The sequence below is a fragment of the Loxodonta africana genome, chromosome 12 (genome assembly GCF_030014295.1).
Source record: "Loxodonta africana isolate mLoxAfr1 chromosome 12, mLoxAfr1.hap2, whole genome shotgun sequence".
NCBI classification, from domain to species: Eukaryota; Metazoa; Chordata; class Mammalia; order Proboscidea; family Elephantidae; genus Loxodonta; species Loxodonta africana.
In genome coordinates, this window is record NC_087353.1 from 85714781 (window position 1) to 85836676 (window position 121896).

The following is a 121896-nucleotide window of genomic DNA, read 5'->3' on the forward strand; positions in this document are numbered from 1 at the left end:
GTCTGAGATGGCACCTTGGTGTTCTGAGGTTCCAGCTTAGGTAGGAAGGAATGGGGGGGGGGAGTTGGGAATGAGGATTCCTGAGTCTTAGCTGGGTATTGGGATGGCAAGAGGTGGAGCTGGGGCAGGGATGGGGTGACTGGTGGAATATGTACTTTAGAACCAGGGTGGGTAGTGGAGATGAGAGGAGAGAGTGGTTTTCTTTGTGGTCCCAGAGCTGTAAGTTAGGGCCCAGGGTGGAGTCATTTTCTACCCCAAAAGCTCCCAAGAGGTACAGGGCAAGACTCTAGCTGAGGCAGTGAAACCCTTTGCAGGTTGCATGAGATCCCTGGTGAGTTCTTGGCTGCTTCACTAGGAGCTGGGGTCACCACAATGTCCCCAAGTAGTGAACTGCTTCCCTAAGTCAAATTGGTTACCAAGCACTGCATATGCTAGGATCTTATTTTTGTAGAAGACTAATAATGATGTAAGAACCTGTATGGAAAACAATCCCTTAAGAAATCTACCAAGATATTAAGTTGTCTCCAGATAGGTATGCATAGGGGGCTGCTTATACTCTTTGTTGGTTGGTATCCATTTTCTGACTTCTCTCTAATTAGTAAGCTTGACTTTGGTGTGTATGTATTTTTTTGTTTTTTGCCTTTCTTTTTAAAAAATCAAAAATGATTTTTATATTGTAAAAGTAATGCATGTGCATGATAGAAAATTGAAGCAGGCCAGGGTCAGAGTCTGCGACTCTACTTTATTTGCAAGCTAATTAATTATTATGACACAAAACATGAGACTCCTGGGTCAGAAACATAGAATTTATTACTCACAGCACAGCAAAGAACATGAGCATTATGTTTACATCATTTCCCTTTGCCTCCAAGCCCCAGGGGATGACACAGAGGGACCCAGGTTAATGCATTGCATTTGAGGAACACTCTGATTTGGAAATTCCCCCTTTTTTAGCAGTCAGTAAACAAGGCTGCTCTTTGCCCTGAAAGGGAGACATTTACTTCATCAGTTGGAGTTAATCACTGCAAACACAACACTGAGAAATGACCTGAGTGAAGAGTGGTCAGGGCCTTGCATTCAAGAACATGCAGTTACTTGGAGCCCATGGTAGGTTGCCTCTCCCAACAGTCAGAAGGGTATAAAATGAAAAGCTTCCATACACACCACAAGATGAACATTCGTAACAGTGTCTGTATGTCTTTTATTGTATTAGATTTTATTCTAAAGACAGGGTTGCACTTTTCTTTTTTTACTGAACAATGTTTTGGGGACATATTTTCATGTCTGTATCTATCTATATCTATATACAAACCAAAACAAACCCATTGCCATAGAGTCAATTCTGACTCATAGGACCCTGTAGGCCAGAGCACAACTGCACCATAGGGTTTCCAAGGTGTGGCTGGTAAATTTGAATGGCTGACTTTTTGGTTGGCAGCTGTAGCTCACTGTGGCTCTTAACCACTGCAACACCAGTGACTATCCTTGCTCATTTTTCTGTAATGAACATGCATTGCTGTTTTAACAAGAAAAAGAAACCATTCCATCGTCATACATTTAGGTTATATCAACATTTTGGTATTGCAAACAGAAAAACAGGAGTAATTGATTATAAAGTAATTGGAGAATTTAAAATTTTTTAATTCCAGAAAATAGATAAAAATGTTTGAAAGACTGCATAAAAATTTCCAGTCTTTAAAAGCACTGAGGCAAAATTCATTTTTGACAAAATTGCCATTTCGAACAAATTGCTCTGACAAAGTCGTATGTTCCCCAGGTTATACCTTGGCCCCAGCTCTAGGGAGAACTGAGAGGATGTGGCTCCAGATGAGAGCTCTAAAACCAGCGTCTAGGGTGGAGGGAGAAATGACAAAAATACGAACAAGGCGTGGTCATCACAGAAGAGCAATACTTAGAAAATGCTGATCCAGCAGCCATGAACTCACCCCCACGGTTTGCAGGCACAGCACCAAAGGCTCTCTGCAAGACCAAAACCAAAAACCCACTGCTGTTGAGTCAATTCTGACTCCTAGCGACCCTATAGGACAGAGTAGAACTGCCCCACAAAGTTTCCAAGGAGCATCTGGTGGACTCAAACTGCAGACCTTTTGGTTAAAAGCTGTAGCTCTTAACCACTACACCACCAGGGTTTCCCTCTGCAAGACAGCAAGTCTATTTTACAGGTCAAGAAACCAAAATACAGAGAAGCTATATAACCTGCGCAAGGCATTTATAATGGCCTAGGTTCTGTGCCAAGCACTTTATAACCATATAGCATTTACTCCTCCCAGCAATCCTGTGAGATACATATTATTATCCTCATTCTACAGGTGAAGAAACTGAGAAACAAATCTGAGAAACGAAACAGTTAAGAAATTCGCCCAGGTTCATACAAGACATGACATTCAAAGTCAGGTGTGTCCAAGGGCCAAAGGCTGAGGCTCTCCCAAGCAGCACTAGAGTCTGCTACTTAATTACTGTGCTGCCTTTAGAGACATGCCTGTGTGTAAGTAATTAAAATAATATAATACTTGCTAAAATAGAGGCTGGATTAAACCTGGGGATGTCTAGGAAGACTTGAGGAAAGCAATATATTTGAGCTGGGTCTTAAAAAAACCTAAAGGTAATAGGGTCTCCTCTTCTTTCCTGATATCCTACATTCAACTCAACTGCACATTCTGCTAGCTCTATCTTCAAAATAGATTCAGCATCTGGCACCCAGATTTGGCTTCAAAATACCACTGTCCTTGAAAAGGAACCAGGGCTCCTTGGGAAAATGGCTGATTCCAGGGCTGGGGCAGGGAAAGTACAAGATCAGCCTAGAACATCTTGTTGTATCAGAAAGGAAGAAAGTGCTCAAAGAATGATGGAGGCATGTCAAAGGATCAAGAAACCAGCTTGAAGGGTTTCTCACTGGCCAATGCAGGGACATTTTAGTATATAAATGAATAATGGCATTAATTAACTTGTTGAATAAAGAAGAATTCAGGAGTTCACGCGGATTCTGAACGTATTAGAGAAAGAGAGAGACTGAGAGAGTGAAGCAGGAAAGGGGGTGGAAGGGAGGAAGGAGAATAAGGAAAGTTCTTTTACAGTTAGTTGCTGTCTAGTTGATTCCGACTCATGGTGACCCCATGCATTACAGATTAGAACTACTCCATGTGATTTCCTTAGTTGCAATCTTCATGGAGAAGGAACTCTTGTTAAGCACTCTGCTGCTAACCAAAAGGTTGATGGTTCAAACCCACCCAGCCACTTTGTGGGATTAGAAACCTGGCAATCTACTCCTGTAAAGATTACAGCCTAGCTGTGGGCCACTTCTACTCTGTCACATTGGGTCACTATGAATCTAAAATCAACTTCCTGGCACCTAACAACAATCTTCATGGAAGCACACCTCCAGACCTATTTTCTGGGTTATCTCTGGGTGGGTTCAATCCAACAACCTTTAATTTTTTGGTTGAGTGCCAACTGTTTGAGCCACCTAGGGACTATCTTTTACAGTTGTTGTGCGCTGTTGAGTTGATTCCAACTCACAGAAACCCTATATGATGGAATAGAACTCCCCCATAGGGTTTCCCAGGCTGTAATCTTTACCGGAGCAAATTGCCAGGCTTTTTCTCCTGTGGAGCTGGCTGGTGAGTTCAAACCACCAACCTTGCAGTTAACAGTTGGGCACTTAATCATTGAGCCACTAGAGCTCCTTCCTTTTACAGTAGGAAGCTACAAATAATTATAGGAGGAATAATACAGTTAGAATGATACAGTTACAACCACCATAATAATAATTGAGACAGGTAAGAACCATCAATCAATGTTAAAACCATTAGGTAAAGCACATAATTAACCTACTTAAACTGACTCAAAAGGAGACAGAAAACCACAACAGATCCATAGCAAGCAAAGAGATTGAGTTATTAATAAAAAGACTCCCAACAAAGAAAAGTCCAGGAGCAGACAGCTTCACCGGAGAATTCTATCAAACGTTTAAAGAACTGACACCAATCCTGTTCAAATTCTTCCAAAACATAGAGGAAAAAGGAATACTCTCTGTTGTGGATTGAATTGTGTCCCCCAAAATTATCTGTCAACTTGGCTTGGCCACGATTCCCAGTACTGTGTGACTGTCTACCATTTTGACATCTCATGTGATTTCCCTATGTGTTGTAAATCCTATCACTATGATGTAATGAGATGGATTATCCATTGCCATTGAGTTGATTCTGACTCATAGCAACCCAAAGGATAGAGTAGGACTGTCCCATAGGGTTTCCAAAGAGTGCCTGGCGGATTCGAACTGCTGAACTTTTGGTTAGTAGCTGTAGCTGTTAATCACTATACCACCAGGGTTTCCAATGAGATGGATTAATGGCAATTATATTGATGAGATCTACAAGACTGGATAGAGTCTTAAGCCAATCTCTTTTGAGATATAAAAGAGAGCAGCAAGCAGAGAGACATGGGGACCTCATACCACCGAGAAAGCAGCATCAGAAGCAAAGCTCATCCTTTGGACCTGAGGTTCCTGTGCTGAAATGTTCCCAGACCAAGAGAAGATTGATGACAAGGACCTTCCTCTAGAGCCAACAGAGAGAGCCTTCACCTGGTGCTGACGCCCTGAATTTGGACTTGTAGTCTACTAGACTGCAAGAGAATAAATTTATCTTTGTTAAGGGCAACCACTTGTGGTATTTCTGTCATAGCAGCACTAGATGACTAAGACACTCCCTAACTCTTTCTATGAAGCCAACATTACCCCAGTACCAAAACCAGACAAAGACATGAGAAAAGAAAACGACAGACCAATATTCCGTATAAACATAGACACCAAAATTTTCAACAAAATAATAAGCAAACAGAATCCAACAGCATATTAAAAGAATTTTACATCACAATCAAGTGGGATTTATTCCAGAAATGCAAAGTTGGTTCAACATTATAAAAATCAGAACAAAGGAAAAGAATCACATGATCATCTCAATCGATGCAGAGAAGGCATTCAGTAAAGTCCAGCACCCTTTAAAACTCTTAACAAGATATGAATAAAAGGAAAGTTCCTCAATATGATTAAGTGCATTTATGAAAAATTAACAGCCAACATTATACTCAGTGGAGAAAGATTGAGAACTTCCCCCTTGAAAATGGGAAAAGACAAGGATGCCCACTGTCATGGATTGAATTGTGTCCCCTCAAAATATCTGTCAACTTGGGTAGGTCATGATTCTCTTGTATAATTGTGTGATTGTCTACCATGTTATCTTCTGATGTGATTTCCGTATGTGTTGTAAATCCTATCACCATGATGTAATAAGATGGATTAGCAGCAGTTATATTGATGAGGTCTACAAGATTAGGTAGTGTCTTAAGCCAATCCTTTTGAGATATAAAAGACAGAATCCAGCATAGAGACCTCATTGATGACAAGCACTTTCCTTTAGAGCTGACAGTGAGAGAAAGCCTTCCACTGGAGACGATGCCCTGAATTCGGACTTCTAGCCTACTGGACTGTGAGAGAATAAACTTCTCTTTGTTAAAGCCATCCACTTGTGGTGTTTCTGTTATAGCAGCTCTAGATGACTAAGTCACCAAATTTCACCACTCTTATTCAATATTGTACTGGAAGTTGTAGCCAGGGCAATAGGCAAGAAAAAAATAAATAAGTAGAAGATATCCAAATTGGAAAGGAAGATGTAGAACTATCCCTATTCACAGATGATTCTATTTATAGAAAATCCCAAAGAATCTGCTAAAAACCTTCTAGACTTAATAGAGGAAAGTTGCAGGATACAAAGTCAACAAATATAAATCACTTGGGTTCCTATATACTAGCAATGAGAAATCTGAAAAGGAGATTAAGAAAACAACTCATTTACAAGAATAGCATCTAAAAGAATAAAATATCTAGGATATATATATTTATATTATTATATTATAGTATATCATATATTGTATTACATTATATTATATTATCTAGAAACAGAGAGATTTATCTCAAGGAAATGGCTTATGCAGTTGTAGAGGCTGGCAAGTCCCAAGTCTGTAGGTCAGGTATCAATTGTCAGAATAGAGGTTTCTCCTGACTTACATAGCTGCAGGGGCTGATGAACCCAAGATTGGCAGGTAAGATGGCAGGCTGCTGGCCCAAGTCCCAAGAACTGGAGGTCAGATGTTGACAAGCCAAATGCAGGATCCAGAGCAGAGCAAAAGGCAGCGAGCTTTGCCAAAAGGTCCACATATATTGGATTCAGCTCACACTCCCAAGGAAAACTCCTTTCAGCTGATTGGCTACTCATAGCAGATCCCATCATAGAAGTGATTACATTATATCAGATCTCATCATGGAGATGATTACATCATTTTATGACTGCCAAACTACATTGTAACTGCCAAACCACTGAAAATCATGGCTCAGCCAAGTTGACACACAACCTTAATAATCACACCCACAGAGTGAGAAAGTTGAGCGCCTTCAGGCAGGAGGCTTGCTGGCAGAATGGGGTGTCTCCTGACACATGTCAGCAAATGTAAAGAGCTATAACACTTTCTCAAGCAGGGCAGAGGCCAAGGGTGAGAACTAGAAGCAGGCATGGCCTAGAGCAAGGCTGGCTTGCCTTATGGGCACAGAGAAGGAGCTGAAAGGTTGGGAGCTGTCCTTATTGATGAACTATGTCCTGTCTCCTGAGTTGTTTCTGTTACTTCCAAGTTGATCCTGATCCTGAATTGTAACCTGTTACTTCCCTAATAAACCCTATAATTGTGAGTATGGTCTGAGTTCTGTGTGGTCTTTGCAACAAATTATCAAGCCCAACAGTGAAGTAGAGAGTTCCACAGGAGGGATGGCTGGTTTTAGAATTGGTAAAAAGCTTGGAGAGTGGAGGTATGTCTGACCTTCACGTCGCAGGAATCAGTTTTGGGCTAACGGTGATTCTCATCTCTCCTCTACAATTTAGGCGAGAATCTCTGGCACCAACAGATTTCAAGTGTATTACGGTTATGACAGAGAATGTCCTGGTTCTTAGAAATACATGTTTGGCATAGGCAAGAGTGAAGGGTCACAATGGCAGTAACTTCCTCCTTACCTAGTTTTGTGAAAATAATAATCGTAAAGTAATAATATGGACAGACAGAAATAAAACCCATGAGGCAAAATGTTAACGGTTAGTGAATCCAGGTGAAGGGTCTATGGGTTTTCATTGTACTATTCTTGCAAATTTTCTGTACTTTTGAAATTCTGAAATAATTTTTTGAAAATCTCTGTTCTTTTAAAATTTTGAAGTAAGACAACATACTATTGAACATGTAGGCAAGGGGATAGAATGGAGGGGGGAACTGTGGAGCATTGGGGCGTGCCTTGGGGCGTGTCTGGATCTGTGAAGACTCTGCACTGCCCTGCAGGGAAATTCATCAGAGGTCTTCATGCTCAGGAATAAGTGATGTGATCAAGATATTTTCTACCAAGATAGTGTCTTTTCCCTCCCCAGGCTCCAGTTCCCCAAGAGGAAGCTCCAACCTTTTACAGGTATTTGAGGAGTGTCTTAGTTATCCAGTGCTGCTAAAACAGAAATACTACGTGTGGATGGCTTTAACAAAGACAAATTTATTCTCCCACAGTTTAGGAGGCTAGAAGTAAAAATTCAGGGCACCAGCTCCAGGGGAAGGCTTTCTCTCTGTGTTGGCTGGGGAAAAGTCCTTGTCATCAATCTTTCCCTGGTCTAGGAGTTTCTCAGTATAGGGACCCTGGGTCTAAAAGACATGCTCTGTTCCTGGATCTTCTTGTTGGGTGGTAACGAGGTCCCTCTCCTCTTGTTACCAGGTGGAAACGCCAGGTTTGTGCTTGGCATGACTAGTATTGGCCAATAAACTAGAGACTGAAGTGGGAGAACAGGAAAGGCACTTTTATTTCATTGTTCAAGAAAATGGAGTCAGTTGGAGCTTCTGCTGCTAAGTCTGCTTACCAAGGGTGGGCAGGCAGGTTAGTTTTAAAGGGGTTTACAAGTAGGGAGTTATGTCAGCAACATTCTTAATCATACTACGCAGGTGTAATGGGGTTTACTTACAACCTCTAAGCAAAAGTGGGATTCAAATGCAAAGCTGGGGTGGGGAGGTGGGTGGCCCAGCAAAGGAAATGATTTTTCAACACAGCACTGTAGGGGAGGAAGCCAGGTAAAGAATACAGCACTATGGGGGCTCTATCTCACTCTTCCCATTTCTTTCTGGACATTTGTCATTCAAGACCAGGGTCCATTTTGAACTATAGCCCAGCTCAGAATTGTTTGGCATATTTTCGAGGAGAGGGAAGTATTGGACCTAGGCCTTTCATTGTGGCTATTGATCTTTTGTTGCCTTATAACCATTTATTAAATATTAAAAGAAAAGGAGTGCCTTTTATGCCCTGGCTATGTGAATGTCTCCCTAAAAGATTCTTTTTTTTCTTTTTTTCAGATTGTCTTAGCTATTATCTTTATGCCTCAGGGCCCAGCTGATGTGTCTTTACGAGTCTTCGTGAGTCCAGCTCTAGCCGGGTCACATTCTTTATGCTCAAGGACTGGGAATAATGGCTCCAATATTATCTCCTAAATCATTCTTTTTTTTTTTTTTTATCAGAGATTGGCGATATTAATACCTGGACTTAGTCAGACCCTTAGATGGAGGCCATGGCAGTCTCTTTAAACTCACAGTTCTGGGTTTCCACTGGATACCATCTGATTCTTCACCAGGATCTTAAGAGCAATGTCAATTGCATTGCCGAAGTGAACAACTCAATGTACATCAACATTTTAGCCTGAGGCCTTCTTTTGCTCTTTTAGGTGTGTAAGACAATCGAGGATAAGTTTTATTTACACCTAATACTATCAGGATGCAGACTAAGAACATTACTATCTCTTGTAGTAGTGGTCTAGCCCATGTACTTATTCCTGATGGTAACCAGCCAAATAAGTCTGGTGTTTATAAGGGTGTTGCAGTGCATAACCTAGTAGCTTGCTGTCTAATTTCTATGTATACCCTGTTCTACTTCTCCTGTATTATTTATCCAATTGTAACAAGAGATATTTCTACAGCACAGACTATACTTGGGCTAATAAAAAAATTTTAAGGCTATTTTGTTATCTCATGTCACCTTAGCTAACGAGGTCAGAGAATTACTGCTGTGTTTTTATCTCATTAGCAACTTCGTCTTTAATTTGTCTCATAAAAAAAAAAGCCATTGCTGTTGAGTTGATTCTGACTCATAGCGACCCTATAGATAGAGTTGAACTGGCTCACACTGTTTCCAAGGAGTGCCTGATGGATTCGAACTGTTGACCTTTTGGTTAGCAGCTGTAGCTCTTAACCACTATGCCAGCAGGGTTTTCATTTGCCTCATAATGATTGATAAATTTCTTAAAGATTTCTCCAATCAACTATACCATAAGTAAGAATTAAAGCTACCATACCCTGAGTGTTGGACCAATGGGTTTCTTTTTGACTCTCATTTTATAGTGTGTAACAATTTAACACTACCTTTTCAATATTTACTAGTATCATTACTATGAATATCTAAAGGTGATCTTAAAATTCTCAAAGTGCATTGCCCATGCATTCACCAGGAATCTAAACAGCAGGTTGCCCATGTAAACTCACTGTCAGTTAGAAAGGGATTATTTAAGACCAGTACAGTTGGATCCACCACACCCAAAGTTTGTCTGTTTGTCTAGAGGAAGCAGAAGGTATAGAAAAATTCACATGCAACAACCACATTTTCATTAGAGAATACATAATTAAAAAGATGATATAGGATGGACCTCTCCTGTTGGAGGTTTTCGGTTAATCTGTTTAAAACATACCAAGTGTTCTTCTTGAGGGCAAGTTGTTGTTCCTTGGTCTATCTATTAACAGTCGTGGGTCACTTTCTCAGAAGCAGAAGTGTCACAAAAAGGATTTTATGAGAGAAGAACTTCTAATTCAAGAGTTACAATATCTAAACCGATTAATTAAATAATTGAGGAGAAGGAAAAATGGTTTCTTATATCTAGAAAGTAGCGCCTTAAAACAACAGCAATATTTCCACATAAAACCCATAGTTTCCTTTTGTTTGCTCAGTCTTACGTAGTTAATTTCTGTTTCGCATAGTTCTGGATTGGCCATAGTCTGTGAACCCATCAGCTTCTGCATAGGAGTTCTGGAAAGATTATTCAGTCTAGTCACAGTCCTTTTTGCAAGTCCAATACAGTTCATCTTTTTGTTGAGATATATATTGGTCAAATGTTTTCAGCAAATCAGCAAAGTAAAAACTTATCTGCAGATGACAAAGCTTAGTATGGCCATAATTAACTTATAAAATAATACTTTTATACTAAAAGACCTGATAGAAATTAATTACAAGCATAATATAAAGGCCAAATAAGATCAGTTAAAAAATAAAAAAAAACTTTAGATAAAAATATTTTTAAAGAGTTTCAGATATAATGCATAATAATCTTGAGGCATAATACCATATAATCAGGATATAGCAAGAACATACCAAGATTATAAAACATCTAAATACTTGAATAGTAATAATAATTAAAAAAAAAAAAAAAAAACTTCGTAGGTAAATGATGTGAATTCCCCAATCAAACCATTGGCTTTGATAAAGTTGCGACAAAGTTAGCAATTAAGAAATAATACTAAAATTGTAACATAATATTATGTGTTTTCTGTCTAATATTAGGCAAAAACACAAGAGGAAAAACGACAATATAATTTTTTTTTTTTTTCCTATAGCCATGTGGATTGGTTTTCAACTCAGGAATCTTATTCTAATGAAAGACTGAGCCTTTGTCTTCTGGGCAGATTACACAAAGAATAAATTAACCCTTCAACTCAGAAATCAAAGAAAATTTTGTTATTTTAACAGTAAGAAACCCAATTTTTTGTTTTATATTTCATTTAACGTTAAATCTCCTAAAATCTCATAAATTAAACCATTAAACTTTAATCAGACAGATAACACTTTTGACCATACCAAATACATTTCTTTTTAATAAACCTCTTAAACATTGTCTTTGTTGCATACCTTTTATAGTGCATCCCTTTAAATGGCAAAAATGAACTCCCTTATTAGCAGACCCAAATATACACATATATATTCCTTTCTCTTGTGGCATAAAAAGCAAAAGAATATAAACTTAAATTATGACAAATTTCTATTAACTCCATTTAACATCATTCACTTACCTAAAAGGTCTTAGAAATTATTTTAAGCCTGTACACCATAAAACATAACTGTTGTTGAAAGTCTGTTTAAACATTACAAGTTTTCATTCAACTTTAAGTATTTCCCCAATCTAATTTTAGCCCTTAAAGATTTTATCAACTGGCTTTGGAAATCACAAAGTCTGTGCTCAACTGACCAATTCATTGATATGGACATAACCTTAAAGTGTCTGGCTAGGGTTGGAAACATTTTCCTAGGCCACTTCAGGTGGGTCTCATTGTGATTTCTTTCTTTTTTTTTTTTTTACTTCTTAAAGTTCCCCTACAATAGAAAGAACTTGTTTACAGTTCATTTATGTTTGGGATCCACCCAATTTCTGATAACTATAGTAAAGCAGCAATTTTTCTTATCTTCTTTTTGTCTTAAAAGGGTCTCCACCTAGTTGGAAAGGGTCTTTCAAAAAGCTTCCCTCGAGCTATATGACCTTGGGGGCTGGGGAACCCTGGTGTTGTCCCACCCTCTATTTTTTGACTCTTGGCCGAAGACAAGATTAGGCCATTTTGATTCATTTACATATGTTTTAATTGATCTAGGCATTTTGAAAGGATATCTACCCAGTAAATACCAAAGTTCTTTAGAAATTTTGTAAATGAATCCATCGATTCTTGGTTAGTGAGACTGGGGGCTGGGGAGGGTCACCCCAATCATTTACATATGTTTAAATTGATCTAGGCATTTTGAAAGGCAAAAGATAACTAATTTCTTTACCTTTTATTATTCTCTTGGAATCTTTTATCTACCCAGTAAATACCTGTAAATTTGGCAAAACAGAGCAATATTTTCCAGGTTTTCTCTCACCCACAGAAAGAAATCTAACGAGGAACGCCACGGGGTTTGGACAGTGTTTTGCTTAGACCGATGTGTACCTTTGTTTCACAAGATTTTACTTGTGGGTGGCAGGCAGCCTAGTGCTCTAGCCTGTCTCACAACTACCTTATCATGTCACGGGAGTCTTTAATTCTCGTGATGAGTGCCATCAACTCCCCTAACGGCCTTTACTGGTTAACTTGTGCTCGAATTTTTGTGGCTTATAGCAGCTCAGAGCTCTTTGAAAATAGAATTACCTCTTTAATGTTTCAAATGCCTGAATCTGGACCTAAACTGCAGTTCACCAAAAGTTACTAGATATTACTCTTAAACAAACTATCAAGCAAAAATCTAAGAAAGATTCTGCTTAATCAAACAACCGATTTTTTGAACAAAACTTAAGAAAACATGAGAAAAAGAACAAAAAGAATAAGCAAAGGCTCCTTTTCCAAGAGCACTCACCCCGTCAGTGTCGAAGGGACATGAAGTACAAATGCTTGAGTCCAGAAGATAGGACCTCTCTTTTTGCCAGCTTCTGCTCCGCAGTCCAGGTCTCCTTGAGATTAACTGGATTCATGGTTTTAGAATCCCTGCAGCAACTACACCATTAGCTCTTGCAGGGTGAAAACACCACAAAGTTTAGTGAAGAAAAAAGAAAGGTTTTATCTGGCATATATTTAAAGAGGCAAAAGTAGGAAAGGGACAAGCATGCTGCCAGAGCCATGTCTGTCTGGGTCTCTGTTCTCAGTTCTTAAGGATGCATCTTAGCAGGCTGCATTTTGAGATCTCTTGAGTGTTCCCCATTCTCTAGATACGCACCCTCACATACTCACACAACCTAACCTGGTGCGCCAACTTAACAGGTACCTGAGCCTTTTACGCCCTCAGTGGTCAATCCCTCCTACTTCTTGAGACTCTTCTAAGGCTTACCTAGGAATTATCCTATTACTTCCTAAATAATCTCAGCTTCCTAACATCCTCAGTGGTCAATTTCTCATGCTTCTTGGGACTCTTCTAAGGCCTTAACTAGGAATTACCCTGTTACTTACCAAATAACTTCAAATTCCCAATGCCCTCAACAGTCAATTTCTCCTGCTTCTTTGGACTCTTCTAACGCCTTACCTAGACAGTTACCAAACAACCCAGGCATGTTTTGAGTTTCTCACAGAGCCATCATTTGGGTCCTAGGGAAGATTAGCTTTCAGAGCGGCTCCAAGGTCTCCAGGAGAAATCTCCTGGTGGTGCCAGACATTGGGGCCATTCTGTTTTCTGACCCACCTCAGGAGCTAAGCAGATGGCTCTTGGCTGGCTCACCAGAAATGTTACCAGGTGGAAACCCCAGATTTTTGCTTGGCGTGACTCATACTGGCCATTAAACCAGAGACTGAGGTGGGAGAACAGGAAAGCCACCTTTATTTCACTGTATAAGGAAAAGGGCAGGGAGGCAAGTTACTTTTAAAGGGGTTTACAAGTAGGAAGTTCATACAAGTTACATCAGCAACATTCTTAATCATACTATGCAGGCACAATGGGGTTTACATATAACCTCCAAACAAAAGCAGGATTCAAATGCAAAGCTGGGGTGGGGAGAGGGGTGGTCCAGCAAAGGAAATGATTTTTTAATACTATTCTTTTTTTTACACTGTAGTGGAGGAAGCCAGGTTAAGAATACAGCACTGTGGGGGATCTGTCTCACTGCTTGCTTCTCCCTTTTATACCTCAAAAGAGATTGACTCAAGATACAACCTAATCCTACAGATTGTGCCCTGCCTCATTAACATAACTGCCTCTCATGCTGAGTCATTAGCATCATAGAAGTTAGGATTTACAACATACAGGATAATTACATCAGATCACAAAATGGAGGATGTTTTAGTCATCTAGTGCTGCTATAACAGAAATACCACAAGTGGATGGTTCTAAAGTGAAATTTATTCTCTCACTGTCTAGTAGGCCACAAGTCCAAATTCAGGGCATCAGCTCCAGGGGAAGGCTTTCTCTGTGTGCCGGCTTTGGAGGAAGATTCTTGTCATCAGTCTTCCCTTAGTCTGGGAGCAACTCAGTGCAGGAACCTCAGGTCCAAAGGATGTGCACTGCTCCCAGGGCTGCTTTCTTGGTAGTATGAGCTCCCCGCTGTCTGCTAGCTTCTCTTTCATCTCTTGAGAGATAAAAATTGGTGCAGGCCACACCCCAGGGAAACTCCCTTTACATTGGATCAGGGATGTGACCTGATAAGGGTGTTACAATCCCACCCTAATCCTCTTAACATAAAATTACAATCACAAAATGGAGGATAACCACAGAATACTGGGAATCATGACCTAATCAAGTTGATACACACATTTTGGGGGGGGGGGGGCATAATTCAGTCCATGACAGAAGACAACCACAGAATACTGGGAATCATAGCCTAGCCAAGTTGACACACATTTTGAGGGGCCACAATTCAATCCATAACAAGGGACCATTCCTATTGAGACACCGAGCGCAGACAGCAGCAGGCAGAAGAGATCCCTGACCTGTCTCTAACCTACACAGCATGGAAGCCATAGTTTGCGTTCTGGCTGTATCACCTACTGTCTGTGCAAACTTGGGTTAGTCATTTAATCTCTCTGATTCAGTTTCTTCATCTGTAAAATGGGGGATAATATTGCTATTTTTCAAAGTTCTCGGGAGGATTAAATGAGATAGTGCGGGAGACCCTTAGCAAGAGCCCTATAAATAATAACAGATGTTACAAGGGAACGATTGTTGTTAATTTCCATTCTCATCCTCCGGGGCTACAGGATCCTGGTTTGCTCTGCTTTTGACCCATCCACCACAACCCTCTTAACCAACAGGACTTACAAGTTAGGCAGCCCCTGTCCTCTGAGAAATTTCCATTTAGTCTGAAAGAGAGACGTTTATTGTGGGACAAGGAGCTCTGTTTGGCCCTTTATCTTTGGTTTCCGAAAATAGTCCTCGGAATTTGCAAGCAATCAATGAGTCTTTGTTTTATAAAATAGCTGGGCTACACTTAAACATAAATGAGTAGGGGCTGCACAGGCCTCATCCTGGTAGCAAACCTCAAGAAGAGGAGAGGGTATGATGCAGCCGATCATATTTATTGATTGGATCTATCACAGCTATGCATTAAAAAGGCCCCAACCATGCATATTCATTGAAGCACCAATGATTAAGGAATTCTGGAGCTTGAAACTCTTTTTGGGGCTTCTGGGATTGGTGAGAACATTCATGCACAGGAGAGGGATGTTATGTCCCTGGGTACAATGGAAACCAGGACCTCTACCAGATCTTGCCTGACACATTTCTTCATTTGTATCCACTCTGGCTATAATAAATGTGTAACTAAGTATAGGTAGTCTCCATGAGTTCTGCGAGTCATTCTAGTGAATTATTGATCCCACCTGGGGCAGTGAGAGCCAGTAGAAAGGCTGGCATTTGTTTATTTGGCAGGGGTTGGAAGGACAGAGTCCTAATTCGTGGGTGGTTAGGAAAAAAAAAAAAAATTTTTTTTTTTTTTAGAGTCAGAGAGAGAAAGTGCCACACGGATAGCTGGTGTCAGGATGATGAAGTGGGAAAGTGGGGATATGAGTTATCTTCACATCTTGGAAAATAGCCTTGTGTTGATTATTATTGTTAAACATAATCTAAACACAAATTAAAACATAAGGTTTATACCAAGCAGTCATTCCATATGCATATAGGGATATCATTTTGTTTATAAAAACAAGAGGCTCAAAGTAAGCTAGTTTTACTCTATTATTAAAAAAAAATAAGCCTTTGCATTTAGCTTGGAATGATAATATAATATTTCATTGTTTCAGGGTTTAATAAACAATTTGCACGCGGCTCCTTGCAAGAAGAAAAAAATACTCCCAAGGATGGGAGATTTCACGAAAGATTCAATATTTTTTGCTTAATGAAAACAAGTTTCCATGGTGACCAAGTACTTAATGTTACTGAGTTAGCATTGGGAAGTAACTAACTCTTGAAAATTTGGCCTTGTACATATTTGTAAGTTATAAGATTTCTTGAAATTTAAATTAAGGAATCACACAGAGTTTTTCATTAAGTCACGAGGAAATGACTTTGTTATGACAACCCCTTTTTAGCCAGAAAAGACAAATTTACAATATTGCAGAGCAGTTCCTGCTGAAAAAAAACAAGTTAATACTTTCGCAGTTTGGGTCAGGATTTTATGGTTAATTTTGGGGTTCATAAGTAAGAAAAACCCCTCAAAATCAAAGCAAGATGTCCATTATTAATTTCTTCACAATATTAGCATATTTATGTAGGAATATATTTATTGAAAATAATTGTACCTTAATTTTTGTCAAAGTAATGCATATTATAATCACAGGAAGTTTTATCATGAATAGTAATAGTTCTCACCGCACCTTTCCCCCACTGAGTCGTGGTCTCAGAAGAAATCACGATTGATGCTTTAAACTCATTCTAGGCCAAATTCTTCTAGGGTCTGTATATCTAAGTAATATGCTAATTCTGCTATTTCTTGATTTATCCATTTTGCCCCCCGAAATCTACTGGCTTCTTGCCTTAATAGATGAACATTTGCCCGTTCTGGCCTCCAGATCAGTTACATCATGATTTTTAAACCCAAACCAATCCCAGTGCCATCGAGTCGATTCCGATTCATAGGGACCCTATAGGACAGAGTTGTTTTTTTTTTTTCCTACAGTTTTTAATTGCTTTTTCTAATTCTTTGCTCCCAGGTGTTAATTGCTCCCCTCCCCTTTCCTGTTGTACACAGCTTCATCCTAGGGCCACCGATTATTTCTTTACCAGGTGAATCCCTTTTTTCCTGCACCCCACATCCTCCTCATTCATGGCTTACCCCCCCTCCCATTTTTGCTGGGGCACATTCTCAAGTCATTTCCTAAGAAAGTGATCTTCCTCTGCTCTTCACTTCCTAAGAGAAAGATAAACTTTCTAAGTAATTTTGTGCCTAAATATGTCTTTATTTTGTCCTCGCACTTGATTAATATAGAATTCTAGGTTAAAAATCAATTTTCCTTAGAACTTGGAAGGCATAGTTTCCTTTTCTTCTAGGATCTGGATTCTTGATTTTGCTGATGAAAAGTTTTATGCTAATCCAAGAGTTTTTCTCAGCAACAAAAAAAGCCAAAGGAAAAACTCAAACATTCAGCCTTCAATTTGGAAAGCCCTAGGCCAATGCCCAAAACCCAATCAGCTTATTACTGGCTCACTCTTAAGTATGAATGAACTTTAAAGAAATTCCAGACATTCAAAGAAACCTTGCAACATGAAATGAGAACATCAAGTAAAACAATCCCATCGTCCATTCTGCTTCTCTTCTTCCTTAACAGAACCCCAGTTTGTCCAGAGGCCCAACCTCTGCACACATCAGGGACACTGACCCTCCTTCAGCTCAAGGAGAAAGCCTGATTTATCTAAAGTAACAGCCTCCCCTTTGTCCATCTTAGGGTCAAGAAAGGGCATACGACCCAACTCTAGCATTGAGATACAAGCAGGGGAGCCTTTTTGTGAAATTCTTCCTTACTTTTAAAAGAAAACGAGGGGCAGCGGACTCCTTTCTTCTACCAGACATGACTAAGGACCCATCCTACACCTTTGAGAGAAACCAGCTCTAGGATGATGACAACACTGTGGGTGGCAGAACAGGAAAACAAAGAGCACAGGATACTTGAGGCATCACGAAAACCAGGTCAACTGGCCCTGGATCCTTCCTATCCCCTCTGTGGGCTTCCTATAAGTGAGGTTTTTAGTTATTTATTGCTAAAAGCATCAATAGTACCTAAACAAAGACAAATTATCCTGGAGGAAACAAATGAATTTCTTAAGAAAAAGGAAGGAAGAAGGGAGAGAGGGAGCCAAGGAAGGCAGGAAGGAAGAAAAATCTGGTATGCTTAGGAAAATTTAGGAAGATATTTATTCCTTAGTATAAGAACAGGTGCTATGTAAAAGATCGATAATTAGAGAACAAGACAGAATTCCTGGAAATTAATACCACGATGCTGAATTAATAGAAATGTTGGGATATAAAATCAAGGAACTATCCCAGAAATTAGAACAAACAGTGCCTTAGTTATCTAGTGCTACTGTCTTAGCCTGGGTTCTCTGGAGGAGAGAAAGCAGTGAAGCGTATTATATAAAGAGATTTATTTCAAGGAAATGGACCACAGAACCGTGGAGGCTGGCAAGCCCCAAATCTGTGGTTCAGCAGCTGGCTGGAGGCTCCTCCTGACTCATGTGGTAGCAGGGGCTGATGAACCCCAAATCTACAGGTCAAGTGGCAGGCTGCTGTCTCATGTCCCAAGAACCAGAGGTCAGAGAATGACAAGGCAAATGCAGGATTGAATGCAGGATCCAGAGAGAGAGAGAGAGATGGGGGGGGGGGGGGGGCGGAGCAAGCTTTGCCAGAACATCCATATATATTGCATGTAGGCCACCCCCAAGGTAACTCCCCTTTCAACTGATGGGCTACCCACATCAGATCATGAGCTGGGCGATGGTTACATAATATCTGCCAAACCACTGAGAGTCATGGCCTAGCTAATTTGACACATAACTTTAACCATCACAGTCCACTTCTTGTCAATTTGGCACCTGTACACATCATCTTAAACGATACATGATCTCTAAGTAAAGACAATTGTAAAGGCTACTTGCACCTGACATGATACAACCACCATGCGTACAACCAAAAATGCACTAGCCCTGTTTATATCTGATATTTTATAAAAAGTAATAGAATAAGGGAGGGAAGAAAACAGATATTTTATATCTGTTGAGTTGATTCCAACTCATAGTGACCCTATAAGATAGAGTAGAACTCTCCAGTAGGGTTCCCAAGGAGCAGCTATGGATTCAAATTGCCGACTTTTAGGTTAGCAGCCAAGGTCTTAACCACTGCACCACCAGGGCTCCCATATATATATATGTATGTATACATATATATACACACATATATATATACAGTTATGTGTTGCTTAACGTCCACAATATGTTCTGTGAAACAGGATGTTATATAATTTGAGCTTTTTGTGTGAATACCATGTTATTTTCTTATGGCTACTTTGAGATAGTGGAAGTGTTCTCTACCAAAGGACAGGGAGGACCTGGAGTTCTGCTCCCTGCTGTCTGGGTCAGTGGTTGCACCCTGGGCGAGCGAAGGCACAGTGAGGTCAAGTGTTGAGTTAGTGAAGCCTGGGGACTGGGACTTTAGGTGAGGACCTGAAGCACTCAGGAAGGTGTTAGGCCCTTTGGAGACCCAGATAGCCCTGCAGGTCCATTTCCCTGAGGATGAGGTCTAAGGGTTCAGGACAAGCCCAGGGTAGGTTTCCCAAGCATGAGTTGGTCCAAGGCACAAATGTGGTGGCTCCCTCCTGGCTACATATGGTTACATCTGCTAGATCTTGTTCTCCAGTCAGGATTTCTGACCTTATGAGACCATGGATGTATATGCGGCCAGACGTTGCCTGAACAGACATTATGCGGCACTTGACTGTACATACATACAGTCCTTGTTTCTACAACTGGTCATGTAGTTGTAGCTGGTATTTACAACCACCTTCTTCCACCACCCATCCCATATTCCCTTTGCCCTCAGCAAGTACCTCACCTGATTGTGGTTCTTTCCCTGGTGGGGTAACCTGAAGGGTCTGGGCCATTAGTAGTCATATCAGAGTTGGGTTGCTATACTGTTCCACTGACTTTAATCACAGGTTATGGCAGTACTAAGAGACATCCTAAGGGATCTCCTGTATTCCATACATACTCTTCTTTACCTCTGTTATGTAATATCAATCCAATTTCCCTCTGGTTATCAAAGTCAATCACACCAGCTAGTATGGTAACTCCCTTCTTTGCCTGTTGATTCAGAGGCATGAGGAGCTAAGTAGGTAGCTGGCATTCTTAATTTCGAGTTCGATGGAATTAGTGTTGTGTCTCCTGGTGGGAGCATTCCTCTCTTTGGAACTAAGACCTCCAAACTAGTAGAGCATAGGGTCACAGGGAATGGAAGCAAAAATTTTGCAAGTGGGTTACTTTACGTAATAGTGAGCGATGCCACTTCCATTTTCACGCCTTGATTCCTCAACCCATGAATCCTGGCTAGGGGAGAAACAAATCATATATTGGACACTGGTTTAGAGCATATACAGCCTCCTGTTGATGAAGAATATTGAATATACCATGGGCTGCCAAAAGAACGAACAAGTATGTCTTGGAAGAAGTGCAACCAGAATGCTGCTTAGAAGCAAGAGTGGTGAGCTATGTCTCACACACTCTGGACATGTTATCAGGAGGGATCAGTCCCTGGAGAAGGACATCATACTTGGTAAAATAGAGGGTCAGCAAAAAAGAGGAAGACTCTCAATGAGATGGATTGACAAAGTGGCTGCAACAATGGGCTCAAGCATAGCCAACAATTGTGAGCATGGCGCAGGACCAGGCCTGTTTCGTTTTGTTGTGCATAGGGTAACTATGAGTCGGAATCAACTTGACGGTACCTAACAACAGCCTCCTGGAGAACATTGCCCGAACCCTGCAAAGTATTGCAACCTAGCTGGTGCCACAATTGTGTCTTTAGAAGGCCATTCCATCTTTCTATCAAGCCAGCTGCTGCAAGATGATGGGGAACATGGTAAGGCCAGTGAATTCCATGCATGGGCATATTGCTGCACTTCATTTGCTGTGAAGTGGGTTCCTTGATCCAAGGCAATTCTGCGTGGGATAACATGATGGAGGATAAGTCATTCTGTAAGTCCACAGATGACAGTTCTGGCAGAAGCATTGAGTGCAGGGAAGGCAAATCCATATTCAGTAAGAACAAAATGGTCCCCTTTCCATGATGGAATTGGTTCAATGTAATCAGTGTGTCACCAGGTTGCTGGCTGATCACCCCTATAAATGGTGCCACATTGGGAACTCAGTGTTGGTCTCTGCTGCTGGCAGATTGGGCTCTCAGCAGTGGCTGTAGCCAAGTCAGCCTTGGTGGGTGGAAGGCCATGTTGCTGAGCCTATGCATAATCTCCATCCCTGCCACCATGGCCATTTTGTTTATGACCCCACTTGGCAATGACAGGAGTGGCTGAGGAAAGAGGCTGACTGGTATCCATAGAATGTGTCATCCTATTCACTTGATTGTTAAAATCTTCCTCTGTTGAGGTCATCCTTTAGTGAGCATTCACATGAAACACAAATATCTTCACTTCTTTGGTCCATTCAGGAAGACCTATCCACATGCCTCTTTCCCATACCTCTTTGTCACCAATTTTCAAATCATGTTCCTTCCAAATCTCTGACCATCCAGCCAAACCATTGGCCACAGCCCATGAATTAATATATCATTGCACATCTGGCCATTTCTCCTTCAAAGCAAAGTGAACAACAAAGTGAACTGCTCAAAGTTCTGCCCATTAGGAGGATTTCCCTTCACCACTGTCCTACAGGGTGGTCCCAGAAAGGGGCTGCAGTGCTGCTGCTGTCCACTTTCAAGTGGTGTCTGCATAGTTCACAGAACCATCTGTAAACCAGGCACAAGTTTTCTCTTCCTCAGTCAACTGATCCTAAAGAACTCCTCATGAGGCCATAGGTGTAGACTGGGAGAAGGATGGTAATATGACAGGAGTGGGCAACATGGGTATTTGGGCCATTTCTTCATGTAACTTACTTGTGCCTTCTGGTCCTGCTGGAGCCCAATCTCATTTATACTATTTCCATTTAATGATGGAGTGCTGCTATGCACATCCAACTTCATGGCTCTGTGGGTCAGACGACACCCAGTTTATGATGGGCAGCTCAGGCCGCATGGTGACTTGGTGCCCATGGTTAAGCATTCAGTCACTGCTAAGGCCCAGTAACAAGCCAAAAGCTGTTTCTCAAAAGAAAAGTAGTTATCTGCAGATGATGGCTGAGATTTGCCCCAAAATTCTAAGAGTCTGTGTTGTGATTCACCAATAGGGTCCTGCCAAAGACTCCAAACAACATCTCTATCTGCCACTGACACTTCAAGAACCATTGGATCAGCTGGATCATATAGCCCAAGTGGCAGAGCAGTTTGCATGACAGCCTGAACCTGTCGCAGAGCTTAGTCTTGATCTGAGCCCCACTCAAAACTAGCATCTTTTCAAATCACTTGATAAACAGGCCAGAGTAGCACACCTAAATGAGGGACATGCTGCCTCCAAAATCCAAAGAGGCCCACCAGGTGTTGTGCCTCCTTTTTAGTTGTCCAGAGGTAACAACTTATTTTTCACTTTAGAAGGAATGTCTTAACATGTCCCATACCACTGGACCCCTAGAAATTTCACTGAGTTGGGGGGCCTGAATTTTTGTCTAATTAATTTCTCACCTTCTTGCATGCAAATATCTTACTAGTATGTCTAGAATCATTGATATTTCTTCCTTGTAAGTCCAATCAGCATAATATCATCAATGTAGTGGACCAGCATGACGTCTTGTGGAAGGGAAAATAATCGAGGGTCACTATGGACTAAATTACAACATAATGCTGGAGAGTTGATATACCTCTGAGGTAGGACAGTGAAGGTGTATTGCTGGCCTTGCCAGCTGAAGGCAAACTGCTTCTGGTGAGCCTTCAAAACTGGAATCAAGAAAAAGGCATTGGCCAGGTCAATAACTACATACCAGGTACCAGGAGATGTATTAATTTCTTCAAGCAGTGAAAGCACGTATGAAACAGAAGCTACAATTGGAGTCACCGCAGATAATTCACTGTCATTGACTTTGGTTCAAGAATTGCTTAATATGGCCCTTCTAGCCATAGTCTTTGCGGCTCACACACAATGAGTGGGACTATGCAAATAAGATACATGGAACCCTAATGAAGGGATTGGTCAGTTTTGCAGTCCTGCTAGGCTTAAAATGAGCCATCCCAGAGGCAAGAGGAGAGGATTTCACCACCACCAAGGAAGAGGAGCCAAGAGTGGAGCATGTCCTTTGGACCCAGGATTCCTGCACTGTGAAGCTTCTGGAGCCAGGAGACTGAGAGAGAGAGCTGTAACACCGAAGATGGTGAGAAGTGGTGGCATAAAGATGGCTACAGGAGAGGCAGGAGATCAGCAGGAGAAGGCACAGTGGGCCAGGAGCCCACAGGGCAAGAAAGTTCAGTGTGTTTGGGCAGGAGGTTTGCTGGTGGAGTAGGATGCCTCCAGGCACTTGGTGGAGCTAGGTTTGCCCACCCCCAGAGCTAGAGCTGAATGCCTTCAGGCCAAGACTTACCGGTGGAGTGGGACATTTTTTGGCAGAGCTAAAAGAGTTTTGTAACACTTGCCCAAGCAGAGAAAAGACCAAGGGCTGGAGAGAGGCATGCCTGCAAGTACAGCCGAGAAGAGGCTGTCCTGATGGAAGAATTGTCTCCTGAGTATTCCTCAACCTGAATTGTAACCTGTTACTTCCCTAATAAATGTCATAACTATGAGTATGGTGTGTGAGTTCTGTGTGGCCACTGCAATGAATTATCAAACTCAGCAAAGAAGTACAGAGTGCCATGGGAGGGATGGTTGGTGTCAGAACCGGTAAAGATGGCAGAGAGAGGAGGCATATACCTCCACCTCATAGGAATCATCCTTGCGCCGTTGATCTTGATCCTTCTTCCTCTTTGTGAAGTTAGAGGAGGTCAGGTGCTTCCGCCACACCATCTTCACATTCTCCAAGATCCATCTGTTTTTTGCACACGCCAAATAGGTGAGTTGAATGGGGATGTGGTAGGAATCACTACCCCTGCATCCTTCAAGTCCTTGGTGGTGGCACTAATCTCTGCAATACCTCCAGGAATGCGGAATTGCTTTTGGTTTGCTATTTTCCTGTTGTTGTTGTTCATTGTTAGGTTCCATTAAGTCAGTTCTGATTCATAGAGGCTCTGTGTACAACAGAATGAAACACTGCCTGGTTCTGCACCATCCTCATGATCTTTGTTATGCTTAAGCCCATTGTTGCAGCCACTGTGTCAATCCATTTGTTGAGGATCTTCTTTTTCGCTGACCTGCTACTTTACCAAGCATGATGTCTTTCTCCAAGGACTGATCCCTCCTGATAACATGTCAAAAGTATGTGAGACAAAGTCTCACCATCCTCACTTCTAAGGAGCATTCTGGCTGTAGTTCTTCGAAGACAGATTTGTTCATTCTTCTGGCAGTCCATGGTATATTCAATATTCTTTGCCACTACCATAATTCAAAGACGTCAGTTCTTCTTTGTTCTTCCTTATTTATTGCCCAGATTTCAAATGCGTATGAGATGATTGAAAACACTGTCTTAGTCATCTATTGCTTCCATAACAGAAATACCACAAGTGGTTGACTTTAATGGAGAGAAATTTATTTTCTCACAGTCTAGTAGGCTAGAAGTCCAAATTCAGGCTGTCAGCTCCAGGGGAAGGCTTTCTCCCTCTGTCAGCTCTGGAGGAAGGTCCTTGTCATCAATCTTCCCCTGGACTAGGAGCTTTTCCACACAGGAACCCTGGCTCCAAAAGACGTGCTCTGCTCCCAGCACTGCTTCCTTGGTGGTATGAGGTCCTCAACTCTCTGCTTGCTTCCCTTTCCTTTTAATCACTTACCAAAAAAAAGGAGTGTTTCAAGAGTCTTCCCACTTGGCCTGCAGTGCTTCAAGGGCCTAGGTGGCAGAGGGATGGGGGCACTATCGTGCCCATCCCCTTTGCTATACAGGGAGAAGTGAACTGACCACACACCCTTCCCCCAAGGGCTCTTGCCTGCCACCCTGTCATCAAGCTCTGGCCAGTGATACGTTTAGAAGTGGTGAGATGAGGACACTCCTCTCTTCTGGGCTATCAGGGTGTGGCCTGCTCCCTGTGAAGGCCTTCTGCTCTTGTGACTGCGGATGCATGGGGAAGGACTCGTGCCCACCCTACGTACACTCCCTGTCCTGTCTCACCAAGTATCAGTCTCCCTTCACCCTGTCCCCCAAGTGCCAGCATGAGGGCCCAGGCTAGGCAGTCTCAGTGTGCCCACACACGGGGCCTGGGGAAGATAAAAGATGGTTCAGGCCACACTCCAGGTAAATTCCCTTTACATTGGATCAGGGATGTGACCTGAGCAAAGGTGTTACATCCCACCCTAATCCTCTTTAACCACAGGTAGAGATTATAATTTATAACACATAGGAAAACCACAAAATGGAGGACAACCACACAATACTGAGAATCATGGCCTAACCAAGTTGACGCATATTTTTGGGGGACACAATTCAACACATGACAAACACTATGGCTTGGGTCAGGCACACCTTTAAAGTGACATCTCTGCTTTTTAACACTTTAAACAGGTCTTTTGCAGCAGATTTGCCCAATGCAATGCACTGATTTCTCAGCTGCTGCTTCCAAGGGCATTTATTGTGGACAACTTTAATTTTTTCTACACTATTTTCCTAGGTAGGGGTAATTCTAAAGGCTTCCACTTGACTTTTCCTACCATAATAGCCCTTATTCCACATGTCAGAAATCCAGTGTAGGGGTTCTGCCAGTTGCTGAGTATATCTATTCCAATTATGCATTCTGGAACTATGGAAATCACTACAGATTTTTCCGGGGACCCACTGTGAGATAGACCTAAGCTAAGACTCAATTAATAACCTGCCCTCCATATACCCCTACTCTGACAGGTGGGGCACAGCGACGTTTTGGGCTTCCTGGAATTAGTGTCAGTTCAGAGCCTGTGTCCAGTAATCTCTGAAAATTCTGATGATTTTTTCCCAAAGAACAGTCACTCTTGTAAAAGGCAATAGATTCATTTGGAAAGGCTGGGGGAAAGATTAACAGTATAAATTTTTGGCAATGTACTGGGGTCCTTCCTCAAGGGGACTTGGTCTGCCCTTTAATCAAGGGGTTAGGGGTCTGTGACCTGGCTCAAGTCTGTGAATTAATTGAGGGGCCATGACTCTCTATCCTGGCAATTCAAGTTAGACAGCCATTCACTTGAACTAAAATTCTTCCACTTGTATAAATCAAGTAAATATTTAGTAGATTTCCCATCTATTTCACTTCTAGGGACACCATGACTAAGTAGCCAATGCTGTAAGTCCATATGAGTTGGACTATTGTGGTTACTGTTTTGACTTTGCTGTCCATTACAGTAACCACACTCACCTCGTCTTTGGTGATTAAGTGCCACAACTTGACCCCTACAACCTCAGGTCCAATCACTGCCATTGTAGTTTGCTGTCTTAATTCAGTTATGGCAGTTCCTAGGTCAAATCTGACTTACATAAAGTAGTAGTCACAGCAGTCTTCAAGGATGCTGGAGCACCCTTTACTTCGCTCCTCACCATTGTGGTAAAAGGTGTGTCCTCTGGGCACTCCATGTGTGGGTCTGTGAGTGTAACCTAATAAATCCACTCTAACATGCTAATTTCACTAAGCCTTTGGATACCTTCTTTTACAGTATACCAAAGCAGTTCTGACATTTCAACTTCATTTAGTGTAGGCCACCACTTAATCCATGCTTCAGTGAACCAACCAAATAAACTATTAGATCCTTTTCTAACCTCTCGAGTTGAAACACTGAATGAAGAATCTGCACTTAGTGGGCCTATATCAATAAAGTCAGACTGATCCAACTTTATGTTCCTTACACCATTATCCCATACCATTAGTAGCATTCCCACACATATTCCTCAGCTTTCTGTTTGTATACATTACAAAAATCAAGTAGTTACTTTGGAGTGTGGTGTACCTCCTCATGGGTCACACTTTGTACTTCACCTTTTGGGGCCCACTAGGACTTAAGGATAGTTATAGGTCTAGAAGCAAAAAAAGGTGGTGGGGGTGCATCGTGGGGACATTCAGCAATGTCTTACAAGACATGTACTTTAAGCAATGCACCAGGCAATGCCCCAGTTGCCACCCTAGGTAATATCTCAGACAAAGACTCTTCAGACATGGCTTGGTTAATCTCATCAGATGAGGGTGGAAGGGATAATGGTTTCACTGAGGAGGGTGGCTTAGCAGACAAAGCTAGAGTAATCTCTTCAGGTGGAAGTAAGGGGTCTGGTTCTGTTGTCAGGAGTGATTCAATGGAATTTAGGGGCTCAATGTCCCCTGCTTCCTCAGTGTCTGCCCATATATGTCCATCCCAAGTTTCAGGATCCCATTTCTTCCCAATTAGGGCCCTCATTTTAATTTCAGACACCATTAGAGGTTGGGAATTTTACTGGCATTATAATTCAGCCACACTTATGATAAGATTCTGGGTTTGGTGTTTGTTAATATAAACTCTGTTACTACAGGAAATAAGGCTTGCTTTCACAGCAGAAGTGTCAACTTTGTGGTCATTTATATGGCACGTGAGCTTTGACTCTGAACCCCTGAGCTCATCTCTTTCTTTCACCACTTCATCTAGGAAAAGTAGTACTAACCAACCAGCTTCCTTATACTTCTCATTCTGACAAAGTTGTAGAAAAGTATCAAATATACAATCTCCCAGAGCCTTGTCTCTCACAAATACTTGATCCAATGGTGATGATATTTTGTGTATTTCTATTGCTACCTGTCACGGATTGAATTGTGTTCCCCCCAAAATATGTGTCAACCTTGTTAAGCCATAATTCCCAGTATTGTGTGGTTGTCCTCCACTTCATGATTGTAATTTTAAGTTAAGAGGATTAGGGTTGGATTGTAAGGCCACCCTTACTCAGGTCACCTCCCTGATCCAGTGTAAAGGGAGTTTCCCTGGGGTGTGCTCTGCACCACCTTTTATCTCTCAAGAGATAAAAGGAAAGGGAAGCAAGCAGAGAGTTGGCGACTTCATACCACCAAGAAAGCAGCACCAGGAGCAGAGCACGTCCTTTGGACACGGGATCCCTGCGCCCGAGAAGCTCTTCGACGAGGGGAAGATTAAAGGCAAGGATCTTCCTCCAGAGCCGACAAAGAGAAAGCCTTGTCCTGGAGCTGACGCCCTGAATTTGGGTTTGTAACCTACTAAAAAAGTAGGTTTGTAACCTACTAGGCTGTGAGAAAATAAATTTCTCTTTGTTAAAGCCATCCACTTGTGGTATTTCTCTTATGGCAGCACTAGATAACTAAGACACTACCTCACACCAAAGATTAGCAGTGCCCTCTTTACAACTGGAGATAGAGTCATCAGTGGCTTTAAGACTAGCCAGACTTGAGAACCAATTCAGAAAAGTCATCCTTAAGATTTTGTTCCTCCAGAATCATTCTCAGTACCAAATGTCTTAGGCTGGGTTTTCTAGAGGAGCAAAACCAGTGAAGTATATATATATATATATATATGCCAAGAAATTTGGGAGAAAACTACCTGGCCAACCAACTGGAAAAGATCCGTATTTTGTGCTCATTCCAAAGAAAGGTGATCCAACAGAATGAAGAAATTATTGAACAATATCATTAATATCACACACAAGTAAAATTTTGCTGAAGACAACTCAGAAGTCGTTGCTGCAGTACATCGACAGGGAACTGCCAGAGATTCAGGCCAGATGCAGAAGAGGATGTGGAACAAGGGACAGATATCATTGCTGATGTCAGATGGACTTCGGCTGAAAGCAGAGAATATCAGAAAGATGTTTACCTGAGTTTTATTGACTATACCAAGGCATTCAACTGTGCGGATCATAACAAATCATGTATGTGGAGAATGGGAATTCAAGGACACTTAATTGTGCTCAGTGGAACCTGTACATAGATCAAGAGGCAGTAGTTCAAACAAACCAAGGGGATACTGCGTGGTTTAAAATCAGGAAAGGTGTACATCAAGGTTGTATCCTTTCACCATACTTATTCTATCTGTATGCTGAGCATATAATCCAAGAAGTTGGACTATATGAAGAGAATGTGGCATCAGGATTGGGGGAAGATTCATTAACAGCCTGCGATATGTAGATGACACAACCTTGCTTACTGAAAGTAAAGAGGACTTGAAGCATTTAGTGATGAAGATCAAAGACCACAGCCTTCAGTATGGATTACACCTCAACATAAAGAAAACAAAAATCCTCACAACTGGACCAATAAGCAACATCATGATAAACGGAGAAAACATTGAAGTTGTTAAGGATTTCATTTTACTTGGATCCATTGTTCCAAACAAATGATGTATTGCACTGGGCAAATCTGCTGCAAAAGACCTCTTTAAAGTGTTAAAAAGCAAAGATGTCACTTTGAGGATGAAGGTGTGCCTGACCCAAACCACGGTATTTTCAATTGCCTTATATGCTAACCAAAAGGTCCGCAGTTCAAATCCACAAGCCTCTCATCAGAAACCTATGGGTCAGTTCTACTCTCTCCTGCAGGGTTGCTATGAGTCAGAATTGACTCAACGGCAATGGCTTTGGTTTGGTTTTCATATACATGCAAAAGCTGGACAATGAATAAGGAAGAACAAAGAAGAACTGATACCTTTGAATTATGGTGTTGGCAAAGAATTTTGAATGTACCATGGACTGCTAGAAGAATGAACAAATCTGTCTTGAAAGAAGTACACCCAGAATGCTTCTTAGAAGCTAGGATGGTGAGACTTTGTCTCATGTACTTTGGACATGTTATCAGGAGGGACCAGTCCCTGGAGAAGGACATCATGCTTGGTAAAGTAAAGGGTCAGTAAAAGAGAGGAAGACTCTCAATGAGATGAACTGATACAGTGGCTGCAACAATGGACTCAAACATAGCCAACGATTGTGAGGGTGGCACAGGACCAGGCAGTGTTTCGTCCTGTTGTACATAGGGTTGCTATGAGTCGGAAAGACTCACCGACACCTAACAACGATGACAAGAGAGATTTATTTCAAGGAAATGGATCACACAATTGTGGAGGCTGGCAAGTCCCAAATCCGTGATTCAGTGGCAGGTTGGAGGCTTCTCTTGACTCTCGTGGTAGTAAGGGCCACCAAGCCCAAAATTTACAGGTCAGGCAGTAGGCTGCTGGCCCATACCCCAAGAACTGTAGGTCAGAGGATGAGGAGGCAAATGCAGGATTGAGTGCAGGATCGAGATAAAGCGAGCTTTGCCAGAACATCCATATATATTGGATGAAGACCACACCCTCAAGGTAACTCCCTCTTGATTGGCTACTGACATCAGATCACAAAATGAAAGGTGATTACATAATATCTGCCAAACTACCGAGAATCATGGCCTAGCCAAGTTGACACATAACCTTAACCATCACAGCTGCTGTAGCAGAAATACCACAAGGGGATGGCTTTAACAAACAAAAATTTATTTTGTCACAGTTTAGGAAGCTCGAAGTTCAAATTCAGGGCACTGGCTATAGGGGAAGGCTTTCTTTCCCTGTTGGCCCTCGAAGAAGGTCCTTGTCTCTTTTGAGCTCCTGTTCCTCTGGGATCTTCATGTGGCTTTGCATCTGTTTTTCCCCCATCTCTGTTTGCTTAATCCTTGCTTAATCCGCTCTTTTGTGTCTTAAAAGAGATTGATTTAAGACAACCCTTACACTAATACTGCCTCATTAACATAACAAAGAAAACTCATTCCCAGACAGGATTACAATCACAGGTATTAAAAAAAAATAGCCAGTTGCCGGCCAGTCGATTCCAACTCATAGCGACCCTAAAGGACAGAGTAGAACTGCCCCATAGAGTTTCTAAGGAGCGCCTGGTGGATTCGAACTGCCGACATTTTGGTTAGCAGATGTAGCTCTTAACCACTACACCACCAGGGTTTCCATGTTAGGATTTACAACACGTATTTTTGTTGTCACAAAGACATTGAATAATATAGTGGCCTAGGGAACAAAGTAGATGATTTCTCTTTAATGGGAAAGTCCAGGTGGTCATGGTTGGTGAGACAGCTCTGCTCTTCACATCATTCAGGTCCCTTCCTAGCCATTGCTCTGCCATCCACTGGGGCATTGTTGTTATCTGCATTTGAATTTGCTGTCTGAGTACTTGCTAGCAAGAAGGGGAAAGGAGCATGGAGGAGGCATGCCATGACCACCATGTTAAGGCCTAAGACTGGAAGTCATACACATCACTTTCATCACATTCTACTGGGGAAAACTTAGTCATGTGGCCACACCTAACTGTAAGGGAGGCTGGGCAATGTTGTTCAGCTACGTTCCCAGGGACAGAAGGAACAATTGAATTTTGTTGGACAGTGAGCAGCCCTCACCCCAGAGACACAGCAGGTCAATCCAAGAGGCCCAAAAGCCAACCAATAAGAATGCCAGGAAGAGAGAACCAAGAAAACGAAAGGGGAAGAATTATCAGATGAATAACATAAGACAATCTCACTTAGCTGGAAAACATGCATCTTAGGCTGATGTCATTTATAACTGATGTGTTTTTTAAGGAATGGAAGGCAGCTAAGTCCAAAGAACATAGGTGATAAGGTTTTCAAAAACAGGAGAAAAAATCCAAGCCCAAGAAAGGGCTAATAAAGTAACCAACTCTACCTTTGGCTCTGAGCTTCCTGAGATAGGCGTTCAAACCAAACCCAGTGCCATCGAGTTGATTTGGACTCATAACGACCCTATAGGACAGAGTAGAACTGCCCCATAGAGTTTCCAAGGAGCGCCTGGCGGATTCAAACTGCCGACTCTTTGGTTAGCAGCCGTAGCACTTAACCACTGCGCCACCAGGCCTTAAGAGGGAAAAATTACATGACAAGTTCTCTTAGTCAAAATGGAAGAAGCACAGTAGCTCCTCAGAGGAGTCAAATGTCTTCCTGGCAGTCAATTCTAAAATTAATTTTTACATAAGAACATCCTCATGCTGAATGATATAGTGCTGTAATGGCCAGTGGGCAATGCTTCAGTTATGAGTAAGGGTCTGGAGCCAGACAGACTTATCTGAAGGAGGCTTCACAACTCATTAACTGTGTGCCCTTGGGCACATTTCTGAGCCTCAGTTTCCTCATCTTCAAAATGGAAATAAAAATGTCCACCTCACAATGTTACTTAATTTGGTCATTTATTCCACACACTGTTGCCTAGTTGTTGTTCTCCATCCCTTCCACAACACACAGATACATTCTCTGCCTTGTCTCTGCCTCAGAGGCTCCCTTGTCCTCTGGCTTCCACTTGGGTTCAACTAAAGGAAAGACCAGCTAGAGATCAGAGAAAAGAGAGTCAAAATATTTCTTCTCTGCTCTCTTCCTACTTTGGGCCATGTAGCTGGGCAGTGGCTCTACTGCTTCCCCACACCCCCCCCCACACACCTACTATTCTAAGAGGCATTAAAGACATGATGTCTAACCCTCATATGCTATTGGTGGGAATGCAAAACTGTGCAGCCAGTTTGGAAAACAATCTGGCAGTTTCTCAAAAGGTTAAACATAGAAAAAAAAAAAAAATAGAGTTACCATAAAAAAACACATGGCCCAGCAATTCCACTCCTAGGTAAATATTCAAAAGAAATGAAAACAGGCCAAACACAAAAACTTGTACATAAACATTCACAGCAGCATTATTCATAATAGGCAAAAATTGGAAACATCTAAACGTCCATCATCTGATGAATGAATAAACAAAGTGTGGTATATCCATTTAGAGATAGACAGCTAGATAGCTGCCATTGGGTTGACTTCAACTCATGGCAACCTTATATACAACAGAACAAAGCACTGCCCAGTCCTGCATCATCCTCACGACTGCCAGCATGTTTGAGTCCTTTGTTGTGGCTATTGTGCCAGTCCATCTCACTAAGGGTCTCCCTCTCCCTCACTGACCCTCTACTTCACCAAACATGATGTCCTCCTCCAGTGATCGTGCCTTCCTGACAATGTTCCAAAAGCAAGCGAGTCAGACAACGTTCTAATGTGATCCATAAGATTTTTATTGGCTAATTTTTGGAAGTAGATCACCAGACCTGTCTTAGTCTGGAAGTTCTGCTGAAACTTGTCCACCAGCGGTGACCCTGCTGGTGTTTTAAATACAGGTGGCACAGTTTCCAGCATCACAGCAACACACAAGCCATAACAGTATAACAACTTTCTAAACCGATGGTGGATATCCATATAATGTGATATTATTCAACAATAAAAACAAAAGAACCTTAATGTCTACCATTAAAAAAAAAACAAAGATATGATACATGCTGCAATATGGATGAACCTTGGAAATCTTACGCAAAGTGAAAGAAGTCACAGAGGACCACATATTGTGTGATTCTATTGATATAGTACACACTGGTACAGCTGTCCCAGTTGTTAAAATATTGAAATAGCTCTGCACCTCTTGGTAAACAGCCACTGGCGCAAGCAACCCCTCCAGTCACTCTAGCAACTCAGGAAACCCCAGAAGGCCTCATATTTCAGCAACTAAACGGTTTATACCTGGATGACAATATTAACCCCGTCACAGTGTTATTACGAAGATTAAATGAGCTAATACATACAAAATTTAACCCAGTGCCTAAGTGCGGGATTAGTGGTGGCAGTAGTGTCACAGGAGTCCATGACATTTGAGGCCAGGCTCCACGCACTGCTCTTCACCCCTATGCCTGCCTCCTGCTCACATTGCACGGAAAACAGTCTGACTGTTCCTCAAAAGGTTAAACACAAGCCCAAACCAAACCCGTTGCCATCAAGTCGATTCAGACTCGTAGCGACCCTACAGGACAGGGTAGAATGGCCCCGTAGGGTTTCCAAGGAGTGCCTGGTGGGTTCCAACTGCCAACATTTTATCCACTCTAAAACACACGAAGAATGGTGCCACCTGCTGGAACACACCAAGAACTTCGGGGATTTTTGTGGAAAACCAGAAGCACCTTCAAAACACACCATACTACTGCCAGCGATACTGGGTCATAGGTCAGGACTAGACTGAGAGCAGAACATAGTGTGATCAAAAAGCCTCACTAAGGCTTTTCACCAGGATGAAGTAACAGAGACCAGATACACCTATTCAAAAAAAAAGAAAAAAATTCACCTTAAATAACTAAAAAGCCATACAAAACCTAGAATTTTCAGACATTGGACAACAGATAATGCCAGGACAGTGGCCTCTGAGAGAAGAGAAACAGATGAGGTGAGGCCTATCCCAGAGTCCAGGAGTCCTCTTGAATTGAGCCAAGGCAGGTAGAATTCACAGGGCAGAACAATGAAGAGGAGAGAACTGCATGGAGAGAACTCTAGACATCTGCAGAGGATTTCCATGAGTCTTCAGCAGAGTACTGATCAGCATATATGTGAGAGGCCAGGGAAAGAAGCACCAGAAAAGAGCAGGCAAAACAATTCCCAGGGCTCACATCACACAGGGTGAGGATAGTTCATGGTTCCCGGAAAGACTACCTAACATCTGCAGCATCAAGCAGAGTACTCAGAAGGGTATGGCTCAAGTAGCGGGGCTAAATCAACCCCAGACTAAAAAAAAAAAAAAACTAACAAAGTTTAAAACCGAGCCTTGAAAAGATCAAATTATTTCCCAGTTACTTAACTACTTCCCAGAACAAAGCTCAAAAATATTTTAAGGAGGAGACTTCCAGCTACGGTTGAATGAGGAGGACAACAAACTCTCTCCCCCCATATCAGCAAATATACAAAACAACCATCTCAGTACACTGGAAATAAACCAAATCAAAGACGTGTTTATACTTGAAAACTGCTGAGGTTTGGGTCAGAACAGTGAGTCTATGTATGGCATTCTTGCCTAGGGCTGCTCCCATCCTTCTCTCCCCCACCATACCCACCTCAATAGGTGTGGAAGTTCTGCCAAGGTGGGACAGGCTGTGAGGACTGGCTGCCAAAAGGAATTCATTTGATTTGGAGAAGTGGGTGATGCCCATACCCAACAATGCTGTCGGTGGGAGTGACAATCTTAGTAGCCGGTGAGGGGCAAAGCTAATGGTTCTAATACTCTGATGTTTTAGTTGTGGTTGAGGTGAGCATATCCTTGGCTGAGGCTGTGTGTATATGCAGCAAAGACCAGAGTGATCCCAAGCATTGGTAAAGGACAGGATTCTCACTGGTTCAAGATGATTGAGGACAACCTCTAATCAATATTTGGCTTATCATTAAGCTACACAGACAAGGAGTAATTACCAGGAAGCCAAGCTTAAAAATAACAAAAAAATGAAGCACAGGCATCAGTGGCCACACACCAGGGGAAAGACAGAATTCATAGATTTAACCTGGGCAAATTACTAAATGAACAAACAAATAACAACAACCTTTTGGGACATGATAATCCAGTCCAAACTCAGGAAAAAATTTTATCAGTAGAAATTGTCACTGAGTGTCCCCAGATATTGCATTTAACAGACCAACTTTGAAGCAGCTATTATAAATACTTTCAAAAAACTAAAATAAGCCTTGTTTAAAGACTCTAAGGAAAGCACGACAAAAATAAATTCAAAAAAGATCATCTTGATAAGGAGATAGAAATTATTCTAAAAATTTTAAAAGAAGCAATAGGACATCCTGATGTTGAAGATGACGATAACCAAAATTGAAAATTCACTTGAAGGGTTCAACAGCAGATGGGCGATGGCAGTAAACAGAATTTGTAAATGTGAAGATAGATCAGTATAAATTATCCAACCTGAAGAACAGAGAGAAAAAATGGCAAGTAAAAATGAACAGAGACTCAGAGATTTGCGTGACAACACAAGCATAGTGGGAGTTCCAGTAAGAAAGGGAAGAGAGAAAATGACAGAAAAAAATTTTTTGAAAAGATAATGGCCAGTGGACTCCACAATTCCTGGAACCATGAAGGCAGGATGAACTCCTGAAACTATTGCCCTGAGATCATCTTTAAACCTTAAACCAAAAACATCCCCTGAAATCCTTCTTAAAACCAAGCAACAGTTTAGCTTAACTAGTAAAAAATGTCTGCCTTGAGCATTATGCTCTTTTAAGAACTACCTATATTGGATCAAACTGACAACAGCAACTTGAAACATTATTTAAGAACCTTAGGGAGCAGTGAATTTATGTTAATGGGGGAGGAACAACTCTGAAAAGATGAGAATGGTTACACAACTTGAAGAATGTAATCAATGTCACTAAATGGTACATGTAGAAACCGTTGAATTGGTGATGTTTTGCTGTGTATATTCTCAATAACAAAATGAATAAAATTAAATTTAAAAAAAGGTAATGGCCAAAAAATTCCCAAAATCGATGAAAAATATTAATCTACACATCCGAGAAGCTTAGTGAATGTCAGGTAGGATAAATACGAATAGATCTACACTCAGAAACATCATAGTCAAACTGCTGAAAAACAAAATCCTAAGAGAGGAAATAGAAAAAAGACTCATTGTGTATAAGGAAGCATATACAGGTAACTGTATATGATATAGAAACCCTGGTGGCATAGTGGTTAAGAGCTACAGCTGCTAACAGAAGGTCGGCAGTTCCAATCCACCAGGCATTCCTTAAAATTCTATGCGGCAGTTCTACTTTGTCCTATAGGGTGGCTATGTGTTGGAATTGACTCGCCAGCAATGGGTTTTGTGTTTTGGTATATAATATACAGATGACTTCTCATCTGAAACAATGGTGGCCAGAAAGTAGTAGAATAACATATTCATAGTACAGTGAACAATTCAAAGTGAAATTGGCCCATCCATTGCTGGTGGGAATGTAAAATGGTACAGCCATTGTGGAAAACAGTTTTGTAGTTCCTCAAAAGTTGAACATAGAATTGACCCATATGACCCAGCAATCCCAATCCTACGTATATACCCAGAAAAAATGAAGGAGGGGAATGCAAACAGAAACCTGCTCACCAATGATCACTGCAGCACTTTTCACAACAGTCAAAAGCAGAAGCAACTGAAATGCTCATCAAAAGATGAATGGATAAACAAAATGTGGTATACACACAGTGGAATACTACTCAGCCATGAAGAGAAATCAGGTCCTGGCGCATACCACAACATGGATGAACCTTGAAAACATTATGCTGAGCAAAATAAGTCAGTCACAATAGGACAAATATTGTATGATCTCACTTATATGAAATAAGCAAATACATAGAAAACTAGAGATTATTTGTGTTACAAGGTATCTTGGTTACCTAGAGCTGCTATTAACAGAAATACCACAGCGGATGGCTTTAACAAAGAGAAATTTATTCTCTTACAGTCTAGTAGGCTAGAAGTCCAAATTCAGAGTTCCAATTCCAGAAGTCTTTCTCTGTCTGTTGGCTCTGGGGAAAGGTCCTTGTCATTAATCTTCCCTGGTCGAGGAGCTCCTCAGTGCAGGGACCCCAGGTCCAAAGGATGCACTATTCTCCTGGCTCTTGTTTCTTTGTGGTATGAGGTCCTTATGTCTCTTTGCTCACTTCTCTCAAAGGAGATTGATTTAAAACACAACCTAATCTTGTAACTTGAGTCATCCTCATTAAACATAACTACTGCTAATCCTACCTCATTAACATCATTGAGGTAGTAGGATTAACAACACATAGGAAAATCACATCAGATGACAAAATGATGGACAATCACACAATACAATACTGAGAATCATGGCCTAGCCAAGTTGACACACATTTTGGGGGGACACAATTCAATCCATAATATTCCCCCTGCAGCCCCCCCAAATTCATGTAAAACACATTTACCCCATGATATCATGGCAACAGTCTTAAATCAACTCCAAGTCCAAAACCCAAAAATTCCTCTTCATCTGTGAAATCTAGAATACAAGTTATCTGTTTTCAAAGTACAACGGTGGAACAGGCACAAGCTAGACATTTTCCTTACAAATGCGAGAAATTGGAGGGAATGAAGGGATAACAGGCATCAAGCAAGCCAGCAGAACACATTACATTAGCCCTCAAGCCTTGAAAATAATCCCCTGTTCTCTGAGACTATTTAGACAATGGCCCTGCCCTCCAGACACTGGGTGTTGCCTTCATTCTCCCAATTCTGTGTAGAGACTCCTTGGCTCTGGGCTTCAGCTCCACCTTCTAGCCCACAGGAACCAGCAACTGTTCTCCCTCAGCTTTGGGCAGCCCCATTCTTCTAGTCCATCTGAGTGGCAACTCCACCCTTTGAGACCCCAGAGGTCAGGGCCATAACCTATGAGACAGGCAGCTCGGCTTCCAGTGTTCCTTGTCTCTTTAGCGTTTGCTTCCTGGTTCCTTGGCTCTTGGCCCCTCGAGCCTCGTTGCCCTCATCTACCCTGCTGGGACAAGTGTTCCAAAGCTCTGTAGCTCCACCAATAAGTGCCTGGAGGCACCCCATTCCGCCAGTAAACTTCAGCCAGACAGCACTCAGCTCCCTCACTCTTTGAGTCTGCTCCAGCGCTGTCTCACACCGGACCCTGGTTCTGCTGCTGCCATTTCTCTGCTGCTGCTGGTTCTGTGTTGCTGCCAATTCTCTGCTGCTGCTGTAAGTCTTTACAGAAGCAGACTGCCACCATCTTTCTCCCATGGAGTGCCTGGTGGGTTCAAACCACCAACCTTTCAATTAGCAGCTGAGTTCTTAACCACAGTGCCACCAGGGCTCCTTTATATGATCCCTCTTCTATGAAATATCTTGAGTTGTTAAGTAATAGAGACCAAAGTTTACTAGTGGTTACCAGGGGCAGGTAGGAGGTGGAAAGTGAGAGTTATTGCTCAAGAGGCACTGAGTTTCTGTTAAAAGTGATGAAAAAATTTAGAAATGGATAGTGGTGATAGTTGCATAATATGGTAAACATAATGAATGTCACTGAATTGTACATGTAAAGATGGTTGAAATGGCAAATGTTTTGTTATATATATTTTATCACAATAAAAAAGAAGAAATGGAAAATTAAATAACCTAATATATAATTAATGAAATTTAATTTGTACTTAAAAACTCCTCCTACAGAAAAAAACTCCAGATACAGATGGTTTCTTTGGTAAATGCTACCAAACATTTAAGGAAGAAATAATATCAATTCTTCATAAATTCAACATTATCTCAATCAAATCCCAGCACAATTTTTTGAGAAATTGACGAGATGATTCTAAAATTTATATGGAAATGCCAAAGGCATTGAATAGCCAAAACAATTTTTTGAAAGAAGTGAAAAGTTAGAGGACTATACTAGCTGATTTCAAGACTCACTATAAAGCTACAGGAATCAAGACAGTGTGGTGTTGGTGTAGAGATAGACATATAGATAAATGGAACAGAATAAATAACCCATAAATAGATGGACACATATATGATCAATTAATTTTCCACAAAGGTGCAAAGGCAATTCAATGAGGAAAGGATAATCTTTTCAACGAATGGGCTGGGACATTTGGATAACATGCAAAAAAAAGTGAGCCTCATAGTATAAACAAAAATTAACTGAAATATATCATAGACTGTTATGGATTGAATTGTATCTTCAAAAAATATGTGTTGTAAATCCTAAGCTCTATGCTTGTGGTTGGAACCCTGGTGGTGTAGTGATTAAAAGGTCATCTGCTAACCAAAAGATGGGAAGTTGGAATCCACCAGCTGCTCCCTATGGAGCAGTTCTACTCTGTCGTGTAGGGTTGCTATCAGTCGGAATCAACTTGACAGCAACAGGTTTATGCCTGTGGTTATAATTCCATTTGGGAATGAATTGTGTTTGTTATGTTAATGAGGCAGGATTAGTGTAGAGGGTAACTTGAGTCAATTTCTTTTGAGATATAAAAGAGATTAAACAAGCAATTTAGGAAGCAGAAATGGGAAAAGATAGATGCCAAACTTCACAGACATCTCTAAGGAACCAGGAAACAAGCTGAAGAGACAAGGACATTCCCCCAGAGCTGACAGAGACAGAAAGCCTTCTCCTAGAGCCAGCACCCTGAATTTGGACTTCTGGCCTCCTAAACTGTGAGAAAATCAATTTCTGTTTGTTAAAGCCATCCATTTGTGGTATTTCTGTCATGGCAATACTAGATAACTAAGACAGAATTAGACCTAAATGTTAGAGGTAAAACTATAAAACGTCTAAAACACCGAAAATCTTAACGACCTTGAGTTCGGCAAAGATTTCTTAAATAGGACACAAATGAAAGGAATCAACAAATTGAACTTCATCAAGATTTTTAAAATTTTGCATTCCAAAAGACACTGATAAGAAAATAAAAAGACAAGACACAGACTGAGAGAAAATATTTGCAAAACTTATATCTGACAAAGGACTTGTATCTAGAATATATGACAGGCTTTTAAACTTAATAATAACAAGACAAACAACCAATTTCAAAAATGGCCAAAAATATGAATAGACACTTCACCAAGAAGTATGTCTGGATTTTTGGGTCGCACAGACTTGGGTTCAAATCCTGGCTTTACCACTTTCAGGTTGCGTGACATTGGCCAGGTCACTTCTCCTCCCAGAGCCTCATTTATCTCATCAGCAAAATGGGAAAATTATGTAACCAAATAGGTGATCAGGAAGAGTAATAAACATAACATGCCTAACTTACTTAGGTACTTAGTAAATGCCAGGTGCCCTTCTGTTTCCCTGTCAAATAGAGACAGATTTAGTACTGAATTCTAAGACTGGGAAGGCTGAGCCAGATGAAAGGCAGGAGTGCCTGAGGCCTGAGGGCAAATGCTCACATTGTGTCCACGGCAGTGAAGAGGTTAAGATAAGAAATGTGTCCAAAAATGGGCATTGGAGCAATAGGGTAAGGAGCCACTGAAAACTGCATGACAATCAACTAGATAACCTAGATGAAATGGTCAAATTCTTAGAAGCACACAACCTACCAAAACTGAATCATGAAGAAATAGAAAATCTCAACAGACCCGTAACTAGTGGAGAGATCAAATCAGTGACCAAAATCCTCCCCCCAAAAGAAAGAAATCCTGGACAAGATGGTTTCACTGGGAAATTATAGCAAACATTTAGAGAAGAATTCACACTGGTCCTGTTTAAACTCTTCTGAAAGAAAGAGAAGGAACACTCCCAAATTCATTCTGTGAAGCAAACATACCAAAACAAGACAAATACTACAAGAAAAGAAAACTATAGGCCAATATTCCTTATGAATATAGATGTACAAATTCTCAACAAAATATTAGCAAACAGAATCCAACAGCATATTAAAAGAGTCATCGCCATGACCAAATGGGATTTATTCCAGGAATGTTGGAATGTTACAACATTAGAAAATCAATCAACATGATACGCCACATCAACAGAACAAAGGAAAAGAATCACATAGTCATTTCTGTGGATGTAGAAAAAGCATTTGATAAAAATCCAACACCCTTTCTTGATGATTGGAATAGTAGAGAAGTTTCTCAATATGATTAAAAGAATCTATGAAAAACCAACAGCCAACATTACACTTAACGGAGAAAGACTGAGAATTTTCCCTTGAAATTAGGAAGAAGACAATGGTGCCTGTTCTCATCACTTCTAGTCAATATGGCATTATAAGTCCTACCCAAAGCAATAAGATAAGAAAAATAAGTAAAAGGTATCCTGATAAGAAAAAAAGAAGTAAAATTATCTCTATTCATAAATGAAATGATCCTATACATACAAAAATCTCAAAGAGTTCACAAGAAAGCATCTATAGCTAGTAGAGGAATTTAGCAAAGTCTCAGGATAAATGGTCAACAAACAAAAATCAACTGGGTTTCTATACATCAGCAATGAGAAATCTGAAAAGGAACTGAGGGAAATGATTCCATTTTCAACAGCATCTAAGAGAATAAAATACCAAGAAATGAATTTAACCAGGCATGTGAAAGACTTATACAATGAAAATTATAAAACACTGATGCAAGAGATTAAAGAAGATTTAAATAAATGGAAAGATGTTCCACGTTTATGGATTAGAAGACTTAATATTGTCAAGATGCCAATACTACCTAAAGCGATCTATAGATTCAACAAATCTCTATCAAAATGCCAACAGCCTTCTTTATAGGAATGGAAAAACCAACCCTCAACTTTTATGGAATGGCAAGAGGCCCTGAATAGCTAAAGCAGTGTTGAAAGAGAATAACAATGTAGAAGGACTCACACTTCCTGATTTTAAAACATATTATACAGCTACTATAATCAAAACAGCCTGGTACTGGTATAAAAATAGACACATAGACCAATGGAATAGAATTAAAAGCCCAGAAATAAACCCACAGATCTATGGTCAACTGATTATTGACAAGGGTGCTAAGTCCATCCAGTGGAGAAAGAAGAGTCTCTTCAATAAATGGTGCTGGGAAAATTGGATTTCCACAAGCAGAAAAATGAAACAGGATGCAGGTCTCACACTATACACAAAAACAAATTCAAAAAGGATTAAGGATTAAATGTGTGTCTTAGTTATACACTGTTGCTATGACAGAAATAACACAAGTGGATGGTTTTAACAAACAAATTTATTTCCTTACAGTTCAGGAGGCTAAAAGTCCAAATTCAGGGTGCTGGCTCTAGGGGAAGCCTTTCTCCATTGTTTCTGGAGGAAGGTCCTTGTCTCTTTGAGCTTCTACTCCTGGGTGATCTTCATGTGGCTTGGAATCCATCTTCCCTCATCTTTGCTTCCTAGCTTGTCTGTTTAACCTCTTTTATATCTCAGAAGAGACTGACTCAAGATACACCCTACCCTAATTCTGCTTCATTACATAACAAACACAAAACATTTACAAATGAGATTAAAAACACATGCGGAGGGTAGAATTTACAGCACATATTTTTGGGCGACACAATTCAATCCATAACAATATGAAAACTACAACCATAAAATTCTTAAAACAAAATGCAAGGGCAAGGCTGCTGGGCCCAGTTTTTAGCAATGGATTATCGAATATTAAAAAAAAAAAAAAAGCACAAATAGCAGAAGACAAAATAAATAAATGTGACCTCAAAAAAATTAAAAACTTTTGTTCATCAGAATACTTGAGGAAATTAAATACTGATGCTCATCGAAAGCCTTCACCAAAAGAGCAAGAAGAGAATCGACAGACTAGGAAAAAATCTTTGGTAATGACATATCTGACAAGGGTCTAATCTCTAAAACGAGCAGACATTTCACCAAAGAAGACATTCAGGCAGTTAACAAAGACATAAAGAGATGTTCACAATCATTAACCATTAGAGAGATACAAATCAAAACTACAACGAGATATCATCTCACGCCTGCAAAAATGGCACTGATCAAAAAAACAGAAAACAACAAACGCTTATGAGGCTGTGGGGAGATTGGAACTCTTATTCGCTGACAATGGGATTGTAAAATGATACAATCACTATGGCCCCAGCCACCCTTCTAACTCACTGAAGCCACTTTCGAAGTTCACCTTTCAGCCAAAGATTAGACAGGCCTATAAAACAAACAATAAAATACGTGAGGAATGTGCTTCTTAGATCAATCACGTATACAAGACTAAATGTGCAGCACCTGCCCAAAGCAAACACGAGAAGCAGGAAGGGACAGGAAAACTGGATGAAGGGAAATGGAAAACTAGAGAACTCGGGGTGGAAAGGGGAAGAGTGCTGACACATTGCGGGAATTGCAACCATTGTCACAAAAAAATCTGCACATAAATTTTTGAATGAGAAACTAATTTGCTCTGTAAACTTTGACCTAAAGCATAGTAAAAGAAAATAAAGTGAAAAAAAAAAAAATAGTATGGCACTTCCTCAAAAAGCTAGAAATAGAAATACCATATGATCCAGCAATTCCATTCCTCTCTCTCTCTCTCCTGGTTCCAGGAGTTTCTCAGCACAGGGATCTCAGGTCCAAGGGACACGCTCCACTCTGAGCCCTCCTTCCTTGATGGTGGTGGGATCCTCTCGGGCATGACTTATTTCAAGCCCAGCAGATTGGCAAAACTGACCGATCCCTCAGTGGGCTACAATTACCCTATTTGCACCGTCCGACCCAATCACTTGGGTGGGGGTTAACAAGACCATGGCAAGAAAGGCCACACGAAAGCAATCCATTACACTACAAATATATACAATTCTGCAACGACAGTGGAAAAGTAGTACCCAAAAAAACCCACCGTCCTCGAGTCGATTCTGACTCATAGCGACCCTATAGGACAGAAAAGAACTGCCCCATAGAGTTTCCAAGGAGCGCCTGGCAAATTCGAACTGCTGACCTCTTGGTTAACAGCCGTAGCACTTAACCACTCTGAAACCAGGGTTTCCAACAACAGTAATAGCAACCAAAAATTTGTGAATGATTACATAGGTAGATAAGAACGCTATATAGGCATGGGAGGGTGTATGAGAGCACATGTGTGTGCATATATAGGTATAGTTGTGGGCATTTGTATGTGCTACATATATACTCGTATATATGATAGAGCACTGTAAAAATGGCAACAGGGGCATCTGACCTCCTCTAATTTCATAAGGGGAAAGAAAATCAAGATCAACAGCCCAAGCCTCTTTCTTAGAAGGCGAAGGTCAAACATACCTCCTCTCTCTTATCTTTTTACCAATTCTGACACCAGCTGTTATGGACTGAATTGTATCCCCGCAAAATGCGTCAACTTGGCTAGGCCATGATTCCGAGTATTGTGTGATCGTTCACCACTTTGTCATCTGATGCGATTTTGCTATGTGTTGTAAATCCTACTCTATAACGTTAATCAGGCAGGATTAGAGAAAATTATGTTAATGAGATGTGACTCAATCTACAAGATTAGGTTGTATCTTGAGTCAATCTCTTTTGAGCTATAAAAGAGAGAAGCAAGCAGAGAGACAGGTGGACCGCCTACCACCAAGAATGAAGAACCAGGAGAAGAGCACATCCTTTGGACCCAAGGTCCCTGAGCTGAGAAGCTCCTAGGCCAGGGGAAGGTTGATGGAGTTGACACCCTGAAATTCGACTTTTAGCCTCCTAGGCTGTGAGAGAATGAACTTCTGTTCATTAAAGCCATCCACTTGTGGTATTTCTGTTATACCAGCCCTAGATAACTCAGACACCAGCCATCCCTCCCACGGCACTTTCTACTTCTCTGCTGGGTTCAATGATTTGTTGCAATGGCCACACAGAACTCACAGACAATACTCACAGCTATGAGGTTTATTAGGGAAGTAACAGGTTACAATTCAGGATCAGAAACAACTCAGGATACAATTCTTTGATCAGGACAGCCTCTTCTCAGCTGTGCTTACAGGCTGGCCACTCTGTCTGGCCTTCCACCCCTGTGCCCCTCAGCCTGGCCTCTGCTCTGCTTGAGCAAGTGTTACAAAGTTCTTTAGCGCTGGCAATAAGTGCCCAGAGATACTCCACTCCGCCAGTAAGCCTCAGCTTGAAGGTGCTCAGCTCTCTAGCTCCACAAGTCAGCAAGCCTAGCTCCACCAACAAGTGCCTGGAGGCACCCCACTCTGCTAGCAAGCCTCCTGCCAGAAGGCACTCAGCTTTTTCACTCCATGGGCCGGGAAGCCCACCCAGCTGTCTCCTGCCAGTCTCCTGATTCTGCTGCCTTTGTTGCTGCAGTTTCTCTGCCACAGCTTCTCCCTGTCTCTCACCGTCTTAGGTGTTACAGCTCTCTCTCTCTGTCCCCTGAGCCTAGGGGGTTCTTTGCGCAGGGATCCTAGGTCCAAAGGACGCACTCTGCTCCCATCTCTTCTTCTTGGTGGTAGTCAGGTTCCCCCTTTGTGCCTCTGGAATGGCTTGTTTTAAGCTTAGTTGGATGGCAAAACTGACCAACCCCTGGTTATGATTTCATACTCATTATTTGCATGGTCCCACCCCCACAAGGATGACATGCACCTGTTTGCATTATTAGCAAGTTATCGAATTCCCTTGGTGCATCACAAGCACCTCATTTGTGTAGTTCCAGCTAGTCTTTTGGTGGAAATTGCAAGACTGGCGAGAAAGTCCATATATATAAAAGGAACCCATCACACTGAAGCACATAAAGGGCATAATTATGGAAACTTCTTAGACATATCCAAACACCTCATGGGACCAAGGTACTGGATTTGAAGGCTAAGGACCATAGTCTCGGGGGACGTCTAGGTCAATTGGCATAACATAGTTCATAAAAATAATGTTCTACGTTCTAGTTTGATGAGTAGCACTTGGGGTCTTAAAAGCTTGTGAGCAGCCATCTAAAATACAACTATTGGTCTCTTCTTGTCTGGAGCAAAGGAAAGTGAAGAAAACCAAAGACCCAAGGATGCAATTAGTCCACAGGACTAATGGCCCACAGCAACCACAGCCTCCCCTAGCCTGAGACCGGAATTAAATGGTGCCTGGCTAGCACTAATGACCACTCTGACTAGAGACACAATAGAAGGTCCCAGACAGAATGGAAGAAAAATGTAGAACAAAACTCAAATTCATTAAAAAAACAAAACAAAACAAAACCACACTTACTGGACTGATAGAGACTGGAGGAACCCCCAAGACTATCACCATAAAACACCGTTTTAACCTGAAACTGAAGCCACTCCCAGAAGTCACCTTTCAGCCAAATAATAGATTGGCCTATAAAATAAATAATAACACTCATGAGGAATGTGCTTCTTAGAACAATCAACTATTACGAGACCAAATGGGCAACATTTGCCCAGAAGCAAAGATGAAAAAGCAAGGAGGGGCAGGGAAACTGGCGGGCCAAAAACAAGGAAGACATGTTGGAAATGGTGAGCGTGCTGATACATTGCGGGGATAGTAGCCAAAGTCATGGAACAAATTGTGTATAAATTGTTGAATGCAAAACTAATCTGATGTGCAAACTATCACCTAAAACACAATAAAATGTTCAAAAAAAGACTTTACCAAACAGGGAGAAAAGACAGATTACCTTTAAAGAAACAACAAAGGGAAAATATAGAATAAGGGGGAAAAACTGTTCCATTAGTCCAAAAAAGTAATATTTTTTTAAAGCAAGAAAAATGAAAGCACAAAATAAGACAGTAGAAATAAATCCAAAAATATCAGTAATATAATAAATAATAATTTCTCCAGTTAAAAGACAAATCCTATTGGATTAGATTTGAAAAAAAAAGAATAAATGGCTTTTGTTTTAAACTAGAATTTGTTTGATATGATTTTGTATCCTTTTACTTTAAACTTTTCTGTGTCATTTTGTGTAAAAACATAGGAAACGAAACAAACAGCATTCCAAAGATGGCTTGTTTACTATAACTCAAGTTTAAGGCAATAAGCATTACTAGAGATAATAGCAGTCACTCTATAATGATAAAAGTTCAGTTCACCAAAAAGATGTAAAATTTGAAAACTTAAATGCACCTAATAATATAGCCTCCAAATATAAAACTCTCATAAAGGAAAGAAATGGATAAATTGGACTTCATAAGAACTGAAAGCTTTTGCTCATCAGAAGACATCATTAAGAAAATGAAAAGGCAAGCAACCGATCGTGAAAAAATATTTGCAAAACATATCTGACAAAGACCTTCAATTAAGAATATATACAAATCACAACTCAAAAGTAAGATAAACAAATAGGCAGAAGATCTGAAAAGTTAGATCACAAAAGAGAATAAATGAATGGCCAAAAACCACATGAAAAGATGCTCAATACCATTAGACATTAGGGAAACACAAATTAAAACTACCAGGAGACACGACTAACACTCACTAAAGAAAACACAAAAAAAACCCAGTTGCCATCAAGTCAGTTCCAACTCATGGCAGCCTCATGTGTGTCAGAGTGGAAATTGCTCCATAAGGTTTTCAGTGGCTGATTTGCATATCTTCTGAGGCACCTCTGAGCAGATTGAACTTCTGACCTTTCGGTTAGCAGCAGAGAGTCTTGACGGTTACGCAACCCAGGGAATCCTACAAACTCACTATTGTTGTTGTTAGGTGCCATCAAGTTGTTTTTGATTCATAGTGAGCCCATGTGACAGAGTAGAACTGCTTTATAGGCTGTAATCTTTATGGGAGCAGATTGTCGGTTCTTTCTCCCATGGAGACACTGAGTGAATTCAAAGGTCAACCTTTTGGTTAGCAGCCAAGTACTTAACTGTTGCACCTTCTAGATGCCAACAATAAACTCTTAGAATATGCAATTTCTACGAAACAGAAAAATTCTAAAATAATGGTGATGATCTGTCTCATAAAATGAGTTAATTTTTACTACCTTAACAAAGATTTTAAAGATCTTATATAATCTTTAATTTACTCTTTATTTTTGAAGGATATTTTCACTGGGTATAGAATTCAAGGTCAATAGTTTTTTCTAGCAACACTCTCTCCTCTGATGAGATGTCTGCTGTAATTCTTATATTTTCTCTGTGTGCAACATGTCTTTTTCTTCTGGTTGCCTTCAAGATTTTCTCTTTATCTTTGGTTTCCAGCAGTCAGCTGTTTGAATAAGTTTGTTTGGTATCTGTCTTAGTTACCTAGTCCTGCTACAACAGAAATACCACAAGTGGATGGCTTTAAAAAACAGAAATTTTTTCTCTCACAGTTTAGGAGGCTGGAAGTCCAAATTCAGGGTACTAGCTCCAGGGGAAAGATGTCTCTCTCTCTGTTGACTCTGGAGAAAGGACACTGCTATCAGTCTCCTAGTCTAGGAATTTCTCAGCTTCAGGGCACTCCTGCCTGAAGGCACTCAGCTCTCGTTGCATGGATTGGCTCCCACACAAACTCGCGCCAGTCTCCTGGTTCTGCTGCCGCCATTTCTCTGTCTCTGCTTCTCATGGTCTGCGCTGTCTCTGGTGTTACAGCTCAATTCTCCTTCTGAGCCCTCACCAGAGTTGTCTTTGATGTCCATAATTCCACCAACAATCTCTTCAAGGCAACCTAGGCTTTTCCTATTACCAAACCCAGAAAACCAAACCCAGTGCCATTGAGTCAATTCCAACTCATAGCGACCCTATAGAACGGAGTAGAACTGCCCCACAGAGTTTCCAAGGAGCCCCTGGCGGATTCGAACTGCCAACCCTTTGGTTAGCAACCGTAGCACTTAACCACTAATCCACCAGGGTTTCCACTTTTCCTGTTAGGCACTTTAAAACTCTTCCAGCCTCCACCCATTACCCAATTCCAAAACCACTTCCACATTGTAGTTATCTTTTAGAGCAGCATCCCACTCTTGGTACCAAATTCTGTCTTAGTCATCTAGTGCTGCTATAACAGAAATGCCACAAGTGGATGGCTTTAACGAACAGAAATTTATTCTCTCACAGTTTACGAGGCTAGAAATCTGAATTCAGGGTACCAGCTCCAGAGGAAGGCTCTCTCTCTCTCTCTGTTAGCTCTGAGGAAAGTCCTTGTCATCAATCTTCCCCTCGTTTAGGAGCTTTTCATTGGAGGCAGCCTGAGTCCAAAGGACATGCTGCACTCTTGGCTCTTCTTCCTTGGTGTTAATGAGGTCCCTCTTCTTTCTGTTCACTTTTGTCTTTTATATCTCAAAAGAGATGGACTCAAGATAAGACTTAATTCTATAAATTGTGTCCTACCTCATTAATATAACTACTTCTAATCCTGCCTCAGTAACATCATAGAGGTTAGAATTTACAACACAGGATAATTACATCAGATCACAAAATGAAGGGCAACCACACAATACTGGGAATCCTGGCCTATCCAAGTCGACACATATTTTTGGGAGACACAATTCAATCCATGACACTATGTTTCATTAATTTTTGAAAATTCTCAGCCATTATCTGTTCAAATATTTCTTCTGCCTTGTTCTTGCTTCTCCTTAATTCCAGTTACACATGTTAGACTGTTGGATACTCTCCTACAGCTCTTGGATTCTCAGCTATTTTTATGCTCTTTCCTTCTTTGTGTTTCACACTGAGTAATTTCTATTGACCTAGCTTCAAACTTGTTGGTTGTTTCCTTGGCTGTGTTGAGTCTACTGATAAGCCTACTGAAAACATTCTTCATCTCTCTTGATGCCGTTATCAATTTCTAGCATTTTTCACTTGTTTTTTTTCCATCTCTCTGATAAATTTCCCACTTGTTCATACATATTTGTCTAACTTTTGCACTAAAGCCTTTAATATGTTAATCATAAAAGCCAAACCAAACCCATTGCTGTCAAGTTGATTCCAACTCATAGCGACCCTATAGGAGTAGAACTGCCCCATAGCATTTCCAAGGAGCACCTGGTAGGTTTGAACTGCTGACCTTTTGGTTAGCAGCCAAATGCTTAACCACTGTGCCACCAGGGCTCCATATTAATCATAGTTATTTTAAATTTCCTGTCTGATAGTTCCAACATCTGAATCATATCTGAGTCTGATTCTTGAGAGTGTATTGTTTTTGTCTTTTTTTTTTTTTTGGTTGAAAGCTAAACATCTTACGTGAGACAGTAGTGATTGGGGCAAATATTTATGCCTAGAAATAGGTGTGTCTTTTCTTTTGCTAGTTCTCTAATGTGTTGGGTTGAATTAATGTATTAAAAAGTTGAGTTGGGTTTGAGTTTTGTTATTGCTATGATTACTCTAGATACACCACAGACTTCAAATTCCTCTAGTGTTACTTTGTATTTAGGAGGGGGACTGGATTGCCAGATGATTTTTCTAAATCTTCCCTCCACTTCAGGATTTAAAGAAAAATAGAGAGACTTTACCTAAAAAGTGAAAAGACAAGCTACTAACTAGGAAAATGTCTTCAGAAACAATATATCCAATAAGAAACTAATAACCAAAGTATATATAAAACTTGAACAACTTAACAACAAAAAGACAACCCAATCAAAAAATGGGCAAAGGACCTGAATAAACATTTTACCAAAGAGGACATTCGAATGGCCACCAAACACATAAAACGATGTTCAACATCATTAGCCATCAGAGAGGTCCAAGTCAAAACCACAGTGAGATACCATTTCACTCCCACTAGGATGGCTAAGATAAAAACAGAAAATAACAAATGTTGGTGAAGATGTGGGGAGATTGGAACCCTTATCCATTGCTGGTGGGAATGCAAAATGTTTCAGCCATTGAGGGGACAGTGTGACAGCTCCTCAAAAGAGCCAAAAATAGAACTACCACATGACCCAGCAATTCCACTGCTAGGAATATGAAAAGACATGAAAGCAGTGATGCTAACAGACGCTATGTACACCAATGTTCATTGTAGCGTTATTCACAACAGTAAAAATGTGGAAACAACCTAAATGCCCATCAATGCACGAGTGGATAAACAAAATGTGGTACATACATACAATAGAACAGTACTCATCCTGAAAAAAAAATGAAGTCTTGATACATGCTACAATACGGATGATACTTGAAGACATTATGCTGAATGAAATACATCCCTCACAAAAGGACAAATATTATATGGCTTCATTTATATAAAAAGACAAGAACAGGCAAATGTATAGAGACCAAAGTTTATTAGTGGTTACTGGGGGCCGGAAGGAGGAGGACAGGAGAGGTTATTATTTATGGAGCACTGAGTTTTGGTTTACAGTGATGGAAAAATAACAATCATTAAGAGTAGGGTTGCCCAGCTAATTAACGTAACTGCTGTCAATAAATTGTATACCTGTAAAAAGTTGAATTGGCAACAGTTGTATGATAGATATATTTACAACAACACTAAAAAGGGCAGCTGCTGAGGCTGCTTGCGTACAACCAAACATCTCATGGGATTTGGCTTCTTGGTGTAAAAATGGTATGGAAGGTGTGTGACCTCCTCTGACTTCAAAAAGGGGAAGAAAAATCAAGATCAATAGTCCAAGCCTGATTTCTATGAGGTGGAGTCAAACGTGCCCGCACCCTCCGACGTTTTTAATAATCTGGCACTGCACCATCTGTCCCTCCCACAGCGCTCTCTACTTCTCTGCCGCACAAATCTCACAAACCACGCTTACAATGATGGGGTTTATCAGGGAAGTAACAGGTTAAAATTCAGCTTCAGGAAGGCCCAGGATACAGTTCTTCGATCAGGACAGCCTCTTCTTAGCTATGCCCACTGGCACACTTCTCTCTGGCCCCTCAGCCTCTTGGTCCCTCAGCACAGCCTCTGCCCTGCTCAGGCAAGTGTTACAAAGCTCTTTTAGCTCTGCCGATAAGTGCCTGGTGGCACCCCACTCCAGCAGTAAATCTTGTGCTCGGAGGCACTCAGCTTTCTTGCTCCTTGGACCAGGTAGCCCCACCACAGCCATCTCACACTGGTCTCCTGATTTCTGTCATCTTGCACTACCATCTCTTGCTGTCTTCCATGTTACAGCTCCTCAATCGGTCTCCTGGATCTCAGAGGTTCTCAGCACAGGGATCCCAAGTCCAAAGGACATGCTCCACTCCTGTCTCTTTCTTGGTGTTTTGGAGAACCTCTCTTCCCGCCCCTGGAATGGTTCATTTTAAGCCTTGCAGGATGGCAAAACTAACCAATCCCCTCGTTAGGGTTCCATACATATTATTTACATGGTCACACCCCGAAAAGGGTACCATCCACCTTATTTACATTATTAACAAGCTTTCCAATCCCATTGGAAACACAACCACCTCATTTGCATATCCCTACCAAATCATTTGGTAGGAGTTAACAAAAATTATAGCTAGAAGGGCCCTATTAAGTGATTCACTGCATTTCACTTGGTTTGGGGGCTTAGGGTCATGGTTTCATGAGACATTCCAGTTAATTGGTTAATAACATGTTTAGTGCTTCTGTTCTACCTCTTAGTTCATTTGCCTGGGGTCTTAAAAGCTTGCAAGAGGCCATCTAAGATACAACAATTGGTCTCCCTTCACCTGGAGCAACAGAGGAAAGAGAGTCAGAAGTAGGAGGAAGAAATGGAATGTGTGGCTGGCTAATTGCCTCCATGAACAACTGCCTCCTTTGCCATGAGATCAGAAGAACTGGATCGTGCCCAACTACCATTACTGAACATTTTGATCAAAGATTCTATAGAAGAATCCTTATCAAAAGGGGGAAAAATGCAGAACATAACCTCAAATTCTCATGCAATCCGGACTTTCTGGAGCCATGGAAGCCAGATAAATCCCCAAAACTACTGCCCTGAGATAATCTTTAAACCTTAAACCAAAAAATATCCCCTGAAGTCTTCTTAAAACCAAACAATACTTTAGCTTAACTAGTAAAGAATGTCTGCTTTGAGCATTGTGCTCTTTTAAGAATTATTTATATAAGATCAAATTGACAATGGCAACTTGAAACATTAGATAGGAAACTTAGGGTGCAGTGAGTTTATGTTAATTGGGGAGGAACAATTCAGAAAAGAAGGGTGAGAATGGTTACACAACTCAAAGAACGTAATTGATGTCACTGAATTGTACATGTAGAAATTGTTGAGTTGGTGTAATTCTTCTATGTATATTCTCAAAAACAACGAAAACAAATAAATAAATATTTTTAAAAAGCAGCAGCCACTGATGTGCAGGACATGTGGGGTAGGGGATGGAGAGCCAGGAAAAAGACAGCAAGGATGATAGCATCAGGACAGGAAAACCAGAGGGTGCCCAAGCAAATTTCAAATGGCACCAAGTGTGTCTGAACTGGGATTTTCAGGCTTGTCACTGGCAGCATTTACATGGGTAGGTGAGGTCTTACATCTGTCAGGCTGGGCCACATAAACCTCCTGGGGAACAGGTGCATGGTGGGGACAGGGTATCAGCAGCTCCCAGCCAGCCACCAGAAGATATGTGGAGGGATGGCCCCTTGGAGTGGGCTGGATGTATGCTGGTGGCTACTGAATCCACCATTGAAGAGCTCATGCTTGAGCCTGGGGAATGGCAGAAAAGGAAAACCTGGTCTCCTGTGGGAAGTTCAGAAGTGGCTAATGACCACAGCACATTATCTCTACCCTTGGGCACTGCACAAAACATCTGCTTCTAAATCCATCTTTGAGAGAAATTGCCCTTAGGTGTTAGCGTCAGGAAAAGCTGGGCATCTCCAAGCCCCCAGCTTGGTTCAAGCCGGGAGCAGAGTGGAAGGCAAGCTGCTCAGGCTCAGGCCTCCCCACTGCCTAGGCATTGAGTTCAGTGACTGTGCAGCAAGTCTTCTAGCCATCTGGTGGTCCTAGGTCTGGGCAACTGGGCCACTCCACGTGGGAAAGGCAGCAGATGTGTCAGAGGCATTAAGACCCTTTGGGCTTTGTGGGGCCTTCATTTATTTTAACTCAGCCCTTGTTCCTCCAAGGTCCTCATACAGGTTCTCATTCGGGAGTGTCCAGACTTGCCTCCACCACTCCTGCTGCTCCTCTGGAAAATGGTCTGGTCAAAGGCAAGAGGCTGCATTTCAGAGGGTCTCGTGTCCCAGGTACAATGATGTTATCGGCAGCTTTGACCTTGAGCCCCTCCTGTAAACTCGCCATGGCTCAGTGACACCCCCCACAGTCATAACAACCCTAAGGACCCCTCAGCCCTGCTCCCTGAGAGATCTTGGTTGTAGATACCTGTACATTGCCCACCCAAACCACACCCCATCCCCTTCTGGGCAGCAAACATTCCCCCACGCCCCACTCCCTGGTCTGGGTCAAGAGGGTGTTTTCCTTCTGACGCACAGGACCAGCAAAGAATTGGCTCATTTCCTCATTCATTCATCCGCTCTGAAGTTCTGTCTCAGAATAACTGATGGAGAGAGACAAGGAAACACTGCTGTACATGTTGTTGAGTCAGACATCTGTGCGGGGTGCTGCAAGCACAATGGAAGGCACAATGACCAACCTGGGAACTGGGGAGCTGGAATTAGGAAAGCCTTATGAAAAGTAGGCCTAAGCCACAACAGATAAATTAATTATCTTTTCCAGAGAGTTATGAAAAGAAAGGCATCCCTGGCCAGACCTGGAGGATGAAACCATCTGCCCTGTTCTGGGAACAGGATGGAGCCTGGAGTGTGGGCGGAGAAAGGAGAAAGAAACCACAGTCAGCCATGGAGCTGGAGAGGCTGGCTTGAGCAGGCTATGGAAGGCCTTCAAGCCATCTTCAAGCTTTTGAACCTGAGGACAATGGGGAGCCATTGAAGGATTTATGTAGAAAACAATGGAGTATGATATGATAAGAATAGCAGTTCACCTCAGGCTGTGTGACATTGGACAGGTCACTTAATCTCTTTGAGTCTCATTTTTCTCACCAGCAAAATGGGGAAAGTATGTGATCTTCCTGCCCAAATCTAATCATGAGAAAAATACCAGACAAATGCAAATTTTAGGAACACTGTACAAAACACCTAACCAGTACCCCTCAAAACCATGAAGGTCATCCAAAACAAGGCAAGTCTGAGAAACTGTCACAGACCAGAGGAGGCTGAGGAGACATGACAGCTAAATGTAATGTGGTGTCCTAGAAGGAGACAGGAGGGAAAAGCTAGTGAAATCCAAATGAAGCATGGTTAACAATAACTGACCTTATATCCATACAATGGAATATTATTCAGTAATTAAAAAGGAATGAAGTACTGACACGTGTATGTATGCTACCTGGATGAAACCTGAAGGCATAATGCTATGTGAAATCAGCCAGACACAAATGACCATATATTCCAAGATTCCATTTATATGAAATGTCCAGAATTGGCAAATCTCTAGGGCCAGAAAGTAGATTAGTAGTTGCCATGGGCTGGGGACTGGGCGGGGGGGGGCGGGGTGGGAGACTCATGGGGAGTGACTGCTAACGGGTACAGAATTTTTAGGGGGTACAAAAATGTTCTAAAATTAGATTGTAGCGATGCTTACAAAACCCTATGACTATACCAAAAACCATTGAAATAGGTAGAGTGTATAGTATGTGAATTATATCTCAACAAAGCTGTTGAAAAAATGGTAATGTTGTTTGTTCCTTTGCTGTGACAAATATACCATTGTAATGTAAGATGTTAATTTACAGTACTATTTTTACATTTCTGTAAATCTATAGAACCACTCTAAATACAAAAAGTTTATTTAAATAAAAATTACAGTCATGCATCACTTAACATCCACAATACGTTCTGTAAAATAGAACGTTATGTGATCTGAATGTTGTGCGAACACCCTGTTATATATAGGTAGTCTCTGGATTACGAACAAGTTCCATTCCTAAATCTCTTTTAGGTTGAATTTGTCCATAAGTCAGAATAGTTAGATACAGTTCATATCTAACGTCATTTAGTCAAATCTTTATCTTAGTATATACTGCAGTATATAGTGTACCTTTCTATGCTGCAGGGCAATGGATCACTTTTGTGTGGCCTTTCTCCCCATGGTGTTGTAACTCCCACCCAAGTGATTGGGCAGGACTGTGTAAATAAGGTAATTGTGGCCCACAGAGGGGACTGGTCAGTTTTGCCTGCTAGGTTTAAAAGAGAGCCAATTCCAGAGCAGGAAGAGGATCTCACCACCACCAAGGAAGAAGATCCAGGAGCGGAGCATATTTTGGACCCAGGGTCCCTGCGCTGAGAAGCTCCTGGAACCAGGAGACTGAGAGAGGGAGCGAGAGTAAGAGAGCTGTTAACACTGAAGATGAGAAGCGGTGGCAGACAAATGGTGGTAGGAGAGACCAGCAGGAGATGGCACAGAAGGCTTCCCAGCCCACAAAGATAGAAAGTTGAGTACCTTCAGACAGGAGCCTTGCTGGCGGAGTAGGGTGCTTCCAGGCACTTGGTAGCGCTAGGTTCGCGACCCAAGGAGCTAGAGCTGAACCCCTTCAGGTGAGGCTTACTGGCGAGTGAGGTGCATCAAGGTGCTTATCTGAGAACTAAAAGAGCTTTGTAACACTTGCCTGAGCAGGCCAGAGAGAGGTGTGCCTGAGGGCATTTCTGAGGACAGGCTGTCCTGATGGAAGAACTGTATCCTGAGTGTTGCTGATTAGGAATTATAACCTGTTACTTCCCTAACAAACCCCATAATTGTGAGAATTGTCTGTGAGTTCTGTGTGGCCATTGCAATGAATTATCAAACCCAGCAGAGAAGCAGAGAGTGCCATGGGAGAGATGGTTGATTGTGGAATTGGTAAAGAAGGCAGAGAGAGGAGGCAGGTCTGATCTCCGCCTCATAGGAATCAGCCTTGGGCTGTTGATCTTGATTTTCCCTCCCTCTTGTGAAGTTAGAGGAGGTCAGACACCTCCACCAAATCATTTTTACATAGGTATAAAGAACACTAAACACTTCCAGTTACACTAAAACATCTTTAACATAATAATAATAATACCGTTTTGTTGTGCATTGTAAAGTAGCACCTGTTTGTTATTTTGAACTATTGTATGCACCTTGAATTTTGAATATAATAGGTTTTGGGACGGGGTTGGTTCATAACTCTGGGTTGTACTTAAGTCTTATGTTCATTAACCCAGGGACTGCCTGTACTTAGCAAAACTATATGGGTGGAACAAGAAAGCAGTGGGATGCAGACCCCAAATTCTTGTAAAAAGACCAGACTTAACGGTCTGACTGAGACTAGAAGGACGCTGGTAGTCATGGCCCCTGGACCGTTTGTTAGCCCAAGACAGGAACCATTCCCAAAGCCAACTCTTCAGACAGGAATTGGACTGGACAATGGGATAGTAAAACATGCTGGTGAAGAATGAGCTTCTTGGATCAAGTAGACACTTGAGACTTTGTTGGCATCTCCTATCTGCAGGGGAGACGAGAGGGCAGAGGGGCTCAGAAGCTGGAGGAATGGACATGAAAAGAGAGAGTAGAGGGAAGGAGCGGGTTGTCTCATTAGGGGGAGAGCAATTAGGAGTATATAGCAAGGTGTATATAAATTTTTGCATAAGAGACTGACTTGATTTGTAAACTTTCACTTAGAGCACAATAAAAAAAAAAAAAATTGGATACTGTAGTGTACCTGTATTGACTAAATAGCCAAGATACTGTACACACAGCACACAGTACTGTACCATCATATGCTTGGCAGTGCGATCATTTTTGCATACAAGACATGAAATAACGTATGTTGCATGCAGGATGCTGTTGTAATTGCTATGTCCACTTACATTTGCTATGTCCTATTCTCTGACCAGGATTTCTGAACTCTATTATAACCTTATGGGACCGCAGTCAGACATTGCCCGAACAGATGTTATGTGGTGCATGACCATACATAGATACAGTTAAAAAAAAAGGAAGAAAAAGGCAAGGTAGTGATGTATCCAGATTTGCTATAAAGACCACCCTGGCAAGAGAAAGGGGCAGCTATTGCAATAGTTAAGTGCTAGGAAGGGCCTGAAATAGGGACGTGGCCATGGGGAGAGAGAACTTAATGACTACTTGGAGATGTTTGTGAAGGGGAGTAAGTACACAGCAGAATGCGGTATGTATTAGTTTCCTATTGCTCCCAGAACAAATTGCCAAAAACTTAGTGGCTTAAGACATCACGAATTTATTATCTTACAGCTCTAGAGGACAGAAAAGTAGGCTAAAACTGTGTTAGTGGGGCTGCATTTCCTCCTGGAGGCTCTAGAGAAGAATCAGTGTTTTGATTTTTCCTTTTCCAGCTTCTACAGGCCACCTGGTGGTCTTGGCTTGTGGTCTCTTCCTCCATTTTCAAATCTCTCTTACTCTGACCCTCCTGGCTCCCTTTCACTTAAAAGACTTCTTGTGACTACCTTGGGCCCACCTGGGTAATCAAGGATAATCTTCCCATCTCAAAATCCTTAATGTAATCACATCTGCAAAGTCCTTCTCACCAAATAAGGTAACATATTCACAGGTTCCAAGGTCTAGGACCTAAGACATCTTTGGGGGGACAGGGTTCACTATTCTATCTACCACAGGGTGTCATCAGTGAGGTGAACACATACGGCTGTGAGGGGAAGGTGAGGTCAGCTTTGGATGAGTCTGAGGACATCCAGGGGGAACTGCTTGCCCCCTTGGCTTTCATCCATTCACCAAATACTAAGCACCTACAGTAGCCAGGTGTAAAGGTGAACACTGAATTTGACTGGTTCTAAGATACCTTCTTTTCACTTTTGAACACCTTTGAAATCAGGATACATCTTTTAATCAACAGCACTTTACAAGTGTAACTGGCAGATTTTTTCTTTCCCAGTGATAGGAAAGATACTGTGCATTTTAGAACTGATAGTATGTTGGAGTCAGGGAAATTCAGGCCTTGGCTGCATTGTCCAAACCAAATCTGTTGTAGGCTCATAGCAACCCCTTTAGGAGTGTAGGGTTTCCAAGGCTGTAAATCTTCACAGAAGCAGACTGCTACATCTGTCTCCCACAGAGCAGCTGGTGGGTTCGAACTGCAGACCTTTCAGTTAGCTTTAACCAGTGCACCACCAGGGCTCCCCCTAGGGCTTGCACTACAAAAAAATGCACTACAGGGACTAATTATTGTCAAAGTTGGAGGCCTCAGTAGAACACAAGTACCTCACCTCACTCCCACGTCTTTCCTAGTTCCTAGCCTGGCTTCCTCCACTCTGAAGGCTCCCACATGTCCCACGGATCTGGTGCTCAGATTCCCTTTAAGGGATTCCTTCTCCTCACCAGAGGCCTGGCCACACACATGCTCAGCTCTGCAATCACAGCAGGGTCCAGGAACCAGACCCCTCTCCCCAGTGTAACCTGTCACAAGAGTCAGGCCCAATGAGTCTCAACCTGGTTATACATTGGAAACACCTGGGGACCTTTTAAAAACCCAGACACCCAAGCCACAATCTAAACCACCTCATTCAGAATCTCTGAGTAGGATTACTTAAAGTTCCCTAGGTGAGTCTTTGTGGTGCACTGGTTAAGTGCTCAGCTGCTAACCAAGAGGTGAGTAGTCTGAACCCGCCAGCTACTCTGTAGAAGAAGGATGTGGCAGTGTGTTTCCACAAAGATTACAGCCTTGGAAACCCTATGGGGCAGCTCCATACTCTCTTATAGGGTTGCTGTGAGTTGGAACCAACTCAACAGCAATGGGTTTTAGGTGTATCCAATGGGGAGCCAAGGTTGAAAAGTGGGGGAATCCACCTAACTTGATGCAAGTAAGGCGAGGCATAAGGCAGCCTTTGGCAGGGCGGGGGTTCAGACTACACAATTATACCTGTTTGTCCTCCCCACCAAATTCTGAATTTCTCTTATGGGAGCAGCTGAGCCATCCAAGTTCCCTCAAGACACTAACTCTGTGCTAGACACATTGTGGGAACCCAGGAAATGCAGGGCCTCAAGGCCAGGCAGAAAAGGTCCAGTGCCAGTAACAGGTCTAGGAAGGGAGCCCACTCATTTGCTGTGTAACCAGTCCTGACTGGCTGGCCAGTCCTCTGATTCACTGTGGGATCTCCAGTGAGTCACTGCCCCTCTCTGCGCCTGTATAGGTGGCCTTGAAGGGCCCTTCAAGGGCCAACACTGAGGTTGCACTTAACCTAAGGACCATAAGGAGTTACGAGAACTGCTGCAAAGAATAGAGAAAGAACTAGAGAAGGGAAAAATACTGGCTTCCAGAATCTTAGGGGTCTTGGATGATTTCGGCTCATCCCTCCCATATCTGTTCAACTTCTAAGGAGCTTGAGACAGTGGGGAACCAGTGACTAAAAGGTTTCCTGCTCGCCCCCAACAGGGTCCCAGTCTTCCAGGTGTCCCAGCCCTTCCAGGCCTAAAATCTCTACTCCTGAGACTTTATCTCCAGCTGGCCACCAAGGATTGAGAATCTAATGTCCTAAAGGTTAACAAGTAGCCCTGGTGGGACAGTGGTTAAAGCGCTCGGCTGCTAAAAGAAAGGTCTGCAGTTCAAACCCACCAGCCACTTTGCAGGAGAAAGATATGGCAGTCTGCTTCTGTGAAGATTTACAGCCTGGGAAACCGTATTAGGCAGTTCTATTCTGTTCTAGTGGGTCACTATGAGTTGGAATCAACTGGATGGCCGTGGGTTTGGGTTGGTTTGGTTCTTAGGCTAACAACCTAAGAACACTGAACGGGAAGCCCAAAGGAGACTGGAAAATAGTGTAACTGATGGATTTTCAGATGGCAAGCAGAGTCCAAGTGGAGAGGCCACAGGATGTTGACAGGCCCAGGCCCTAGTCCCTGAGAACAAAGGTGAGGTGGTTCAAGAGACCAGAGAGAAACTCCCAAGGAGCAACTTTACGGGAAGAAACACCCAAAGGAGCAAGGCAAGTGCAAAGGGATTGTGGAGAAGGCCCCCGGCTTCTGGTCCCAGCATAGCCAAGGCCCCAATACACAACTAAAGGCTTTTATTGGGAAAGAAGCAGCCCCCAGTGTCCTCACTTCCTGAGACAGCTGGAGCCTCCCCCACAGAGTCCAAGAAAGAAGGGGCCACTAAACTGGGCCCTCAGTGGGCTCAGGTGTAGAGGTCAAAGTCAATCCGTTTGGAGTTGTAGAACTGACCACCAGGGGGGTCCAGCTTCCGGCAATACACACCATCAGGGAAGTAGCCTTCATTCACCCAGGTCTGCAGGGAGAGAGGGCAGAGCTAGGGGAGGAGCTGTGGAGGTGGGGGATGGGAAGCACAAGGCAGAACTAGGTAGAAAAGGACTTACCTGCATCTGGGCACTGGTAAAGGGCCCATATAGCTCAGCATCCCGTGTGTTCTCCCATTTGTATTCCCACATCACATCCACTAGACCATCCCCTGGTGACTCTGCTTCTAAAATAAAAGGAAAAGCAATCTGGGCCTCAACCACCATGCCTTCTGCCCACAACACCCCTCTTCTGCCCTCCAAGCTTACCTCCTCTTTGGGCAGGGGTTGGGCTCTCCAGCTCCTCCTCTGCTACTTCCTCAGCAAACATGTCCAGAGAGGGTGGGGGTGCAGGGTCATGGGATCCCTGGGTCCGGCACCCCAGCCCCTTCAGCCGCATGGCCAACCGTTCCCGAGTCTCCTGGTACACACCAAGGTTGCCCCGGGCCACCATTTGGTCGGCCAACCCTGAGAGCCGGTCTAGGCGCTGTGGGGAGCTGGGCCGCCCAGGCCCTTTGCTGTCCCCTTTGCCTCCGCCTCGGGCCCCCAGACGCCTCAATGCCCCAGCAACTGTCTCCCTCGGCAACAGCAGCTCCAGGAGGCCCTCCAGAAGGGCTTGGGCACTCATCGGTGTCTGGCCCAGGCTGTTCTCCTCCTCTGAGTCTGACGTCTGATGCTGATCAGGTGGTCGCTCCCTAATCTTTACCTGTAAATATGAAGACAGAAAAGTTATTCCCTACAAATTGCCAGCAGGGCTCAGACTGCACATTTTCTGCCCACAGACCCCAGTCATGCCAGCCCCTGGGCCACACCCAATCAATGTTATCCAGCCAGTTGTCTCGGATCTGAGCATCCCGGTTCAAGAAGTAGTTGCCATCGGCATCAAAGCGGCCTTCCTCCATCTCTTCCTGTAGGTTGAAGGGTGTGATCCGCACACCTCCCTCGCTGGGGAGTGTGGCTGCTTCCTGACCTGCACCAAAGACACACATGCTCCATGCTAGGTGTGCAAAAAGAGGCAGTGGCCAAAAAAAAAAAAAAGGCAGGAGCCTCCCTTGTCCCACAGCCCCAGAAGCCCCTCCTTGTCCCTCTGGCTGAGTCACATCTTCAGTATAACTCACCCTCCACATCTTCTGAAGCCAGGATGTCGTATTTGCTAGACCCCTCCTCATCGTCATCCTCCTCATCGCTGTCCAAAGAGTGTTTACCTTTGAAGCGGCTCCCAGGACCCCCTGCCCCAGCCACAGGATCCACCAGCTATGAGCAAGAATCAGCAAATCAAGAGATGCGGGATATTGGCTACTCCCCAAAATACTCCAGGATTTGGACCCAAACTGAAAATTCTTCCAAGTCATTCCTCAGAGAATATTCGAAAACCAACCCACTTTTTGTGTCCTCAGCTTTATTTCTCTTTCAGTTTCTAGCTTCTCTTTTCTCCCCTCACTCGTCCCAGAACACAGGAGTCTGGCCCCCTCACCTTCTTCTTGGGGACACTGATTTCACTCTCATCATCATCATCATCATCTCCCACGCCCTGGAAAGTCACTTTCCTCTTTGGCATGACGGGGCAGAGAAGGCTTCTCTAAACTGTGCTGAGAGAAAGCAGGCGAGGTAAGAAAACTGGAGGGGCGAGGAGGGGACTCAGGCGAGAGAGCCCCGCTCCCACCCCCACAACAAACATTTCACCAGGTACATCCTGTTCGGGAGGGGAGGGAGCACAGGATGAGTCCGAAAAGGGAGCTGGCAGCCAGGCAACTCCCTTGGTTCGGGATTCCAGAGGGTGCTGGAACCGGAAGAGAGGGTATCTCCCCATGGTATTCCCACCTTTAACGAAGAGGCAACCGGCTCTCCCACGTGACCACCCCCTCCCCGGCTCCCGCAGTCCTAGGCACGGCGGCACTCTGGGGGCTGACAGCTGGCCCCTCAGGGTCCCCAGAGCCCGCGGGGCCCACGCAGCCCCAGGATCTGGAGCCCTGGCCGCCCCACTCCTCCTAGCGCCCAAACTCCCAACCCCGCGGGGAGACCTCCAACTGCCGGTGCTATGTATACAAACTAGAGGGGCTGCAAAGCCAGGGGAGACTCAGGAAGTCCCACTGGCGCGCGCTCACCTGGGGCTCCAGGGGAGACGGGGGAAGAAAAAAAGAGATGCTTTCGCTAGGGATATATCCGGGGCGCCTGACCGCCATCACCCGGAAGAGAACTGCCGAAGGCGCCAGGGAAGCTGGAAGTGACTTCACTCCGGTTAGAGAACTAACTGAAAGAGCGGGCGGAAGTATGCAATGAGCGAGGGACGACCTGCCAGAAGTGACGTAAACTGGCGAAATGACAAAAAGGGATCGTATGACCGCTTAGACTCTGATCCGGCGAGGGAGGTGGTGTGGATCCCCTCAGGCAGCAGTAGAGGTTTTGGGGAGAAAGTGGAGTGCGCTCTACTTAAAGGGGCGCCCAGAGTCAGCATGGAGGGGCAGAGTCCGAGCAGGTCCAGTGCATTCCTAGCCGGTTACCTTTTCAGGGTTCGATCACCCTTTTTCCAGAGCTAGCTAAGGGCTCTACGCCCACCATCTGAGGAGAAATCATCCCTGCCCACTCCCAGCTGTCTGCTCCGTTCTTAGTGTCAAGAGACGGAGCCTTTTCTCTGGGGAAGCCTGCTCGACTCTTCTGATGGCCCACTTTGTGGCCCCTGACCACTCCTAGGTCTCTCAAACACCGAGCTCCCTTTAGGCCCCAAGGGAAGTCATTTGCTCCACACCTACCCCCAGAACGGCTCCTGGTTTCTCAGGTGGGAAAGCCACCAACAGGAGAGGTGGCCAAGTACCCAGGCCAGAGGCCTCTCCTGTCCCTCTCAGGTAGGCCTGCAAAAGGGTAGCAGTACCTCTCTCGAAGTGCAGCGCAGGATAAAGCCCCCACCCTTAGCAAACAAAGCCCAGGTGTTGGGAGCTTGGCCCAAGGGGGTGGGGTTGGGAGGTGGGAGGAGCGGGTCCCATTACTGTGGTAAAGAGGTCCCAAACTCTAGTGGACACTCAGGAGCTTGAATCCCACTAGGCTAGTGCTCAGAAGCCTGCTGAAGCCAGAGGACACCAGCAGGGGGCACCTAGGGCGACCATCTGGCCCCTCCTCTCTCCCGCTCCCTGGATTAAACCACCGTGAAACCTCACCTAGAGTCTGTTTTATTCTGGGGGTCAGAGCAGAGGTCCCAGATCGGGATGGCTTCTTGCTAAAGAATGGGGTCCAAAACACCAGCTACCAGTGCTGCTGTTCCTCCTCCATGGAAACCTACCTGGAGCACCAGGCAGACAGCACACACCTAAGCCTCGTCCTGTTGGAGAACTTCCAGGTGGAGCCACACCTTGGAGCCGTGGAATCCAACATGGAATCCTACACCTTTAAGGTTCTGACCCCTGAGGTGGAGGGCACAGAGGGTGGCATGGACCTATCAGCTGGCTACAGAAAACCAAGAGCTGGAGGGCCTGGCATGGGCACTGGCCAGAGTGAGCTGGAGCCGGCTGGCAGCACTGCTACCCTCTCTGGAGTCCCCAGTACAGGGAAGTGTGCCAGGCGACTGGCCAGGAGCCCAGCTCACTCTCAGAGAGCTGTGGCTTTCTAGCCACCCTCACTCAGTACCCCCTCAGGCTTCTAGGAGCTGCATGAGTGCTTTAGGAAGGAGATCTGGGTGCTACAGGAAAAGCGTAGAGGGCTCCAGACCAGTGACAACGGAGAGAGCAAATTCCAGGCAAAGCTGAGGCAGGAGCTCAACCAGTTTGTTGATGAGCGACTGAGAGATGGACCAAAGGCCAAGAGGCACCTGCCAAGACCAGCAGACTGCTTTGATAGAGACCCAGGTCCTGTCTGTCTTCCCTTCCTCCCTAGCCATTACCCCCACACCTCCTTCATCAAAAAACAAGGCAGAAGACAAGCCCAGGTACAACAGCAGGTTCTTTTCCGGTTCCTCAAAGCGCCACACGCACAGGGCGGGGGCAGGGACAGAAGAGAATGTAAACATAGGGTTCCACCCCTGGACCTCAAGGGAAGACTCCTCTGATAGGGGATGGAAGGAAACAAGGTGAAAGGTAGGGGCCCTCGTGAGACAAAGCAGGGGAGGCCTGAGAACACAGAGGAGGGAGAGCATGAGGGCAGGGGTGGGGAGGTGGGGGACATTTCCTGTTCCAGTGCATGTCCCCTTAAATAAACTGGGACACGAGCATTGTGGAAGGAGAACCGAAGAGCAGAAGATGGAGTGAGCATTCCCACCCCAGGCTGGCCAGGTCCTCTGTACATAATTATAACAGAGATGTCCAGAAATAGATCAAGGAGAACCTTGGCCCCCAGCCAAGAAGTGGGGACTGGCAGGACTGGAGGAAGGAAAAGGGAACCCAGCTCCACCTCATAGGTAAGGGAAGCCACTGGAGTGTAAGAATCTGAAAACTGCAGACTCCCATCACCAAGAGTCACCCCCGTAATGACAAGAAATCAACCAGGACAGCACCGGGGAGGGGGACCCCAGAGGGAGTTGGGGCAGGAGTGACAGAGACCCTGGCTGGGTCTGTCTGGAGGTAAGGGGCTCCAGATTTGCTCCTGGCTGCCTCAGGGAAATGCAGCTGCCCCATGCACTCTGTCTTGGCTGTGTAGGATCAGCAGCTGGCATGAGGAGATAGGGTATCAAGCCACCCTCCTCTGAGAAGGACGGCCTACCAAGGGGGCTGGGGGCAGCAGCCCGGGCCAGGCCTGCTCTTGGCTGAGGGGAAAAGGGGGGCCATGCAGTCCAGCCCCAGGGCAGAGGTCAGAAGTACGCATCCTGCCGGGCCTCAGATGCCAAGGACCTGTCCCCACCATCCTGAGGGGCTGGGGGCCCATCTGCCTTTCGACGCAGCGAAAGCTTCCGGCCTTGGGCCTTCTTCTCCTGCTTCTGCCGTTCCTTCTCCTGCTTCTGCCGTTCCTTCTCCAGCTTCTGCCGCTCCTTCTCCTGTTTCTGCTGCTCCTTCTCCTGCTCTTTTTCCCACTTCTGCCGCTCCTTCTCCTGCTTCTCCCGCTCTTTCTCCTGTTTCTGCCGCTCCTTCTCACTCTCCTTTTCCTGTTTCTGCCGCTCCTTCTCACTCTCCTTTTCCTGTTTCTGCCGCTCTTTCTCCTGCCTCCGGGCTTCCTTGCTGGTACCCAAGGGGGTGCTGTTGCCAGTAGGTGAGGGAAGGGATGGATGCAGTCCCTCAGCAGTGACCATAGGCCCTGGGGCAGGCCCAGCACTGGCCCTTCGGGCAGGAGGGGGTGGAGAGGGCGCCCCACCACCTAACCGGGAGCCTCGGCTCTTGAGGCCAGGGAGGCTGAGGAGGCTGGAAGAGGGGCCCAGAGGTGGCTGCTGCCGTCGCCGCTCTTCATGGATGGCCCGGGAGCCATGTAATCTCCGTGAGGGCCGATACTGCAGCTCCCCCCGGGTTTCCCGCCACTTCTTGAGCTGCGCTGCGTTTTCTCGCTCAATCAGTGCCTCTGTCACTGGGAGGTTGGTCACCTAGAAAGAGAGGAAATGGGTTGCAGAATGAAAAAGAGGTGCATGGATGGGCCAAAGCAGATGTGGAGTGTGTAGAGTCAAGGCCTACCTCGTGCACAAGGAAGTCCTCCTGCATGCACTGCTGCGGCAGGTTGCGCAGCTGCTCCATGGTCTCATACATGCCTTGGCAGGAGCGCAGCTTCTCCACAGAGCCCAGCGTGTGCCGCAGGAGCACCAGGGCCACTCGGAAGATGATCTTGACGCCTAGAGGGTCAGAAGAGAGCATGGGGGGATCAGGCCCCGGATCTCAGCCAGTCCCATTTAGTAGGGACTCACAGCCCCCATCCCTCTTACTGCTAAATCTTACAGATGAGGAAATTGAGGCCTGAGAAGGAAAATGAGTTGCCACGGGTTTCTGCTTCCTGGGAGGAAGAGCAGCCCTGGGTTGGTGGCACAGCCAAAGATCAGGCCTCAGTTCCTCCAGCCTCCAGGCTGCTTACATTGAAGCCTAGGCCCAACAACTACCTTCTGTCATGGGGCCATGAGAAATGTGACAGGGCCCTCTGGCAGTCACCACAGAAGCCCCAGCCCCTCAGGGCCTGCACGGCCACAGATGTACCTTCACAGAAGAACATGTCCCAGACACGCAGCACTGAGGCCCAGGGCAGGGTGCGGGCAAAAATACACATGAACCATTCTGTCATGTAGAGCACAGGGTCAATGCGCTGCCGCCGCAGGTGCCGATGTGCCAATGGGGACGCCCGGCGCAATAGCGCAAAAAAGATCTCTCCATCCAGCTGAATGGCCTCCTGGAGGAGTAACAAGTCATGAGAGGAGGGCCTGGCCTGCTTCGGCCCCCTACGGATAGACCTTAGCCCTGAGAGTGGATGCTCACCCCAGTGAGGAGATGCCCAAAGACAGGGACTAAAGGGCAGTGTGAGGCAGGGTAAGGGTTTCCCTGCAGCCTTGGGGAAAAGTTACAGCCCGAGATGCGCCCAGCCTCCACTCACCAGTCCTGCACTGTAGTAGCCAGGAAGGTACTTGTCGCAGATCTGTACCAGGCACCAAAACGCTTGCTGGGAAGGGCAAGAATAAGGAGGGAGGGATGGGACCTGAGAAAGAGATCGGGGAGCTCCTCCATCACCACTGTAGGCCAAGATGCTCCCAGCCCACCCCCACCAGGACAAGCCTATGCTGACCTCAGCAGGCATGTGCATGAGCAGCACTGCAGCCACTGGGGCCTGGGCCTGGCAGTAACCCTCATCGGGCCGGTAGATGGTGTAGGCCTTCAGGATGCGATACAGGTCCTGTTGCCTGGAGGGACGGGGAAGACTGTGAGGGTGATCACAGGAGTTGCGAGCTCTCTGACCCAAACCAAATCTGCTCCCTACCAGCCCCAGCCTAGACTTTTCCATCACCTAGCTGCAGATTAATCTCAGAATTTCACCACGACATACCATCTGCCTTCCTAGTCCTGCCTATCGAGCTATCAAGGTTGAGACCACAAAGCATTCCAGCTCTTGCTCTCCAACCTTTGGCTGCACACCCCATACTCCTTACCCATTCTCTAGTCCAGGCTGTGCTCTCTCGCCTCCCAGTCTTTGTCCCTGCCTCTCTCCCTCCAACTGCCACTATCCCATAAACCTTCAAGGTCATCTTCTCCAGGAAGTTTGCAATATCCACAGCCTCAGCCCTCCTCTAGCACTGTCTGAATGCCTCGTCACCGCAGAGTAGCTCTCTTAGGCTGGGCCTGCCTGATCTGTTTCACTGGATTTCGTCAGTTCCATCCCTCAGAGTGTCCAATGGGCCCTGGTTTTTGGTGAAGCCTTGAAAGCCAGTTGTGCCTCAGACCTTCCTCTTATCTCTGCATACAAAATAAAATCTTGTCCCAGACTTGCTCCTTTTCCTTGAGGGTGCCTCATCACTTTCTGGGACTTCCATCCACTCAGCCCCCATATCCAAGAACGGACAGCCATCCTCACTCCTTCCTCACTCTCCATAGCTAATCACCAGGTCCCAGCAAGTCTACACCTCAAATTTCACTCATGTCTGTTCCCTCTTGTCCACCTCCACCACCATTTCCCAGCTTAGCCCTTCAGCTCTTGCCCAGATACAAGTAATGACCTCCCAGATCCTCTCCCAGCCTCCAGTCTCACACCCAGTCTAGAATACCGTACTCTGAATACTGAATATGCTAGAATACTGCCTAGAATGGCAATTCCAAAAAGACCACCATTCAAGGATGATCTTCATTTGGGCTTTATCTGCATACCACCCCTACTAGTATTTTTTTTTCTCCACTTTACACTAGCATCCATGAGATGACAGGTTTGACATATGATGGTTATTTTATCTAGCACATATTAAAATAAACACGTAGCTTCCTCAAGCTCCCACACTACATCCACCCACCTGCCTGCTTCTGTGGCCCTGCCTGCTCCCCTGTTGCTATGGGTGAACTGTCTGTGATCCCGGCTAGGGACAGCCTTTCCACTGGTGCACTGGATCCCATCCCTTCTCGCCTACACAAGGCCATCGCTCCAGCAGTCCTCCCATCTCCTGCATCGTCAATCTTCCCCTCTCTACTAGAACATTCCCATCAGCATTCCGATACACTGTTATCTTTTGTCTTAAAAAAGAAAGTCTCCTGCCCCACTTCCCTCTCCAGATACCACACCATTTCTTTCCTCACCTATGTAATAAACTTCCTCCAGAATACAGACTTGCTATCTTCAATCTCTTTCCTCCCATTCTCCAGTCAGGCTTCTACCCACTATTCTACACAACGCTATGTTTATCAAGGTCACTAACAACCTCCAGAGATCTATTTTCAGACCTTATTTCACTTGACCCTTCAGCAGCCTTTCACAAAGCTGATCTTGAAACCCTCTTCACTTTGCTTCCAGAAATCACATTCTACTGGTTTGCCTCTGACCTCTTAGCTTCTCCTTCCAGTCTCCTTTACTGATGCTTTCTCATCTTCCCATTCTCTAAATGCTGGAGTGCTGCAGGGCTCAATTCTCGGACAACTTCCTTTTTTATCTCCACTCACTGCCTTGGTGATTTAGTCCAATCTGTAGGCTGACAACTCCCAATTTCTAATATATCTCCAATCTAAACCTATCCCCTGAAATCCAGACTTGTGTATATTGTATATCCAGCTTACATGACATCTTCATGTAGATGTCCAACAAGCATTTCAAAACTGAGCTCCTGATATACCTCCTTTCCACCAGTTTTTCCCATCCTATCAATAAACAGCAACTCTGTTCTTCTAGTTTCTCAGATCAAAACCTTAATAGTCATCATTAACTCCTCTCTCTCTCACACATACTTACACACACACATCTAATCCATTAGCAAATCCATGTGGTGCTACCTTCAAAATACATCTAGAATCTAACCACTTTTCCCTATATTTTTACTTCTACCATCCTGGTCCAATCTATCATCATACCTCTCCTGGATTATGGAAATAGTCTCCTAACTGATCTCTTTGCTTCTTCCCTTGTCTCCCTACAGTCTATTCTCAATATAGCAACCAGAATGATTCTTTTAAAACGTAAGTCAGATCAGGTCATCCTTCTATCCAAAAGCCCTGCAAAGGCTTCCTATCTTACTCAGAGTAAAGGCCAAGCATTTTCAACAGCCTACAAGGCTCTATCCATGTGGCCTCTCTACTTCATTTCCTACTGTTCCTCCCATCATACACTGACCTCCTCCTGGTACCATGAATGCACCAAGCATTCTCACCTCAGAGCTTCTGCATTGTGGTCTGCCTAGAACACTCTTCCCCCAGATATCTACATGGCTTACTCCCATACCTACTTCAGGTCTTTACACAATTGTCCTCTTCTAAGTGAAGCCTGCCCTGGGTCTCCCTATCTAAAATTGGAACAGTATCCCCACTTACATTCCTTAGTTCCCTTCCTTGTTTTAAACTCCTCTTTAACAGTTACCACTACTTCACGAACAACAGATTTTCTTTATTTATCTTATTATCTATCCCCATTAAAGTATAATAAGCTCCCAAAGGGCAGGATTTTTTTTTTTTTCCCAAGTAGGCAGAAATTTTTCTCTTTTTGTTCACTGTCATCTGTAACTAGAAGAGTGCCTGGCATATAACAAGTACTCGATAAATATTAGTTGAAAGACAAACTTACTGATAAAAAACGTCCATCTAGAAACCACCTAAGATCGTCTTACATACTACTAGAGAGTGGTATATACACTACAACTTGAGGGCACTTGGCCTGTAGAACAAAACTGAAATGCCTTGGCAGAGCATTTAAGGGCCCTTGGTGATACGGCTCCAAACTTCCATTTCAGCCTCAGCTCTAACCAACCCCACTGCCAAGGTAATTCCCCAGCCAGGAAAAACCTGCCCCCTGCTCTAGCTCCCATCTAGCCTTCAAAACCCTGTGTGTACACACACACACACCACACACACACGCACACCTCTCCACACACAGAGTCGGAGTCTCTCCCTCGGGCATGGTCCCTCACAGCGCCCAGGACACATCCTTCAATATGGCCTGACACTCAATCCATCAAGGATCTCTCTTCTAGAAGCCCTAGAGGGCAAGAACTGCTTTCAACCCAGTCCTATATCCACCTCGAGTCTTCAACAAGTGTTTGCTGACTGGCCTACAAGGTAAGATCACCTTACCCATGCCCCCCTCGAGCAGCAAACATCTCGTGGAAAGGGAACTGGCGGTGCAGGTCCTTTTCAATCACATCCAGCCACTTGGGGTCCCCAGGAGCCCGTTCCAGCTCCTACGGTGGAACAGCAGGGATTATCTCTAGATCTGAGGGAGCTGACACCCCTCACGCAGATGGGGCCCATATGGTCCACACCCTGGAGCTACACGTACCTCAAACTTGCCCGGATTCTGCTCCAGGAGTTCCTTGCTATTGGACAGGTACTGCCACGCCTTGGCTCTGAGGGAGGAGGGGACCCCCTTCCGGCAGCGTAGCTTCACCTAAGGCAGAGGGAGCAGGCAAAAGGACAGCCTTAGGAGCTGGCAGAGCCTCCACGCTTCCCCAGGAAACCTCAGCCTTCCTGGGAAGTCTTCCCACATCTCATAGGGTTGACTCCAATGAAGTTGGTCTGGCTTTCTATCTTTAAGGCTACTCCTCCCCCGAGACCCAGGTACCACCTGCCCCGACATGGTCCAGAGGGTGGGATATTGTCAAGTTCCTGGGCTTCCCCAGAGCATGTGGGCCCTGAGCGCCCACCCCCACCCCACCTTGTCCATTCCCTGCCCACCGCCCAGCCTCTTCAAACCTTCTGGAAACGCCGTGACAGCCACTTATCCCAGTTACTGAACATCTCCAGCCACTTGAGTTCCCGTTGCCGAGCCACATCCACGGGAATGGAGCTCTCTCTGCAGGATGGGGGGCAGTAAGGAGGCATGGAAGAGGTCACTGTTGGTAGTACAGAACCTGGACTACTGGGAGAACTGAGGCAAGCCACTCCCCAGGCTCATATGTGAGACTGGACATAAAAGCATTTTGTAAGCAACCAAACATCAAGATGTCTGGCCATTTGGCCATCCCAAGGCTGAAAGGGATTTCTTCCCTATTGGATAACTACACCAAACTTTGTGTTCAAATTCCATTTCTAACTCATCTATGTTTGGGGAGGCAATATAGAATATTTTAAAGCCAGACTTTGCATTAGACTTGGATCCAAGTCCTAGTTTGACCACTTATTCAGTGTGACCTTGGGCAAGTAATTTAATTTCTCTGAGTCTCAGTTTCCTCATCTCTAAGTTGAAAAGCATAGCAATACCTACCTGAAAGGGTCTGTTGAGAGATTATAGGAAGATAAAACATAGCAGAAGCTCAGAAAATAATAGCAATTACTATCCATAAAATACAGAATACAGTACTTCTCTGTCTCCTTAGAAGCAACAGTTTCCTCCTATCAGACTCTCGGGATCCCTAAGGCTATCTGCAATTCCCTCCACCTACTCCTCCCTGAAATTACCCCAGATTCTCAGACAAAATGAAGCTCTCCTAGGCCTGTTTACCCACTCTTCTGTCAGAGCTTCACAGTCAAGGTGCCCCACCAGTCAACTGTAGGAACCAGTACCAGATGGTTGAGTGGAATGAAATAAAGAGCTTGGGTTTTATAAATCAGACAGACCTATGTTCAAATCCCAGTTCTGTTGCTTAGGAGGACTCTTGGCAAGTGATAACCTGAGTCTCTTCCTCATCTGTAAAAGAGAGACACCACCACCTATATCACGACATTAAGAGAAGACTATTAAGAAACTATATCTGAAGAGCTGTTAAATGGGGCCCATGAAATGTTAGTCTCTTTTGTCCTAGAACCTCCTTAAACAGAGAAACTGTCTCTTATTCATCTCTATCATAAGTCAGCTCCAAACTCAACTAAGGGCAGGGAAGAGTAAAATATTTTTGCTCTTCTCAAGAAGGTCACAGCCTAGCAGGGGAGGTAACTGCAATACAGTGTGGAAAATGCAATGACAGAGAAGCACAGAAGAGGGACGGACCTAACTGCAGTGGAAGCAGTGGATATTAGGGAAGACTTCCTGTAGGAGAGGACGCCTGAGGTAAGCTATGAAGGGTGAGTAGAAGTTAGCAAGCAAAGAAAAGGGAGAAGGGCATTCCTGTCAGACAGTACAGCATGAGCATGAAGGAGAAATTACAACCAATTCAATAGGACCACAGCACAAAGTGCATGGTGAAGAGTGGTGGGAGAAAAGGCCACAGAGGCTATGGAGCAAGCTAATAAGGAGCCCTGTATACAGGCTGAAGAGCTTGGACTTTATCCCGGGGGCAAAGAGGAGCCACTAAAAGCTTTTAAGGTGGCATGTGCCACAGTCAGCCTTGCCTCAGAGGTAGATTTCTCCAGCATGCAGGAGGGATTTTAGAAGGACCAAAGTACAAAGCAGAGAACTAGCACCCAGCACAATGCCTGACACACACAAGAGATTTGCTAAAATTGAATTCAATACAAGTTTCTTACAGTTGTGTGGTATTGAGGAGAGAGCCAGTAGAGTCATACAGATCTAAGCTCAAATTCAGATTATTTGAGTGGCGCAATTCATTCAACTACTCTAATCTTATTTCATCTATATGTTGGGTACAATACATCCCTCGTGTATGGGCAAGCACTAAGGTCAAACTTCAGTTGCCTTCCCCATACAGGACTCTGAATGTTGCCACACAAATCTTTTGATTTTTTTTTTTTGGATTCTAAGCCCGACCTACGGTACTCCTTCCACAGGACTGCACCCCACACCAGATCCCCCGCCCCAACACACCCTAACCAAACACCAAATCCATTGCTGTGGTCAATTCCAACTCACAGCAACCCTATAGGACAGAGTAGAGCTGACCCATAGGGATTCCAAGGCTTTAATCTTTATGGAAGCAGGCTGCCACATCTTTCTCCCGCAAAGCAGCTTGTGGGTTCAAACTGTCAACCTCTCAGTTAGCAGCCAAGCACTTTACCACTGCACCACCAGGGCTCCTTCCAACACACACAGCCATGACCAAATCGCACTCATTCTTCAGGACTCATATCAGCTTCAGCTGAATGCCAAGGCTGGGCAAGAGGTCCCTTCTCTAAGCAGCTCACAAAACCCTGTGCTGTCCTCCAGCCTAAACCTAACATATTATATTGAAACCAACTGCTTAAGTACTTGTCTCTTCCTCTACACAATAAGCCCCTTGATAGAACTATTCATCCCTAGTACCCACTACAGGGCCTCGCACTTGGGTGCTCAGAAGATGCTGCAGGTTGAACTGACCTACAGCTTAAAGGGGCACAGAAACAATGGGCAGAATCCAGAGTGAGGGAAGAAAAAAGTCAGAAGCAATCACACCCCCACCTCAGGAGTGACTCAGGCCCCTGGAGGGAACTAGGAAAGAGTAAGGTCTGCTGGGGAGATGAGGAAATAGGGAAGAGGCCTCCCTCACCCTCTTTCCTTCGGTGAAGACACAAGACTGCCCTTCTCTGCAGAGGAGTGGTGCCTTCAGGGTTTCTCCTCCATCAATCAGACTTCCCTACCTCACCAACCCAGGAGACCTAGCGCTATGAAGGGGAAGGATGCCTGCATCCCTCCACACTCTCTGCCCCCAAAAGTCTCCACCAGAAACCCTGCCCAGCTACCATCCAGAATATCTGACCTGTAGCTGGAGTTTAACATCAAGGAACTAGGATGACCTTAAGGATCATATGAAACACTTCACTTCCTAGAGAAGGAAACTGAGGCACAGAAAATGGGGAAGCCACTAGCCCAAGGGCACACAACACTCCAAAGACAAGGACTAGACTCAAACGCAGGTCTCCTGGCTCCTAGCCTGAAACTCTAACATAACATGCCAGTACCACTTAAACCTCAGGATGCTCTGGGTATGATAGGGACCACCAAGTGCCCCAATCCCACTAGTCACCCACTGGATCCTCAGAGGAAGCTGGGACTGACAGAGTCTAGGCAAGGTGTATTTCTCCCCCTCTCTTCCCCTGCTACCCTGAGGCAGTCCCATTTGGGTGCCCACTGGGTACTCACAGGCTGCCTGAGTACTGGCTGCCCCCAAGGAAGCCATACTTGTCCGTCTTGCGCAGGGCCAGCCCATTGATCTCCGAGTCTGAACCCATGGAGCTCACATCATCCGCCAAGGACTCCAAGGTCCCAGACATGAGGCTCACAGAGTCCAAGTAGCTCAGAGTGTCCGGAGCCTGCCCTCGAGGCCCAGGAATGCCAGGTCCCAGGCTGGACATGGAGCCCAGGTCCTGAGAGCTTTCAGCAGGCTCTGGAGCTGGGGTCACCGTCACTACGGCTACCAGAGCCTCACATGTCCCTGGAGGGCCTGCACCAGGCCCTGAGGGGTCCTCAGGAGCAGGTCCTGCTGCTGATGATGTTGCTGCTGCAGCTCCATGTCCACTTGTCACCTGTCCTGGGGTCACTGCTGCAACCTGTGCAGTCACTCCTGAGGCCACTGTGGTTTCCGGATTGGGGGCAAGCGAGGGTTTGGCGGTCAGGGCCCCAGGAACTGTTCTGGAAGGGGTCCTGGTGGGTGTGCCGGTGGGGGTACCTGGTCCAGCGGCGGGCGAGGTTCGAGCCTCCTCCGTCTTCGGAGAGTCTGTCCCTGGGGCCAGAGCCATCGACGTCCCGGCTCCTGCCACCGCCGTGGGCACGGGAGGCTCAAGGCCCGGGGATACCTGTGCCGTCGGGGATGCCGGCGAGGCCTCCAGAGTCAGCACTACCACAGTACTGCCTGCGACCCCCGGGGCCGCAGCCGGGTCCGGGTCCGTGGTTTGGTTGGGCCCCGAGATCCAGGCGGGCCGTGCCTCCCCGGGGGCCACGAGGGTGACCGGGGTCGAGGTGGCCGTGGTCACTGGCGGCCCGGGAGCCACCACCACCACGGGCCCGGCCCGGGAGCCCCGAGGCGGTGGCGAGGGGGCCGCGGGGGCGCCATGACGGCGCGGCGGGGCCACCAGGGGCGCCGGGCCCGTCTCCATGGCCGAGGGCCGCCCCTCACATCCCCCTGCCGGGGCGGCCGCAAAAGGCGCCGCCCCTCAGACCGCCCCGCGCCGCCCGCCGAGGAAGGGGAGAGGGCGAAGGGCGCGGCCCGGCACGCGCCGGGGCCGGGGGCAGGTCGGGCCGCCGTTGGGCGAGAGGGGGTGGGGCGGGGGCCCAGGGGCGCCTTACGCCGGGGTCTCGCCAGTGACCTCTCCAGCCCTCGCGCTCTCTCGTCGCCGCCGCCGCCCCCCTCCCTCTTGTTTCGGGCGAGCTGCCGACCTAGCGCCTGCGCACACGTCCCGGTGCCGGGCTCAGGGGCCAGCGTCCAGACGTCTCACGCCTGCGCGCTGCCGTCCCCTCGCGCTCCTTTTTTTCTCCCGCCTTCACAGAGAGCTTGGACGAATAATTGGAGAGAGGGAACTGGGTTTCTGCCAATCGCTGGAAGGATGGGTGGGGTTGGCGGTGGGAAGGGGATGGGTAACCTGGAAAGAGGAAACGGAGAGGGCGGAGGGCGATAAAGCCAATCAGAGGGCGAGTAAGGGCAGGAGAAGGCGGGATGAAGGAAGTATCTAATAGAAAAGCGAGAACCTGCACCTCTTGGCCAATAAAGATGACTGAAAAGTGAATGACAGCGGCAGGGGCGGGGAGGGAGGCGGTACTGTGGGAGTAGGAGGCGGAGCCCACGAGCTCCCTGGCTGATTTTTTTAAAAAAAAAAAAAAACCAAACCCATTGCCGTCAAGTCGATTCCGACTCATAGCGACCCTGGCTGATAAACCCATAACTCATTATAAATAGGGAAGGTAAAAAGAGAGCCAGTGAAAAGGGGAGTAAAAAAAAAAAACCTTGCCATGAGTTGATTCCGACTCATAGCGATCCAATAGAACAGAGTAAAACTGCCCTAAGGCTGCAAATCTTTACGGAAGCTAGCTGCCAAAATCTTTCTCTCTCGGAATGGTTAGTGGATTCGGTTAGCAGCCAAGCGCTTTAACCACTGTGCCACCAGGGTAAAGGTGACAGACAGTGTTGTCTAGTTTGGCGGTGACAGACAGCATCTGCAGTCAATAGGAAGAACTGAGGAATTCTTCGGGTCTCCCAAAATGGTCCGGAAGGAGTGACAGCTGGGAGGCGGGCTAAGATTGCAATTGATTTGCCTCGTGAGCCAATGATCTCGTTCCCTCACTTCAGCAACAGAGGAGGAAACTGTCTCAGCCAATGGCAGCATCAAAACAGCAAGAGTGCTGCCCCCAGGCAGTGCCAGCCCAGGGATAGTCAGTGACACTCGGCGACAAGCGCGGGAGGGGGGTGACAGTTGGGGACAGCGCGAAGAGGGTGCGAGGGCCAGGGGGATTAGAGCAGCCCTTAGCCAATAAGAGCGCCGCGCTGCCCCTCCTGAGCTTTCTCTGGGCCCATTTTCCCATCTAGCTGCTGAGGCCTCCCCACTCCGGTGGTCTCTAGAACATAAGCCCTACCACCGAACCTGTACTCTGAAGCCTGATCAAAAACTCTCAGCCTTCACACTCTCTAATTCTTCAGTGCTGGCCCCCATCCAACCCCAACACTCCAAGCCCAGGAAATTATATAACTAGAGCCCCCAGATGGTCTAAGTGACCCATTTCTCTGGATCCCTCATTTCTTGCAAGAATCCCAAGTCCCTCTATTCAGCCCCCATCTTTTAGACCTCATCCCTGTGAGTCCTTCCCCATTCTCATAGGGATCCCATACTCCAAATTCATGAATCCGCAACACCATGAACTCCCCACATCTGTGTTCCTATTTTTTTCACGACCCAGAACTCCAGTCCCATCAACTCCTCCTCTCAGTGCCACATCTCTCTGTACTCATTTCCTGCTAAGAACCAATCTACAAGCCCCTAAAGCTGCCCTAGACCACAAAAAAAAAAAATCCTCATAAGCCCCAACTTTCAGCTTCTAAACACCCCATCTCTTCTCTGGCCCGCAGTCTCCTGGGACCCAGGGTTAAAAAGCCAAAAACCAAACCAGTTGCTGTGGACCCTATAGGACACAGTAGAACTTCCCCATAAAGGTTTCCAAGTAGCAGCCGATGGATTCAAACTGCGGACTTTTTGGTTAGTAGCCAAGCTCTTAACCACTGTGCCACCAGGGCTCCAGACTCCAGGTTTAGAGGGCCCCAATTACCACACAAGAGTCCACCATTCTGAAATTGCAGTCTACCCCTGAGAACTAAATTCCAACTTCCCAATTCTTCCTTGGCTTCTGAGCTCTGTGAGACACCTCAATCCCTGCTGAGACCCAAAACCTGTGAGCTCCCACTCAGTATCTGAGATCCACCACTCGTGATCTCCATCTCTTCAACCTCCCCATTTTCTACTTGGTCCAGGCTTCCTGAGCTCCTCCCATTCCCCTCTTTGGGGTCCCCTCCCCTCCCAGAGCCCAGTAATAAATGGGCTCCTCCATGAGCCTGGACCCCCATGGTAACCAACCGTATAAGGCGAGGCAGCTGCAGACCGAGGTGGGGAGGGGCCAGTGTAGGAGGCCAAGGGCAGCTGCTAAGTTTAGGTAGTTCCTTCTCTCTTCTTAGAGACAACAGGTGGCCAGGCCCCAGTGCCCAGAAAAGAAAATGTCTTAGAAGCATTGGCATGTGGCTAGAGGAGGGGGAGGAGAAAAGGCACCTTCCTCAGGACATCAGGTCCTAGAGGGAAAAGGTGATGGGTGTCCTTGCTAACTTTGGACCTCCCAGGCTTCCTCAGGCACTGTCTTCCCAGACCTCCACTATATGGAGGGGACTGGGGCACTGGGGCCCAGAAGGGTGGAGGGTGGTTTCTGCCCAGAATGGAGAGAAGCCACTAGCCATCCCAGCCACCCAGAAGGTGGTAACCAGCTAGATTCCCCCTTGGTGTCTTTGCCTCTCTTCCTGAGTTCCAGTCTCCACACCAGGATCCAGAGAAATTATTCTAGATTTACATCTAACCATGTCCTTCTCCTGCTTCAAACCTTCCCAAGCTTCTCCAAGGTCCCAGCCTTCAGCCTGGCATTCAAGGCCCTCCAGTGTCTGTTCCTCAGCTCCTTACATCCTCTGCTCTATCTCCATCACGATATGGCAATCTGAACACCTCTGATCTTAACACTTCTCTGGGCCTTTACCCATGCTATGCCCTCAACCTAGTGTGCCTGTCCACCCACCTTCACCTGACTTATTTCCGTCAGCCTTAATAAAGCCATTCCCAACATGGCTGTTGTGCTTTCTACTTCTGAGCTTCTGACCAGTGGGTGTGTCATTTTCTGCATTTATTCCTGTCTCCATGGCTAGACTGTAAGTTTCACCAGAGCAGGGACTATTAATTATAATTAAAGTTTACTAAACTGTTTCCAAAAAGTGTTTATAATCACAATGGGTTGTATGGGATGGGAATTAAATTCCTATTTTATACAGGCCTAGGGAGTTAAAGCACAATGCCCAAGGTCACAGAGCAGGCCCTCTGCTCTAGGCTGTCTAGTCTTTTCATACCCAGTGATTCCACACTCTGCATCTTCCCTCACAAAACCCCCTCTCCTAGAAGGAGATGTAGGAGACTTCCCTGATCCCCCAATTTCCACAAGCCCCTCTCTCCCATTTTTAAGCTCTGTCACCACCACCACCACCACCACCCACACACATACACACACTCAACTGTGACCTCTATGATAGGGTGAAGGGTGTTTGCCGAAGTGCATCCACAAAGCCCAGCCCAGCACCTGGCACACTCTGGGTGCTCAGTCAATGTTTACTAGCTTTAAATCTGGGCCCACCCCATTCAGGGGTACAGGGGGGGCCTGGTTCATCTCTCACCTGGAACTGCACCTAGGCCTGGGCCCCCTCTGAACACTGTCACATCCAGTCCCATTTGGGAGAAAGAACATCCCTCCTGCCCAGGTCCTGGTGAGACATGCATCCCAAGACCTCCCTCCTTCCTCCCTCCCTCCCTCAGCTCCAGCTGCTCCCTCCAAGAAAGGAGAGGCCCTCAGCTGGGCTATTTTGGTATCTGGGGTGGGTACCCAAAAGGCTAAGGTTACCACAGTATGTTAAGGGCTCCCTAGGGCAGGACTATATAACCCCAGAGGGACAGTCCCAGGGTGACTCTCCGCTCCTTTCCAGCCTGATCCACTACTTTGCCCCTAGGAGACCGAAAACATGGTGAGTGAGAATTCTCTAGCCCCTGCCCAAGATACTTCAGACCTGAGAACAGCTGCACCCTTTGAGAGAAAATAGCCGGTTCCCAGTCCAGCAAGAATAGATGAATTCTCCCTTTCTTGGTATTACTAATGGGGAGCAGACAGGCAAAATGATGGCCTAAAGGGTCCAACCAAAGGAAATCTGCCCAGACACTGCACTCACAGGGGTCTAGCCCCTCTCAAAGCCTGCTCCACCCCTTTCTGCACTCCATCTTCCTAAAGCCCTCTGGGATCAGCCAGGCAAGGATGCCCACTCCCGTTCCGTAAATGAGAAATCAGACAGGGTGAATGAGTGGATCAGAGTCACACAGCAAGTCTGGAGCTCAGAGAAAGTAGGCTCAAAGCACTGAGAAAGGAAAGAAACTTCCACTGGTTGGGTAGAATGGAGGGATGGGGATCCAGGAGTCACAAATGGGAGTTTAGGGGATGCAACTGAAGAAACCCCCTTAGCAAAGAGGTCCCTAAGAGCAGGAGTTGCCGGAGAAGAAAGGAGCTCAAAGAGCCCTGAATCTAATCCATTGTCCTCAGAGAGGAGTAGGGACTGGCTCAGGAACCCCTTTGCCCAACCCTCATCCCCCAGGCACCCAAGAGGGCCAAGAGAAGGGCAGCAGCAGAGGGCGGAAGCTCCAACGTCTTCTCCATGTTCGACCAGACTCAGATCCAGGAATTCAAGGAGGTGAGTGAAGGAAGGCAGAAGGCTAAAGGCTGACCAAAGGCACCCCCCTGCTGTCCCTTCCCACTCCCACACCCTCTCCTTGGAATGTGCACCTGTTGGGGGGGGAGGGGAAGGGTGTAGAATTCCTTCCTTCCCTCTCTGCTTGAAGTGGAAGCCGGCAGCTGGCTGGGAGCCAGAATATGATCTGCCTGGGATGGGTGGGCTGATCCCTGGCTATGGGAGACCTAACCCCCATCCTGTCCCCCACTTTCCACAGGCCTTCACTGTAATCGATCAGAACCGAGATGGCATTATCGACAAGGAGGATCTGCGAGACACCTTCGCAGCCATGGGTGAGACCCTACCTCACCTGTAAAGACTCAGGCATCAAGGCTGCAGAGTCCTGGGAACACAGCAGCCTTGGGTTTTGGTCCTGTCTGCTCCACCCCAGGCCTCAGTCTACCTAGCTGAAAAACGGATGGGTTAATCTGAAGTTACAGGAAGCATGGCCCTGGCCCTAGGACCTTGCTCCAGCCCATGCTCCCCATTCCAGGCCGCCTGAACGTGAAAAATGAGGAGCTGGAGGCCATGATGAAAGAAGCCAGCGGTCCCATCAACTTCACGGTCTTTCTGACCATGTTCGGGGAGAAGCTCAAGGGTGAGTGAAGGGTCCTTCCTCCAAGCTCCTAGGTGCCCTTTCCTGGACATTTCGGGGACCTTTCTGCCTCATGTGCCCTCTGACACCCAAGGTGCCGACCCTGAGGACGTCATCACCGGAGCCTTTAAGGTCCTGGACCCGGATGGGAAGGGTACCATAAAGAAACAGTTGTAAGTTGCCCCCTCCAGCTGCCCCCACACAGGAAACTTTTTTAAATCCCTACCAAGGGTTAAGCACTGTTGAGGCTTAAGAGAGAAATTAGGCCTGTGGAAACAGGTAATGCTTAAGTAGGATTAAATTTTCATGCAAATATGGGGGGAAGGGCAAAAGCCGGGAGGTCTTAGTGTTTGGGAAATCAATAAGGGATCTAGAGTGACCGTTTTCAGAGAGATACTGCGTGTGGCAAGGAGGATGAGGTGGGAGGGAGTGGAAGGAACCACGAACACCAGGCTTAACTCCCTGTATGTCACCTCTCTGCAGCCTGGAGGAGCTGCTTACCACGCAGTGTGACCGCTTCTCCCAGGAGGAGGTGAGTCGGGGAGGGGGCTGGGAGAAGCGAGGGGACGGGGGAGGGGGGAAATAAGAAACTGGTAGGAGCTGCCTCTATGCCTCCCCTAGATCAAGAACATGTGGGCGGCCTTCCCTCCCGACGTGGGTGGTAACGTAGACTACAAGAACATCTGCTACGTCATCACGCACGGCGACGCCAAGGACCAGGAGTAGAGGACCCTTTTAGGCCTCAACTGGCCAGTACCCTCTGACCAGTCCGACAGCGCCATCCCGACCCCCAATAAAATTGAACTGGTCTTTGTTTCTATCGGCGGCGCCTTCAGTATGTCTGTGAGGGCGGCCTGGCGTGGGTCCCCGAAGGAAAGCTGGAAAACGGTCGAGCACCGAGCGGGTGCCCAGGAAGCTGGGTGGGGCGGCTCCATTTACTCCCGCTGGGAGAGAGAAGACTCGCGTGGCCCCAGGGCAGCTCAGCTTTTATTGAAGATACAGCTTGGGGGAAGACGGGCGACGCCCGAAGACGGAGAAGGGGGTCTTGGCGGGGCTGGAGATGTCTGCTCAGGAAGAGAACGAAGGGCGAAGTGGAGGGCGGGCAGGGGTAGAGTCGGGGCGGGGCGAGAGGCGAGGCTCCCAACTCCAGATTTGAGGAGAACCGATTAGAGGGAGACTTTTCATAGCCCGTGCAAGGGCGGGCCTACCGGCTGGGGCTCCATGACTAGGCGCTGGGCTGGCTGGGCCTCGGGGATTGGGCAAGAGACGGGCCGAAGGCGGGGCCGAGGACAGGGAGGCCGAAGGAAGGGAGGGCCGAGGCGGGGGTCTCAGAGGGTGTCCGACTGCTCGCTCGGGGCCTGGCTCTGCTGCATCTGGGCCTGCATCTTCTCCAGCATCACTTGCATGCGGCGTAGCTGTACGGGGCAAGATTCCAGGCCGTGGGACCCGGCGAGGCCAGAGAGGGACCTCGCAGAGGACCTGGGGTCTTGGTCAAGGGAGGGGGGGCAGCGAGGTGCTTGCTCACCTCTTCGTCTTTCTCGCGGATCAACTTCTCAGTCTCGGCCAGAGGAAGCATGGGCAGTGGGATCTCTGTGGCGCTCTGGCGGGAAAGCTTACTGGGGTGGTGGAAAAGGGCAGCAATCAGGGGCGGGGTCCGAGGTTGTGGGTCGGGCAGGAAGGTAGGGCCTGGAGCTAGGTTGGGGCTAAGAGGCGGAGCCCTGCCCAAAAGATAAAGGCCAGAGGCAAAGTGGGTGGGAAAAGTGCCCGGGAGCAAGGTCTGGTGGTGAGGGCAGGGCCTGGTCTTGAGGTGGGGGGGGCGGTCATCGGCTGTGGGGGCGGGGCCTGGCCTGGGTGGCAGCGCCTTAGCCTCACCAACATAGTCGGCTCCAGTCGGCTCTCACCTGCGACTGGCTCGCGCCCCCGGCCGGGCCAGGCTCTGCAGGCAGCGGGCCCGGTAGCCCTCGTACAGTAGATCGTGCGTCACCTCCTTCAGGTCCTGCAGATGCGTCTGCACGAGCATCCGTCGCAGGTTCAGGAAATCGCAGTGATGTGGATTCTCCACTGGAGGGCGGACCAGCGAGCGTTAGGGAGCCTCAGGGTCCAGTCTTGCTCCAGAGGCGGGCCAGCCAGGAGCCCGCTGCCGCCCTCGCCCTCGGGGAAGGTCCTCGCTCTGCAGCCGAAGGATCCCCTCTTTGGGCTCCTGGGTCCCCCGGAGCTAGCCCGCCCCCAAATTGCACGTTGGGCGCAGTTGACTCGGAAGTGGCCTGGCTCGCTGCTCGCGGGCCTGGCCTTACTCACCCTCCACGGTACCCCAGGAGTAGCAGCGTCCCCTCACCGGCCGGGTCTCACCATCCCTTACTACCTCGCATGAACCGACGACTGCAAAGGGGATGCTTCCCTAGAGGGCAGGGATCAAGGGTTGGGCCTCCCCTCCCACTCCCTGCTGAAACCCCTTTCTCAGCCAGTACCTCCAAATCAGCGTCCTCTGCTTCCCTCTCACCTTCATCTCTGCATCCTGCCTCTTGAAGTCTTCATCCTCATCAGAGTCACAGTCAGGGAACTGGTAGATGTTGATCTCCTCCTCCTTCAGCTGGTCCCGGATCTTGGAGGAGACAGATGGAGAGACAGTGAGAAGTGTGGAGAGTCAGAGACAGAGCGTGAGAAACAGACATTGCCTGGCCAGAGATGGTGAGACACAGGGATACTGTGTGGTCAGAGACAGATAGGAAGACATAAATGACAGAGATGGTGACAGCTGGATATAAACAATGACCAAAAACAAAATCCCAGAGACAATAAGAGACAGAGACATAGCTGATGAGAAACTGAGACAAAGACACTCCAACAGTGAAGGCTGAAGGCCTGGAAAGATTCTAAGGTGGGGCAAACACCAACAGACCAGGACAAACAGAAAGTGGGAGAGGGCTCTGAAGGGGTTGGGGGAGCAGTCATCAACATCCAGGGGCCACAGGAAGTCAGATGTCATTCTGTGTCATTTTCTGTCTATGCCCTTGCCCTCAGACAGGCCTTAGCTCAGGGGCTGCATACCCATCCTTTTATAAACTTCCAGAGATACGGCTCCCTCAGAAACTCTCCCACAGCCTAGCCTGGCATCACGCTCCAAAAAGGCCACCCCAAGATCAAAGACGTCAGAGCTGAGCTCAAGTCTGGGCATGGCTTTTGGTTTTATGTGGGGCCGGAGCTCAGAGGTTTAGGAAATCCACACCTTCTGCTTGAGGGCCTGGGCTTCCTTGGGCATCAGGGCATCTGCTTTGCCAATGACTGGGATGATGTTGACCTTCTCATGCACAGCTCGGAGGAAGGCCACATCTAGGGGCCGGAGCCTGTGTCCAGAGATTGGTCAGGACCCAGCCCCAGGGCACAGAGACTCCTCAGCCCTCCCCAAATGCCCCACCCCCCAGGGCATCCCCCAGACCCCCGGCCGAAGGGTGAGATGAAGTAGAGGCAGCAGTGGACCCGAGAATCCTGGATGTTTTTCCGGTTCAGACCGCTCTCATCCGTAAGATACTGCTCAAATTGCTCCTCGATGTAGCGCACCACTGGCAGCCAGCTGGAGTGTGGGACAGGGCATGTGGTCAGGTCAGAGACCTCAGGGCAAGGGAGGGGCAAGATTAGCCAGAACCGTGGGGGTTGCAAGTAGTTTTTTTGGCTCCACCCAAAGGCATCAGGGGAAACTGGCAGGGGTGTGAGACATCAAGTAGCACATACTGACCACGGGGACACTTTGGACTAGGTGGCCATAAGAAACAGGCATCACCTCTTGGGTGAAGGTGGGTGAGGAGTCAGGACAGACACCCCTGTACCTGAATCCCCACTTTCCACAGAGTAGTCATTTTGAGGGGCTTAGCCCCTACCCCTCCCCTCCTCCTTACCAGTCTGAGCAGTCCACTGAGTCCCCAAAGCCAGGTGTGTCCACCAGGGTCAGCTTCACTTTAACACCCCCTTCCTCGATCTCTACACCCCGGCGCTCAATGGTCAGTGTCTGTGTCAAGCGAGCTATGGGGACAACGAGAGGTCTGGGAGCTGTGTAGAGGTCTGAGGCAGGATTAATTTGCTTTCTCAGTATCACAGTATGCCCCCACCCATATTCCAGGAGAGGCAACAGTCTCAGAGAAAAGCAATGAACTGCTTGAGTCACTCAAAAAGCCATGGGAGACCCAGATGGCAAAGAAAAGAGTACAGCCTGGGGACACAGGAGAGGGTGGAGGGCAGTGCCTGGGGAGAATGGGGAAGGTCTTACCACTGGCTGGTGGCAGCTGCCGGTCCTCATAGAGGTTTGTAAGGAACAGACTATTGATGAGGGTGGATTTTCCCAGGCCTGACTCCCCTGTGGACAGGACAGGCCAAGCTGGTCAGGTGAGAGGACTGTTAGGGTTCCTGAAGGGCCTTCTCTCCCCTGACTCCCCTCTCCAAACCTCCCTGACCTGCCACCATCAATGTGAAGTCAAACCCCTTCTTGACGGACTTGCGGTGGAGCTGGTTGGGGAGGGCTGCAAAACCCACATACTCTTTGTCCTGTTGGGGCGGGTGGAGGGAAGGCAATATGAGGCTGTTGGGAGCAGCAGGCAGGGCTCCCAGTAACTCTTGAGCTTGGAGGCTAGAAGTCAGTCTACTGGGGGTCGAGGCCTGGGCATGGGGACCCTGAGGGCAGGGGTTTGGGGGCAGAGATGCCTAGGTTCCTGGGCATCAGGACTCACCATGGCCCTGCTAGCTGTCGCAGCACCTGCTGTCGCTCCCCACTTCCTCTGGTGGGGCAGGAAGTTGAACACAGCAAACAAGGGGGCGGGCTGTGAAGGAAGCTGAAATGCTGGAACTGGTTCAGGCCCAGAAAGGTGGGGAAAGTCCCCACCTCCTTGATCCCTTTACCCATCACTCCTAGAATCAGCTTCAACTCCTTCAACACCTTTATTTCAAGCCCCATTGTAGCCCCATCACCCCCATAGGAAGTAAAGGGTAGGCAAAGAGGAAGGAAGCAGTCTGCTCTCCCTGACAAGTGAGATTAAAAAAAAAAAACATTGCTGTCTAGTCTATGCCAACTCATAGTGACCCTACAGGACAGAACTGCCCCATAGGGTTTCCAAAGAGTGGCTGATGGATTTGAACTGCTGACCTTTTGGTTAGCAGCTGAGCTCTTAACCACTGTGCTACAGGGATCCTACAGGCTTTGACAGAGATGGTAAAAACAAACTCCCAGAGTCTGAGTGGACCAGAAGCCACAGGCAATGCAAATGGGAGTGGAGGCAGGAAGGACCATCAATTTTTCGTGTCAAATCATGCAATGGATCCTTAAAAGGACTCCAGGGCTATAGACATTTCTTAGACATAACCAAACACCTCTTGGGATTGGTTTTCTGGGTTTGAAGGCTTACGACTATAGTCTCCGGGGACAACATGGTCAATTGGCATAATATAGTTCATAAAGTTTATGTTCTACATCCTAATTTGGTGAGTAATATCTGAAGTCTTAAAAGCTTGCAAGTGGCCTTCTAAGACAAAACTAATCAGCCTCTTCACTTCCGGAGCAAAACAGAAAGAAGGAAACCAAAGACTCAGAGAAGAAACTAGTCTATAAGACTAACAGTTTACACAAACCACGGCCTCATCTACCCTGAGAGCAGAAAAACAAGATGGTGCCTGGCTACCACTAACAACTATTCTGACCAGGGCCACAATAGATAGATCCTAATTGAAGGGGAGAAAAATGTGGAACAGAACTCATTCTTAAAAAGTCCAGACTTCCGGGATAAACTGAATGCTTCAAAGGTCAGCGGAGCAAGGGCGGGGGTTTGGGGACCATGGTTTAAGGGGACTTCTAAGTCAATTGGCAAAATAATTCTATTATGAAAACATTCTGCATCCCACTTTGAAATGTGGCATCTGGGGTCTTAAATGCTAACAAGCGGCCATCTAAGATGCATCAATTGGTCTCAACCCACCTGGATCAAAGGAGAATGAAGAGCACCAAGGTCACACGATAACTATGAGCCCAAGAGACAGAAAGGGCCACATGAACCAGAGACTTACATCATCCTGAGACCAGAAGAACTAGTTGGTGCCCAGCCACAACCAATGACTGCCCTGACAGGGAGCACAACAGAGAACCCTTGAGGGAGCAGGAGATCAGTGGGATGCAGACCCCAAATTCTCACAAAAAGACCATACTTAATGGTCTGACTGAGACTAGAGGAAACCCAGCGGTCATGGTCCCCAAACCTTCTGTTGGCCCAGGACAGGAACCATTCCCGAAGACAACTCATCAGACACGGAAGGGACTGGACAGTGGGTAGGAGAGAGATGCTGATGGAGAGCGAGCTATTTGTATCAGGTGGACACTTGAGACTGTGTTGGCAATTCCTGTCTGGAGGGGGGATGGGAGGGTAGAGAGGGTTGGAAGCTGGCAAAATTGTCACGAAAAGAGAGACTGGAAGGGCTGGCTCATTAGGGGGAGAGCAAGTGGGAGTATGGAGTGAGGTGTATATAAACTAATATGTGACAGACTGACTTGATTTGTAAACGTTCACTTGAAGCTCAATTAAGAAAAAAAAAGTCCAGACTTACTGGACCCTTTGAAACTAGAGGACTCCCGGAAACTATCACCCTGAGAGACACCTTAAACTTTGAACCAAAACTACCCCCGAGGTCTCCTTTTAGCTAAATAACAGATTGGCTCATAAAATAAAAAATATTACCTGTGAGTATTGTGCACCTTTAAAAAATTACCTATATGAGACCAAGTGGTCAACAATTAACCTAAAGCAAAGATGCAAGGGGACAGGGAAACAAGATTACTGAAAACAAAACATTCAGAACGGAATTAATGAGAATACTGACAGCTGACACGCTGTGAAAAATGTAACCAATGTTGCTGAACAATTTATGTAGTTATTTTTAAATAGGAACCTAATTTGCTGTGTAAACTTTCACCAAAAACCAAAAACATGTTATTAAGAAAAGGTGCGGGGGCGGGGGGGGGGACGCTAGGTCTTTGGACTTTGGTCGAGACCTTTCAGAATCCTGGCCAAGGCACTCCCCTGCTCAAAACCCTCCAAAGGCCTCCCAGTGACCACAAAGTCAAGTTCAAGTTCTGGCCTGGCACCCAAAGCATCCCCCATCTGGCTTCATCACTCGATCTCCCACTTCCCCAAACATCATTGGGTCTGTCCACATTGAGATTTCCTTCTGCACCAAGTGAACTCCTGTTTATCCTACAACTTTTGATTCAAAGGGCTCTTCCTCTCTTCTGACACCTTCCCCAACCACCCCAAGCAGAGTCATCCTCCCTCCTCTGGGCTCCCCAGCACCCTTCACAGACCCCTCCAATGCCTATATTTGCTTACCCGACTGTCTCCCGCATATCCTCTTCTGCTTCTGGCTGAGCTTGCTGAGGGTAGAGACTATGTCTTCCTAATTTCTATACCCCCAGGGTTTCATGTAGAGCCTGGCACAAAGAAGGTGCCAATAAATAATATGCTAGATAAATAAATACAGGAAAGGCTGGGAGGCTACAGAACATGTCAAAGGAGCCTTGCTTTGGATTCAGAAAGAACTCAAATCCCAGCTTTACCAGCCTACTTGCTATGTGACCTTGGACGAGTCATTTGACCTCTCTGAGCCCAAATTTCCTCGTAATAAAATTAAATACACACATTTCAGCTTTGTTATCAGCACTCAGAGTGGTTAAGTACATGGCCTTTGGAGTTCATCAGATATATATAGATACAAACCCTTGCTTTAGCATTTATGACTTGGTTGACCTTGGGCAAGTAAATTAACCTCTGAGTTTTTAAAGCAAGTCTTACCATGGTCAATAATCTGAATCCTCGCTACCTTTCCAGCCCCATTTTCTTCCTCAACTCCTTTTGGTTTTATTTATTATTTCCATTTTATCACCATAGCTCATCCCTTTCCCCTCCCTACAGTAAGACAACCACTGTAATGTACTCCTTCTTGTTGTTAGTTGCCTTCAAGTCGATCCCAACTCATAGCAAACACATGTGACAGACATGCTCCTGTTCTTTCAAGTCGCAGTGACCCCACGCGACAGAGTAGAACTGTCCCATAGGGTTTCCTTGGCTGTAATCTTTATGGAAGCAGATCTTGTGGTCTTTCTCCCATGGAGCCACAGAGCAGGTTAGAACTGCCAGCTTTTCACTTAGCTGCCGAACACTTAAACCATCTGCACCACCAGAGCTCTTTCTAATGTGCTTAAACCAAAAAACCTGTTGCCGTGGAGTTGATTCCAACTCATAGCGACCCTATAGGACAAATAGAACTGCCCCATAGAGTTTCCAAGGAACTGCTTTGTGTATTCTAATTTCTGACTCTTTGGTTAGCAGCCAAACACTTAACCTGGTGGCTTAACATCACCACCAGGGCTCTGTAATGTGCTTAACGTATATATTTTTTTGGTTCGTATGTGCTTTGAAAAATGTGTACTGTGTTTGGAGGGTACATTTTAATATATATAAATGATATACGTTTACATAAATGTATATATATATGATATATATGTGGAAACCCTAGTAGCGTAGTGGTTAAGTGCTACGGCTGCTAACCAAAGGATCGGCAGTTCGAATCCGCCAGGCGCTCCTTGGAAACTCTATGGGGCAGTTCTGCTCTGTCGCTAGGAGTCTGAATCGACAGCACTGGGTTTATGATATATATGTACATATACATATAAATGTGTGTGTATATAGACATCATTCTATTAACTTTTTTTGATCAACATTATTTTTAAGATCCATCCATCCATCCATACTGCACTATGTATATCTTATCCTTACTTCAGCCTCATTCCTAGTACTGTTACACTCATGCAACTTTGGGAAAGTCACCTCTCTGGGCCTCAATTTCCTCTTCTATCACATGAGATTCGAAACTCCTGCCACACTGAACTCTGAGGTTGTGCAAAGGTTATATGATTATAGACACATATAGCAATTAAGAGCTCTTCATCTGTTAAACAGCACCATTAACACAGGGTCGTGATGAGGATTATATGGGTTAATATACATAAAAATCTGTACACAAAGTACAATGCCTGGTACATTAGATGAGCTCATACAGAAATATTATTATTATTATATGAGCTAAGGAGTGTGATGATGTCACCAGCTCGAATTTACTGACTCCTCTTCTAAATTAGTTGCTGAGGACCCACATGGGGTGAATGAGTCAGGATTGCTGCTCTCTGGGGAGACAGAAACAGCCACAAGTAAGTGTAGCACACAGCATGCACGCTAAAAGTGTAACGGGGGTATAAACAGAGTACTTAGAGATAAGCAAAAGGGAAGGGATAATTATACTCCTCTCCACTCTACCGCAGCCCTTCCTCCTGCATTTCACATCAGGCTAAGCAGCCCTATGGCCTGACTCCCTCCCTCTCTCTCCATGAATATATTCAACTGCTTTCCAAGCCCTGCCCGTTAATCAGAAAAACTGGTCTCCTTCTCTCCACACCCTTGGCCCTGCTCTAGGTTCAAACTCTGATGAACTTTCCCCTGAGTTATTTCAACAGCCTTTTAAAAAATGATATGAAAAATGGGCAAAGGTGCTTCACCAAAGAAGACATTCAGGCAGCTAACAGATACATGAGGAAATGCTCAGGATCAGATCATTAGCCATTACAGAAATGCAAATAAAAACTATAATGAGATACTATCTCACGCCAACGAGGCTGGCATTGATCAAAAAAAACACAAAATAATAAATGTTGGAGAGGTTGTGGAGAGACTGGAACACTTATGCACTGCTGGCGGGAATGTAAAATGATATAGCCACTTTGGAAATCGATTTGGTGCTTCCTTAAAAAGCTAGAACTAGAACTAACATACGATCCAGCAATACCACCTCTTGGAATATATCCTAGAGAAATAAGAGCCTTTACACAAACAGATATATGCACACCTATGTTCATTGCAGCACTGTTTACAATAGCAAAAAGATGGAAGCAACCAAGGTGTGCATCAATGGCTGAATGGATAAATAAGTTATGGTATATTCACACGATGGAATACCACACATTGATAAAGAACAATGATGAATCTGTGAAACATTTAATAATATGGAGAAATCCGGAAGGCATTATGCTGAGTGAAATTAGTTGCTAAGGACAAATATTGCATGAGACCACTATTATAAGAACTCAAGAAACAGTTTAAACACAGAAGAAAATATTCTCTGATGGTTATGAGGGTGGGGAGGAAGGGAGGGAGAGGGGTATCCGCTAACTAGATAGGAGACGAGAACTACTTTAGGTGAAGGGAAAGACAGCACATAGTACAGGAGAGGTAAGCACAACTGGACTAAACCAAAAGCAGAGAAGTTTCCTGAATAAGCTGAATGCTTCAAAGGCCAGAGTAGCAGGGGTGTGGGTCTGGGCATCCTGGTTTCAGGGGACATCTAGGCCAACTGTCATAATAAAACCCATTAAGAAAACATTCTGCATCCCACTTTGGTGAGTGGCATCTGGGGTCTTAAACACTAACATGCAGCCATTTAAGTAAGATGCATCTATTGGTCTCAGTCCACCTGGAGCAAAGGAGAATGAAGAACCTCAAAGACACAAGGTAATTATGAGCCCAAGAGACAGAAAGGGCCACATAATCAGAGACTACGTTAGCCTGATACCAGAAGAACTAGATTGTGCCTGGCTACAACCGATGACTGCCCTAACAGGGAATACAACTGAAAATCCTTGATGGAGCAGGAGAGCAGTGGGATGCAGACCTCAAATTCTTGTTAAAAAGACCAGACTTAATGGTCTGACTGAGACTAGAAGGACTCCAGAGGTCATGGTCCCCAGACCTTCTGTTAGCCCAAGACTGGAACCATTCCCAAAGCCAACTGGAACCATTCCCAAAGCCAACTTTTCAGACAGGGATTGGACTAATCTGATAAAAAATAATATTGGTGATGAGTGAGCTTCTTGGCTGAAGCGGACCCATGAGACTATGTGGGCAGCTCCTGTCTGGAGGGGAGATGAGAAGGCAGAAGGGGACAGAGGCTGGTTGAATGGACACAGGGAATACAGGGTGGAGAGAAGGAGTGTGCTGTCTCACTGAGGGGGAGCAACTAAGAGTACTTAGCAAGGTGTATATAAATTTTTGTATGAGAGACTGACTTGATTTGTAAACTCTCACTTAAAGCACAATAAAAGAATACCACCTGTAATCATCAAAAAATAATGATACATATATTCATTTACTTTGGGTATATTCATTTATTATACAACCAACACATGTTGTTGTTGTTAGGTGCCATTGAGTCGGTTCCGACTCATAGCGACCCTAGGCACAACAGAATGAAACACTGCCCGGTCCTGCGCCATCCTTACAATAGTTGTTATGCTTCAGCTCATTGTTGCAGCCACTGTGACAATCCACCTGGTTGAAGGTCTCCCTCTTTTCTGCTGACCCTGTATTCTGCCAAGCATGATGTCCTTCTCCAGGGACTGATCCCTCCTGACAACAAGTCCAAAGTATGTAAGATGCAGTTTCGCCATCCTTGCCTCTAAGGAGCATTCTGGCAGCACTTCTTCCAAGACAGATTTGTTCGTTGTTTTGGCAGTCCATGGTATACTCAATATTCTTCGCCAACACCACAATTCAAAGGCATCAACTCTTATTCGGTCTTCCTTATTCACTGTCCAGGTTTCACATGCCTATGATGTGATCGAAAATACCATGGCTTGGGTCAGGGGCACCTTAGTCTTTAGGGTGACATCTTTCTCTTCAACACTTTGAAGAGGTCCTTTGCAGGAGATTTACCCAATGCAATGCGTCTTTTGACTTCTTGACTACTGCCTCCATGGCTGTTGATTGTGGATCCAAGTAAAATGAAATCCTTGACAACTTCAATCTTTTCTCCATTTATCATGATGTTGCTCATTGGTCCAGTTGTGAGGATTTTTGTTTTCTTTATGTTGAGGTGTAATCCATACTGAAGGCTGTGGTCTTTGATCTTCATTAGCAAGTGCTTCAAGTCCTCTTCACTTTCAGCAAGCAAGGTTGTGTCAGCTGCATAACGCAGGTTAATGAGTCTTCCTCCAATCCTGATGCCCCGTTCTTCTTCATATAGTCCAGCTTCTCGGATTATTTGTTCAGCATACAGATTAAATAGGTATGGTGAAAGAATACAACCCTGACGCACACCTTTCCTGACTTTAGACCAGTCAGTATCCCCTTGTTCTGTCTGAACAACTGCCTCTTGATCTATGTAAAGGTTCCTCATGAGCACAATTAAGTGTTCTGGAATTCCCATTCTTCGCAGTGTTATCCACAGTTTGTTATGATCCACATAGTCGAATGCCTTTGCGTAGTCAATAAAACACAGGTAAACATCCTTCCGGTATTCTCTGCTTTCAGCCAGGATCCATCTGACATCAGCAATGATATCCCTGGTACCATTCCTCTTCTGAAACCAGCCTGAATTTCTGGCAGTTCCCTGTCGATATACTGCTGCAGCCGTTTTTGAATGATCTTCAGCAAAATTTTGCTTGCATGTGATATTAATGGTATTGTTCTATAATTTCCACATTTGATTGGATCACCTTTCTTGGGAATAGGCATAAATATGGATCTCTTCCAGTCAATTGGCCAGGAAGCTGTCTTCCATATTTTTTGGCATAGACGAGTGAGCACCTCCAGCACTGCATCTGTTTGTTGAAACATCTCAATTGATATTCCATCAGTTCCTGGAGCCTTGTTTTTCGCCAGTGCCTTCAGAGCAGCTTGGACTTCTTCCTTCAGTACCATCGGTTCCTGATCATATGCCACCTCTTGAAATGGTTGAATATCAACTAATTCTTTTTGATATAATGACTCTCTGTGTTCCTTCCATCTTCTTTTGATGTTCCCTGCGTCGTTTAATATTTTCTCCTGGAATCCTTCACTATTGCAACTTGAGGCTTAAATTTTTTTCTTCAGTTCTTTCAGCTTGAGAAACGCCGAGCGTGTTCTTCCCTTTTGGTTTTTCATCTCCAGCTCTTTGCACATGTCATTATAATACTTTACTTTGTCTTCTTGAGAGGCCCTTTGAAATCTTCTGTTCAGTTCTTTTACTTCATCAATTCTTCCTTTTGCTTTAGCTGCTCGACACTCAAGAGCAAGTTTCAGAGTCTCCTCTGACATCCATCTTGGTCTTTTCTTTCTTTCCTGTCTTTTCAGTGACCTCTTGCTTTCTTCACGTATGACGTCCTTGATGTCATCCTACAACTTGTCTGGTCTGCGGTCACTAGTGTTCAATGCATCAAATCTGTTCTTCGGATGGTCTCTAAATTCAGGTGGGATGTACTCAAGGTCATATTTTGGCTCTTGTGGACTTGCTCTGATTTTCTTCAGTTTCAGCTTGAACTTGCATACAAGCAATTGATGGTCTATTCCACAGTCAGCCCCTGGCCTTGTTCTAACTGATGATATTGAGCTTTTCCATCGTCTCTTTCCACAGATGTAGTCAATTTGATTTCTGTGTGTTCCATCTGGTGAGGTCCATGTGTATAGTCGCCGTTCATGTTGGTGAAAGAAGGTATTTGCAATGAAGAAGTCATTGGTCTTGCAAAATTCTATCATTTGATCTCCGGCATTGTTTCTGTCACCAAGACCATATTTTCCAACTACTGATCCTTCTTCTTTGTTTCCAACTTTCACATTCCAATCGCCAGTAATCATCAATGCATGTTGACTGCATGTTCGATCAATTTCAGACTGTAGCAGCTGATAAAAATCTTCTATTTCTTCATTTTGGCCCTAGTGGTTGGTGTGTAAATTTGAATAACAGTCGTATTAACTGGTCTTCCTTGTAGGTGTATGGATATTATCCTATCACTGACAGCATTGTACTTCAGGATAGATCTTGAAACGTTCTCTTTGACGATGAATGCAACACCATTCCTCTTCGAGCTGTTATTCCCAGCATAGTAGACTATATGATTGTCCGGTTCAAAATGGCCAATACCAGTCCATTTCAGCTCACTAATGCCTAGGATATCGATGTTTATGTGTTTCATTTCACTTTTGACGATTTCCAATTTTCCTAGATTCATATTTCATACATTCCAGGTTCTGATTATTAATGAATGTTTGCAGCTATTTCTTCTCATTTTGAGTCATGCCACATCAGTAAATGAAGGTCCCGAAAGCTTTACTCCATCCATGTCATTACAGTCGACTCTACTTTCTACTTTGAGGAGGGAGCTCTTCCCCAGTCATCTTTTGAGTGCCTTCCAACCAGGGGGGCTCATCTTCCAGCACTATATCAGACAATGTTCCACTGCTTTTCATAAGGTTTTTCACTGGCTAATGCTTTTCAGAAGTAGACTGCCAGGTCCTTCTTCCTAATCTGTCTAGTCTGGAAGCTCAGCTGAAACCTGTGCTCCATGGGTGACCCTGGTGGTAACTGAATACCGGCAGCATAGCTTCCAGCATCACAGCAACACACAAGCCCCCACAGTACGACAAACTGACAGACACGTGGGGGAACACATGTTCATCATAAAAAAATTAGAAGATGCAGCTGAATAAGGAAAACAATTAGATTTAATATCACTACCCTGATATATTCCCATTTTGGTGTTTATCCTGCCAGATTTTTTCTTATAGGTATACACGTATATATACAAAGACATATTTACAAAAAGTAGCGCCATACTAACTTTGTGCTTTTGTCAACTTAATATGTTTTGTACATCTATGATATTATACATCTACATTATTATTTTCATGGATACTTTGTATTTAGGTTTATTCCCATTCTTCCCTCTGATGGACAATGTTGAGCTGGGGTGAACATGTTTGTGGTGCTATCACTGTATACTTATCCAACCATTTCCTTTAGCTTGATTTCTGTATAGGGAATTACTGAGCCAAAGAAAATCACATATATAAGGCATTTGCACATATTGACAAATTGCCCTGAGGAAAAGGCTCTTGCCTGGTTGCTGTGTTTAGCATAGTTGATATGAATTAATACTGACACAAATGTCCCATTTACATCATACGTATTAACTCCAACAAATATGCTCAATCATTCATGTGTTAAGGTTTGGGGCCTGTTTGCTTAGAGAAAGGAAGGTTCCATCTTCAGCTTCATCTGTGGCAGTGTGTGGATTATCTGGGTTAGTTCTTTTTCATCTCATCATCATGTGTCTCTGATGTCTTCATAGTTATCTATGGCCCCACAAGGCATCCCTGGAGGGGCTTCTGTGTCTTTAGACCAGAGGACAGGTTCAAACCTTTGTCTTCTGTGACAGCTGGCTCTGCAAGTAAGGTAACCACAATGTGCAGGCTGGCCAGTCTCTAGGGGAAGGTTCCTTCAGGACAGGCTGGCTCTTAGCCAGTAGTTACCCTCTTACATCTGTTTCCCAGCACAAATGCCTGGCACACGGTGGACGCCCAGGAAATCGGTATGGAACAAATGAATAAACTTATTTATGCTTCCACTACTTACGTATCCTCATGGCACATTCAAACAACACTATTTTCTATTTCCTTCTCTGAGGATGTCTTAATCACATTTGGATCTCAAGCTTCTAACCCATAGTAGGTTTTCAGTTAGTGTGTAGGCCACTGTTCATTTCATTCCCTTTATCTGGAGTTCTTCATTCAGCCCCCACTCCAACAGCCTTAGGAAATCCTTTGCCGAAAGGATCAGCTAAAATGTCACCTTTTCCTTCTTTGGTTACTCGAGTCAAAATAGTAATAGCTGATTTTTTGCTAAGTATCTTACACAAATTAATCCTCAAACATCCAAATTAGGTATTATCATCCCCATTTTACAGTTCAGAAAACAGAGGCTTCAGTAAATTCCCTAAGGACACCAAATTCTCATAAAAAGACCATACTTAATGGTCTGGCTGAGACTAGAGGAATCCCGGTGGCCATGGTCCCCATATCTTCTGTTGGCACAGGACAGGAACCATCCCCGAAGACAACTCATCAGACATGAAAGGGACTGGACAGTGGGTGGGAGAGAGATGCTGATGAAGAGTGAGCTAATTATATCAGGTGGACTCTTGAGATTGTGTTGGCATCTCCTGTCTGGAGGGGGGATGGGAGGATAGAGAGAGCGGGAAGCTGGCAAAATTGCCACGAAAGGAGAGACTGGGAGGGCTGACTCATTAGGGGGAGAGCAAGTGGGAGCACAGAGTAAGATGTATGTAAACTTATATGTGACAGACTGACTTGATTTGTAAACATTCACTTGAAGCTCAATAAAAGCTAATAAAAAAAAAAAATTCCCTAAGGACAAACAGTAACGCAAGGTCAGGGATCAAATGTCATGAATGACGTTAAGATAGTGTCTTAGTCATCTAGTGCTGCTGTAACAGAAATACCACAAGAGGATGGCTTTAACAAAGAGTTTATTCTCTCACAGTCGAGGAGGCTACAAATCCAAGTTCAGGGTGTCAGCTTCAGGAAAAGGTTTTCTCTGTTGGCTCTAGAGGAAGGTCCTTGTGATCAGTCTTCCCTTAGTCTAGTAGCATCCCAGCACAGGAACCTCAGGTCCAAAGGACAGGCTGTGCTCCTTGTGCTTCTTTCCTGGTGGTATGAGGTTCCCAACTCTCCACTTGCTTCCTTTTCCTTTTATCACTTGAGAGATAAAAGGTGGTACAGGCCCCACTCCAGGGAAACTCCCTTTAAATTGGATCAGGGATGTGGCCTGAGTAAGGGTGTTACATCCCATCCTAATCCTTTCTAACATAAAATTGAAAATCACAAAACGGAGGACAACCACACATGGCCTAACCAAGTTAATACACATATTTTGGGGGGGACATAATTCAATCCATAACAGTGTCCACTGCCCTAAACACAACAAAAGGTATTTCTCTCTGCACTATATTCTCATAATATCTTGTTCATAAGGTCAATATAGAACCTGTCACATCAGCTACATATATCCATAAAAAAGAATTTCTTTGTATTTTCAGGGCCTGGCAGTGTCTAAATATGGCTGATGATCAGTTACGTGTTGGCTGATTTGTGGTCCCCGTTTCTATCAGTGTCTAGACGCACAGAACCATGCACACTCATCCTCACAGAGATAACTCATCCTGTGCTTCCACTCTCTTGAATTGGTCCATATTAACTTCTATGCTCGTGTTGTTTCAACTCATAGTGACCCCACGTGACAGAGTAGAACTGCCCCCTAGGGTTTTCTTGGCTGTGATCTTTACAGAAGCAGATGGATAGGTCTTTCTCCCAAAGAGTGGGCAAGGTGGATTCAAACCACCAACCTTTCAGTTAGCAGCTGAGTGCTTAAATGTTTGTGGCTCCAGGGCGCCTTTTCACACCTTTACGTTTCTCAATCTAAATTATGTGTTTGCCCATTTAAACTAGGAGCATCCCAAGAACAAATCTTGCATGTTTCATCGTTTTATCCCAAACATATGAATTAATCTACAAACCACGGTTATCCCTCTCCATCATCAGCAAAGAAGCTGCAGACACCTCCAGCCTCCAAGCCCTGCAGCCTCCCCAAAGGCAAGCCTGCCCAGAGTACAGATACAGAAGTTTAAGTTCCTGGGCTCCCCTGGAAGACAGCCCCACGCAGAGCCTCACCAGGCTGGAAAACATGGTTTAATTTTTCAGCCTCTTCCTAGGCTGTCCACTTGTCCTTCTCCCCTAGCCTCCTTCTTTGTGTCTCTGTCTCTTTGTCTCTGCCTGTTTCACTGACTGATATCCTTTGTTCCTCTGCCTCTGGGCCAGTTTCTCTCTCCAGGCTCCCCGCCTGTTTTTCTTACTGCTCCTCCAACTCTGCTTCAACAACTTTATCTGTTTCTACTTCTCTTTGTCTCTGGTGGTCAATCTTTTGTTCCCTTCTTTGTGGCTGGCCACTGTCTCTCTCTCTGCTTTTGCGTCTTCTCTTATTTCAGGGCACTTATTGTTATGACTTTGTCCCTGAGTCTCTGACTCAGGGTCTCTGTTCCGGGCCCGGCCCCAGGTCGGCTTCTGTGTGCCTGTCTCTCCCATTATTTATCTGGCAGCCACCTCACCCCTCTGTACCAGCCTCGGTCTACCCGGCCCAGCCCCCACCGCAGGCTGACAGTTCCCAGCCCTCGGCCTCACCGACTTGCCCGGCTTTGTTTCCCAAGTCTCGGCGCCCCGCCCCCGCCCCGTCTGGGGTCTCCACCGCCCTTTGTTTGCCTCGGTCTCTCCCCTACTCCTTTCCATAGGTCCGTCTTTGGAGCCCTCTCTCTTCGTTTCTCAGGGGTGGCTGGTGCTGTCGGCCGGCCCCGAAGGTTGGCGCAGGTGGCCCAAGACAGGGCGACAATTAGGAAGTCTTTGGCTCTCGTCACCCAGCGCCAGTCCAGAAGGCACACGGTTAATACCACTGAGTTGGGGACACTATCCTTGGCTTAGACTTGCCCTCTCGGCAGCACGCGGCTGCCCGCCGGCCACCGAGCTTCGGCGGACCCCGGCGGACCCCAAAGGCTTGCAGCTCCTCCTACGTCCTAGAGCGGCTCCGTGTGGCCAGTGCTTCCGCTTCCCGTCCCCGCCCCCGGTGGACGCCCCCGGGACGCCTGGGTCCGAGACCCCTCCTCTCCCCGTTTGGCACTGAGCCCGCATCCCGGAGCCGCGGGCGGCTCGGGCACCGCACCCCGCAGAAGAGCTCCGGAAGGCGCTGGGGTGACGGAGCCGGAGGCGGCTGGCGAGGTGAGCGGGCCGGCGGCTGCGAGCCGGGGAGGAGCAGCAGGTGCAGGGGCGACCTGCGGCGCGGACGGGGATCACCGGGAACCGCACCCGGTGTCGGACCTGGACGCTGCCCGGTGCCCGAGCCGACCGGCAGGGGGCAGCGGCCGGGCCCGAGGGTCGCACACCGCCGTGTGACCGTGAGATTGTGTGTCTGTCCCCTTGCTCAGGGCGGCGTGCCGACGATGGAGCGCGCAGTGGAGCCCTGGGGCCCGGATCTCCCTGGCCCGGAGGAAAGGGAGCAGCTGAGAGGCGCTCGCACAGGTGAGGGTCACAGCGGCGGCTTGCCATGGGCCGGTAAAGGCCTGATGGGGACTCCGGTGCCGTGCTCTGCCCGGCCGAGACCCAGAAAAATCGAACCTGGATTGTGCCTCCAGGGAGAGACGGGAAGGGGAGAAAAATTCCAGGGAGGGAGCCAACGTTTCTGAGCACCTACTCTGTGCCATGCCGCGAAGGGCATCATCTCAAAGATTCTCTCCCCCTCCGCCACAGCCATCTTCATCCTCATTGCCTCTGCCCTACTTCAGGCCTCATTATGTCTTATCCCAGCAGTTGGAACAGCCTTCCCGCTGCCCCTTTCTCTCCACTGGTGCACTCTGCAGCCAGATCGATCTTCTTGTCTCTTCTTTCAAAAACCTTCCCTAGTTCCCGTCTGCCTACTATTTAAAGTTGTTAGCTTAGTGTTCAGTCTAGTCCCAATATCCTTTTCCAGCTTTATCTTCCATTCCTCCCCACAGTTTACTTTCCTCTCCTTGAGTGCCGGTCCCTATCTCCTTATCTGCTGCTCTCTTGTGGCAGTACAGTTAACATTCTGAACCCATAATTATAACTATGCTTTATCTGAGGTGCTCTGCTAGCACAGCGGTTAAAGCACTCAGCTGCAAAAGGTGGCAGTTTGAACCCACCAGCCACTCGCAGGAGAAGGATGTGGTGGTCGGAGGGAGAAAGATGTGGTGGCCTGCTTCTGTGAAGATTTACAGTCTCCAAAACCCTACAGGGCGATTCTACTCTGTCCTATAGGGTTGCTGTGAGTCCGAATCCATTCGAAGGCAATGGGTTTGGTTTGGGTGCTTTATCTTATCTCTCCTACCAACCCTAAGCATCTTAAGGGAAGGATATGTATGTCTGGGTCTCCTCAGGTACATACAGTAGGTGCTCACTGAAGAATGAATCAAAATAACAGAATGAGCTGATATTAAAAAATACAAAAGAAATAGTATATACTAGGTATTCCAAAAAGAGACTATATAATGTACTGGTTAAAAACACAGGCTTAGGCGTCAGACAGACCTAAGAAACCGGGTTTTGCTGTTTTCTAACCTTTATAACCTTGAGCAAGTGACTTAAAGCCTCTGGGTCTCATGCTTTCATTTGTAAAATAAGGATAGTAATAGTATTACCTCATAGGATTATTACAAGAATTTGACAATGCTTAGTACCCGTATCATACCCATCAAGTCAATTCCGACTCATAGCAACCCTAAGGACAGAGAGTAGAACTGCCCCATAGAGTTTCCAAGGAGCTCCTGGTGGATTCGAACTGCTGACCTTTTCGTTAGCAGCCATAGCACTTAACCACTACGCCACCAAGGTTTTCAATGCTTAGTACAGTTCTTGGTATATATTACCAAACCAAACCCGTTGCGGTTGAGTTGATTCTGACTCATAGCAGCCCTATAGGACAGAGTAGAACTGCCCCATGGGGTTTTCAAGGAGTGGCTGGTGGATTCGAATTGCTGAACCTTTGGATAGCAGCTGAACTCTTAACCGCTGCACCACCAGGGCTCCTTGGTATACATCAAGGACATAGTAAAAGGCAATATTACTATTATTGAGAGGCACGGACAATAATAAGTGCTCCAGAAGTTCAGAGGAGAGAGAGGTCCTTATGGCCACCAGTTGTCAAGGAAATCTTCCTGGGAGACTGCTATCCAAGATGGAGATTGAGTCAAAGGGCAGGGTCTACAACTTCCCTTTTTTTCTCCAGGTCTAGGGAGTGAGAATGTCGAGATTTCTCAGCAGGATGACTTTGAACATACCCCACAGAAGAATGAGTTGGGATTCAAGGATGAGGAAGAATTGGCCCCAGATCATGAAGTAGGAAATTCCTCTCTCAAACCTGAAGGCGTCCAGACTTGGGATGACTTGTGGGTCCAGAGAGAGGGGCCAGGAAAGCCTCAGCCTCAGGACAGAGGCCCCCGGCTCTTGGGAGAACCACGCTGGGGCCAGGCTGGCGATCGGGCTGCTGTGTGTGGTGAGTGTGGCAAGAGTTTCCGACAAATGTCGGATCTGGTGAAACACCAGCGGACCCACACAGGGGAGAAACCCTACAAGTGTGGAGTTTGTGGCAAGGGCTTTGGAGATAGCTCTGCCCGTATCAAACACCAGCGAACTCATAGTGGTGAGAAGCCTTACAGAGCCCGGCCACCAGCCCAGGGTCCCCCGAAGATTCCTCGCCCTCGGATCCCCGCTGGTGAACGCCCCACTATCTGCGGTGAATGTGGCAAGAGCTTCCGGCAGAGTTCTGATCTGGTGAAGCACCAGCGGACGCACACAGGCGAGAAGCCATACAAGTGTGGCATCTGTGGGAAGGGCTTTGGTGACAGTTCCGCCCGTATAAAGCACCAGCGGACGCACCGCGGGGAGCAGCCCCCGCGGCCACTGGTACCCCGACGGCGGCCGTCCCGGGCAACCACAGCAGCAGCACAGGGACCCAAGGTCCAGGACAAGCCATATATCTGCACTGATTGTGGCAAGAGGTTTGTGCTCAGCTGTAGCCTCCTCAGCCACCAGCGCAGTCACCTGGGCCCCAAGCCTTTTGGTTGTGATGTGTGTGGGAAGGAGTTTGCCCGGGGCTCAGACCTAGTGAAGCACCTGCGGGTACACACGGGAGAGAAGCCCTACCTATGCCCTGAGTGTGGCAAGGGCTTTGCTGACAGCTCAGCCCGGGTCAAGCATCTCCGCACCCACAGCGGGGAAAGGCCTCATGCCTGCCCTGAGTGCGACCGCACCTTCAGCCTCAGCTCCACCCTCCTCCGCCACCGCCTCACCCACATGGAGCCCCAGGACTTTGGCTTCCCAGGCTATCCCCTGGCACCCCTAATCCCCAGCCCACCACCCAGCTCGAGTCCACCTCGACCTCCTCTTGGCACCAGCCCCCCACTGACACCTCGTAGCCCTCCACACTCAGGTGATGGGCCTTTTGGCCTGCCTGGCTTGGAGCCAGAGCCTGGGGGCCCACAGGCTGGGGAGCCACCACCACCATTGGCAGGTGAGAAGCCCCATAAGTGCCCTGATTGTGGTAAAGGCTTCCGCCGAAGCTCGGACCTGGTGAAACACCATCGTGTGCACACAGGGGAGAAACCCTACCTCTGCCCTGAATGTGGTAAGGGTTTTGCTGACAGCTCAGCCCGAGTCAAGCACCTTCGTACCCACCGTGGCGAACGGGCACGGCCACCACCACCATCCACTCTCCTGCGGCCTCATAACCCACCTGGCCCAGCACCCACTGCCCCTCGACCTCGAGTCCGGGCCCAGCCCTCTGGACCCAGCCAGCCCCATGTATGTGGCTTCTGTGGGAAGGAGTTTCCCCGGAGCTCAGATCTGGTCAAACATCGGCGCACACACACTGGGGAGAAGCCATACAAATGTGCAGAGTGTGGCAAGGGTTTTGGTGACAGCTCTGCCCGTATCAAGCACCAGCGTGGGCACCTGGTCCTGAGGCCCTTTGGGACAGGAGATGGTCGGGCAAGGCCCCTCAAGAAGGAGCCACCAACAGAACTGGAATGATAAAGTCCAGAAAAGGTAGAGGCCCAGGAGGCCAAAGGGAGGGTATCTGCTGCTTAAGAGAAGAAAGGGCCTGGGAGGTGGTGGGAGGGAGAAAGAGGGGACAAAATGGGAGAAGGAGTGAGTAGTTAGAAATGAAGATCGGAGACAATGACCTTGAAGCTCAGGAAACTGTCCTGGCTGGGCTGTCAGGACCTTGCCAGTATGAGCTGTACCCCCAGCTTCTAGAACACTGTCTGGCATACAGTAGGCACTCAATAAATACTTGTTGAATGAATAAGCTGGCCTTAGCCTGTGGACTCTTAAGCCTAAATTCTGGCTGTCTCTTACCTGTTGAGAACTGACCTCTCCCAACCTTGCCACTGGGAGACTAGCACCCTGAACCATGGTTTGTTTGACCTCATGAGCTGCAGCAATGAGACATCTATAGTTTAAGGTGACAGAACAGGGTCAGGGACATCCTGACCATCCTTATGGGGAGATACTGCTGTGAGGTAGGCAGTACCCATCCTGAATTCCAGTCATTGGACATGGTCTTAGCCAGGAAGGGCACCCTCGGACAAAGCCCAGACTTTCTGTCCTCAAGAACCTGAACACACTCTGACAGATAAGAGGAGACACAGTAAGGCTGGACACTGGTAGATTTGACTAGAGACAGAAGGAGCACTCATGGCATCTGGTCTGCATGTCAAGCCCTTCTGATGGACATCCACAAAGATAAGCTGGCTGGGAGAAGGGCAGGACTGGAGTTAGGAGAGGCCAGGGAGCCCTGAAGGCCCAACAATCTCATCTCCATCTGTCTCGTCGCCAATAAACTGCTTCTTGTCTGAGGCCTGATCTGTGTGTGTGTCTCGCATGTTTGGGGGTTGAAAAGGTGTAGAGGGGCCACCACAGGCCCTCAAGTTATGTGTAAACTTGTGTGGTTCCGTGCCATCTTTGTGCCTATTAAATACATGGGTTGGCTTGGCATAGTAGTTTTCTAGGTCCAACATCGGGTTCAGAAACGTCTGCCAGGCCCATCAAATGATGCCCCAGGCCTGAGGTCTGACTGCCCACAGGCGCCGACTACACCGCGGCGTCCACCGGGACCCTTAAAAGGAAAAGTACACGACGCCGCAGAGCGAGGGCACGCGACACGGCTGTGGGTGTGGCACGCGCCTTCGGGTGTGTATGTATGCCCAGGAGCACTGCTGCTATGGCGACCAGTACCAGGCGAAATGCAGCGGAGCACAGTCTGGCGCAGGCGCAAAAGGCCTGGACTATGAGAGACCGCCTACGGGGACACTGGGAAACACTGAGACCCCATCTCCCTGAGACCGTTTTTTAGATATCTAGGAACAGATCATTAAGGGAGGGCAAAGTGGTTACCTTCTTCTCCACAGGAAAAAGCAACCATATTTCCCAGTATCCCACGCGTCGTTAGAAGCGGGACTCCAATTCCTAGCCTTTTCCAAGGAGGACGCCAATTGGAAGGAAGGGAAAAAGGAACCGGCCTGATTGGCTAAGGACCAAAAAGACTAGGAGGGCGGTTCAACCATCTAATCAATGAAGTACATGATTGTTTTGCAACTCCCGCCTCTTGGAGCATTTCAGCTAATCGTTGAAAGAGAATGGGCCCTGATGGAAGTTCTCGCGACATCTTAACCTAAGGACTGGCTTCCCTAGAAACCAATGAGAGTGGGCTGCGGTGCAGCTGCTCCCGGTCCTCTCACCTCTCCCGAGTTGTCTCCACGTTCCGAACTCGAGCGTTTTGCTTTCCGGGCTGGGGTTTATTGCGCGCGCACACACACGTAGCTCTGAACGAAAACCTTTTTGGAAGGCCCTGCATGCTGGTTTCCTCTATCCCCCTCCCTACCACCTTGGCCTCCAAGCCGGCCTGCCGTGAACTTTCTAAAATTACATCAGACCATGTGACAACCCTGTTCAAACAAAACCCTGCCATATCTCCCTGGTTTCCTCTCTGTAAAGCGTAACTCATTAGCTGGCATTCAGGTCCTTCCACTTGTGTGGTTTCAGTCTCGCGCTTCTTAAATACGCTGTTTCCTTGGAAGGCTTCCCCTGCTCCTTGATAACCTCTGCTTTCAGAACATCGAGAGCTTCTTGAGAATCAGGTATTCACTCAACAGCAATACCTACTGTGTACTGGCTACTGGGGATAGAAGGATGAGTAAAACAAAGTCCTGCCATCATTTTCTAGGCAGCAGACAGACACTGAACAAATTATTACAAGTGTAGTCAGGGCTGTGAAAATGGGCAGGAAGCATACAGCAGGAGAGAACCCTACTGATCCAAAAACCTCTCCAAAAAAGTGGTTTTTGGGTTTAGACCTTAAGGTAGAGTTGGAGTAAGCTAAGAGGGGAGGAGGTGGGGGATGGGATGGGAGAGAGCGTGTTCTAGGTGGAGTGAATAGTATGTGCCAAGTCCTTGGGGTTTCAAGAACTGAAATAACGTTCTAGTGAGGCTGAAGGCAGTGAAAGAGTAATGAGGAGTAAGGAAAAGACTTCCAAATTCAGCTTTCTGCCTTAACCTCCTAACGGGCCTGGCACACAATGAAAAAACAGTTGCTGTCCAGTCAATTCTGACTCATGCAGATACTGTGTGCCTCAGAGTAGAACTATGCTTCGTAGAGGTTTGTTTTTCTTTTTGGTGAAAATATACACAACAAAATATACACCCATTCAAGAATTTTTACATGTATAGTTCAATGACGATGGTTACATTCTTCACATTGTGTCACCATTCTCACTCTATACTCATGTTGTTTCACCACTGTTAATTTAGACTCCCTGACCCTTAAAGTTCTCATCTGTGCTTTAGAGTTACTGTTATCAGTTTGATATCATATGGATAATTATTTAAAAGTGTGCAGTGTTCAAGGCAAGCCGTCTTTATTAATTGAGCTAAACTGTAGTTTAAAAATGACTTCATGGGATAGCTTCAGCTCAAGGTTTAAAAGTTGCCTCCAGGCAATAGATTCAGGGGTTCCTCCAGTCTCAATGTTTCCAGTAAGCCTGGTTTTCGTAAGAATTTGAAGTTCTGTCCCACATTTCTCCTTTTAATCAAGATCCATCTATAGCGTCCTTGATCAAAACATTAAATAATGGTAGTCAGACACCATCCATTTCTACTGGTCTCGTGGCAAATGCGGTAGTAGTTCATGGAAGCGATTAGACCTACAGTCCCTTTCATTCTCTGATTTCCAAGTCTCTTTCTTCCTCTATGGAAACCCTGGTGGTGTAGTGGTTAAGAGCTATGGGTGCTAACCAAAAGGCCGGCAGTTTGAATCCACCAGGTGCTTCTTGGAGACTCAATGGGGGAGTTCTACTCTGTCCTATAAGGTCGCCATGAGTCAGAATCGACTTGAAGGCAGTGGGTTTGGTTTGGGTCTTCCTCTATTGCTCCAGGCAAATAGAGACCATTGTTGTATCGTGGGTGGCTTCTTAACAAAGCCCTGGTGGCACAGTTGTTGCTGGGTAAAAACTCCAGGTTTTGCTTCGTGTGATTTGTTACAGCCAATAAACAAGAGGCTGAGGTGGGAGATCAGAAAGATGCCTTTATTTTGTTGTACAAGGAAAGGAGCAATCAGGGCTGCTGCCTCCAAGACTACCTGTAGACAGCTTGGGGAGGCAGGCTTTTACAGAGAGAAGACAAGGAAGTGTAAATTGATCATGAATATTCAGGATTGACCTTTGGTGCAGGCAGTCAGGGCTTGGGGGTGATTATGCGTTTTCTCTAAACAAGGGTTCGATTCTCTGGCGGTGTTCTTATATGTATTTTGCATTTAATGAGCACATGAAGTGTTGAGATTGCATAGAAAGCCTGCTAAAAACGGTTGGGGTGCATATGGCTCTTCTGTGATTATCTTGTCAAGGACAGTTTTTGGCCCATTCTGTAGCTATCTTGTCAAGGACAGTTCAGAAGAATGGGTAGCCTATTTTGCTTAGTGTAGGAGGATAAGCCAGAGCAGGTGTCTCGTAAAAGTGCTGAGCTCTAGGCTACCTGTCTCACAGTTATTAAAGCACTTGGCTGCTAAGTGAATTAGGTTGGTGGTTCAAACTCACCAGCAGCTCCATGGGAGAAAGATGTGGCAGTCTGCTTCTATAAAGAGTACAGCCTTGGAAACCCTATGGGGCAGATCTGCTCTGTCCTATAGGGTTGCTACTAGTTGGAATCAATTCTAAGGCAATAGTTTGGTTGGGTGGCCAATAGCAAGCTTTTAAGACCCAAGGCACTACTCACTGAACTAGGAGGTAGAGCAGAAATTCTAAAATCTATTTTAGGCCAATTGACTGAACAGACCCATGAAACCCTGACCCTAAACCTTTAAACCAAGAAAACTAATCCCATGAAGTGTTTATTTGTCAATACCTTGCAGCCTTTTTTTTGGGGGGGGGGCTGCTGTTTTTTGTTGTAAAATTATATATAATATTGTATTTGCCATTCCCCTCTGCCAATTTTTTTTTTTCTGGGGTACAGCTTAGTAGTATCAGTTACAATAGTCAAGTTGTATAACCATTACCCTTAGTCAATGCCAATTTTCCCATCACCATAGAGGAAAATCCAGTACTTCCCAAAGAATGATTCCCCCTCTCCCTCTTCCTCCTGCCCCTGGTAACCACTAGTAACCACTGGTTTTTATATGTTTACTTTTTCTTTTCTGTTCATATAAGTGAGACTATATAATATTTGCACTTTGTGATTGACTTATTTAATTGAACATAATGTTTTCAGATTCATCCATGTTGTAGCATATATCAGGACTTTGTTTTTCTTTAAGGTTAAGTAGTATTTCATTCCACATACATACCACATTTTGTTTATCCATCCATCTGCTAATGGACACTTGGGTTGTTTCCACTTTTTTGCTATGGTGAAAAGTGCTGCAATGAACACTGGTGTACATATGTCTGTTCATGTCACTACTTTTAGCTACCTAGGAGTGCAATTGCTGGGTCCTATGGTAGCTGTATTTCTAATTTTTTGAGGAACCACCAGACTGTTCTCTACGACAGTTGTACCATTTTACATTCGCACCAGTAGTGGATAAGGGTTCCAGTCTCCTCACATTCTCACCAAAATTTGTTATTTTTTTTTTTTAATCATCGCCATTCTAGTAGGGTGAGGAGGTATCTCATTGCAGTTTTGATTTGTATCTCTCTAATAGATGGAGTACTTTTCCTTTTTTTTGCAAGTATGTTTACAAAGTCCTCCTACAGAGGGAAGCTCCTTCCAGTGGGGAAATAGGCTGTCCCCAGAGGCAGGCCCCAGCTGAGCCATCATGAGGTGGTACAAAGGTGTCTCCTCACTGATTCTCTCTGAATCAGGGTGAGCAAGCCTTGGCTTTTGCTAGAGATGGGGCTCAAACTATAATCAGGTCTCTACCTACCTCTCTTCCATCTCCCATGCTACTTTTCCCTTTGGCTCCAGCCACACAGATGCTGTTTCTGTTACTGAAACATGCTAAGCTTTTCTCACCTCAAGGACTTGGCAGTTACGTCTCAAAGGCTCTTCCTCCAGATTTTTAAATGACTGACCTTTCTCATCATTCAAGGTTCATCTCAATTCTTACTCCAAGATGTCTTCCCTGCCCACATTAGAGAAGTCCCCGACCATAGCCACTTCCTGAAGCCCCCAAACCATAGCCATTCCCTACCATATTTTGTTTATTTAGTTATTTACATTTTTTATACATATTTTATACACTGCAATCCTTGGGTGGCACACACAATTAAGTGCTGGACTGCTAGTCAAAAGGTTGGTGGTTCAAACCCACCCAGAGGTGCCTTGGAAGACAGGCCTGGCAATTTGCTTTCAAAAGGTCACAGCCTTGAAAACCCTATGAAGCACAGTTCTACTCTGACACACATGGGGTCGCCATGAGTCAGAGTCAACTCCATGGCAACTAAAAACAACCACACCAAAAGTAACACAGGGGCCAAGATTTTTGTCTGTTTTGTTAACTAATGCATCTCTAATACCTAGAATGGTGCCAGGCACATAGTAGGACTCGATAAATACTTGATGAGAGAATGAACACAAAGTGGCTTTGGGGGATTTGAGTGTGAGAAGGGGGCATTTGCCCCTTTCTTCCAGCTCTCAGGAAGAGCGAAAATTTGGCTGGATGTAATCCCAACACCCGAATTACGCCCTGGGCTCTTTGGACTGAGAGGCTCAGGTATGAGCCCAGACTCTGCCACCAATTTCCTCTGGTACCTCATTTCTGAGAAGTAATTTAGTTTAATGGAAAGTGAATGGGTTTTGGAATCTGCTACTTACCAGTTGTGTGATCTTGAGAAAATTACTTAACCTCTCTGAGCTTGAGTTTCCTCATTTGTCAACTAGAGATAATATTGAGCCCCAAAGGGGAGTTGTAAGGACTGAAAAAGACAATATATTTGATTGAAAGAGACAATGTATTTATTTACAACAAAAACCAAACCTGTTGCCATTGAGTGAATTCCAACTCACTGTGACCCTATAGGACAGAGTGGAGCTGCCGCAAAGGGTTTCCAAGGAGCTGCTGGTGGATTCGAACTGCCAACCTTTTGGTTAGCAGCAGAGCTCTTAACCACTCTGCCACCAGGGCTCCTATTTATTTAAGGACTTATTAAATGTTATTTCTCTTTTCCTTTAACATTTCTGAATCTTAGTTGCCCATCCATAAAGTGGGAGAATTAGTCATCTTTTTCAAAAGAAGTGGGAATACGGATTTTTATATGAAACGTATCAATTTTTAAATGTTGCAAATTCTTTTAACGTAAGAACTTTCTTCCTTTTTAAACTATTTTTTTTTAATTGTGGTAAACATATAGGCAACAAAACATTTGCCATTTCAACATAAACTAATTTTTACAAGTGAAAATACCCTGAGGTTCAAACAAGATAATCCGGTGGACTGGATTTGATCCGCGGGTCACTAGTTTTCCACCTAGGCTACAGGTTGTTAGGGATGCTGCGATAACCCCTATTGTGTAATTTAGGCAAATCAGTTTACCTCCCTGAACTTCATTCAGTTCATTCACTCATCTGTAAAAATGGGGCCTTGATCTGTCGTTATACAGATCAAATAAGACCAATTGAATAAAACGCTCAGCAAAACGCTGGCTCGTAGTAATCACACCACACAATAAACGGGATTGGTGGATGGTGGTTGATTTGGGAAGGACGCATTCAAGAAGCGATATTTATTTCCCAGAAGCCAAGAGACAGGGAAGGCGTAGGCGGGTTGGGAGGGAAGAAGAGAGGAGGAGAAAAGGGAAGGGAAGAGGAGGCAGCAGGGTCCGCCCTCCAGGCGGGGCGCCAGCGAGAGGCCCAGGCTGGGGCTGGAGCGCACGTGGCCTATTTCAGGCGGAGCAGACGCGCCTAGCTGGATCGGAGACCTCCGAGCCGGCCGCAGGAGACGAGCCGTAGGGGTAGGTTAGAAGTGGGCTGCGAGGACCTTAAACGCCGGGCTGGGGCGGCCCCGGGTCTCCAGGAGGTGAGGGACAGCTTGGGGGCGCTAGATCTGAGCTTGCGGCCCTTCCCCCCCGCCCCCCGCAGCTTGGGGCCAGACGCCTCGGTCTTCTAGGCCCCTCCCACCCGGGGGCGGGCTCGGTGTTCGGACCAATGACCGGCCGCTCCCGGGGCCCCGCCCCCTCCCCTCCCCGGGAGCCGCGGCCTCGCAGAGTGCTCAACCGCCGGGCGCCCAGGCCTGGAGCTGCTCGAACGCCGAGCGTGCGGCTGGTGAGTGCACCCCCCTCCCCCCCAGGGTCTCCGCCTTGATCCTGCCTCCACCCCGTGTCCCAGAGATCAGGCTCGCCGACCCGGGAGCCGGGGAGTGACTCAGCGCGGGGAGAGTGGCGACTCTCGGGGGCTGGGAATCCGAACTGTTTAGGGCCTTGAATGCTGGGATGAGTGAGGGTGAAAGGGTGACTCCGGAGCTGGCCCTGGACGCTGCCGAGGCGTGGGGCCCAGCTGTGGGGGAGAAGGGAGCCCAGGGAGGGCGGGAGGAGCCACGGCTGCACTGCCTTGCCTGGGCCAAGGCCATGGTGGGGGGGGAGGGGTCCCGAGCTTCTGACCCAGCTTCCCGCCCCAGGACAGCAAGATGCCTGGTGAACAGCAGGCAGAGGAGGAGGAGGAGGAAGAGATGCAGGAAGAGATGGTGCTGCTGGTGAAGGGTGAGGAGGATGAGGGTGAGGAGAAGTACGAGGTGGTGAAACTCAAGATCCCCATGGACAACAAGGAGGTATGTGTCACATTGCCCCCAAACCTGGTACAGGCCCAGCCTCCCTCAGACAGAAGCCAGAGATCCTTCACCTATTTGCCCCTGAATCTCAAACTTAGAATCTGAGGGTTGGCCCATCCTTCTGCCCAATTGCCCATGCTGCTGTTATACAATGCCAAGCTTACTGTGCCAGGAACTGTGCTAAGTGCTGGAGAGTAAACTATATCCTTGGTTTCCTTGGTTCCCCATGGAGCTTGATGTGCAGGCATGGCATGGGGTGTGTGGGTGCCCAGAAGTGGGAATTTAATTCAGATTTATGGGTCGGGGGAAGGCCAGGTTAGGCTTCCAGAAGAGGTGATAACAGCAACGGTAACCATAATAGTTAACTCTTGCATAGCATATATTATGTGCCAGACACTGTTCTAAACACCTCAGTTCTATGATGGAGGTAGCATTTGTCCCATCTTACAAGTAAGGAAACTGAGGCCTAAATAGGTTTGGTAACTGGCTCAGGGTCTCACAGCTAGTAAAGGGATGGCTTATCTGAGACCAGGAGGAGAGCAATGGGGTGAAGTGGAATGACTGCTCTAGGCAAAGGGAACGGCACTTTCAGAGTCTCAGAGGAGTGATTGTGGCATCTGGAAAAGCGAGGGCAGGTGGTTCAGTCTCCCGGTGGCATGGATGAGAGTGGAGAGATTGGCAGGCCATGTAGGGAGTCTGGGTTTTATCCTGAGGGTGTTTGAGGCTTTAAGGAAAAGAGTTTAAGGAGATCAGAATATAAGTTAGATTTCCCCTTCCAGGCCCTAAATGCTACCAGGTATATTTCCACTCCACAAGACTCTGGCAGCCTCTAGCCAAAGCAGCCCTGAGTCCGGCTGGAGGGATCCCATTGGGCCAAGTTTCTGGCCCAAGCTCCCTGTGATTTATTCTTGCACAGGGGCCAGTTCCCAGGGAAAGAAAGTTTTGCTGTCCCTAGTGGGCGTGTCAGGCCCTAGAGGAAGGAACTGGCTCCTTAGATCTCCACTTCCAACCTAAATAACTATCTAGTTCTGTTTGTCTCAGGCCTCCCTGCTCATCATCCTAGCCCAGCCTGCCTCTTCCAACCCCATCTCCATCATTAGCCTATAAGTTAACACAGACTCCACAGCTTAGGGCAGGCTTCCAGCTCCATCGCTTACCAGCTGTATGACCTTGGGCAAGTTTCTTGGCATCTTTGTGTCTCAGTTTCCTCATTTATAAAAGGGAAGTCATAACAGCACCTACTTCTTGAGATTGTGAGGATTTGTTAATACATGTAAAGTACTTAAAACTGTGTCTGGCACATAGTAAACAGGTAAACATTTAGTACTATTGTTCTTCCCCTTAAAGTTTAGGATTTTAGGCTAGGTCATTCTCCTAGGGATTTTTCAATTCATTTTTATCAAAAGTCTTTCTGGGCTGAACCCTGAGAACTAGAGGTTAATAAGGAAATCAACATGGAGGTCTAAGCAGAGGATTGAGGGCAAACAGATCAAGGCAATGGGGAAGGCTTCATGGGGATGATTTTTGACTTGGGCCTTAAAGGTTTAGTGGGAATTTGGCAAATGGAGAAGAGGAAGAAGAGCATTCCAGGAGGAAGAACCAGCAAAAGCTCAGAGGAGATGAGGCTAGAAAGGTGGGTGGGGCCAGGGAGTAGTAGGCCTTAAAACCCAGGGCAGGAATTTGGACCTACCGTTTGGTTTCTGATATTAGGTTATGGAGTCCCTGGGTGGTACACATGGGTAAGTGTTTAGCTGCTAACTGAAAGATTGGAGGTTTGAGTCTACCTAGAGGCGCCTATGGTTAGGTTATATGGTACCATCAGGAACCTTAAGGCAGTGGAGGGGCATGATTGGATTTTCAGTTGAGAAGAATCATTGGCTCCTATGGGAAGACAGGGAGGCCAGGGGAAGCTGGTAGCCTACTCTAAGATAGTGACAGTGGGGTTGGAGAGAAGCAGGTATTTGGGAGGCATATGCTGGGAACCCTGAGTAGGCTGACTGGAGCTAAGGATGTGTGTGTTGGAGGGTGGGGCATGAATGGGATGGGCATGGCTAGTCATAAAAGATAAATAGTGCCAGACTGTAAATTCTAACTCCACCAAATTTACCACCTTTGCCTCAGCTTTCTCATTTGTAGAATGGGATCATGAAAATAAGATCCTTGAATGTCAGCCTGAGGAGTGTCATCTGAGTGATTGGATTTGGAGGAGGATGGTAGAGTTGAGGATTGCACGCACTCTATCCTATAGGCATTTAGCAGCAGAGTGCCTACAAATAGCTCATTAATTTGCTGTGTGGCCTCTCTGAGCCTCAGTTTCCCATCAATGAAATGGTGGTCTCAAAAGGTCCCTCCTGTACTAACATTCTTTGGCTTTTAGCCATCATCCATGGCCAGTCACTGTCCAGAAACAGTCCTGGAGTATTCTCTCTGCCTCTCAAAATCCAGTTGATCTTTAAGGAATAGAAAATCCAGTTGATGTTTAAGAAATAGAAAAGATTTTCTCAGAGGGCTTCATGCACATGCAATGTTGTGTCTCCCCTGAGACCCTTGAGTGGTTTTCTGTTTCCCTCAGGATAAAAGCTCAGCTCCCAAGTCTGGCATTCAAAGCTCTTCACCATCTGACCCCTTACCATTCCAGCTTCATCTCTAATCATTCAACACCCATCCCATGTGGTCTCCCAGCCTGAAAGACCCTCTTCATTTTTCTTCTTGCATTCTCCAGGAGTAAGGAGCCCTGGTGGTGTAAACTGTTAAGCGTTCGACTGGTAGCTATTCTCTTTTCTAGATCAGTGTTTCTTAATTTTTAACATGTATTCCTATCACTTGGGGGTATCTTGTTAAAGTGAAGATCAGTAGGTCTGGGATGGGGCCCAAGATTCAGTATTTCTAACAAGTGATGCTGATGTTTCCGGTCTTTGGACCACAGTTCCAGTAGCAAGGGAGTACATTTTTTATATTTTGTACCAAAAGGAAGGGAGATTCTGACTGGTAAGAGGATCCAGGCAGAGGGAGACAAGCTGTGCAGATGACTTCAGATTCTAGTCAACTTGATAGAATTGCATCACGGTTAAGAGCCTGGGTTTTTTGGACAATGTCAGGCTTTTGGTTCAAACCCTGGATTTGCCATTAATTAGATGTGTGGCCTTGGACAGTAACTTTACTTTTGAATGTATTTCCTTCTCTGTAAAATGGGGCTAATAATACCTAACCCAAAGAATTGAAAGCACTTAGCACAGTTCCTGGCTCATAGTAAGTGCTCAAGAAATTGTAGTAGTTGCTATTATTTATTGTTATTATTAATTAGAGAAATAATGACAGAGGAGGAAATGAGGTTTGAAAAAATACTTAAACAGGAAGATTACAAACTTCAAATACATGTATCATTATTATTACCCTATATTGTATCCCCCACAGTACCTTCTTGCTGCAGTACAAATGCCATTTGTTCTAATTTTAAAATCAAGTAGTTGTAGAATTAGAGGCATGTGAGGGCCTTTAAGAAGGAGCCTGGGTAGTACAGTGGTTAAGCACTTGGCTGCCAACTGAAAGGTCGATGCTGGAACCCATCAGCCACTTTGCAGGAAAAAGACTGCTTCTGTAAAGATGTACAGCCTTAGAAACCCTATGGGCCAATTCTACTCTGTCCTAGAGGGTTGCTATGAGTTGAAATCGATTCCATGACAATAGGAAAGGGCTTTAATGATCACACAGTGTGGTATTTGACAAGATTCAGTCACATGTTGTAGAAAAGGCATGGGGGCGGCATCTGACTTCCTCTTAACTTCAAGAAGGGGGAAGGAGAATCAAGATCAACAGCCCAAGGCTGATTCTTATGAGGCGGAGATCAAACATACCTCACCCTCCAACCTTTTTACCAGTTCTGATAGCAACTGTCTCTCCCACTATACTCTCTGCTTTTCTGCTGGGTTTGATAATTCGTTGCAGTGGCCGCACAGAACTCACAGCCAAAACTCATGATTATGGGGTTTATTAGGGTACAATTCAGGATCAGAAATGACTCAGGATACAGTTGTTGGATCAGGACAGCCTCTTCTTAGCCATATCTACAGGCATGCCTCTCTGGTCCCTAGGCCTCCGCCCAGCTCAGGCAAGTGTTACAAAGCTCTTTTAGCTCTGCTCATAAGTGCCCAGAAGCACCCCACTCCACCAGTAAGCTCTCTTTGTCCATGGGTTGGCATTCCTGTTATAACCACCAGGAAGCCCATCCCACTGTCTTCTGCCAGTCTCCTGGTTTGGCTGCCTCTGCTGCCACCGTTTCTCTGCCACTACTTCTTGCTGTGTCTCACTGTCTCTGGTGTTCTAGGTCTCTTTCTGTGTCTCCTGGGTCTAGGAGGTCTCAGCACAGGGATCCTGGGTCCAACGGACACCCTCCACTCCTAGCTCTTCTTTCTTGGTGGTAGTAGGCACCCCTCTGCTCTGGGATTGGCTCTGTTTTAAGCCTAGCAGGATGGCAAAGCTGACCAGTCCCCTCATTAGGGTTTCATACCCTTATTTGCATGGTTCCAGCCCCACAAGGGTGCCATGCACCGTATTTACATGATTAGCAAGCTATCCAATCCCCTTGGTGGGCTACAAGCACCTCACTTGCATAGTCTCATCCAGTCATTTGATGGGAGTTACAAAGACTAGAAGGGCTGTATTAAGTAATTCACTGCATTGCACATGGATATTGCTGATGTGTTTTACTTATTTATTTAGTGTTTCTAATAGATTGACATTGTTAAATAAATTTATTTTCATCTAAACAATAATATTGATGAAATTCAGGGTTTGATGTGATCTAATGTTTTCCTCCATGAAAATAAATACATAATGATTATGAGATAAAAATCTTCCCACATACCACCTAGAATCCTCTTACATCTTATAGTGTGCATACCTCAAGCTGGTAGATGCTGATATTGTCTAGCCTACCTGTCCTTCCTCGGGACACTGAAGCAGGGGAAGGGATTGACTTGTCCAAGGACTTAATGAGCTGGACTCTGCCCGTCTTCCAAAGATTCTTCCCCATGTGCCCAAGGTCCCCTCCTGGAGCTGGAGACACAAAGGGTACTTGTGTGAAGAATTTCTTTTTCGGAAGTCAATGAACTTGGTCATGAGGAAGTCCTCAGGCTGGCCAAAGTCATTTTAAAGAAGGGTGCCAAGGGAAAATGGGCTAAGAAAATGTATATATGACAGAAGTTCTCTCTGCAATGGTTGATGTCTTGAAATAAATCTAACAGATGTCAAAACCAGGGCAAGACTGGAAAGTGTGTGTGACCTTGAATCCATCCAAACCAGCTATGGGGAGTTTCTTGATTTAAAGTATCAAGTTGTATTTTAACCTTGAACCCTCATGGAGAGAGCTGGGGACTTGGTGTCTAGCCTCTGTCACGTCTTGGCTGTTAGTACAGGGAAGCATTATGGCCTACTGGTTAAGCTTACACTCTAGAGTCAGCCCTGAGTCCCACTGGCGACATGAATGTAATCTCTCTTAGCCTCAGATTTCTCAGCCATCAAAAGGGATAAAACCACCTGATTCAGAGGATTTACTATAATAATGTACATAGAATAGTGTTGTCAAAGCTTAACACTGGAATGTTGATTATTATTGTTAGATATACTGTTTCAACCGGGGCTTCCTTGGCTAGTCTCTAATTTCCCAATTACCCTGTTTTCCAATTCTGAGGTGGTTACTACCAAGCCACTACCTTTTTACAAAACCCTTGAAGGTATGGCCAGCCCTTCCCTCCTCGCAGCCTCAGAAGCAGGAGGCAGTACAGGTAGTTCCTGACTTACGACAGAGTTCCGTTCTGAGGGCTCTGTCGTAAGTTGGCTTTGACGTAGTAGAATATACCTCTTTCTTTTTTTTTTTTTTAAAGTTTTCATTATTATTGCCTTTTATTGTCATGGAAACGCTGGTGGCATAGTGGTTAAGAGTTCAGCCGCTAAGCAAAAGGTCAGCAGTTCGAATCCACCAGGTGCTCCTTGGAAACCCTGTGGGTCAGTTCTGCTCTGCCCTGTAGGGTTGCTATGAGTCAGAATCAACTTGACAGCAATGGGTTTGTTTTTTTTTTTGTTTTTTGAGTTTTTTGTCAGTATCTTTATAAATCTGATCTTTGAACATCTGGGAAAGCTAACATTGTCCCTAATATATGGCAGGCATTTGGTTGTAGATTAATGTACTTGATTGCTTGGCCCACAGTAGATACTCACGATCAGTTTTGCTGGGGTGAGCATTCCTTTTTCTAAAAAGGGAGCAGTGTCCCCTCAATATTCCTCTTCACTCTACTGTTAGTACAAAATATTTTCCCTTCACCCGGCTGTCACAGGAGTCCTGGTGGTGCAGTGGTTAAGAGCTCAGCTGCTAACCAAAAGGTCAGCAGTTTGAATCAACAGCCGCTCCTTGGAAACCATATGGGGCAATTCTACTCTGTCTTACAGGTCGCTATGAGTCGGAATTGACTTGAGGGCCATGGGGGCCATTTTTTTGTTTACGAAGCATTTCTTTTCCTTTCTCTGATTTTATGTCTGTTTTATCAGTAGAAGCTCAGGCCTCATGAAACTCCCTTATTTTCATAATTTTTCATTTCAGGCCTCAGAGTAACACTGGGGTTTTTGCCCTTGCCCTTTTTACTTCGCAGTTTAAAAAATGGTACATGCTTGCTCTTGAACGTTTATTTTAAGAACCCAGACTTGGTACTGGCTGGCTTCTGTGACCCTCCACTCTCCTGGCTGCCCCTGCTCAGTCTCCTCTTGCTGCCCCAGGTTCTCTCTGCCCATTCCCTGGATGGTCTCACCCAGTCTCAAGGCTTCACAAACCATCTCTAGCCTGATGGCTCTCCAGTTTATCTCTCTGGCCTAGGCCTCTCCCCTGTGCTCCAGATGTGTCAAAGAGAATTGGATGTACAAGCCCAAAATGGATCTCGCCCCCAACCTGCTCTTCCCACTGTCATCCTCATCTCTAAATGGCAACTCCATCCTTGCAGTTGCTAAGATTTAAAAACCTTGGAGTCATCTTAACTCCTTTCTTTGTCCTATGCCTAATTTCTTACTAAATCTGTTGTCTTAAACCAAAATATACCCAGACACCAACCTCTTCTCACCACCTTTACTTCCACCTCTGTCACCTGGGTCGAAGCCACTATCTTCTAGAACTTGCCAACCTACTGATTCTGGACTCTCCCTTTCTTCATTCTGTTCTCAAGCCCAGCAGCCTGAGGGAGCCTTTTAAAATGTCTGATGTGCTCACTTCCTTGCTCAAAACCTTCTTAACGTCTCCCCATCTCATTCATATTAAAAGCCAGAGTCCTAACTGTGGTCAACAAACTGAGCAATTCCCCCACACCTCCCGTGGATTACTCTCCCCTCACGCACTGTGCTTTTAGCCACTTTTTCTTGCCATTCTTGGAACTCAACGGAAAAGTCCTGCCTCAGGGCCTTACTGCTCCTTGTTCTCGGGGATTTCCCTGTCCTCTGATCTCACCGCCTTCTGGTCTTTGTTCATGTTACCCTATCAGTAAGGTTTCTTGACAACGCGATATAAATTTGCAGCATCCCCCAAACCCAGGACTGGTATCCACCTTTCCTGAAAGAAGGGATTTTCTCTTTATTCAGTACTGATTTCCCAATGCATAAAGCAGGGTTTGGCATGCCGTACGGGCTCAATAAATATTTGTTGAATTAATAAAGAATAGATCATCTAAGAGCACCCAGTATCCACTGGCATTGTGAAACGGGCGTTGAATATATTCTCTCTTAATGCTGTGCCTGTGGAGCAGGCAGCGTTGCTTCTACTGTTTTACAAATGGGAACTGAGGCTCAGAGAGGTTGCAGCTTGCAGAGACGGAGGTCTCCGTTTCCGGGGCCTATCCGTCAGGGCTGACCTTTCACCCCTTCTCCCTGCAGGTCCCGGGCGAGGCGCCCGCTCCGTCTGCAGACCCGACACGCCCACACGCGTGCCCGGACTGCGGCCGCGCCTTTGCGCGCCGATCTACGCTGGCCAAGCACGCACGCATTCACACGGGCGAGCGGCCCTTCGGTTGCACTGAGTGCGGCCGTCGCTTCTCGCAGAAGTCGGCGCTGACTAAGCACAGCCGCACACACACGGGCGAGCGGCCCTACGAGTGCCCCGAGTGCGACAAGCGCTTCTCGGCGGCCTCGAATCTGCGGCAGCACCGGCGGCGCCACACTGGCGAGAAGCCGTACGCATGCGCGCATTGCGGTCGCCGCTTCGCGCAGAGCTCCAATTACGCACAGCATCTGCGCGTGCACACGGGCGAGAAGCCGTACGCGTGCCCGGACTGCGGGCGCGCTTTCGGCGGCAGCTCGTGCCTGGCGCGCCACCGACGCACGCACACGGGCGAGCGGCCGTACGAATGCGCCGACTGTGGCACGCGCTTTGCGCAAAGCTCGGCGCTGGCCAAGCACAAGCGGGTGCACACGGGCGAGAAGCCGCACCGCTGCGCTGTGTGCGGCCGCGGCTTCGGCCACCGTTCCAACCTGGCGGAGCATGCGCGCACGCACACTGGCGAGCGGCCCTACCCGTGCTCAGAGTGCGGCCGCCGCTTCCGCCTCAGCTCGCACTTCATCCGGCACCGGCGCGCGCACATGCGGCGTCGCCTGTTTATCTGCGCCGGATGCGGCCGGGACTTCAAGCTACCCGCTGGCGCCACGGCTGCGACTGCCACAGAGCGCTGTCCCGAGTGCGAGGGCAGCTGAGCCGCCTTCCTGTTGCCGCAGGGCTGTGGGCGTTTGGCTCGGAAGGGGCATGATGCAGCCCCGACTTGGAGGCAGCAGTAACGTGGACACTCCTAGGGAGGGGCCTGGGGAAGTGGGAAGGCCTGGCTGCCCTGGAACTGAGAGAAACCCTGACGGGCCCCTGGGAACTGCCCATCTCCCCCTCACCGTATTTCTTTGGCCGTGTTAGTGAATAAAGTATTATATCTTCACCCCACCCGTGCCTGTGAATGAGGTGGGTGGGGGGAAAAGGAGGAAGGCTGGCATTTTCCCAAGGCTTAGGTGACTTGAGTAGTTAGGGAGCTAGGAGGGGGATTAAGCCCCAAAGGGTTCCTGGGGCAGGGTGTGCGCGTGCACGTGTGTGTGTGCGTGTGTGTGTGTGTGTGGCCGGGTCATCCAACACTTGGCTCTTGGTTACAAACGGCTCTGTGTTCTGCAAAGCTTGAACCTTATGGAGCTGTCTACGGATGGTGACACAGTAGTAGAAACTTTATAGCACTATGTTAAACGCTGTGCTTCATTTAAATATATTTGCTCATCTTCATCCTCAAAACATCCTAAGGTATGTCTTTTATCTCCATATTGACAAACGTGAATGGCAGAGCAGGGACAGGTAAACGGGCAACGGTAGTCTAGTGCATTGGAGCTCTGATGGGGGAAGTAATTGGATAGGAGGATCTCCAATGCAGTTTTGGAGTCTAGGGAGGCTTTTAGAGAAAATGATGTTTAAGCTGGGTCTTGAAGGTCCAGAGTATTAGGGTTGGGGGAGTATGGAGGCAGCCCCCAAACTGAACTT

At 45.9% G+C, this 121896-nt stretch overlaps 5 protein-coding genes across 12 annotated transcripts; 2 read left to right on the top strand and 3 right to left on the bottom strand.

The window, feature by feature from the left end:
- Nucleotides 1-50130: 50130 nt before the first annotated feature.
- Nucleotides 50131-64974, bottom strand: CD2BP2 (CD2 cytoplasmic tail binding protein 2). 3 transcript variants are annotated; one of them, XM_010598513.3, is made up of 7 exons: nt 63273-64974; nt 62642-62751; nt 62286-62421; nt 61980-62137; nt 61438-61873; nt 61249-61355; nt 50131-61181 (listed from the first exon to the last, which is right to left on the bottom strand). In XM_010598513.3, the coding sequence occupies exons 2-7, from the start codon at nt 62723-62725 to the stop codon at nt 61050-61052; spliced, it is 1053 nt and encodes a 350-aa protein (XP_010596815.1). In that variant the 5' UTR covers nt 62726-62751; nt 63273-64974; the 3' UTR covers nt 50131-61049. The 3 variants fall into 3 exon arrangements, with proteins under 3 accessions (XP_010596815.1, XP_023414705.1, XP_010596816.1); XM_023558937.2 differs by having other exon boundaries at nt 50131-61160; nt 62642-62756; XM_010598514.3 differs by having other exon boundaries at nt 62642-62756.
- A 110-nt stretch (nt 64975-65084) lies between these two features.
- Nucleotides 65085-76140, bottom strand: TBC1D10B (TBC1 domain family member 10B). 2 transcript variants are annotated; one of them, XM_064295838.1, is made up of 9 exons: nt 75187-76140; nt 71928-72027; nt 71515-71622; nt 71310-71416; nt 67840-67954; nt 67651-67716; nt 67260-67449; nt 66750-66904; nt 65085-66661 (listed from the first exon to the last, which is right to left on the bottom strand). In XM_064295838.1, exons 1-9 carry the CDS (start codon nt 76137-76139, stop codon nt 65942-65944), a joined length of 2514 nt encoding a protein of 837 aa, XP_064151908.1. In that variant the 5' UTR covers nt 76140; the 3' UTR covers nt 65085-65941. The 2 variants fall into 2 exon arrangements, with proteins under 2 accessions (XP_064151908.1, XP_064151907.1); XM_064295837.1 differs by having other exon boundaries at nt 67651-67752.
- Nucleotides 76141-82615: 6475 nt separating this feature from the next.
- On the bottom strand, nt 82616-86550 carry SEPTIN1 (septin 1). The gene is made up of 11 exons (XM_023558936.2): nt 86360-86550; nt 86087-86177; nt 85903-85989; nt 85535-85658; nt 85078-85212; nt 84868-84985; nt 84142-84243; nt 83940-84039; nt 83543-83702; nt 83167-83257; nt 82616-83056 (listed from the first exon to the last, which is right to left on the bottom strand). The coding sequence occupies exons 1-11, from the start codon at nt 86360-86362 to the stop codon at nt 82970-82972; spliced, it is 1098 nt and encodes a 365-aa protein (XP_023414704.2). The 5' UTR covers nt 86363-86550; the 3' UTR covers nt 82616-82969.
- A 13601-nt stretch (nt 86551-100151) lies between these two features.
- On the top strand, nt 100152-104417 carry ZNF48 (zinc finger protein 48). Its single transcript, XM_023558935.2, has 3 exons — nt 100152-100315; nt 100522-100615; nt 102339-104417. The coding sequence occupies exons 2-3, from the start codon at nt 100537-100539 to the stop codon at nt 104138-104140; spliced, it is 1881 nt and encodes a 626-aa protein (XP_023414703.1). The 5' UTR covers nt 100152-100315; nt 100522-100536; the 3' UTR covers nt 104141-104417.
- Nucleotides 104418-104547: 130 nt separating this feature from the next.
- On the top strand, nt 104548-121317 carry ZNF771 (zinc finger protein 771). Of its 5 annotated transcripts, none has more exons than XM_064295845.1 (4): nt 104548-106248; nt 111485-111549; nt 112212-112361; nt 120270-121317. In XM_064295845.1, the coding sequence occupies exons 3-4, from the start codon at nt 112221-112223 to the stop codon at nt 121080-121082; spliced, it is 954 nt and encodes a 317-aa protein (XP_064151915.1). In that variant the 5' UTR covers nt 104548-106248; nt 111485-111549; nt 112212-112220; the 3' UTR covers nt 121083-121317. The 5 variants fall into 5 exon arrangements, with proteins under 5 accessions (XP_064151915.1, XP_064151913.1, XP_023414707.1 ...); XM_064295843.1 differs by lacking the exon at nt 111485-111549 and adding an exon at nt 111677-111859; XM_064295842.1 differs by lacking the exon at nt 104548-106248 and adding an exon at nt 111677-111859 and having other exon boundaries at nt 111398-111549.
- Nucleotides 121318-121896: the final 579 nt, after the last annotated feature.

Bases quoted from the DNA above. Each gene is read 5' to 3' on its own strand.
- ZNF771 (XM_064295843.1), top strand. From the start codon at position 111,743: ATGACCGGCCGCTCCCGGGGCCCCGCCCCCTCCCCTCCCCGGGAGCCG. The intron at 111,860-112,211 runs GTGAGTGCACCC...TTCCCGCCCCAG, and splicing joins GAACGCCGAGCGTGCGGCTG to GACAGCAAGATGCCTGGTGA. The intron at 112,362-120,269 runs GTATGTGTCACA...TTCTCCCTGCAG, and splicing joins TCCCCATGGACAACAAGGAG to GTCCCGGGCGAGGCGCCCGC.
- CD2BP2 (XM_010598513.3), bottom strand. From the start codon at position 62,725: ATGCCAAAGAGGAAAGTGACTTTCCAGGGCGTGGGAGATGATGATGAT. The intron at 61,874-61,979 runs GTGTGGCCCAGG...TCATATTTACAG, and splicing joins GGCTGGATAACATTGATTGG to GTAAAGATTAGGGAGCGACC. The intron at 61,356-61,437 runs GTAAGCTTGGAG...CTTTTATTTTAG, and splicing joins AACCCCTGCCCAAAGAGGAG to AAGCAGAGTCACCAGGGGAT.
- TBC1D10B (XM_064295837.1), bottom strand. From the start codon at position 76,139: ATGGAGACGGGCCCGGCGCCCCTGGTGGCCCCGCCGCGCCGTCATGGC. The intron at 71,417-71,514 runs GTACGTGTAGCT...GTTCCACCGTAG, and splicing joins AGAATCCGGGCAAGTTTGAG to GAGCTGGAACGGGCTCCTGG. The intron at 67,955-71,309 runs GTAAGGTGATCT...CCGTCCCTCCAG, and splicing joins GCTGCTCGAGGGGGGCATGG to GCAACAGGACCTGTATCGCA.
- SEPTIN1 (XM_023558936.2), bottom strand. The intron at 85,659-85,902 runs GTAAGACCTTCC...TTGTCCCCATAG, and splicing joins GCAGCTGCCACCAGCCAGTG to CTCGCTTGACACAGACACTG. The intron at 85,213-85,534 runs GTAAGGAGGAGG...CCCACACTCCAG, and splicing joins TCAGTGGACTGCTCAGACTG to CTGGCTGCCAGTGGTGCGCT.
- ZNF48 (XM_023558935.2), top strand. From the start codon at position 100,537: ATGGAGCGCGCAGTGGAGCCCTGGGGCCCGGATCTCCCTGGCCCGGAG. The intron at 100,616-102,338 runs GTGAGGGTCACA...TTTTTTCTCCAG, and splicing joins GCTGAGAGGCGCTCGCACAG to GTCTAGGGAGTGAGAATGTC.